This window comes from Carex rostrata, chromosome 6, assembly GCF_964058835.1.
Source record: "Carex rostrata chromosome 6, lpCarRost1.2, whole genome shotgun sequence".
Classification (NCBI taxonomy): Eukaryota; Viridiplantae; Streptophyta; class Magnoliopsida; order Poales; family Cyperaceae; genus Carex; species Carex rostrata.
The window spans coordinates 5,710,605-5,854,783 of NC_135923.1; the positions used below are offsets into that span (position 1 = coordinate 5,710,605).

General features: G+C 34.8%; 7 protein-coding genes, 3 long non-coding RNA genes and 2 other non-coding genes across 22 annotated transcripts; 7 read left to right on the plus strand and 5 right to left on the minus strand.

The window, feature by feature from the left end:
* The first annotated feature begins 19,659 nt into the window (after positions 1-19,659).
* On the plus strand, positions 19,660-20,776 carry LOC144555140 (uncharacterized). The gene is made up of 3 exons (XR_013511987.1): positions 19,660-19,891; positions 19,993-20,082; positions 20,501-20,776. It is a non-coding gene; the product is annotated as an uncharacterized LOC144555140 (long non-coding RNA).
* A 4,850-nt stretch (positions 20,777-25,626) lies between these two features.
* On the plus strand, positions 25,627-26,776 carry LOC144555723 (uncharacterized). Of its 4 annotated transcripts, none has more exons than XM_078304131.1 (2): positions 25,627-26,471; positions 26,526-26,776. In XM_078304131.1, exons 1-2 carry the CDS (start codon positions 25,751-25,753, stop codon positions 26,588-26,590), a joined length of 786 nt encoding a protein of 261 aa, XP_078160257.1. In that variant the 5' UTR covers positions 25,627-25,750; the 3' UTR covers positions 26,591-26,776. The 4 variants fall into 4 exon arrangements, with proteins under 4 accessions (XP_078160257.1, XP_078160255.1, XP_078160256.1 ...); XM_078304129.1 differs by having other exon boundaries at positions 25,631-26,135; positions 26,166-26,776; XM_078304130.1 differs by having other exon boundaries at positions 25,632-26,081; positions 26,136-26,776.
* Positions 26,777-44,141: 17,365 nt separating this feature from the next.
* LOC144555681 (Pectin lyase-like superfamily protein) lies at positions 44,142-47,232 on the minus strand. The gene is made up of 5 exons (XM_078304084.1): positions 46,807-47,232; positions 45,965-46,127; positions 45,494-45,700; positions 44,841-45,088; positions 44,142-44,420 (listed from the first exon to the last, which is right to left on the minus strand). Exons 1-5 carry the CDS (start codon positions 47,058-47,060, stop codon positions 44,267-44,269), a joined length of 1,026 nt encoding a protein of 341 aa, XP_078160210.1. The 5' UTR covers positions 47,061-47,232; the 3' UTR covers positions 44,142-44,266.
* Positions 47,233-56,569: 9,337 nt separating this feature from the next.
* Positions 56,570-59,257, plus strand: LOC144555890 (GDSL esterase/lipase At4g16230-like). Its single transcript, XM_078304328.1, has 5 exons — positions 56,570-57,017; positions 57,116-57,246; positions 57,750-57,995; positions 58,240-58,495; positions 58,926-59,257. Exons 1-5 carry the CDS (start codon positions 56,756-56,758, stop codon positions 59,150-59,152), a joined length of 1,122 nt encoding a protein of 373 aa, XP_078160454.1. The 5' UTR covers positions 56,570-56,755; the 3' UTR covers positions 59,153-59,257.
* A 5,777-nt stretch (positions 59,258-65,034) lies between these two features.
* Positions 65,035-75,552, plus strand: LOC144555282 (uncharacterized). The gene is made up of 16 exons (XM_078303562.1): positions 65,035-65,323; positions 66,098-66,292; positions 66,374-66,448; positions 66,685-66,852; positions 67,288-67,451; positions 68,720-68,938; positions 69,040-69,166; positions 69,394-69,582; positions 70,220-70,306; positions 71,470-71,633; positions 72,237-72,356; positions 72,570-72,795; positions 74,097-74,156; positions 74,241-74,414; positions 74,868-74,977; positions 75,261-75,552. Exons 1-16 carry the CDS (start codon positions 65,132-65,134, stop codon positions 75,424-75,426), a joined length of 2,436 nt encoding a protein of 811 aa, XP_078159688.1. The 5' UTR covers positions 65,035-65,131; the 3' UTR covers positions 75,427-75,552.
* Positions 75,553-82,007: 6,455 nt separating this feature from the next.
* Positions 82,008-82,091, minus strand: LOC144556212 (small nucleolar RNA snoR118). Its single transcript, XR_013512236.1, has one exon. It is a non-coding gene; the product is annotated as a small nucleolar RNA snoR118 (small nucleolar RNA).
* On the minus strand, positions 82,008-82,572 carry LOC144555670 (uncharacterized). Its single transcript, XR_013512080.1, has 2 exons — positions 82,325-82,572; positions 82,008-82,232 (listed from the first exon to the last, which is right to left on the minus strand). It is a non-coding gene; the product is annotated as an uncharacterized LOC144555670 (long non-coding RNA).
* Positions 82,155-82,229, minus strand: LOC144556346 (small nucleolar RNA R66). Its single transcript, XR_013512353.1, has one exon. It is a non-coding gene; the product is annotated as a small nucleolar RNA R66 (small nucleolar RNA).
* An 8,069-nt stretch (positions 82,573-90,641) lies between the features above and the next one.
* On the plus strand, positions 90,642-91,106 carry CP1 (Ca2+-binding protein 1). The gene has a single exon (XM_078303608.1). It carries the CDS (start codon positions 90,642-90,644, stop codon positions 91,104-91,106), a length of 465 nt encoding a protein of 154 aa, XP_078159734.1.
* A 10,363-nt stretch (positions 91,107-101,469) lies between these two features.
* LOC144556198 (uncharacterized) lies at positions 101,470-105,422 on the minus strand. Of its 4 annotated transcripts, XR_013512225.1 has the most exons (4): positions 105,119-105,422; positions 104,186-104,329; positions 103,281-103,340; positions 101,470-101,752 (listed from the first exon to the last, which is right to left on the minus strand). It is a non-coding gene; the product is annotated as an uncharacterized LOC144556198 (long non-coding RNA). The 4 variants fall into 4 exon arrangements; XR_013512226.1 differs by having other exon boundaries at positions 101,470-103,340; positions 104,186-104,321; XR_013512223.1 differs by having other exon boundaries at positions 101,470-103,340.
* Positions 105,423-106,683: 1,261 nt separating this feature from the next.
* On the plus strand, positions 106,684-117,128 carry LOC144555283 (haloacid dehalogenase-like hydrolase family protein). Of its 5 annotated transcripts, none has more exons than XR_013512015.1 (28): positions 106,684-107,136; positions 107,342-107,442; positions 107,537-107,593; positions 107,687-107,781; positions 107,907-108,006; positions 108,706-108,764; positions 108,911-109,038; positions 109,698-109,839; positions 110,125-110,212; positions 110,352-110,430; positions 110,530-110,590; positions 110,693-110,768; positions 111,100-111,210; positions 111,449-111,544; positions 111,740-111,862; positions 112,450-112,647; positions 112,752-112,856; positions 112,961-113,025; positions 113,223-113,316; positions 113,398-113,555; positions 114,011-114,060; positions 114,142-114,263; positions 114,816-114,923; positions 115,019-115,111; positions 115,206-115,242; positions 115,821-116,064; positions 116,400-116,549; positions 116,875-117,128. XR_013512015.1 is itself a non-coding variant. In XM_078303563.1 (28 exons), the coding sequence occupies exons 1-28, from the start codon at positions 106,773-106,775 to the stop codon at positions 117,040-117,042; spliced, it is 3,276 nt and encodes a 1,091-aa protein (XP_078159689.1). In that variant the 5' UTR covers positions 106,684-106,772; the 3' UTR covers positions 117,043-117,128. The 5 variants fall into 5 exon arrangements, 3 of the variants coding, with proteins under 3 accessions (XP_078159689.1, XP_078159690.1, XP_078159691.1); XR_013512016.1 differs by having other exon boundaries at positions 109,707-109,839; XM_078303563.1 differs by having other exon boundaries at positions 115,817-116,064.
* Positions 117,129-125,794: 8,666 nt separating this feature from the next.
* Positions 125,795-126,935, plus strand: LOC144555798 (transcription factor bHLH148-like). The gene has a single exon (XM_078304226.1). It carries the CDS (start codon positions 125,973-125,975, stop codon positions 126,612-126,614), a length of 642 nt encoding a protein of 213 aa, XP_078160352.1. The 5' UTR covers positions 125,795-125,972; the 3' UTR covers positions 126,615-126,935.
* The last annotated feature ends 17,244 nt before the right edge of the window (positions 126,936-144,179 follow it).

A 144,179-nucleotide genomic window follows, 5' to 3' on the forward strand; every position in this document is an offset into this window, starting at 1 on the left:
ACAATGTCACTTGATTTTTCTTTAATGCCCAGCGGTGACTATATGTACATGTATACATGTTCGTAGCTTGATATTTTTCATATTCTACCACTCTATTCAATTGGTACTTATTTTCTTTCGTTTCCAGCAACCTTTTATTTCAATTTTATTTGACTTTCGGTCATTTTATTTTTCATATCTGTTCAATCAATTATGAGTTCTTCATTCGACTCTCCTTTATATTTTTTTGATATCACATCCCTTGTTTTATCTTTTCAATCAAGCTGCGTACTTCCCTTTATTTATTTCAGCAGCACCTCGGCTTCAATTTAATTCTTTCGAATATTATTTTCATGTCTAATTAAGAGGGAATTTCGAGAGCATTTCTGCCTCATTCGCACTGGTCATTAGTATGATTGTGGCATTCTACACGCACCAAGTGCTTCGAATCCTTTTTTGTTGGCGCCCTACACGCACCGAGTGCTTTGAGCCCATTGAATCACCCCACCGGCACCCTATGCGCACCAAGTGCTTCGAGTCCGATGGTAGCGAGTGTTTGTGTAATTTTGCCCAACCGGCACCCTACACGCACCGAGTGCTTCGAGTCCGGAAGTAGCAAGTGTTTGTGTGGTTTTGCCCAACCAGCACCCTACGCGCACCGAGTGCTTCGAATCCGGGAGTAGCAGTGTGTTATTTCGAATATGCTGTGACTTTCGCTTAAAATCGATCTTTGTTTATTTGTTTATAAGAGATGAGAAAAGAAGAGGGATGAGAAAATCAAAGATCAAGTGTTGAACTCATGAATAATGCAGAAATCTCTTTCTTTACCTTTCTTTATTATTCGGCAAAGGAAGCTGCACCTATTTTTTTTGTTATTTTCACTCAATCTCTCTGTCTAAATTTTGGTATAATTTTGGCTCTATCTCCCGGTTTCTCTCTGTCTGGGTATGTGTATCTTCTCCTCTTGTCTTTCCTTCTTTTTTTTTTGTAATCTATGGGTTCTCTTTTATAGAGTGAGTGAGTACATGCTGCCAAGAAACATGCCACATTAAATATAATTAAATCAGCCAACCCAGCAACTTTAATCAGATCGATATTGCTACATCAATATTACGATGGCGCTCCGTGTTGCGTTCCTTATTTGCTTCAGTTTTTATTTTGTGTTGACAGTTCAAACATAGATAAATATTTTTACAATTATGACCACCTTTGAAGCATGAATATGGTCATCAAGCTTTGAGTGATTCGTGCAAGATAAATTGCTCAAGAGCAATTCCAGCCAAAGAAGCATCAATTTCTTTTTATTGACGGTGATAGGCATCATCATGATCATTAAGCTCATGATTTATTGCCTTAGTGTTTTTTTTAGCAAATAGGGAACATGCACCCATTATCACGGTGATTTTTTTTGGAGCATTTAACATATATATAATTTCTGAAGCGTTGTTATAATTACTTTCACAATTTAACATGCACCCATTATAATTATTGACCATCTTTAACAGATAAATGAGGATCTCAATTTTATTGCACCATATTTTTAGTTTCCACTGTTAACGACTTTGATTTTATATTTTATTTTTATTTTTTATTACATTGGCACATGTAGATAAATTTTACTGATCAATCAATCTTTATTTGTATTTCTGACTATAATGCGTTTAGCGGTGATTTCAATATATTTAAGAGTCGTTACAACATTGATAAACGTCGTTGAGAATAAGAGTGATTTGAGCATGAGATATAGCTCAAGGAGCGATTTCAGCAAATTAAATAAGGATCTTTATTTTAGTGATAGTGATAAACATCTTTATTGTCAGAGCAGTTTTAACATACAATTTGCTTTGATTAATAATATTACTGTTATAACAGTGAACATAATGGGTTGAAGGCTTTTGGTTAACAGGCTATAATAAAATGGTAGAAATTGGTAGCGTTATGATGCGGCCCATCTTAAACCGAGCAGGCTAGTCTGACTTTATTCAAAGATTTCCATTTAGCCTTTTATTGAATTAATGTAAATGAAGGCCTTGATTCGAAAGGAGCTGAATTCGCTCAAAGAAAATATATATTTTTTATTTTCATTTTTTTATTTTTTTTATAATTTTTTTCTTTTAAGAATGTTATTTATAAGGGTAGGTCAGAGCGCGTTGAGAGGTGATTTATTTTTTATATGTTACCATCGGTCTCGCATATTTTCCTTATTTTTTTTTATATTTTCTTTTGATGCATTGTATCAAATCTCATTTTTTCTCTTGAATCATGGATGTCGTTTTAGACATGTCCCGAACGCTCGAGTTGTATGAAGTCGGTTTGTTTAAGAATCACATTTTAAGGGTAAAACACAATCGACCTGTACAGCCCGGAGAGGAACGGACCGAGCGCAACCTCATGCCCGACTTTGATCAAGCGAAGTCCGAGAACGCGGTTGACAATGTTCAGGCAGGAGGAGGAGATGGGGGAGGAGATGGGAGTGGAGATGATGATTGATATCACCATATTTGATATATTGTTCTGACCAATTCTCGTACCAAAATCTACATTTTAAACCATCAAATAACGTCTATTACATTGAATATCTATAGAATGTGGTACTGTTGCGCTTTCATTCTTATTTTGCGGAAAATTGGCGAAATCAGGGAAGTTACTGACATTCTAAGACTCTGACGCTGGTAGTATCAGACCTGGCGCGGGTAGCATCAGACCTGACGCTGGTAACATCACGCCCTGACGCTACCACAGACGCGAGTCGCATCATGCCCTGACTCTACCACAGACGCAAGGCGCATCAGACAAACTCTGATGCGGGTCGCATCGCTATTGACGCGACTCGCATCGGAGTTTCCCAAAGCAGAAGGCGAAGGCCCAATGAAAGCCCAGAAAAGGCCCAAATTGGATGGGGACGTTTGGGAAGGCTATAAAAGACCCCTCTCTGCCACTAATCGAGGTCATTGAGAAAATTCAAGAAGTTCAAACTACCTAGCTCTTTGGAGTGTCGTTCAAGAAAAAGAGCTGAGGAGGGAAGATTTGAAGATTCCTCATAGATCCATTTCTTCATTCGATTTTATCATGATTTATTCTCTTATCTCTTTCTTTATGATGCTTGAGTAGATCTTTCTTGTTTCTAGGGTGGATGTAATCTGAGATTCTATTTGTAATGCATTGAACTTGAATTTGAGTTTTTCTTGTGTTTATTTGCCTGAGTATTATTCTTCCATTGCTTGATTGAGATTGTTTGAATGAATCTTGATGTCTACTGTTGAATGTTTCTTGCATCTCTTCTAGTACTTTGACCTTGATTTTTCTTGCAATTAGATCAAGTATTTGAGGTAGATCTTAGATCCGAGAGGTGAGATCAATAGTAACTGAGAGGTGAAATTTCCATCTATTGAGAGATAGTGGATACCTTTAGTAAACCAGACAAATGACTTAAGTTGAGCACCAGTAAACGAGAGTTTGAGGTTGTAGATCTAAGAAGGTGAAGTTGCATATCCTTACCAGGTTCATTAAGCCAATAAACGAGAGTTGAGGTTTACGAATATTAGGTACGGTCAACAGATCCTTACACAAGTGAATAACTCAGAAACAGGCCAAATGCTGCATTCACTCGAGGACCATGCGAGTCGCATAGGAGACCACGCGGGTCGCGTCACAAGGGTCGCGTGCACAAGGATCCAAAGAGGCAGAGTTGAGGATGAAATCTGAAACCCTAGAAACTTCATTTTAAAATCAAGTAAAACCAAACGTTTAATTGCTTTCCTTTTCTGTTATTGAATTTAGGAATTTAAACAAATCAAACCAATCTTTTCTCAAATCTAGTACCTAACTGAGACAAGCAAGGGTTCAGAGTTGAACTATACCGTCCCTGTGGATCGATACCTGATTGTACTATTTGATAAGGGTTGTGCACTTGCAACCTAATTCGAAAGTTAAATCATGGTTTAAAAGGGTATAGCTAGCTGTACCTGAAACTTTGTGTATACGCTTGCGTGTGAACAATGATGATGGGGATGAAGACTGCAGTGGTGATAGTTCCGAGGAGAGCAAAGAAGAGAGCTACGCCCTAGAAGAAGACAACTCAGACGCAGACAGCTCGGTACCTAACGAAGGTCCAGCCCGCACTCGACAAACTCACAGGGAACCTCCCGCATCCACCCGCAAGAATCATCTTTAGCGCAGTCCAATTCGCCAGGCAGCGGTTGACATAGCGGCGATTCGAGACATGGTCAGGAAAGGAGTAGCCCGAGAGTTGGCCGAGATAGATGCTGGGAAGGGGAAGATGCGTGATCAACACCTCGGCGTTGACGAGGGACCACTCTCCGAACACATCTACCGAGCGTCAATGGCAGATTTCAAGTACCCAACCACGTTGCCAAATTTCCGGGGTAGTGGGGATACACAAGACCCCCACAACTTTGTGCACAGCTTCCAGGAGAGACTCCGCCTCTTGGGGGCCACTGATCCAATCATGTGCCGAGTCTTCACCACATGCTTATCTGCAGAGGCATGGGACTGGTACAAGGGATTAACTTGGGGTTCCATCAAAATGTTCAAACACCTTTGTAGCTACCGTGCTACAAAACCAACGCTCGACTCAACCTTTTAAATGTGATTTAATTTTTATTCGGAGTCGCCATCTGTAGCTACCGTGCTACAAAACCAACGCTCGACTCAACCTTTTAAATGTGATTTAATTTTTATTCGGAGTCGCCATCTGTAGCTACCGTGCTACAAAACCAACACTCGACTCAACCTTTTAAATGTGATTTAATTTTTATTCGGAGTCGCCACCCATAATGCAACGGGAAATACACAATCTAATTTCTTTTATGCCCATGGATAAGCTATGTTCGTGTCTTGGTTATGAATGTGGAAGGTGTTAGGCACCACACTCACCCGATCAATTGGTCTCTACTAATTCTAGCTTTCAAAAATTTATTTCAACGATAATGTATGTTACAAAATGAGATAAGCAAGCTTGACAACAACAATAAAAGAAGGAAGAAAGAAGAAAAAACAGAAACAAAGCAACTAAAAGAGAATGAAAATTAATCAAAAAATTTCAAGCCACAACGATCTTCATTCTTGTTATTAGAACGTCATGATAATTTCTTCGATGGCTTGGATGGATGGTTTTAGTATTTTGAGAACTTGATTAATGGAATAACATAACAAGGATGTCACTCATGATTTTTGAGGCTCATTATGTCAGGGTTTCATGAGGATATTTGTGGAAAAACTATTTTTCTTCCTTGCTGTTTTTTTTTCTGTGGGCTGAATTATGGACGTTTTTGCTCTCTTTTTTGTGCTTTGGATGCTCTAACCAACCATGAAGATGCAGTGGGGATGTAGGGGGCTATTTATAGGTGAACTTTGAAGGTTTTTGAAGCTTAAAATCATGCTTAATCTACTGCAAAATGTCAAGTCCCACTGCTGCACCTGTTTTGAACAAAATTGAACAGATTTGACCATGTTAGACAAAAAGCTGTGAAAAACACTGAAATATAATTATTATAATGCAGGAACTGAATCCAAACTATGCCTACAGGTACTTAGAAGGCTTTTCTTAATTTTAATGACTATTCTTCATGTCTTAATGGTGTTCATCACCAAGAACAAGAGGAAACATAGCAGCAGGATTCTTGCTGCTGAAATTCAGAAATTTGCCTAGTTCTTTGATCAATTCCAAGAGGATAAAAAGATGAAAGTTTGCAGCAAGGACATGACTAGACCATATGTTTTTAATATTCCTAAATGAGTTAACTTTATTGCTTTAAATCTCAATTTTTTGCTGTTGAATTTGCTGCTAGAAAAAAACTGTGCTGCTGAAATTTTTCTACTGAGTTTTTTCTAGCTGCTGAGTTTCTTCTTATATATGGAATAAAATCTGAAAAATGCTCTTAAGATGTGCAAATAAAGGTAGATAATTTAGGATTTTATATTTGAGATCTCATGTAGATATATAGTTTTTTACTTAAAGTAAGGAACCTATATTTTTCTTTGAGATAGTTTTTATTTTAAGCTGATATGTCAAGTGCAAGTTGGTCTTTTAATTTGAGATAACATATGGAGCTAGAATATAGCTGAAAAGGGATGCCAAGTTGTCTCTTGGCTGATTTTGCAACTTGCCAATGTGGTTTGAATATGCATTTTATAATCAAAACTTGTCATATAGTTATTAAACTCATTTGGGGAACTTTTCTGAATTTTTTTCTGGTAGTGTAATCATGCTCAAAGCTTGTGAAGATGTGACTTTTCTGAATTTTTGTGATGTTATAAAATATATTTGCTAATTCTAGAACACTTAGGTAAAGTGACTTGTGCACTAAATACTATCCTTTCCCATATTAAAAGGCTTCATTTTGGAGATGAAAATAATATACGCTTGATATAAATGGTAATGTCTTGCAAAGCTAAGCATGAATATTAAGGGTTTGCACATATTTTATAAAAACATGGTTAGTAATATTGATAAGATATGATTATATATTCTTCTTGAAAAATGAATTTGTGACTTACTAATTTTTGCTATATATTCTAAAAGAGAAGCATGGCATGATGATGCAAACCGATGTTAGTTTTATATATGAAGCAATAATTAATTATTATTTGATTCATAAAAAGATGAGGGTGAAAAATAAACATGTTGATGATATGATCTTTTATTTTTAGCAAATGATTGCTTAAAATTTTTGGATGCATGACAATTAATATGCATAGTAGTTCCATCCAAAACGTTTTACTAAATGCGGCTCGTTAAGACTATTAAAACTAAATTAATTGACTGATCCTTATCCTTAGCTTAACCTTAAAAAGAGGATATAAGAAATAAATATCTTTTATAAAATTCTTATTCGCAGTTATACTTCATCTAAATGCAAAGACATAAGCTAATATTTATCTCAGATTAAAAAAAAAAATACATATACATATCGCGTACTACATGTTTAGATATTTATAGTTTATCTAAGCGAGGGTTGAATACTTGTTCATGTCACAATAAGACATGTGGTATATGCTTAGAACTGGTATTTTGGTGTACCGAAGGTTTGTTCAGGCTTGAACAAAGCAATTCATAATAATAACTAATTCATGTCTTAATTTTGCGAGATAATATGTTTTTTTTTTCTCACTCTATATATATTTTTTTAGATGTTATCTTAATTTTGCGAGATAATATGTTTTTTCCTCACCCTATATATATTTTTTAGATTTTATCTTAATTTTGCGAGGTGATACATAGTACTAGAATTTATCTTAAAACCGTGGATAGGAAACTGTCAGTAATAATCATCATTAACGTGGATACAATAATTTTTTTTCGAAATATCTTTCATAATATTCTCATGCTGAATTTTGTTCAACCCATAGTGCACATCTTTAGTTCGAAACTAGGCAGTAAAAATCATAATTACCAAAAAAAATTGATTGCGAAGCGTACCTCATTTTGCAGGTGCATGGAGATAACATTATTCATTCGTCTTGGATTTTCCAACTTGCGTTTGGTGCAAGTGCATTTTTTTTGTCAAGATTACACAATTTGGGGTGTCTACAACCTTGCAAGAGCCTTTTTGGAGAGATACACTGTTATCAAACCTCCTCAAATTACGTGTGAGATGTTGCTCGAAATTGTACAAGAATCCGGAGAAAGAACAAGGATATTTGTCAACCGCTTCATTCAGAAGTCTCGAAAAATCCAAAACTTGAATGAAGAATTCGCGGTGGCCACGCTCAAGAAAGGACTTCGCAAAGGCGGCCTTGGTACGCTAAGGTATGATGCATGCCGGAAGAATGTCAGAACACTTTGAGATTTTGCATCATTTGCGGAAGGCTACCTCAGGGCTGAAGAAGACGAAGGCGACTTTGAACGAGCAAGGTCTCGGTCACCTCGAAATTTGAACGCAGAAAACCAACCCCAAAGGCAGCGACACCGGGCACCAGACCTACCTCAGAAGCTCATAGAAAGAATACGTGAGGAGAGGCGAGATACTGGTGAGAAAATGTACTGTCTGCACTACACAAGAATGAGTTAGGCCTCCTGCCAATTTGTAAAGGTATGCTTGCACAAATTAGGGGCCTTACAACTCCTATGTACGTTGAATTATTATGAAAAGGCTCAATTTTATGAACAACCTAATTCCTTGTTCCTTTGTCCCGGGTTCGACGAACGAAAGCCCAAGTGGCAACGATGCAGAACTCGGGAAACGTTAAGTACGAGGTTCACAAAAAACGAATGTCAATACGGCAACGAAGTGAACCTCGAAAAAAAAAAACTACAACACAAAAATTCGAGAAGTACAACTCGTTAAAACAACACAGAAAGCAGAGAAGTACAACTCGTTAAAACAACACAGAAATTCGAGATAGACATACGAGGTCCGTAAATAACGAAAGCCTTAATGGCAACGAAGTGAACCTCACAATAAGCAAGTACGAGGTTCGTAAAAGACGAAAGCCTACATGGCGACGGAGCGAACCTCGGAACTAATCAAACAAGCACGAGGTTCACAAACAACGAACGCCGACATGGCAACAAAGTGAACCTCACAATAAGCAAGTACGAGGTTCGTAAAAGACGAAAGCCTACATGGAGACGGAGCGAACTTTGGAACTAATCAAACAAACACGAGGTTCACAAACAACGAACGCCAACATGGCAATGAAGTGAACCTCACAATAAGCAAGTACGAGGTTCGTAAAAGATGAAAGCCTACATGACGACGGAGCGAACCTCAGAACTAATCAAATAAATACGAGGTTCACAAACAACGAACGCCGACATGGCAATGAAGTGAACCTCACAATAAGCAAGTACGGGGTTCGTAAACAATGAAGGCCTATACGGCGATGGATCGAACACACAAAATAATACCGAGGTTCGTAAATAACGAAAGCCTATATGGCGACGGATCGAATCTCGCAGATTAATAGAAGTAAGACGCATTACGAACGAAAGCCTTTACGACAACGAGGTTGCACCACGAACTAAGAACAAGTGGATATACACATCTGAATAAATATCTTTTTAAAGCTACCCTGGGATTATTCATTACAAATTGTTATGGATATTACAAGTGAAAAGCATCTGAATAAGATACATTTTGACTTCGGGGGCTAATGATAGGGCCATGTTCCCAAGGCCCTTTTAGCCTCATCTGGGCCATGAACAAGGCTGGGATTAGGACCTCATTCTGCGAGGCCAACCCGGTATACAATGCAAAGTCCACGATTGAGGCCCATAATATGTCGGCCCGAATAAGGCCGAGATCGCCCGTACCTCGCGACATAGAGCCCTGAGGTCGATCTTAGGTTTACAACTGCCTACAACTGGTTGCGATGTCAGTTACAGCATAACTATCCCTACATTGCTTAACCGTTGGTCATTTGTGGCCATGATCACATGACCTTATAACTAACCCACGTTCTGGCTTACCTTGGCAGGGGTAAGGCAGTACGTAGGTCATACTATATAAGGCATTTCCCTCCACAGGGAAAGGGAGAACCACAAGCTACTCGCGCTTGCACACACACTCTCATCTCGGAAATAAGACAGGTTGGAGTTAAATACTTCCGAGATCTCCCTCAGTCTCCCAAGCTTTCATCTTGCTTTGGGGACTCAAGGTCATCTGTTCACATGCAAGCGTATACACAAAGTTTTAGGTACAGCTAGTTGTACCCTTTTAAACCGTGATTTAGCTTTCTAATTAGGTTGCAAGTGCACAACTTTCGTTCAAGAGTATAATCATGTATCGATCCTCAGGGACGGTATAGTTCACCTCTGAACCTTTGCTTGTCTCAGTTAGGTACTAGATTTTGAGAAAAGATTGGTTTGATTTGTTTAAATTCCTAGGTTAAATAACAGAAAAGGAAAGAAATTAAACGTTTGGTTTTACTTTGATTTTAAAATGAAGTTTCTAGGGTTTCAAATTTCATCCTCAACTCTGCCTCTCTGGACCTTCACGAGACTCGCGTGCTTTCGCACGTGACCCATGTGACGCGACCCGCGTGGTCCTCGAGTGAATGCAGTATTTTTGCCTGTTTCTGAGTTATATGCTTGTGTAAGGATCTGTTGACCGTACCTAATATTCCTAAACCTCAATTCTCGTTTATTGGCTTAATGAACCTAGTAAGGATATGCAACTTCACTTTCTTAGATCTACAACCTCAAACTCTCGTTTACTGGTGTTCAACCTAAGTCAATTGTCTGGTTTGCTAAAGGTATCCACTATCTCTCAATAGATGGAAATTTCACCTCTCGGATCTAAGATCTACCTCAAATACTTGATCTAATTGCAAGAAACATTCAACAGTAGACATCAAGATTCATTCAAACAATCACAGTCAAGCAATGGAAGAATAATACTCAAACAATCAAACACAAGAAAAACTCAAATTCAAGTTCAATGCATACAAACAGAATTTAAGATTACATCAACCCTAGAAACAAGAAAGATCTACTCAAGCATCATAAAGAAAGAGATAAGAGAAGAAATCATGATAAAACCGAATGAAGAAATGGATCTAGGAGGAATCTTCAAATATTCCCTCCTCAGCTCCCTTTCTTGAACGACACTCCAAAGAGCTAGGTAGTTTGAACTTCTTGAATTTTCTGAATGAATCTGGTTAGTGGCAGAGAGGGGTCTTTTATAGCCTTCCCAAACGACCCTTCCAAATTTGGGCCTTTGCTGGGCTTTCATTGGGCCTCCGCTTTCTGCTCTAGGAAACTCCGATGCGAGTCGCGTCAATAGCGATGTGACCCGCATCAGAGTTTGTCTGATGCGCCTCGCGTCTGTGGTAACGTCAGGGCGTGATGCTACCAGCGTCATGTCTGATGCTACCAGCGTCAGGTCTGATGCTACCCACGTCAGGTATGATGCTACCCGCATCAAGGTATCAGAATGTCAGTAACTTCCCTGATTTCGCCAGTTTTCTGCAAAATAAGAATGAAAGCGCAGCAATACCACATTCTATAGATATTCAATGTAGTAGACGTTATTTGATGGTTTGAAACGCAGATTTTGTTACGGGAATTGGTCAGAACAATAGATCAAATATGGTGATATCATCATCCTCCACCTTAGCTTCTAATTCTTTAGAGGCTGAGCACACTACCTCGGAGAGATATCGTACAGGTTAGAGTCAGATATCCCCGAGATCACCCCTCTATTTCTGAGATCAGCTCTTGACCTTCGAGATTCGAGACCATCCTCAGTCTCCGAAGTCCCCCTACGACTTTCGAGATCGGAGATCTTCCGCAAATCTCCTGAGCACAACCACCACTCGGCCTGCGATCCCGAGCAAGACGAGCCCAGTTCAAGTCCATTTTAGCATACGGCCCACTAACCTCACATAGCTCGTATCAGATTGTGCAAGAAAAAAAGGAAAGAGATGTGGTCGTATTTGAATTGTATTTGGATTTCACATGAACTTGATACGGTGAAGAAATTGAAATGGGGGCAGTACGTACTCAAGACAAAACAAGAGTTGATAGAAATACAAATTCAAGGGGTGCGGTTTGATATATTTGGTGGGATTATTTGTTCATCATTCGATACAATATCATATGATGTATCTCGAATTTCTTGAAGTATCACATTACTCCCACTACTTTTTTTGGCAAGAAACTCTTTCTCCAAAAATACACCTTTATGAACAACAAACACTTTGTTCTCGGATTAGTGATAGAAGTAGTATCCTTTAGTTTCCTTAGGATATCCTACGAAAAAGCATTATCAGATTTGGGGCCAAGTTTGTCAGACGTCATACGATTGACAAATACTTCGCAACCCCAGATTTTAAGAAATGACACATTTGGAACAGTTCCAAACCATAACTCGTACAGTGTCTTTTCAACTGATTTGGATAGAACCCTGTTGATCATTAGTGTGGCAGCTTCTGGTGCATACACTACTAGAATTTCCGTTTTTTTCAAGGGTAGCATCTGTATTTTCAAGAGTAAGAAGGGCTCTTGGAAATAAAATCGAGTTTGCTGACACATTTAACTATTTTCAAGGGTAGGTCCTTGGAAATAGGAGCGCATGGAAATCCCTGATGCCAACTCTTGAAAATGCTTGTTATCCACTCTTGGAAATACTTTTGCACGACCCATGACCCGCTAAACAGAACGAATACTATATTTTATTGATAGCCCATATTATTTCCAAGGGACTACTCTTGAAAATGTTTTGGTAAGTTTGTTTATATTATTTTATAGTGGGGCTCATGGAAATGCTGGAGCAAAATACTCTTGGAAATATTTTGTTGATTCAGTTTATATTATTTTATGCTGAGGCCCATGAAAATGCTGGAGCACACTCTTGGAAATATTTTATTGATTCAGTTTATATTATTTTATAATTAGATATAATATTTTCATGAGGCTACCGTTGGAAAAGTTTAGCTCTTAGAGACAGAAACATTTTTGATTATTTGAGATGCCTCTTTGAATGATGAAAATAATAAATCACAACAATAAAACTAGTACAATAAACACCCACAATTCCAATTAATAATACTAAATTATATAAAAAGATTACTAAATAACACAATAATAATATCATATTATGCAAGTATCATATTTACAAAATCAAAGTATCTCATTATTCAACACAGTTTCATATATCTATGATCAGAAAAAATCCACCTACAATTTTTCTCAAAACAAGAAAAGTGTCAAAACCATTAAAAAAACTCAACGCAAACTAATATATCCCCACTGGTTCTAACTAATACAGTGTACAGGGGGGATTTCATTGTGAATATGTCTAATAATCATGAATATCAATTACATTTTCTTTTGCTATATTAATTTTTTTCAAGATGGGATTTCATTGTAGGAGTAAGGCTAGTGACTGGTACCAAGCCGGTACCAGCACATCAGTTTTACAACTGACCATATGTCAGCATTACACAACATATATACCAGTAGCATTCTTTTACTAATATAAACTCTTTCTAATAGCTAACCATGCAAAATAAAACCTGAGTTACAACCCAAACAAAACAAGTCTGACAACAACTATTACACTTTTACAAATAAGTCCACATAACTAAGAAAATATCAAAAACTTGAAATCAGCAGCTAACAAATAAGCAAACTGTCAATTTCCAAATGGTTCAAACAGCCGATTCAAACCGTTAGACGTGGTCTGTATATCAACAACATGTGCATGGTCATGCTCAAATGTAACCTGCTCTGCTGGCTTGAACTACTCAGCCTGCACAAATTATCAAAACACCAATTTAAAGCAAAAAAATAACATAAAAAGAAAAGGCATTTATTTTCTGGAGTGATTCAATGTCATAGTTATTAGGCAGACTAAACTCGATAATCAAAACTATAGGTTAGGCAAACAAAGCAAAGGAAACCACTTAAATTTTCCTAACATCAACCTTTTTAACAAAAAAATTGATTTCACTTTCAAACCCTTTCCTAATAGACTATGCAAAATAATTTATGAGTTATAAGTTATAATCAAGTGTGCTCCAGAAAGGGTTAGCGGAGGGGAAAGGGTTTATATCGTAATTGATAATTTAGTTTACTTCCACCTTTGACATTTCACAAGTCATGTACCCCTTTGACATTTCACATAAGGACTGTACCAGTACACTAAGAGAGAAGTAAATCCAATCTCCACTTGATGATTGTACTTTTCAGCATTTAGAATTTGTTACCTGTCTTTCCTGCTTTTTGAGAAAAAAAAACAACAATTATAAATACAAAATTATTAAGGAAAGCATGTACCAGAACAAGCATAATCAAGTAAATAGAAAGCAAATAGTAAATCAAAATACAACTTAAAGCATACAAGTCAAAAAACTAACTGCAGAAGTGTATATTTGGATTTCATCATAAATTTTATTTACATATGACTATTTTACCCTTATTTTCATATGACTATAATACAAAAACATGAGACGCACCATCATAGGAACGAAGAAAGTTGTCTTGCAGAAAAAAAAAATAGCCAAGTCTAATGCTTGTTACTTGTACCTAAAATCAAGTGAGTCAGATACCAAAAAGGATGTTGCGCCATTATAAATTATAATGACATATCATCCGTCGAGCATACTTATTAAAAATAAAATCAAAAGTTTATACTTCTTGATCCATGGAAATGTTTCTTAATCTGTCTATTTGATTTTGCCTAACCTATAGTTTTGATTATCGAGTTTCATTTGTCTAATGACTGTGACATTGAATCACTTAATCGAACGGTTCAGATTTATTAGTTCTCATTAACAAATTAACAAATTTGATAGGAAGGTATTGCTGCTGCATAAGAAATGCATACCCTCTATCTCTCTCTGCCAGTCTCTTCACTTTGCTCTTCGTTACCTGTAAAGGACAAGATCAGTCCAACAAATCATAACAATATCGTACTTAAACCCAGAAAGAACACTAGCTTGTGCTATGGATGCTGGGTTCACAGTTTCTTGAGCTAGGTAAAAACAACTAAGACCAAGCAAAAACAATGTCAAGTACCGGACCAAGTGGGTACAACCACTACCATGCCAGATGGCTCCTCTACAATTATGTAACTCCATACTTTGGTGACAAACAAATTCAACATAGAAAAACATAACAACTGGTTCTAAGTACAAGTTGAGTGCCTTAGCACCAAGTATTTCAAAAATCATTTTGAGGAATTTACTGGTACTTTTTAAACTTCTAAAAATCTTTAGGTCTGACATGAGTCATTACATACCAGTTGTATGGACCATTAAACCCAACAAATTAAACAAAATTATTGTAGCTGATCTGATTACATTCAATGTACATTCAGGTTCAGATTGGATTTCAATTCACATCCTTCCTGAATTATGAACCTTGATAAGGACCCATTCAAGATTAACCTATTTAGCCTATTTAGGTAACTAGAGTTACACAATAGCATCTTTATTTGCTTTTTAAATCACATGATTAATCAGTCCCAACAGGAAAAGTATTAGGATTTCAGCCACATAATTAATCAAAATCCAAAACCACAAATATGATTTAAAGCCATGTGAGAGGAAAAGTATTAGGATTTCAGTTGAAATTGGTACAGAAACAAGGGAACAAAGAATTAAATAGAGAGAAATTTGGAACAGAAATCTCAACTTGATTTTAAGCCTAAATTATTAACCTGAAGTGAAAAGGCAGAGGTGGGGACAGGGAACAAGGAAGAGCGGAGGCGGTGGCGATGGGAGGAGAGGAACGGGGAGGAGAAAACCGGAGGCGGTGGCGACGGAGCTCAGAACTGCAGAGGTATGAGCAGGAAGGGGCGAGAGGAAATCCTCGGAGGCGAATGGATCGCCTGTGAATTTTAGCTGAGAGAGAGGATGAAAGAGGGGAGATGAAAGATACGCTGGACGGAGGAATTCGTACCTCTGAGGTAGAGAAAAAGAGAACTGAGATTTTGAGTCCAATAAGCTCTAGCACTGTCCGATCTGTATTAAGATATGGGCGCACGAAAATTGAAGCATTTACACATGGATATTTAAGCAGAGCCCACGCATCTTAATTTGGATCGGACGGTCACCGAGACATCGAACCAAAGAACCATCCGGACCTCTCTGAATTCAGAGAAAAAAAAAGTTTGGACTTTGGAGAAGAGACGATTTTTTACAGAGAGGGCTAAGATAAAATTTGGTACACCCAAGTGGGTCCTCCTAGTCTGTGACACAATATTGATTAATTGGATGTATCCATTGGTAATTTGAACAGCACATCTTCTATCAAACGGTTCAGATTTACATATGTTTCTAACCATTCGATGTTTCGATATTCCGTCGACTTGATGGATAGGTAAACTAAAATAAATTTTCATCAAAATTTGCTGCAGGAATATAAATGCAGTGCTCTTTAATTTCAACGGTTCCGATCAACCAACAGACTACGTGTTTACGTGCGCCTTCATTAACTCACAAAGCAAGAGTATATGTTTCATAAGACATATACTCTTGCTTTGTGAGTTAATGAAGGCGCACGTAAACACGTCGTCTGTTGGTCGATCGGAACCGTTGAAATTAAAGAGCACTGCATTTATATTCCTGCAGCAAATTTTGATGAAAATTTATTTTAGTTTACCTATCCATCAAGTCGACGGAATATCGAAACATTGAATGGTTATGAACACTTCACGTTAGATCGAAACTCAGACATAATAAAACTTCAAAATTTTTATGTTGGTTACGTTCAATTTTTTCTCTTGATCATTTTAAAACAAATATGGAATAATTTAATTACAGATCGACCGTTAATTTCTCACGTGAAAATGAACGGTTCGTATATATTTGTTAAATATGGAGGGGCAAATAATGATAAAAGTCTATAAGATGGACAATTATAACTATGATTTGGTTATAGAAGATATAAATTATTTTATTTTATTTTTTTGAATTTTTTTCATATTATTTGTTGCACATATATTATTTGGAAATAATTTTTTCATATTTTTTGCTGTGCAAGCATTAATTAATTTGTATATATGTAAATCTGAACTGTCCGATTGAAAATTTGTTGTTTGGATTATCAATGAATATGATCATTTATCTTATGTATTAATTCTGGATCGGAGATAGAATAGAGGATGACAAATGGATCCCACCTGACACATCAGAGATGAATAGTGAATTTTTTGTCAAACAGAGGCGCTTAGTGAAATTTTTGAAAAATAATTCCCCCTTTCCTATTCTCCAAGTCCAGTTGAGCGCGAAACGAAAATTTTGCCAAATTATTTCCCCCTCTTCAATTGGGGTTCCCTTCAATTACGATCCGTAATTCTCCCAGTAAATGCAATAGGTCTCCTTTCCATCTCTTCTCTGTAGACTTAACAAAATCTCTCCTCTTCTCTCCTCTCCTCTCTGTACTCTCTAAGAAAAAAGAGCACTATCGCCAAAACCCTAAATCGGATCTACACACTCCTATCCAAGCCCTCCTCCTGCAATCAAACCAGCGCCTCGCTGCTGTCCACACGGCCGTCCGACAGGAGCTCCTTCAATCCCTCAAATCCTTCAGCCACGGTGTTTGCCTCTGTTGCCGTGGGGTCCACTGAACCCCTTGTTGATCTGTAAAGGTACTAATCTCTCGACGAAACCAAATTGAAACCTCTCTTAGGAGTCCACTTAGGCGTTTTTTTTTTTCCATTTTACTTCTCTTAAGTCAGATACCAAGTTGAAACCAAGTACTTCTCGACAAAAAAACCAAATTGAAATCTGCTGAACCTCTTAGGGTCCACTTAGGCATTTTTTTTAAATTAAGTCCGAAAAAACCAAATTGAAACCTCTCTTAAGTCCGATACTTGTCTATTTATTCTTTCAATCTAATAGTTTTGGCATGATTATCCATAGGAAAATTATCCATCTTAAAAGGTTGAGAGAAGGCTAAACCCCCAAAGAAGAGCTTATTTTGAATCATCACCATCATCATTATTTTGGGAAGGGCGGGGTATTTGAGGGATGGGAGGTGGGGTGGTGGGGTGGGTTTGAGGGTTGGAGGTGTTGGAAACATGGAATGAAGTCAATTTAATTCGATTTGATTCATTCTAGTATACTGGTAATTATCCATAGGAAAATTACCACTTGGGCGTTTTAATAATTTATTGTTTCCATAGGAAAATTATCCATCTTAAAAGGTTGAGTTTTGGCATGATATACAAATGTAACAAACTCTGAATTTCAGGTTGAAGGCCGTCATAGCTATTCCAAAGGTGCAGCCTATAGACATGCAATAGCTATTTGGAAAAAATACCCAACCATGAGATCTTTACTGAATGTGTATATGGACCCATCTAGACCTGTGAGTTCTGTTTTAAACTTGGATGTGCAGGCCACTTGAGGATTTTGTTACCAATTTTGTGCCATAGCAGCTCAGCAATGGGCTGGAAACAGTAATACAGTAATGGAATCTGATATATAGGGTGGTCAAAGGAAGAATGTATCTAATATATCAGATATACAGTAATACAGTAACAGTTCAACAAGGGTAGCGCATGGAATCTGATATATAGTTAAATATATGCAAGCCTTAAACCAAGTTAAATAGATAACAAGATAACAAGCCTTAACTTGTTATTGATATAAATTCAACTTGTTGAATATTGACTGACATTTAACTCTTGTAAAATAGGAATCATAAATAATTAATGTTGCTTGGTTAGTTCATAGTTTCCAATTTTAATTTTGTTGCAGAACAATATATAAATAATTAATGTTGCATGCTATATATGTGGATTGTTTCAGCGAGGTAACCTCTTCATGTGATATTCAATTTTCAAGGTTTCTGTATTTTATTCCATTTTTCTTATTTTCTAAATGATTTATATTTTTCTAAGGAGAATCTTTATTTCTAATGATGCAGGCTTGCCTTATTGCAGACATAGTACACCACTTTGTAGATGCCAAGCTCGACTTTTCTATAGGAATTTGCACGTTTTGTCACCCAAAACATCGAATCCTTTAAAGAGGTAATTATTCTTCTATTTCTTTTTCTTAGAGTGAAAATTTAGGTTTGTTAAAAATGTAAATGCTTTATCTCAGGGGCTTGAATTTTTGACACCGTATTATGTGAAAGGCTTGAATTTTTTAATAGATTTTATGTGAAAGGCTTGAATTATATGATATGTGCTGGTACCGATCAGATCAGGAACTGCTCTGAAACTTTGCAGTCCAGTCCTATTCTGTTGCAGTATTTTCAGAATCTGTCACAAACTGAAACTACTCATAACTTTTAATTGACAAATGGTTTTAGATTGATTCTTTCACCAAACGGTTGTGGTTTCAGTGTAGTTTTAATTAAGGTAATATTATTTGAGAAGAAGTTCTGAAAAATGTGTGAAATATTAGTAAATTAAGATGAGATACAAATTCTTAATTTTAGTACCACTAGGTTGAGTTGGCAGCAGTGCAGGTACCTGTCTAAGTTAAAATTGCATTATAAACTTTTAAAGTTAAAGTATATTATCATGTTTCACTTCCTTTCTATACGGTTTATATGATTGAACTTTTCTTATTTATAAATGATTAAATAAAGCGGTGCATAGGCATGAACTTTTAACTAGTATAATTATGTACTGCTATACATATAGCAAGGATTATAGTTTCATCCCCAAAATATGCCAAGTCCCAGTTAACCCAATTGGCAATGTTGATTCATTTGACACTGATTTATTTTATAATTAAGCTTTATTTTATCCATTTCAGCTCTAGTATGTGAATTTCTGAAAATGTTGCATGCTTTGGTTGCTTAATCAAGTTTAACAATCCATTACAATTGTGCCAGCACACTGTAACTGTATAGTTCTTTGAAGTATCATGGTAACTTTTAAATAGTTTTAACATTTATGTCTTTATATTATATAAAACAGAATGGTGCCTTCATGGTTGGTTGCATGCGCTCCCATTGGTAAGTTCTCTTTTAATGTTCAATTTTCATTAATTTTTCATTTTACTTTTAGTTGCCTCATTCTTAAGACTTCTATTTTAATAATCTACAAGGTGCATTTTACTGTGCACATTGAAAAAAACTACAGACCTTCATACAAATAGACTTGTGATACGATACTTGGCAATTACTTCTGTCTTAATTCATAGTCTCACTAACTACTTGCACATTACAATTGAACTTTTATTTGAGCCTCGAATGGTGCATGTTTCAGTTCTGCTATACACCTTTAAAATCATGTTCTTTTGTTGTATTGGGCTTATTAGGTTTCCTTGTTAATTGAGATATCTAATTAGTGAGCTACTTGATAGTTACTGTTGTACCGATTTAGTTCTATTACTCTTCAATGTTTATATTTTCTAATAATATAACCTTATTATAAGTACGTGCAGCTAAACTCGTTATTTTTGTTAAGCTTCTATAGGATATTTTGGGAGTTCAATTGGAAGAAAAAAGCAAGGCAGAACTTGCTACTTTACCTACATGGTATTTACTTTTCCTTTTTCTCTCTAAAAGTACAAAAACCTTAATATAAATATATACTATTAATTACTGGATGTAATTTTTGAAACATGATATGAATATAGGCATTGCATTGTGGTTAGCTGCACGAGGTGCTGGAACGTAGATGGTGAGATCTATCAACTGTTAGAAAATAGCACCAACCATCAACAAGAGTAAGCAAGCACAATTGTTATTAACCTTGACTACTGCTCATTAATCCAACGACACAGCATTATAATTTGTTAATTTGTAGTTGGAAGGCAACACAAAAGTTCACATGGTTTAGAGTTCCATTAATTCTTGAAGGAAGAGCATAAAAACAAAGCTCTCCTGATAACCATGCATTTCATGTATTTGGAGTGATTGGTAGATAATTATTAAATGGAAATGTTTATGATGCAAAATGGGTACTAAAATGTTGGTGTGTGGCTGAAGCATAATTGGTGCATACTAACAGAGGTTTATTTTAAAATTCAAGGGGTTTAGAATATTTTTTGCATTAGTAAGTCACTAAGTTGTAAAAATAACATAGCTATACAACTTTTCATTAAAAAAAATTATTAAATGAAAGTACCCTTTTTTTCTAAAAAGATACAGGTGGAGTAACAAGATTTGTGAGTATCAAGCTCAAACTGGATAAGAGGTGGCAAGGAGTGAAGCCGCAATGATCCAATGGTGAGGGCAAAATGTTTTCACTGGTAAAATTGTACCAGTATATATTTATAAATTCTGAAAAAGCCAGAATTTTTTTGGAAATACTGTGTTGCAAGGTGTTGAATTTTTTTTTTTGGAAATACTGTCTTTAATATTTCCAAGGGATAATATTTTTGGGTGTATAGCAATGTGCAAGTACACGGTGTTGTGTTGTAATGGGTTTTCGACATTTTTTGATATAATGTGTGTTGATTATTCTATGTTAATGCTTTATTCTTATTAAAAGGTTTATGCTTATTAAATGCTTTATGATGTTTTTCTCAATGTGTTTTCTATCGATTTGTAAGATGTGTTCTCAGTTTGAATGAGAATTGGGGATTGTAAAGGAATACTGGGTTGGTACCGGGAGGATTGTCCAATGAAAGCATTCTGGTACCAAAAATAGGAGGCTAGTAATTCTAGAGGTATATCCATGGAAAAAATGCACGGGTCCATTCAAATAATAGTGCCAATTTCTGACCAAGTGGGGCCCACTTTCGCTGGTCATGGATATGCTGGGGTGGGTCCCCCGTAAACTACCCTTGAAAATACTCAAGTGGGTCCCAGGGGTGTCACCCTTGGAAATGTTCAAGTGGGACCCATGTTCCCTCCCCTTGAAAATAATCTGGTGGGCTCCACGATGCTCCCCTTGAAAATAATGTAGACAGTGGCCAAATTTGAAAGTATTTCCAACGGCCCTTTTTCCAAGGGTAGTCTCTTGAATAAAGCTAGAAAAGAGTATTTTCAACGGTCCCCTTGAAAATACTGACTATTTCCAAGGAGGGTATTATCAACGGTAGCATTTTCAAGGGTAGCGCTTGAAAATGACGATTTTTGGGCTTTTTTCAAGGGTAATCCCTTGGAAAAAGCCATTTTTGGGAGCATGAAAAAAGAGTGAATTCTAGTAGTGATATCCCCCAAACATTTTTGGGAGGGTGGCATTACTCATTATGGAATGAACCATGTCCAACAGGGTTCAATTCCTCCTCTTGGAAACACCGTTCCATTGCGATGCTCCTGGAGGGGTGAGTTGTGAGACTATCCCACATTGCACTAAGTACACTTTAAACTCATGACTCAAGTATTCACCTCTACGATCTGATCATAAGGCCTTAATTCTTTTATCCAGTTCTACTTCAGTTTTATATTCCTTGAACTTTTCAAGGGATTTAGACTTATGTCTCATCAGGTAGACATAACCATATCTACTAAAGTTATCAGTAAACGTGATGAAGTATTAATGATCGTTTCTTGTACAAGTACTCATTGGTTCATATACATCACTATGTATAATACTCAATAAGTCACTTGTCTTTTCACCTTTCTTGGAAAAAGGTGCCTTAGTCAATTTCCACGTAAACAAGATACGTGTCACCAAAAAATGGTGTAATTGGATCCCTCCTCAATATGAAATATCACACAAATAAATTTTATCATCACTAATTATAATTATTGCTCAAACATTATTATATAATTTTATTTTATATAATTGTCATATAGGATAATGGATATGAAATAACTTTTATCCGTACCTTCACCTATTTAATTAGTTAACGAAAAAAAAATTTTTACCCAAATACCCGATAAGTTATATATCGAAAAAAAACTATTCATATATACCCACCTTATCAAATATGGTACGAATATGATAAACAGTTAGAAAAAGTACAATTAACACCCCTAGTGTAAAATAGCTGAAGTAAGATCGTAACATTGCACAAAAATGTGAACGAGGTTGTGGATTGTTCGGACAAACAAAAAGGAAATAATTGAGGACCAACCAGCTCATATATTAAATGCCTTCCTTATCTTTTGATCTCCTAATTGCTTTCTCCTTGCACATGATTTTGCCTCGCTGGTATTGATTGACTGATTGTTTTTATTTCTTACTAATATGGCTGTCTTGCAATAACTATAGTATTTAAACTTTTAGCTACAGAAAAAAAAAATAACAAAATGGTGAAAGCAACGGAACCTGCATGCAGTAGTCCAGTACTCTTTTGAAAGCAACAAATAGAAGTGATGAACAAGTGAAATTTGCAAGTAGCTATCGTCTGTGTGTGTATAAAACTTGAGGGTTTAAATGCCTTCATTTTTAAAAAACTTTAATAATTCAAAATTTAAAACTTACAAATTAAAATAAAACCGTTGGATATGATCTACATCATTTTAACTATGCAATTTTAAAAAATTATCACATTTCAATTTTGTTTTTATGTGAATCAATAAGTTGAAAAATCAACATCTAGAAATTATCCACATTAGTATATTGTTTACAAGCTCTTGATGACAACCAAAACAAAATTGAAATGCCACTATTTTTTACACGTGCATAGATTAAATAATGTATATCATATCTAACGATTTTATTTAAACTTCTAAGTTTTAAATTTTGAGTTATTAAAGTTTTTAAAAACAAAAGCATGGTGGAGGTACAAAAAATAGAGGCATTTGAACCCTCCTCATAAAACTTTACCCCTTCTCTCTCTATATGCATTATATATATATGCATCATACGTACCTGTCGTTATGCAAATACAAAATGTTCGGTACTTGCGAATAAATATACTAACTAGTAGCTAGCTATAGCATGGTGTTGCGGTAATAAATATACTAGCTAAATTTGAATAATGAAGGAAACTTCTTAATCTATGTACGTATAGTTTGTGAGAATTTGCAATGGGTCAATTTTTAGGCCTTCTAGATAAACTGAGAAATCCGGGATAACTTTCTTATTTTAGAATCATTTACAAATATCTCACATGCTGCTTAAAAGAGCAACAACATTCTCCACTATATTATAGTTTTTAAATCCTAATTTGCTGCACCTACTAAGCAGGGGCGGAGTCCATGTCTCCCCGGTACCTGAGTTACAATTTAAAAAATTGGACGGCTCAGATTAATTTCAGTTGGGTCAGATTTATGACTTGTGCCTTAGGTACCTGGGGTGATAGGGATTCGCAGGGGCGGAGCTATTCATTAGATGAGAGCGGAATTGGTCCGAAGTCCTTTGAACTATTTCTGTCCAAAGAGTTTGTTGAACTGTAGCATGTAATTATTGATGATCAATTTAATTAACGGTGATACAAAACATGTATACATAGAAAGAACGCCAGCTGTTATTTTCGCTATTGAGAATCTAACTTGCCAATTCACTATAAAGCTATTCAATAGTTTCAAAAATGAAGTTGTCCATTACGTATCACATTTGCTTAAATAATCATTGAAAACATAAACAAGCAACCAATGAGAAAAAAAATCAAATTTAATACAAGTTACTAATTGTTACTATGTACACATTTAGGTTAATTATTTTATTTGTTGTATAAATTTTATAGACACCTTGTATTTATTTATCCTTAAAACCAATTAATACATATCATTAAAATTATAAGCTAAAGAAACTTTACAATTGTTGATGAAAAGAAAAAAAATCAAAAGTCGTACATTTATATTGTTTAATTTTTTTTTACGATTTCAAATTGCTATTCTAATAAATTAAATGGAGGCATTAGGCATTCACACAACTCATTTTTTTGTAATAAAACTAAAAGATTTAATCATACGGCTTGTAACGATTTAAGTAAATAGAAAAGCTAATGGAGATTTCCATTTAAAAAATATTATTGAAAGACAAATGGCGAGCTAGAGATTTTCAATAGCATAAACATCAGCTTGCATTCTTTCTATATATGCACGTTCAGTAATCGTTGTTCAATTGATAATTTATGATTACATCATACGCTTTAACAAGTCCTTTGGATAAAAACAGTCCAAAGGACTTCGGATCAATTCTGCACCCTCATAAGATATGGGATCAATTGACTCTCGTTTTTTTTTTTTTTTTTTATATGTATATATGATTTTCTATATAATTTAGAAAAAAATTCTATGAATATTATAAAATTGCTTTGTTAAAATCTCGAAGAAATCCAAATAAAGCATGTTAGTTTGCTCTTTATAATTAAAAATTTAAAATAGTAGCAAGCTGGCAGTGTATAACTGTATTTCGCGCCATTTTCAGCATGCATGAAGTCTCGGTAGGCCCGGTGCAAGAAGATCGAGTTGCGCTCGTTGAAAAAGTGAAACGACGCTGGTGAGTAGGAGGAATTCAGTGGGTATCGGAATTGATTATAGAGGTACACAGTTTACAGATTGGTTGAGAGTTTACGTGTGCATTAACTCTTGGGTTTGACGTACACTGGCATCGCTCTTTGCACCGTCTTGCGTTTTCTCCATTGCTTCTGAAACTGGAGCTAGCTATCCTTATACTATACGGATTTCTTTGGAAATTACAAAACTGAATGTCATTATTTTCCTGCATTTACAAAGCAATTTTATTATAATTCAATGCATGCAGTATACAGACTTCCATTATTATTTAAATAAAAAATAAACATATATTAGTGATTGATTTATTGGCACAGCATAACAAAATTAAGATTTTATGAAGCATGCAGTACTGAAATCAAACTTAAATCAAATCGCGAACTACGAATTTTTTTGCTACCCTGGGGATTATCAACCAAAATTTCAGTATTTAACAATTATTAATCAACTGGCACGCCACTAATTGTTTAACGCCAGTGTTGGTGAGACTGGAGAGCATACATCCACGAGCTATCAATCGTTTCAAGACTTTCATGCACTAAAAAAATGGTTTTCTTTTTATTTAACAATTCTAAAGTTCACATATCATAAAGTAATAATTCTAAACTTCAGAACTAAATTTGTAAGAAATTTGAATGAGCATTTTGAAGAAAGAAAAACAGAGAGACAAGACATTTTTCCGTGTGACCATATCTCTGATTTTTTAACTGTGCTACACGTGAAAAATCATTGCATGCAAGCGGCACGCAAAAAAAATAAAAAATAAATTCAAGGGTGAACTAAACCGCCATTCAGAAATCAATGTGTGTCAATAAGATGAAACTTTCGAACAATTAAATAAAAGGAAATTCAGGCTTTACAAAAGTCAGTAGTGGGTCTCCGTTGCCACCCTTGTTCCCAGCCCTCATAAAAGCGAACCGATGTGTGAATAGAAAGAAACCAACTACCAGCATTTAATCCTCACTCTATAAGTACACTGCTATCACTCCAGCTTGGACATGCAACTCAAGTACCACTTGTTTCTTTTTCTTTGCAGAGATGGGGAGGGTTTCAAAGAGCTTTTGTGGATTCGGGATCATGGCATTGGCAGTAATGATGGTTCTCGGTTTGGCTGAGGGTAGACTGTTGGAGAAGGATAACTTGGGTGGCGGTGCTGGTTTTGGAGGAGGTGCTGGTGGCGGTGGTGGACTCGGGGCAGGTTTAGGAGGTGGATTTGGTGGCGGGGCTGGTGGTGGTGGAGGGCTCGGAGGAGGCCTCGGTCATGGTGGTGGTATAGGCGGTGGAGGAGGCCTTGGTCATGGTGGCGGTTTAGGCGGTGGAGCTGGTGGAGGCCTTGGTGGTGGAGGTGGTTTGGGCGGTGGGGCTGGCGGTGGTCTTGGGGGTGGTGCTGGAGGTGGTCTTGGCGGTGGTGGCGGTGCCGGAGGTGGTCTAGGGGGTGGTGCTGGTGCTGGAGGTGGTCTTGGGGGTGGTGGCGGTGCGGGAGGTGGTCTTGGGGGAGGTGCCGGTGGAGGATTCGGGGGCGGAAAAGGTGGCGGTTTAGGTGGTGGTCTTGGAGGAGGCAGTGGTGCTGGTGGTGGTTTTGGTGGAGGAGCTGGCGGTGGAGGTGGTTTAGGTGGTGGTGCTGGTGGAGGAGCAGGTGGTGGCTTTGGTGGTGGTAAAGGTGGCGGTCTTGGTGGGGGCTTTGGAGGAGGTAAAGGCGGCGGATTTGGTGGTGGTGTAGGTGGTGGAGCCGGTGGAGGCGGTGGATTTGGTGGTGGTGGTGGTGCCGGCGGAGGCGGTGGACTTGGAGGTGGTTCTGGTGGCGGATTTGGAGCAGGCGGCGGTACTGGAGGAGGGTTTGGAGGCGGTGGTGGATTTGGAGGTGGCGGCGGTAAATAATTTCATCAACTCTTCCTTGATTAAGATAAATGAGGAGCATAAGCCAATGAATGCAATGAAATTTGTAATCTTGTACTATTTAGATTTACGCTTGTCGTCTTATCAATGTAAAAGAATGCATACGATAATTAATGAGTTATAAGTATTTAATATATTTTATTCAATAACTTGAGGCATTATGACCAATTGTCAGTGTATGTTAATGTGTTTATTGCTTTTTCAATAGTTTTCCTGTTAAAAAGTGTTATTTTTTTCAATTGTTTGGGCACACTTGCGGGTATATTTAGCTCGTACGATAATTATAATACTGTTCAAATCAGTGAACGAGAATAGTGAAAATTTAATACTTAACTCAGTATGATAAATGCTGGAAATTGATCAACAATGATTGGACCAACATTGAGCAGATAATTTCACAAAAAATAGACATCCCTTTTAGCGCAAAACTAACAATTAAAAACAAAACGATCAACATCCACCAATAATCTCTTATCCAAAAATAATGCTGAAAAATTATAAATGCTGGAAAGTTAAAAATGCACCACTGGCACACATTGTCAGTAAGCAGTAATCACAATTCAGATCAGCAAAATAAAGTCAGAAAATTTTATCCTTACTGCTGGTACCCCTGCTAGTATAGACACCAAAACACAGTTTTTGATTTTTTGACAAACAAATTTAAGACCAGATGACTAAATACCAAAAATTGACAATAATTATTAAAAGAAATACATTTTTCCTCTTGCAATTAAAGACAACCAGGATTTTCTAGTCTGCCAACAAATAAAATGTACTCCATGTAATTAAGTGGCAAACACAGCGACATGATATAACAAATGAACAAACAAAATGGATCAAAAAAATTACTAAATTTTCCAATTTTGAAGATAATTAATTTAATTAATTAACGTCAGTCAGTAGGCTTGCTTCCAACCCAATATACTAAATTGAAGAGAAAGAAATGACTTCCAAGTTACAATTAACTAGGCTGAAAATTCATGTTGCTTATATCATTTGGGAAAATGACTTACAATGGTACTGGTGTGGACTGTCATTGACTGGTACAAAGTACGTACGTATACTAGATGACAAAAGTCGCTAGTACAGACTGGTACCAGTAGTGAAGAACCATCACACTGCACTTACATGCTCTTATTCTTATACATCCGCAATTCTAAATATATCCCAACAAATTTTCCTATATTCGAGTATTGATAGGTTTGGCGTAATAGTCGATGTTTTTTTAGGTGTTAAGACAGTAATTGTTTGTTTGGATTGACTTAATCTGGTATAGAAGTAGCATTGTAATAGATGCGAGAGAAGTGGTTTTAAGAAAAATAATTAATGAAGTAAAATTGTCTGTATATTAAAATAAAAATGAGTAACTAATATCCTGATCCATATTCTAATGGTGCTAACCTCGACCATCCAAACATGACCGCAGTGTCCAGTTATATGTGAATGATAGAATGGTATACTTATTGGAGTTAGGCTGGGGTGCTATGGATAGCATAGTGGCCTCTATGCTACGGCTCAATATTTGAGTTTTCAAAATCCAAACGGTCGATCCGAACCGTTCATCTTATTCTCCATATTAATATCTGCTTGGAGACCAAATTTTACATTTTTCTGAATTTTTTTACTATTTATTAAGTATTTTACAAAATTGTTGATCCAACGGTGGCTGCACAAAACAGTAAAACCGTTGGATTAGCGATTTTCAAAGTGGCTTAATAAATAGTAAAAAAATTCAGAAAATTATAAAATTTGGTCTCCAAGCAGATATTAATATGGAGAATAAGATGAACGGTTCGGATCGACCGTTTGGATTTTGAAAACTCAAATATTGAGCCGTAGCATAGAGGCCACTATGCTATCCATAGCACCCCAGCCTAACTCTACTTATTGTGTATATATATATCACATACAGTAATAGTAACGTAACCTCAATCTGATTTGCTTTGCCGGGTCAAATATAGTTCCGTGAAGCTCAGTTTCATCTGACGTGTGGTCTAGCAATAAAATAATTTTACTATACTCGCCAATTCTCCTTGCTCTAACGGAATTTTCTGGGTTGGAGCAAAGATATATAGTCAGTGGTGTAGTCAGAATTTTCATCGGGCAAAATAAATTATTATTATATTAATTATTATTATTTTATTTTATTTAAATTATTAAATTATAAAATATTATTAAATAATTTTCATTGAAAACGGAATCGATAATTAACCATGAATTAAAATCGAGAAAATCGGTAGTAATACACTGAATTAGATTGAAAACTCGATTTTTTTTTAAAGTTTTCTTTGAAGCATTAGTTCACAAGACTCTTATATTAAAATTCAGCTTATTTTGAATAGTTAAACATAATAAAAATAATTTAATGCATTACATTAAATTTCAGTATATTACTTTATAAAACATTTTAGTCTATTTCTTTCGCAAAAAAATAACAAATTTATTATAGTCCCACTATCATACCATTCTTATTAACCTTCTTCTTGTCGGAATATTTCAAAATAAATAGATGAAAGACTACCAAAATTATAACGACTCGGCTAATTTCACTAATTGAGAGCTTTGGCTCAATGAGGAATATACAAAACTCAAATTCAAACCAACTATATACAAACTTGATACCGTATTTCAAAATTCAGGGGTAGGCAACTACCTACCCCTGGATATAGGTGGCTCCGCCACTGTATATAGTAACATTTCGCACGCACAAGAAATAAGATATCTCCTCATCAAAAATAAAACTCTGCACTTCTAACCAAGTGGCTCTAGCAGATTGACACTAAGCCCGAAGGATTGTGGGGAGCAACGGTCCGAAGGCTATATGGCATAGCAAGTGCAAATGCAACACTGAATGCGGCTACATATATAATCTCCTTTCCTTAAGTGCCTATCACTACTCCTACCATTCTACTCATGCTCTATCAAGCAGGTCAACGGAATACGATGGCGATGGACCAACACAGGAGATTTCTCCTGCGCATCTGCTTATAGGGTAATGCATCACAGAGGAATTATGGCACAAGACCAAGAGGTCATGTGGAAACTGAAAGTGTCCATGAAAGTTAGAATGTTCATTTGACTAATGTTGGACAATAAAATCCTTACTCAGCAAATTCTTCTGAGAAGAGGTTGCTTGGTTCAAATGGGATGTCATCTGTGCAATGATGCCGAAGTAGAGACGACGAAAAATATCATGTGGTTATGTCCATACGCCTCCAATTTTTGGAGAGGAATTTTTGCGCATTATAACATGGCTATAAGGGTGGGAGATACGATGCAACAGAAATGGATTCTAAAGCTTCCGGGGGCATCTCGGAATCTGAGGGCGCATATTAATCGGGTGTGGGCGGCAGGAGCATGGGCCCTATGGCGGAAACAGAATAGAAAACTTTTCTCAGATAAAAGGAAGTCTGTTTGCATTTTAATTAATGATACGACGACTGGAATACTATTTTGGTCTCAGGATGAATAGGATAAGGATAGAAAGAGGTAAAAGGGAGCAGAAGACAAATTTTGGGAGGGACTATTGTGCTCTTCTGGCTGCTATCTTTATAAGCTAATTATCTTTACCTTTTAATTTTTATTTCCGCCCAAGGATTGTAAATAAAAACTTTTTTTTTAATATTAATATATCTGTTGGCAGCACTTCGGTGCCAACCATCAAACAAAAATAAAACTCTTGTGAAATTTTGATTAGAAGTTTCCTGTTATATGTTTTGAGTCTAAAAGAATGTTATAAAAAAAATACTGTTTGGGTTTTATACTAGGGACGTTGGGCCTCTGCCGCGGGAATACACGTCAATCTTCAAGTTGATACGTACAAAATATATAATTATAACCTATTTATTACGAACTATTCGTAATGTGTCTATCCTGCGCTGACAAGGACATATCATAACAGGAAAAAAAAACTAATTATAATTAGTTTTTAATTTATTATGTAACATCCTGTTATTATTGTGTACCAATTTTATTTACATAAATAATGAAATGGTATTTGAATTGTTGAAAGAAATATCCAGATTGTTATTTATAAAATATATTGATCTCAAATATTGCCTCAGAGTTATTAAATAATTATTCTCTTATTTGGACACAACCCATCCTGAAAAACTTTGTCCATAAAATTAAATAAAGAAGTAAAAGAAAAACATGCGCATAAGGTCTTCATTATGTCTGAGAAAAAACATTGATGATCAGTACTCATGCTTCTGTTTAACAATGTCATCACTTCAAAATTATAAATTTAAATTTGTTTGCTATTTTATTTTGAATTTATGGATTATGGATTGTTCGTATTCTAATTGTAAAACACCTTATGATTTTTTGTTTCTATCAATTACATCCATGTAATTATCCTTGACAGACTATTTGATCCCAAACAATGTCTACACGTAGAAAACATCTCTTATTTTATATATATCAATGAATCATATTTATTTAAAGAGTAAAGCTACGGTATGGGTTGCATAGAAGGCTACGGTGCTACGGCTCAATATTTGAGTTTTCAAAATTCTAACGGTCGATTCGAACCGTTCATCTTGTTCACCATATTAATGTGTTTGGAGACCAAATTTTATATTTTTTGGAAATTTTTAACTATTTTTTTAGATAGGTAAAGAATCAAATATCTGTATAGTGCAGAATTTTTTAGATCAAGTGATTTTCTACCTATCTAAAAATATAGTAAAAAATTTCCAAACAAATGTAAAATTTGGTCTCCAAACACATATTAATATGGAGAACAAGATGAACGGTTCAGATCAACCATTAGAATTTTGAAAACTCGAATATTGAGCCGTAGCACCGTAGCCCTCTATGCAACCCATAGCATCGTAGCCTTACTCTTATTTATATGTGATCATTAACTAACAAATAATATTTTTTTAATTATACAAAAAATAAAAAAAAATGAAGACATGATTAATCAATTATCAATCAATTCAAAAAAAATTGAATGACATTAAAAATATGGAGTATCTAACAATAAAATAAGTGTGGCGGGTACGTGTGGCGAGTACGTATCTAAATAAGTTTAGATTTCTGCATGTAATAAAAACATAAAAAAATGCATAAAATAAAGAAAGGCAGATTATCCCGTTTTTTTTTATGTACCACCCTAATAAATAAGAATTAAATCAATACCATCCGTTAATTCCGAATTCATATTCCGCCACGTTCGCACAGTAGATCTGCGAACGGGTCGGTACCCGTTCGCGTAATGGATCCGCGGACTGACCCGTTCCCGACGACCCGTGCGCGTAACAGATCGGCGGACGGATGACCCGTGCGCGTAACAGATCGGCGGACTGACCCGTTCGCATTATTGATCTGCGCACGTGGCAGATTCTCCCTATATAGAAGATCAGTTCTGCAGAGCATTCTACACATTTTCACCGAAGCTGCTGCATAGGTACGTTTTATTTCCTTTTCATCCTTTTTATTTTTAAATTTATTTTTTGTAGTTGTTTTAATTTAGTTATTTTTTATTATTAGGTTTATTCAACCAATTATGATTGGAATTGCTTGTTATTTTGATGGTGAAGTATTACAAGGACCAAATGGCGCTTATTATAGCCACCAAGTGCCGAAAATGTTCAATATTCGGCTTGATTTGGATTTTAGAGGTTTAAATAGGGAAGTGTACCAACAACTCGGTATTGACCACCATAATTATGAACTGATAATTACCGCAAGAATCAATATTGGCCAAGGCAATCAAACCTGGTTCCAACAGCTACCGGTACAAGACGATAGCAGTTGGGAGTTATATGTCCAAATGACAATGAATATGACTTTCAAGTTCCTGGAGTTATATGTTGTAGCCAACCCCAGACAAAACTCCAGACATAACTCCAGACAGAATACTAGGCAATTGTTGCAGTTGACTCAGGGTATGGGGCTCGAGCAATCTGTAACGGGTCCTAGCCGGGCCCCATCTGTAGCAGGTCCTAGTCGGGCCCCGTGTGTAGCGGGCCCTAGTAGGGTCCAATCTGACAGGGGTCGATCTCAGATTCCATCCTCGTCCTCTAGCCGAGTCCAATCTGAAAGGGAGCGATCTGAAACCCCTGAACGGCTTTATTATGCTGACAATACGGACGATGATCCTGAAGAAATGGAGGCAGAGGCTAATTGGGATGATAATGGGGACGGTGGGGTATCAGATCACAGTGATGAGGATACTGGTATTCCTGTGCTTGGTAGACGGAAGTGGCCTATAGTGGATCGTGGGGAAAGACATCTGTTTGAGCAATTTCACGACACATCAGGGTTTGGAGAGGCCGATAGCTCTTTTTTTGCGACTTGTGAGGTATGTTTGTTAATTTATATTTAATTTTAATTTAATTATTAAATTGTTGTTATTAAATTGATGTTGTTTATTTTTTGTTGTTTTTTTTGTAAAATAAAAGGGAGAAAGACATGAATTGTCTGAGGGGATGACATATGACAACAAGGATAAGATGAAAGATACAATTAACCACTGGCACATCAAACAAAATAGGGAGATTAAAAATACACACAGCGATACCACCAGGTTGAGGTACAAGTGTGTTAGCGCCCGGTGCAGGTGGGCGTTGGTTGCGAGGGCTACAGGCTTTGGTAATACTTGGGCCATCACGAAGAATGTGGCTAAGCACACATGTCACGCATCGGCATCCAGGTTAGATCATGCACAGTTGACGTCCGCTATGGTCGCCAACTGTATAAAATTGTCATTGGAAAAAAATGCTGATATTTCTATCCGGGCAGTCGCTGACTTATGCGCTGAAAGGTACGAGGGCATCGTTCCAAAGTACAACAAATTATGGCGTGGTAGAGAGTTAGCAATTGCTCGGGCCTTTGGTAGTTGGGAGGGGTCTTATGGGCTGATTGTCCCTCTGTTGGAGGCAATAAAAAGGTCAAATCCGGGAACCCAATATAAAATTGTTTCAAAGCCAACCACTAAGCCAGGGTATCGTTTTTTCATGAGAGCAGCATGGGCATGGGGACCATGTATTGCCGCAGTCGGTCACCTCAGACCCGTCATCAGTATCGATGCTTGTTTCTTGTCTGGCAGATACAAGGGTAAACTGTTAATTGTAACCGGATATGATGCAGAGAATCAGTTAATCCCGTTAGCATTTGGACTGGTAGAGAGCGAGGATTTTGAGAATTGGGGATGGTTCATGAAGTGGGTGCGGGAGTTTGTAATTGGGCGAAATAGATACATGTGTGTGGTATCTGACAGACACAAGGGCATAAAAAAGGTGTTTATTCAAGATGATTTGGGTTGGTGTGAGGAGAAAGGAGAGTGTGCTCACCGCTACTGCTCTCAACATGTGTTTGAGAATTTTGGAAAGCACACTAAGGATAAGGTAGCTTCCACTTTTTTCAAGGTTATGGTTAAAAAGAAGAAGAGAAGAAGAGAAGAAGATTGCAAGAAGGACTTGATGCAATCGGGAGGCGAAATACTGCTTGGTTGGCTTATTTGGATACATGTGGCAAATATAATGAAAATGACGAGGAAGAACTGCCTAAGCCATGGAAGGTGTATCAAGCTATGGATGATGGATCTCGTTGGGAAATAATGACTAGCAATGGTTTTGAATCGCTCAACCATGTCTTCCAAACTTCTCGCAGGTTTGTATATTGTAATCCTCCTATATTTTATTAACGTTTTCTTCAATTAATTGTAATTTTTAATTATCGTAGGTTACCAGTTGCCGCAATCATTGAGGAGACATTCTACAAGTGTGTTAGCTGGTTTGAGAAAAGAAGTGAGACGGCTGTGCAATTGCAAGCAGCGGGTCAGCTTTTTTCCACTCGCGTGCATAAGAAGCTGGATAAGCACATTGAGAAGACTAAAAAAATGTCAACGCTTGCATTCGGCCATAATGAATTTATGGTGACCTCACATGGCGAAAAGATTAATTTTGACATGGATAATGGCAGATGGGTACACACGTCTAGCGACTGCAGGTACAAGGTAATTGTGAAGAACGATCATGAGGTGGAATGTCAGTGCCAGAAGCCTCAGATGGGTGGAATACCATGTGTTCATGTGATGGCGGTGTGTCGTTTAAGGTAAAATTATGTTTTTTTTAATTTGAAACTTCATATTAGGGACGGTATTACTTACTAATGTGTTAACATTATAGGAACTTGAATCCAAATGACTTCGTCAATTATTATTACAACATTCAAACACTCATAGACACATGGAGTGGTGAATTCCATGTGTATGACAATCAATGTGATTGACCGGTGCACGAAGGAGATCTCTTAGTTCCAGAGCATCGGTTGGTAAAATTGGGTAGGAGACGACACAACCGGATCCAAATGTGGATGGATGTATTGGAAGGACGACGAAAGGCTCACCGAACCAGTAGAGAAACTCTCGAGAGGAATGCGAGAAGAAGAAGGGATGCGAGAGGAAATACGCAATAGGGTAATTTTTATTGTAGTAGAAGTTGTGATTTTATTGTAGTAGAAGTTGTGATTTTAGCCAGGAATTTATATATTAATTTTTATTGTAGAATTGTGTGTTTTTTTTTATCCGAACCTATGCCGTTTTTTTTATTGTAGTAGAAGTTGTGTTTTTTTGTTATTCGAATTCTACTACAATATAGTAGCAAGCATAAACCAAATAACAGTCAGAATAACATGATAACTAGATAATATAGTAGCAAGCATAAACCAAACAACAGTCAGAATAACATGATAATAACTAAATAACAGTCCAAATAGTACGAATAGAACAAAAAGTCCAAATAGCCATAACAGTCCGAATAACTACTTGGTCGATGGTGTGTACGGGTCTTTCCTGATCTTATGTCTCTTACCGCGCCCCAACTCCTCTGGTACCTCCTCAATCTCCGAACCTAAGAAATTGAAAACAGGCGTATACTGCCGCGATGGCTGTGGTGGGGTCTCCTCCGGTATATGTCCAAACAAAACCTCCTCAGGTGAGCTATGAACAGGACCGAAAATAGAAGCTACAGCAGTCTCTGCTAAGGATGAACCTGTCTCCGTCTGGTACACTGCTGCACTGTCCTCTGGTGGTGGGTCATCCTGTGTGTGAAACTGAGGATAAGAGTAACCCTGAGTGTATATGGTATCATATGTCGAACCCACGTCAAACTCAAAATCCTGCGATGGCTGAGTCGGCTCAAAATCCTGTGATGGCTCGAACCGGGGCTCATCTCCCTGAAAATAGATTGTTAATAAATGAATAATTTGGTTTCTCAATAAGTAGGTTATTAGAAAAATGCACGTACCACTCGATCTCCAAAACTCTGAAATGCTGCCTCAGGCGTCGGTGCAGACAAGATCTCTGAAAGATCCGGCTCTGGTGTGCTCATCTGCTCTGCAGAATCTTCATCATTCATATTTGCCAAATCCTCATATCTTGGAAGATCTGCTAGCCGCAGGATCTTGTCTAGCTGGTCTTTGTACCCCGCGACGACCACCGGAGGTGCAGATATGCACAACATCATCTTCCCCACCTTCTTCCAGCCTCTTGTGATCCCATATCTTGCAGCTTTCAGAACTGCCTTGATGTTCATGAGTACCTGTGAATAAACCATTTCATCAATATTTCAAAAGATGATTACCATAACTATATTGAAATAATATAGTAGAAAATATAAAAAAAACTTACAATCTGTGCAGCCGGACCACTGCTAGGGATGAAACCATACTGGGGGGTAGTCGTGTCGCGTGGTACATGAAGCGGCTTCCTATTGATCTCTGACATGAGACCGAACATGTACACCGTGAATGCACAATTTTCCTGGTACCACTGTCGATACTGCTGGTCCCACTCCTCGAAAGCATAAATCTGGTACATATCAGGAACCATGTCATCCAGACTCATAGCCTCTAGTCGCTGTATATGCAAGGCGTGCTCCGTCCGCCAATCCTTCATGACCGTAGTGCACAACGGTTGGTGAAGATCATACCAGTCGTCCTTTGTGATAGGATCCGGGACTGGAAAATACTGGGCCATACCAAACTGTCTCATTACCCGTCCAGGGTAATAATGCTCAACAACCTGGTAGTAGATAAGCGGCACCTGCAAATATTTTATGTGTCTAAGTTTCAATTTTAAACTACAATATGTTTATGAAATGTAAACTAGAAAATAAAAAAAATCTAGTCGCACCTGAGCAAACCAGTATTCTCGCTCGCGACTGCAGATCGAAGGAAGTTTTGTGAGGAAAGAGTAAGGTTCTTCATCTTCTTCATACACTGTGACGCGAAAATCATACGGTCGCCACTCGACATGTAGATCTGGAGTCATCTGCTCGAATTGAGTTCTGAAAAAGAAAACTCCCGAAGGCTTGCCGTGAGGGGTCGCGACAAAGGTCTTTCTAGCGCAGAATCTCTGAGCATACGCAGGACAGGTCTCCCCGTCCGGACGACCCCAGTTTGGAGCCCAACCCTCGTCTAGTGGTTGTGGACGACCAAATGGAAATCTCGTCCACGACCAATGCTGAAGGAGACCAATCGGTCCGTACAGACCTTGTTTGTCGACCTATTTTTATACAAGTTGCATTTATTTTTAAATTCGATAAGAGAAAATAATTTATTTATAATAAGAAGAGAAAGTAATTTATACCCGGCACGCAATGCATAAACCTCGGTACAGACATGCCAAGACTGCTGCACCCCAATTCATCTGTGGAGGGTCATCCAAGTCCCTTAGCCACTGTAGCATACAAGCAGGGACGGTGTTCCCAGAGGAATCTGGGAACAACCAACAAGAGAATAACTCCATTATGTAAGCCCGTGTCCACCGATCTATCTTCTCCTCAGGCGCATCTTCTTCCAATTTTCCACTACATATACGAACTAATTTAGTACAGAGTATGAAGCATCACAATCAAATACTTACTATTACAAAAAAAATACTTACCTGAATGCCGCCCGCAAAAGAGGGATACTGATGTCATTCTTTGATGCAACCTTCGACCTCTTCAGGGACCTTTCCTTCATCAGGTTGGGTCCCAACAGTTCTTCGACGTCCTTTGTGAAGTCCCCGTACTCCACACCCGTCACAGCCCGTCCAGTAATAGGCAGTCCCCAGAGACAACTGACATCCTGGAGAGACACCGTAATCTCTCCGACAGGCATGTGAAATGTGTGTGTCTCTGGCCGCCACCTCTCGACCAACGCAGATAGAAGAGCGACATCTGCGACAATGGGGGTCAGCTGTGAGACATGCCACAGACCCAAACTCTTCAACACGGGAGCGTATCGGTCGTCGTAGAGGATACTCATCTGATTGTTCCGCGTATTCGTCAAGGTATGAGTCTGCATTCAATTTCAAAACAAACAAACATATAACTTACCTATTTTTATCTAAATGAAAATTAAAATTTTTTGCATTTCTCAAAACAAAAACTTACATATGCGTTTTTCATCTTGTGCTCCTCGAATTTATACCAGCAAAGAGGACTGATACTCTCTTCCGTCATATTTGGAAATACGTGACGGGCCAGTGATAAATCTAACTGTAAATCATCTTGCGTCCGATTTTGATTGGTACCGCTGGTTGATGCCATACTAACAACAAATTTAACAATTTTATCAATTTTGACCTCTATTGATAATTTCAAATAGTACAAATCTAACAATAATACAAATATCTATGGTAATTCAATAATATATCACCATTCTTGAATGAATCGGTAAAAAATCTTACAATCTACACTAATTCAGAAAAAATAAATTCTGAATTTATGCATTTATACTCTATTTTGGTCTAAATACAACATTTCTAAATTTGTCGATTTGTAAATTGGTACATTTCTGAATAGGTACATTTCTAAATTCTAAATATAATTTCTAAATTATACATACAATCACAATTCTAAATTGGTTTAAATACACAAATATTTTGGTACCCAACTAAACTACTATTTTAGTGTAATTTATAATATACTACTATTTAATAAAAAATATACACAAATAATAGTATATCGTAAATTACACAAATATTTACAAATAGATCACAATATACTACTTTCATCTAATTAACACAAATATTTACAAAAATACAAAAAAAAAAAACAACTATTTTGGTACCTAATTTACAATATACAATATACAACTATTTTGAACTAATTTACAATAAACTATTTTGGTACCTAATTTTGATATAATTTACAATATACAACTATTTTGGTACCTATTTTTTATATAATTTACAATATACAACTATTTTGGTACCTAATTTTGATCTAATTTACAATATACAACTATTTTGGTACCTAATTTTGATCTAATTTACAATATACAATTATTTTGGTAACTAACAAAAATAAACTACCTAAAACTTGGAAAAAATTTAATCTAATTTATATACAACTATTTTGGTACCTAACTAAAATAAACTATCTAATAAAACTAAACTACTTAATAACTAAATTAAATTAAATTATTTAACAAAATTAAATTAAATAAAAAAAAATTTACCTTTTTGCTGTGCTGGAAGCCGTTTCGGAGACAGGGACAGCGTAAAAAAACCACTGCGGAGGGGTTTTTATCCGGATTCGCCACGTACGCATATAGTGCGAACGGGTCGTCGGGAACGGGTCATATCGCTAACGGGTCGTCGGGAACGGGTCATCCGTCCGCCGATCTGTTACGCGCACGGGTCGTCGGGAACGGGTCAGTCCGCGGATCCATTACGCGAACGGGTAGCGACCCGTTCGCAGATCTACTGTGCGAACGTGGCGGAATCTGAATTCGGAATTAACGGATGGTATTGATTTAATTCTTATTTATTAGGGTGGTACATAAAAAAAAAACGGCAGATTATCTTATCAGAGAGCTGGTATCTAATTTGAAATTTTATCTCTTAATAACAGGCGCGTTAGCAAATCAAAATATCTACATAATAAGAGAGGACAGATAAGTTGAAACGTACAAAATATATAATTATTTGTGTTAGTCCTAATCATTATAATAATTTGTGTCAATATTTATTTTAGGCGTTCCATTTTTGTTTGGGACCGTTCAGTGGATTTAAAAAATAAGCCCGTAGGAAAATCTATTATATTAGGTATAAATTGGATCATTACAAATTTTTAGTTCGAATTTTAAATGCAAAGCCCAAATTTAAAAGGCCGCTTTAATTGTGATATGTAGAATGCAGTACAGTTGGACTCGGCGACTTCTAAAATCTCTACTAAAAAACAATTAGAGGTAGCAAAACCTGACTCCGCTAAAAGGAACATAATACAATCCAAAATCGAACCACCAAAGACCCGATACCCAATGATAATCCGATCCTTCTGATTATCATCTTTGTAGTTGCAAAACCTGTTTCAGTGGGACAATAAATTCTAAGTTTCATGAAAGTGCATGTGAACATATTTGTTATGAAAATGAACAAGATCAATAATTTTGATTCGTTATTTGAGTTTCAAATTTCAAAACATACATAGATTGGTACTTATGCATTATGCCGTACCCACTAATATTGATCTCTAATTTCTCCTTTTCAAGTATAATTCAGATGCCGACTATATATATTACAAAAGAAAATACTGTGGTATTTTATTGTATAAAATAATTGAGACATTGAAACATTCTTCATGGTAGGTACGTATTTATAGTATGTGTGTGCGTTGTGTGTAGGGCTGGGCAAAAAAGCTCGAACTCGTAACTCACTCATTTACAGCTCGTTTAAGTTGGCTCATTTACAACTCAGCTAATATACAACTCGAGTTGGCCAACTCATTTAATAAATGAGCTGAGTTCGAGTTGGCTCCAACTCGCTCATTTATAACTCGAGTTATATAAAGTTACATAGTATTGGTCATAATAAATTCCAAAATAATCAAATCCGAATCTCTAGACTGTTATTTGTGCTTTGAGATTCGTCTAAAATATGTTTGAACTTGTGTTGTAATACTATCACTGGTTAAACGAGTTATGAGCCAACTCGAGTTGATAACGAGCTGGGTTTAAACTTGTGTTGTAATACTATCACTGGTTAAACGAGTTATAAACGAGCTGTGAGCCAACTCGAGTTGATAACGAGCTGAGTTCGAGTTGGCTCTACAACTCGTTATGATCATCTCAACTCGAGTTGGCTCGCTCATTTATTAAACGAGCAGAGTTCGAGTTGGAGATAACTCGCTCAAACTCGGCTCATTTACAGTCTTAGTTGTGTGTAAAGAAGTGGCCTTTACAACACTTATATTTAGCAAACCAGCACCCCTTCCTAACAAAACAACATCTAAATCCACAGATCTAGTCTTAGAACTAACTATATATTCACAAATCTCAGTAATCTATACAATTCATATTAGTATCAAAATCAGCCAAACAATATCAACAATCAAAGCATCACTAACAACTCAAAATATAATCTGACGAGAACCATTTTGATCTAGTGGCAAAGACAATATCTTTTGTGTATGCATACTTGAAATCTTTTTTAAAAGAACAGGCCCAAGCAAAAATGGAACAGCTTTTTTTATTCCTGTAGATCATGTTTGGTTGTGAAGTAAGAGGTGGAGTAAACCCCTTACTTCACGCTTAAGGAGCCAAACGAGGAGTAACTTAGGCGGTTTAAGATAGAATAAGATTTGAGCTAAACCGGAGTAATTTACACCACCTAGAGAGGTGGTTTAGCTTACTCCACCAAACATGGTTAACTTACTCCGGTTTAACTTGAAGTAAGAAATTTAATCCGGTTTAACTTTACTCCACAACCAAACATGACCGTAATTACTAAAGTTTTACCGCCAAAAGAAAATGAGATAGGAAAACTATTTGCAACAAAACAAAGCGCCAGTGTCATAGTACGCTCGTAGCAGTTGTGGACTTCTCTGGTCCTAATGCCACTCTACACTGATTCTCTTAAAAAAAATAAAAAAAGCTCTACACTGATTACGTGGCATTGTTATATATAACTATTTTCTTTAAGGCTCTGCATGGACCGTGCATGCAGAGTAAAGAGCACTTTAATTCTCTCGGCACATGCAACAGGGTCAGGATTCAGGACCAGGAACCACTGGGAATTATATTCGGGGTCCTATTTGCATGTGAAAATTATTTGTAACCCATATGCATATCATATCCATGGATGTAACCTATTGACAGGCGTCAGTATTTGGTCCAAAATATAAGCACCTCTCTTAACTAACCTACTACCGGGCCATTTGGTCCTCAGTCCATATATATATAAGTAAAGACAGTTTGAAGCATATATACTGAGAAATTTTGTTTCTATTCTCACAGTGAGAGATGTGTAATTTTATGGCTTTGGGAGCCATGAGTGTCCTGATATTGTTCATGGTTGTTCGGTTAGCTGAGGGAAGGATTTTGGAGAAGCACGGCCTCCTCGGAGGAGGTCTTGGTGGTGGATTAGGTGGTGGATTTGGAGGAGGCCTTCGTCATGGTGGAGGCTTAGGTGGCGGGCTTGGAGGGGGTCTAGGAAATGGCGGTGGGCTGGGAGGAGGCATCGGACATGGCATTGGGCTTGGAGGGATCGGTCATGGCGGTGGTTTAGGTGGTATCCTTGGAGGCATTGGACATGGTGGTGGTGTCGGTGGTGGTTTTGAAAATGGTGGAAGCCTAGGAGGAGGTTTGGGAAATGATGGAGGTCTTGGCGGTGGCATTGGTCACGGTGGTGGTTTAGGTGGCAGTGGCAGTGCTAGTGGAGGTCTTGGAGGTGGCGCTGGAGGGGGGCTCGGGGGAGGTGGTGTTCTTGGAGGTGTCTCTGGCGGGGGGCTCGGGGGAGTTGGTGGTCTTGGAGGTGGCGCTGGCGGTGGGCTTGGTGGAGGCGGAGCTGGCGGTCTTGGTGGAGGTGGTGGTTTAGGCGGCGATCTTGGTGATGGAGCTGGAGGTGAAGGTGGTGGTCTTGGTGGAGGCAGTGGTGCAGGTGGTGGCAGAGGTCTTGATGGTGGTTATGGAAAAGGTGGCGGTATTGGTAGTGGATTCGGTGGAGGTGCCGAAGGAGGAGGTGGTGGCGGTGGCGGTGCTGGTGGGGCAGATGGGGGTGCTGGTGGGGGATTTGGTACCGGGGGCGGTGCTGGTACCAGTTTCGGAAGTGGAAGTGGTGGAGGATTTGGTGGTGGTGCGGGTGGCGGCGTTTAAATAACTTATCAGACCTAGGCATGATCATGCATATGCATCTAGTTGGAACCTTATTGTGTCATATGCATATTCATGATTCAAAGACTACTAAGACTACTCGTGCATGGATGTTGCAGTAATTAGCAATATCTAGTCCATAAATAACCAGCGAGTGATCGCTGAGGTGCATAAGAGTACGCTTCTATTGTGTAATCCTTAATTATTAGAGCATGGATTCATCTCATATCCAAATCTCTCAAACATTTAATAGATTATTATATGATGAAGCATGAATGCAAATCTTCTTTTTTTTTACTTTATATTAAATTAATTTGAAATTTATAAATTTTGTACGCAAAAGCATCATTCGTGAAGTACATTAGTTTTTAACAGTTAGAATTCATTGTTTAAAGTTAACATGATAGATTTTAAAGTCCAATTCTTTAAGAAACTTGGTGAATGGTTAAAAACACGTTACTGTATGTGTGCAGACCAAACAATCTCATAAATGAGAATTGATTGTTTCATGGCATCATTTTAATAATTACATCGTTCTGGTTTTTTACCAATTTATGAGGTTTGTTGTTACTTGTTACAAGAGTTCCAGGCTGAAAAATAATTTACGCCTCTGGAGTAATTAAAGCTTTCACAGTAAGTGAATAATCAACGCAAACAATACACATAAAGCATCTATTAGGATCAGATCACAGTACTTTGCATCATAATACACCCCAAGTTAAAAAGTCATCTTGATTTCCTTATTAATAAAATGCAATATTAATACACACGGCATCCATTACAAATCTGGTAAAGTGATTTGCTCAGGCTTTCTCTCGTATTGTTTATTTTTGTTTTCTGTTAGGCTTGAATAGAGTTTTTTTTTTTCCTATGATCAATATAGGATTATAGGCATTAGCACTGAGTTTTCTGTTGATACAAGAAGCACACTTGACCTTGTTTTTGTGAGCATAGTAATTTTTTAGAGGGTAAGGGTGTAAGTGGAAAATTCCTAGATCTTTGTCAGAAGAGGAAAGGAGGTCCGGATAATAATTTCTATTATCTTTTGTTTTGCTAATATTTTTTCTATTGCATGGATTATACGTTTGTGAAAATGAGTAAAATGACTTGTAATTATTGCACCAACTTTCAAAAATTATTATAGAATCTCATTGTAATTCAGCCAAGTTGCATGAACAAAAATACAAACTTTGGTTTTTAACATTTCAATTCATATTACAAACAAATTTTATTCCATGTAAACCTCCATCCTTACTCTTTTATCCTGTATAAAATCTCGTCGGCAAAATTTAAATTGGTAAGCTCCAAATCCTTCGAGCTCCACTGGCGAACAAGGACTATATTATTTTGCCTCCTTTTCCCTTTTTAAGTAATGCATCATGTAATGTCAGTATGTTTCACACCAATTATTCATCCGGAATCTCATAAATTGAGAGATGTATTAACCAAGTGTAAACTCTACCACTATTTCCAATATTACTACGACGTTCTCTGTTTGGATATAAAAAATCAATCAATCAATCAATCAATCATTCGAAACAGTGAATTATAGCATTTGGCCAGTGTTTAGTAATAAGCAGGAAGCCATTCGGAGCCATTGATGAAGTCTATGCTGAGGAATGGCTCGACCTCTTCATTACTGAATTGCCGGGTCCACTCTGCACGGTTTTTCGAGTCTGCGCCTGGCCCATGGCAATCATGCTCCCCGATCATTACGTCCCTTCATAAGTCAAAAATTAGCAATTAGTTTTTATTTCATGCTACATTGCAAATTAGTAAACTGCACATCATACTGTATATCTACAAAAGCACCCAAATTTTCTTTATATTTCCAAAATAATTGAAATGCCCTTTTGGGTTATAAAAAAAGGTCCTCTGGTTAATTGAGGAAGAAGAAAACAAATTCATTCCCATTTAATTTAGCATTTAATATCATCCTTTTTCGATATGTTTGTATGTATAATGTATTTATAGTATAGATCAATTATTTTTTTAGAACAAATAAATGCTTCAGCTAATCTTTTGACACAAATTGACATCATTGTACTAATATAAACCCATTGATATGTAAATCCTTTACAGAATATAATGGATATCAAGATATACAAAATGTATAAAGGTTTAATATAGAGGAAATTACTTGGTGTCACCAGTGTAGCTCCAGTTAGTCCAGCCGACAGGACTGATGGTCTTGGAGAAATAGGTTTTTGAGAAAATGACACGCGAGTAGGCTTCATTGGACCGGCCGAGATAAACCTCGCCAACTCCATACACCTTTCCTTTCAAGAATATAAAGCCACTATTACATTCAGCAGTTTTCCTGTTCTGAGCCGTGATGGACCCCAGGATTTTGTTGCGTCCGTCCGGTAGCACAAAAATCTCGCAGCTCTGCATTTATCAATGCTAATTAGTTTAACAATGAGTATCTCTGTTAATGCCAGCACACGTATCATAGTTGGTATTAGTACAGATCATTGATGCATTAACCATCATACGGAGAACCAGATAATACTCCACAGTTGAAATAAACAACAAATATATTTTTGTGTAGGTGATAAGTATCGATATATGGTCTGGTGCATGAATCCTGGATTACACATGTGTTCAACTATTTCCTTCACTTATAGAATTCACCAAATCTGCCCTTTCCTGCTCTTTTTTCATTTTCAATAACTCGGGCAATATTATCTGTATTCCAACTCCAAACAGAGAACAAATTAAGCAAAAAAAAAGAGAGATAACATTTTTGTGTATGAATCAAGCTAGCAAAGTGGTGCTTTTGATTAGACTTACCTGGAAGAGAGATTGACCACGGCCGAAGATAAAGTCAATATTCCCTTGGATGTAACAGCTCTCGTAAAAGTGGCGACCCTTGTGATCAAAGAGAGTGTTGTGAGGGCTTAAGAAACCGCAGTGGTAAAAAGCTACCTTGTCTCCCGAGACCTTTGCAGCGACCGATTGGTTGTGAGGCAAGTTCGGAAGCCCCCTTTCGGCATCATTCTGAAGTATTCAAAAATTTAGAATGTAGAATTGTTAGAATCTATTTAGTACAATTATTTGAAATAAAATTAAAAAATATCTGACATTGTAACTTTGTAAGAGTCCATTGAAGTTATAAAAATGGTTAATTCTCATCACCAAAAAAAAGCTGTCATGCTTCTTTAGAAAGGCACTTGCTACAGTAATCGGATTGAGTTGCTATGCTACTATATATTTATAGCTTCTTTCTGGAGTTTATTTTTTAAGATAATAAAATCAGTGGACCTTGAATGTGATGCCAAAGGCAACAAAATTGTTGGCTTCCACAGTGAAGGTAGCCGATTCAGAGTTGTCGTTGGTGTACTGATCATAAATAATAGTCGTTTTTCCCTTCCCATTTCCTCTTAAATATATGTACGGCTTGTTCTTTGGCACTCCAACCTGCTCCCTGCTCATTGCCTCGCCTTATTAACATCAGAATATATTTTATACAGCTCAAATTTAATAAAAATATAAACAGAAATGGTACAATACTGATTGTTGGGTACACACCAAGTGCTTGATCAATTGGAGGTTTAAACTGTAAATTAATGTGAGATAGAAGAGAAGTGCTTCAATTATTATTAAATACAAACATGGTTCTCAAGGGCTAAAAAACAAACAAACTTAATGGTATTTTCTTAGAGGAGAATAAATTAAAGTTGAAATAAGAACATGACATATCATTTTTAGATTCTCTAACTAAAAGTAAATATTACAATGTGTTCCTTAACACAAATGACATCAAACACCTTGTCTAACAACTTCTCCTAACAATTCAAAAAATAATTATTGAAAATGAGCAATAGATGGATGAGAAGGGATATGCTGATGATCAACTTCTTTTGACAACCGACATCAAAATTCATCAAAATTGAAAAATTGTTTAACATTATATTCTATAGAAAGCGTGTTCAACTTTGTTCAATTAAAGAATGTGTGACAACCGAGATATCAGACTGTCCCAATTTTGATGCAAAATCACAGAGAACATATTTCCAATTTTAACTTTTTTTATTTGATAAATAATGAACCGTAATCGTCAAATAAGCTTGCTATCAATAAAAATCCAACCCCAGATAATATACCTATATGTACCAGCTTTGACATGAACAATAACCCAATCTGAATTCCCTTCTGGCACAGCATCGATGGCTGCCTGCACCGACTTGTACTCCTCCTCGGGCCCCACTTTGTAGGTATGTTTCGCTTGGATCTTAGAATTTAGATATTTAGCATCAATTAAAGGCTTCTTAGGAGTCGTAGAATCCACTACCAAAATCAAACAAAGAGACAACAACAGCACCAAACCACCACCTATGCAGCTATACGACCAAGCCATTTTTAATTTATTGGTATTGTGACGAATTTTTCTTCGATTTTTTGGGGGAGAGGAGAGAAAAGAGGAGGATTAATATAGAGATTTGTTGTGATTGGTTGGTTTGGGGGAAAAGGGGAGGGAAACACGGAGCGCGCTGTTTGAGCGGGACGAACGAATTAGATGTTAGTTTGGGTTTTTAGGTTCTCATATTGGCCCAAAATTGTTTGGTTTTAGTTTGAGGTAGAAAAGAACTGAATTTTGGATGAATTGGCCCGGTCAGAAAGTGTAGTTAGTATCTACTTCTTCTTTTTCTTTTTTTCTTTAATCGGTAATAACCGTATTCTTATTCATTTTTATTGAAAATTTCGATTAAAACTATCTAATCTTTCCATTCAGTTTATACATCAAAATTTTATTGAAAATCAAACTGACATTTTTAAAATCTTTACTATTTTTTTTAATATGGAAAAGTCGTTATTATTGGACACTGTATAATTATTAAATTGATAATCTTCTCCACATCTAAATTATATGTATATATAGAGAAGAATATATATATTTTTAGTATAAGATTATCTTAACATCTAGTTCGAATCAAACAATTTAATTCACAGAATATCTTATTTGTAGAAATTTATTTTAAAAAAAGTATATTAATTGATTGTGACAAGATTTCGATCTCGTAGAAGAAATCACATCATTAATTCGGTTTCTTTAGACCGTTTTAAAGGAACAAAATCAATTTTTCGATTCCTATAAATAAGAATCCACCCTTGCACTTTTGCCACATAAAAGAAACTAGCGATCGACTAACAGTCCCCTTACTTCAGTCCCCTATCTGTCCCTCGCACTAAAAGACAAAAAAATAGTTAAAACGTGCTAACTACCACCAAAGAGCAAGATTAATGCTATTTTATTAATAGTCAAAACGTATAGTATTCATACCTACGAATTTATAGTATTCATACTTATTATCAGAACCATTCGTCATATGTAAACACAAGCTGGAGGGGACCAGTAACGACCAGGGGGACCGCTGACGTCTTGTGACAGCCTGGATTGGGGACCGCAATTGTCTGAAAGCGACATTTGCCAAGATTGGGGACTACTACAGCGAATCTATATATTATTCATATCTAAATAAAGAAGTATTCATATCTAAACAAATGAAGTATTCATACTGACAATTACGAAGTATTCATACATGTTTGAAATAATTTATACAATTCAAAATTCAAACTCAGATTCATCTCTCTCACCCCACCTCTTTCAAGAAGTATTCATACTGACAATTACAAAGTATTCATGCATGTTCAAAATAATTTATACAATTCAAAATTCATTGTCAAATTCATCTCTCTCACCCACGTAAAAGAGGGTTAGACGAAAAGCCGAGACTTTTCTTGTCATTAACCTTGTCTTTTACGAGTGGAGATTAACAGCTCTTACTCAGGTACTTTATTGCTTCATCACATTCTTAGATGAACTTTAACACAATCAAAAGTTTTGAAAATGAAAACATAAAGAAAGCATAAAATCCTATTTTATCTTTCTCGGTCGGAAAACCGATCCAAGAAATGTAAACATTTACATTTCATAAGAAAGCATAAAGAAAGCGTAAATCTAATTTAAATTTCTTAGTCGGTAAAACCGAACCAAGAAAATCTCATTTCTAATCGGTTTTGGACTTGTGCTGCAAATATAAGAATTTAAACCGATACAGGGTATATGCACCTTATTTGCATAAGTTATAACTTTTAGAAAATCAATCAGCGGGAGACCATGTGCTCTGATACCACTGTTGGGTTTTGACTGTTCAAACCCATTGATTAATAGTGTTAGGATTTTGACTGTTCAAACCCATTTATATGCTTAAGGTGCGGAAAGAGTAAAACAAAACTTTTACATCTACCTTAAGCTACGGATTAAACGAATCAAGAAGATCCGTTTAATCCTATTTATAGATCTACTCCATAATTGATTTTCTAAAACATTAAATCTATTTATCAATTAAATAGATTAATATAACATGTTTATACCTTGTTTCCAAATCACAGTTGGAATGCAGACCGAGCGAGTAGAGCCTCACCAGGGAAGGAATCGACTCGGAGTATCACACGTGTGATACCTCTATTGGTTATCCACCAGGACTAACCAGAGAGCAGTTTATTTCTTTTGCCAGAAATACTATAAACCGCGGTATTATGCAAAAACACTATTCACCAACAAATTCGTTTCAATCAGATTTGCTAATTAAACCAAATCTGAAATACCGCAAAAATTCGGTAAAACACTATTCATCAATCGAAAAACCGTAAATAGAGAAAGAGAGAAATTCAATTAACGAAGTAATCAGATTAACACGTGAATTAGTGGTTTTTCTCTTTCACCTATGCCCATCTATTTATAGGCAAATGAGGAGGTTCGCCAAAAGACCGAAATACCCCCGTACTTGACAAAATTACATTTTTGCCCTTTTGGATGAGGCATCCAAATTGGATTTTGCTATTTCATATTGGTTGGATTTGTTTAATGGATTCTAAACCCATTAACCCAAAGGAATAGTAAATAGTAACTATCCAAATCAAATATGTATAATTGTCATGTACAATTATATTCGTTTACGGTTTTCGTTTGGTAATTTTTATAAAACATGTCAAACACGTTTATAAACAAACCTGTGTTTCTGTTTGTCATTCTAAATGACATACAATTAATTATAATTAATTATACCAAGTATAACTAATTATAACCATTAGTTTTTACTTTGTCATTTTTAACATGACAAATATAATTTAATTATAACACGTATAATTAATTATAACCATCTTAATATTGATCATAACCAATTTATAATCAATCACAATAAGATTCCCCGATTAACTCCTATATGGTGTGACCCAATAAGATCTGTGTTATGTTGGTAAATAGAATTAAAACTGTTTTAACTTCTATAATCATAGGAGGCATCTGGCAGTATACACTATGACCATCCAATTACACAGATGATGATGTATTGTACAATATCACGATCCAGTAAACAATTTACTTGTGTCTGTTCTTCTGTCTCATAGCTATCAGATCAGTTTCGAGGTAGATGTGTGTCATCCTTGCTAACTGTATCTTTTCTTGATCTTGAGTAGATTATCGAATATAATTACTCTTGTAATTATACTGCATGCATATAATCTAACTCTACCAAGGGGCCCAGTGATGCTATAGCTCGTATAGAGATACGAGGGACAAATAGTATTCTTGGCAGACTATCACTTCCTCAGCTAAGCTATACATATGGAAATGCTACCGTTATGACTGTTTTTGTTCGCACATAATATATGCTACAAAGTTTCAGTATAGCAAGCTATACCTTTTAAACCTTTGTTATACTCTGTCAAATCAGATAGCAAGTGCACTATCCTATCGATGAGTATGCTCAGGTATCGATCCACAGGGACGGAAGAAAATAACCGGACTCGTCTTAAAATTACTTGAGATTCTAGAAGTGAGAGAAATTGGTTTGATTTAATCCTAACAATTCTACTGATTTATGACAAGTTTAAAAGACAATAAAAAGAATTAAAGTTGTTTTCAAATGATAAAAAGGCGTTTCCAGGGTTCAGATTTCATTTCTGTTCAGCCCCGAGGCATACGGCCCGTATGGGAATCCATACGGCCCGTAGGGGACCCCGAGTTAATGCTGCAGCTACTGTTTTCTGCGTTGATGCTAATGTTTAGGGTTTCTATCGACCAGATCTAGATACCTAACCTCAACTTTCGCATTTTGGCCTAGTACCCGATTACCGGACTCAAATACTTCCCTCTTAGATGCGTTAAACCTCAACTTTCGCATTTTGGCCTAATTTATCTAAGTTACTTGTTGGTTTACTAAAAGTATCCAAGGACTTTCGCCTCAAGGAAAGTTTCACCTTTCGGGTACTCCTTGGTTTAACCCTACTTCGTATACTTTATTCGGTTGGATTAAATGTCATAGACTTGGCTCCTAACACTTAGATGTGCGCATTCATCTAACGGGATGACTAATCAATTCAAGCAAGCACAAATAAAGCAATCAAAATACTACTCAACAAAGTAAAAACAAAGCATTCAACACAAAATCCAAGTAGCATGCAAACAAAACCAAACTAGAAACTACATCTTAGCCCTAGAAACAAAGTAAATTAGCTACTCATGTTCATAAGATAACACAAATAACAGAAAATAAAAGAGTTCATGACAAAACAGTGGAGAAATCCGAAGATCCGTTGCAAACTCGCGTTTTTCACTTCTCTTCCTCTTCTCCTCCTCTTGTCTTTTGCTCCAAGAAAGCTTGTCCAAGTTCCATTTGTGAATCCCCTTTTTTTGGTGAGGAAATATCTCATTTAATGCCCCAGATCGCGCCTGCAGAGGCTTCCTTTTCGGCCTCCTTGATTTCAGATTCCAGCTGGATTTTCCAATTTAGCGTCGTACGGGCCGTATGGGAATCCCTACGGGCCGTATGCCTGTGCTTTGTCTTGGAGACTTTGTGCCTCTGTTGTGGAAACCTTCTGTGTGGTTGGGCAGATCTTGTACGGGCCGTAGGAAATGTCATACGGGCCGTATGAAAAGTAGTCAGATCCAGTTTTTTGCCCTTTTTCCTGCAAAATACCAAACAAAGCATAGCAGTACCACATTTCATCGAAATACAAGTACAAAGTCCACTTTTATAGGCTTTAAAACACAGGTTTTAGTGTAAATCAGGGGCTGTAATTTAGATATAATATGGAGATATCAGTTTTTTACGGACAGCGTTAGATAACACTCACACATACATATTTCTTAGTGGGAACGATAAATACCTCATACTGTAGAACTTGACACTGAATGAAAACATAAATGACACGAACACAATTCTATTTAATGTTTCATTCGGGGTCTGTCAAATACCATGTTCCTAGAACATGTATCCATGTGATTAAAATGACATCTTGTGTCAGGTGGTTTGTAAAACTTAACCATCTTTTAATCCACATGCTAACCTTATCGCGGTAATTAGTGTTCCTCCTAATTACCTTGGTCAGTGACTTTTAAGAGTATATATTATCTATATTATGGAGTTTCACAATTTCAGTCATGAACTCGAAATGATCCATAATTTCAATAATACTCAAGGCAACAAAATGATATATAAATAAACATTCAATTCATGAACAAAGCTTTATGATAATTTATCGTATTATTGACTTCTAGATTATTACAAACTAGCACTAACAACTGAAGTATTCATATCTAACTAATAAAGTATTCATATGTTGCACTATGACAACCTTCGCTGGGCTAGCATGGACCCCCTCCAATGGTGCACCACGCTCTCCCCGTCGAATCTTGACAGTGCACCATGCTCTCCTCGTCGGATCTCGACGGTGCACCACGCTCTCCTCGCCGGATCTCGACGGTGCACCACGCTCGCCTCGCCGGATCTTGACCGCCGTCACAACTGTCGGCGTGGGTAGATGGTGGCGAGCAGTAGAGGAGAAGAATAGGGTGAGTTTTGAGTTATGTTAAAAAAAAAATTTCTTTCTAAGAGAAGATTGAAAATGATGGATTTTGATCACGTGAGGGAACAAAAAACGAAAGATTGTTAGGGGGACAGATTCAAGGGGACAACATCTTTACTCAAGAAACTAAGTTAATAATTTGATTCTTTCTATGGATCAAAATATCACCGCAATCAATAAATCGATTTTCCTTAAAAAAATTATAAATATGTTTTTTCTGTTCAATTCAGGCATTTAAATTTTGAAAATTCAATTTCAAATCTTACCATTCAACCGATTGATCTCATACATACTACTGCAACCACCCGTCCTGCCGTCCAACCCATACCGGTTGATGGCTCTTGCTATGAATACAGTAAAACCTTAGACCTTAGTCATGATTAAAACAAGAATTAAAAAGGTTATATGAATGAATACAGCAAATGCTGCTTGATGCCGTGAGCAGCCCATTGAGCTGTCAATTAAATGGAAATAAATCTGCTGTGATTCAAAAATCCCTGCAATCCCTGCGATTACAAATTCGTTCGTTCAGGTTTAGAGTTTAGAGTTTAGGATTTAGGATTCTTGACAGAAATCCCTGCAATCCCTGCGATTCCATTTCGACTGTCGACTGTCGTCCGTTCAGGTTTTTGGATCGCATCAGATTTATTTCCGTCAATTAATGATGTCCGTTCCTTTCACTTTTTGTTCTTTCCTGAAGTAAGCTATCTTTTCTCTCTTTTCTTTTCTTTTCTTTTCTTTCTTTGTTTTACAGTTTTACTTTTTACAATTAATAAAGCCACGTGACCTTTCTCTTAATTGATGTCGAGGAAGTTGGAATGCTTTAAAATAATTCTTTCAGTTTTTATTTTTGACAAAAATAAAAACTAATTTCTTAATGTATTCATATTATAGTTGTAATTAATTAAACCGCTTTTAAAAAGCTTAAGCAAATTCTATACTAACTTCTTAGCAGCATGTTTTATCCAACAGTTAAGAAATGATCAGTCGACAGTCGAAATAATCTCTGCCAGAACAATTAATTTATTATAATAAGCAAACTTTTTAATTATTATTTGGGTTTATTTGAGGGTTCATTTACAAGTAAACTTATCAATATGGTTTTGCGTTATAAAATATTCGGGGTGAAATCCGATATGGCCCAACAGGAGTTTAGTACGGCACTAGACTTCCGAGTTTCATTTCGTCCAAGTGATTAGAGTGGAAAAACATGCCGTGTGGCGATTAACATGTTGTAATTTTAGTCTTGTGTTATACTGTATCGTGATCAAGTTAATTTTTTACGTGTTGTGCCGTACTGTGATTAAAATATCAAAAGGTGATCACGGCATGTAAGTAGTCACGCCGTGCCCAAACGTAATTTGTGTAACTATTTGACCATAATTTATGTTTGTTTATTCAAAATTTATCATTTGATTAAGATTTAACGGTCCTAGTTATATGTGACTTGCATGTGCCGTGTTATGATTAGACCTTAATTTCGCGTGACGTGTCGTGTCATACTAAATTTTTTAAAAATAATCATGACATGCGAATCACAATACGAACCAACACTCATACCATACGTACCCATGTCGTTCTGTGACAGAACCGACTTAGCTGTGCCATTTTTCTCACTCTACAAGTGATGAACAAAATTTTAATAATGTGAAAGTTGTGATTTACTACCTGATATAGATATTTCGAAAGTAATTACAACCTAAATATATTCAAGCACGATGTAATCTTGAGACAACCACCATCATGGTGCAATATTGGAATAACAACCATCCAGTTATAAAATAATTTACTATTTTGCAATCATCAAGTTATATTAGAAAAGATCTAAATTATACATGCTGGATTTATTTGATTGTCTACTTATTTTCTTAACATTTGAAAAACGAAACTCTGATGTGTAAATGCATTTAAATAAAGCAAACTATTAATTTTAGATAGCATTTGTAAGATACACAAAAGATACAAAAGAGTAAATATTAAAATTATAATATACAAACTTCAGACTTAGCGTAATAACACGAGCAAATTCAATTTTTACAAAAAATATTTAAAAGATGTTGAGATATATAAATATTGGACCGTTTAATTAAAAAAAATTATATTGTACATTATATAATTGTTGTAACTCTTTTTTAAGTAATTCAAATTTACTCAAAGCTTCACAGTGTATACAAGAAGAAATGAAAGCAGAATAAAAATTTCATATGGGATCGATTTAATTTATTAATGTTATAATGTAAGGAATAAAAAAAAAACGGTTTTTCTCTTCCGAGTGATCACAATTACATAGTGTATGTATGAATTCCCTGTCTAATAAGAAACTTTTATTTTTCTTGAAGTTGTTGGGCTCTGGTATCACAGAAAATTTTATGTATAGAAATTAATTAAATTTAATATAGAAAAAAAAGGATATATTGTTTTGAAATTGTGGTTCATAGAAGAAACTATTCTATCTGTTCTCTCACAAAAAATCTACTCTAAATTCTAAAAAGATGTTGATTTGGTTTCTTCTATAGAATTAAAATTTGAAGACAATCCATCCATTTCTCTATATTATATTTAATACTTTTTATAAATAAAAAAATCTTACTCGTATCAGAGTACTGTCTCAAGGGAAATCTATTTCCAAGACAAACACATGGGTTATAATTTACGATATTATATACATGTTATAGTTTATATTCATTGTTCAAATTATCTATTATTTATTTGAATTTTTTTTGTAACATTATTTATTTGAATTAGATAATATAAAATTATCATCTCGTTTGATAAATTATTCATTGAACCATTGTGTTGACTTAAATATGAAAGGATATAATAATATAATGTCATTGCTTCACGGATAAATGCATAGTATGGAGAAAACTATTTCTAAATGGATATGAATATCAAACATTCAAACACCACAATATCCGTTGAAATTTAGAGGTGTAAACAGGGCATGTGTTATTTGATTTATTTGTGATATTTTGAGTCCTTAATCGCATAATTATTTGCTAATAAATTATCGATGCATGAATAAAGATAATTATTAGATAAAATAAGACATCAAAGATACAAATACAGAAAATTTATAATCATCTAAAAGAGATGCGAATTTCTAAATTGTCCGAGTTCCATTGTGCAAATATCAAATTCTAGTTTCTCTTTATGTGACCACTCTTAAATTTTGTACACTAGGTATCTGCTATGAAGATTATGTCAATATATTATCAATTTCTAAAGTAATATATTTATTTATTATTTAAAAATGCTTATTATTTTTACATATTTGTTAGTATTATTTGTTAGTTATATATCCATATCTATATATCCATTTAGGTATGAATTTAATTTTGAATTATTTTTATTTGATAGAAAGTTGGAAGCTTTCCAAACTCTACTGTCCACAAAGAATTTTCATCTGAATTTTAAATCTGCATCTACTAGCATTGTTACTTTGTCACTAGATCAAAAACGAATTCTTTTCATTTGAAATTTGATATTTATTTAATATCTATCTCCACTTAACAAAAAGAAATATTATTTTAATAATATCCATTCCATTTACATTTTTATTGGCACCCTAAATTTGGCATGCTCCTTTTCGTTAATAATAAAATCCAAACTTCCCTATGATAATTTAGAGCCACATTCTCTTTAAGTATTTGATTCAAATGAACAATAGTCAAAATGTTTGATCAATATAACATTTGTGTGTTCCTGAAAAATCAATCGCAGATTCGGCATTTACTAAAGACGTCTAAAACAAAATAAATACTCAAGTTAATGGTGCAGATTTGAACCATGCAAATTTCTTAGAGAGTCGGTTAGTTTTAAACGGTGGAGATTTACTCATCTAAATCAGATATTTGAGGGGGTATGAAATCGACAATTGGATGCTGTCTATTCAAGGAAAACCTATGGAAACCTTTCATAGCTTCTCCTCCATTTACTACAAGGCCTGAGGCCACTATCCTCTCGCAATGCTGGTTCAGTTTCATATCTCTCCCCATTTATAGCTCCTCTGACCATCAGAGTTTTGTCAAACCTTTCTCTTCACCATTCTCTTTCTTGACATGTGAATTGGAAGAAATCTTATTAGTTTCTCCATTTCTTTCATGTCTTTTGAGAACCTCTGTTCCTGTATCTTTTCTTCCCTTAGGAACTTCTTTACATTTTAACATACTGTTTGCTATTATGGCCTCTTTTATCTATATTACTCATTTTAGAACAATGATGGTTGTATTTGTTTTTGCAAACCTTTCTTACATGTCAGTTATGTGTGTTGGATACGATACACCGGCTAATTTTGTGTTTGGGGATTCTTTAGTCGATGTAGGAAACAACGATTACATCCCCACATTGTCAAAGGCTAATTATCCTCCAAACGGGATTGATTTCCCTAATCAAGTCCCGACTGGACGATTCACAAATGGACGGACAATTATTGACATCCTAGGTCCGAATGTATCAATCCCTCGTTTGCTTGTTTTATGTGTCACACTACCTGTATTGTTGATTTTTCTGACTTGATGAATTGTGTTTTTGATGCTTTAGGCAATGAGCTGGGCATAGGAAATTTCACACCACCTTATATGGCACCGAGTACGACCGGGCCAGTGGTGCTCAAAGGAGTCAATTATGCGTCAGGAGCTGGGGGCATTCTCAATGACACCGGCGCACTTTTTGTAAGCACAATCCATTTGGTTACTTTCTCAGACAGAGTAACATCATATGACCATAATGTAAAATCAACAAATAAATATAGTTTCTTTGTTTTTATTTATTATTATTTTTTAAATTAGTGCCTTCTGTTTCCTTGGTCCACTTCAATTGAATCTATTGTGATAAATGTGCCGGCATCTACTACCATAGTTCTTATGAACCGTCTGATAAAAAACTCGATGGCAGGGATACACCTTGACCTTTCAAGGAAATACATTTATCTTATTTGAACCGACTAATTTCAATCAGACGATCCACATGCAAACCATGACATCTACTTACCACTTCTAGGATAGCATATGTGGAGTCACAACTGATGCCAAACCCTCAATGGTCTTTCTCTGTACCTGTAGATACAAATGTCCTTGTATCTTTTTTTTTTTATAACAGATTCCTCTAGAAAATTTGTACATGCAGATGCTTCGATTAGATCAAATACATGAATTCAAATTGTTGCTTTTTACAGGGAGGGAGATTTAATTTAGATGCGCAGATAGACAACTTTGAAAAGACTAGGAAGTATATAATCTCAAGTATTGGTACCGAAAATGCAAGCAATTTTATGAAGAAATCTCTTTTCTCGATCACAATGGGATCAAATGATTTTATCAACAATTATCTTATCCCTATATTTTCTGTCGCTGAGAGAGCGCTCGTTCCATCTGATGCTTTCATACAGATGCTTATTTCCAAATACCGGCTTCAGCTTACTGTAATTTTCTTTATTTTCTAGTTATCTTTGTGCATACCACAATGCTACATTTAAATCGCATTATTAGTGTAATAGATGCATAATTTTGTACTAATGAAGACGTTTCATCCATAAAGGAATTAAAGCTTTTCTTAAGTAAAAGGAAATACAAGATATCAATAGTACATGCTAATGTTATGTTTACCAGTGACAAATGAGATGATTCATTATGGTACCAATTGCTTCTTATATGCCGTATTATCAGAGGCTTTATTCATTGGGCGCGCGTAAGATTGTTGTGGTGAACGTGGGACCTATCGGTTGCATCCCTTACCTCAGGGACACCCAAAATTTAGGAGGCAGCGGTTGTGTAGCTTTGGCAAATCAGTTAGCACAAGGCTTCAATACGAAGCTGAAAGATCTAGTTGCCGATCTAAGCAAGAATCTCGAGGGCTCTCTGTTTGTATATGCAGATGCCTATCGCATTGTGAACGATATTGTTAGCAACTACAAGAGTTATGGTATTACTAAAATTTTCTTTCATCAAATTTTACTTATTTTTGTTATGGTTCTTAATTTATTTTCCTCATTTTTCTCAGCTTTGACAGTACTTTACAAACACATTTCCCTTTGGTAACATTTCTGAATGTTGTATTGCTTTTGTTCCATGCATCAAAGGAATTCATCAATAGTCATTCATTGGAAAGAACTGAGATTAGAAAAATTGGGAAAGACCACAAATAAAATCCAATTAAAAACCAATAAAGAAATGTTGGAGAAAATTAATTTATATGTTAAAGCATGACAAATTAATGAACCTCTTTGTGATTACTATTTCTCAATGCATAAAAATCCAATTTTCGAAATATTCCTGATATAGCAAATTAAATTCTATTAATTAAGACTTAAAATTCGTCAGTTCTTTGTTGATTTCTCATGTTTTTTTTGAAGGATTTGAGTTCCCTGATAGAGCATGTTGTTTCCTCATCGGCGAGCACGGTGGCATCACACCGTGCGGGCCGGGCCCGTCGAAGGTCTGTGGAGACAGATCCAAGTATATTTTCTGGGACGCGTACCATCCAAGTGAAGCTTCAAATAGCATCATTGCAAAAAAATTGCTGGATGGTGATACAAACTATATTTACCCGATGAATGTTCGACAGCTAGTCCAAGCTTGATTCTTCATTGATCCATGTAATTGCATGTTAAATTTTGTTAACTACTTGTGTAAACTAAACTGTAAATTTCTCTAAATCCCTTTATGAGTGTTCTTTACTCTAATATTAGAAACGGATTTGGATTGTTTTTAAGGGTAATTATAATATCCCCACCTATCCATCCTTCATTCATCCCTTAACTAACTAACTTTTTATTTTAACTATAACTACCATTTTTAACAACCTTTATTTATTTTCTCTTTTTCTCTTCATCTTCCACCTCCATCTTCTTCTCCCAATTCCCTCTCTCACCTCCATCTTCTTCTCCCAATTCCCTCTCTCACCTCCACCTCCGCCTCCCTTTCCCACCTATGCCTCCGCCTTTCTCTCCCACCTCCGCCTCTACCTCCCTCTTCCACCTCTGCCTCTGCCTCCGTTTTTCCATCGATAAGCTCTCTCCCTCTCCCACCTCCCACCCTCTCCCACCTTGAAATAGTAAATATGATAAGCTCCCTCCCTCTCATACCTCCACCTCTGCCTCCGCCTCCATTTTTTCCATCTATGCCTGTAGCTCCCGCTCCAACGGACGTTCTGCCAGAGATCATCCGTCACTCCATCCCAATCAAGCACGCCTCTGCCGGATTGAATACTTCAACATGTATGAATGAATACTTTAATGTGTATGAATGAATACTTGAGCACGCCTTTGTCGGGTCAGATCCACCACTGTCGAACATATCAAAATATTTTTGTATTTGTGGATGCAATTAATCTCTTTCATGTCTATGTTCTCTTTCCTCATAAAATAGAGAGTTATTTACAAAGAACAAAGTTTTATTAATGATAAATTAAGCCACTGTGTACTAAGAAATGATATAAAAAAATTTGAAAAAAATAGAGGTATACGAATGAATACTTGATGTCTTAGAATGAATACTTCAATGCGTATAAATGAATACTTAATATCTTAGGTATGAATATTTGCGTGACAAGATATGAATACTTGTGCAACGGATAACTCGAAAATATATCATCATGTATCTCATTTAAAAGATAAAATTGTGTAGAAAACATTCGTGATTTTAGATTTACAAAATTCCTCACAAATCGTCAGAAATATTGTTTAAATTGAACATAGAAGAAAAAATCATCTCTAAAAATGTGTAAAAGATGGATGAGTGATGTGTCCAGTTTTTGTATTACACTTGTACGATGAGGATGAATACTTTTACGATGAGATATGAATATTTGCGTGATAAGATATGAATACTTGTGCAACGGACAACTCGAAAGTATGTCATCATGGATCTCATTTGAAAAATAAAATTTTGTAAAAAACATTCGTGGTTTTAAATTTGCAAAATTACTCACAGATCGTCAGAAATATTAGTTAGATTGAACGGAGGAAAAAAATCACCTCTAAAAACGTGTAAAAGATGAATAAGTGATGTGTTAAGTTTTTCTATTTGTACTTGCACAATGAGGATGAATACTTTTTCGATAAGGATGGATACTTGTGTAACGGACAACTCGAAAGTATGTCATCATGAATCTCATTTGAAAGATAAAATTATGTAGAAAACATTCATAATTTTAGATTTGCAAAATTCCTCACCGATCGTTAGAAATATTGATTACATTGAATGGAAAAAAAAAACCACTTCTAAAAACGTGTTTTTTTTTTAATACTTAATATCTTAGATATAAATATTTGATGTGTTATAGATGAATACTTAATGCATTATATATGAATACTTGTGCGCGTCAATTGTAAAATCTTTCAAATATTATATGGTCTTTAAATAGTAAGTGGTCCCCCTAAGTAGTTAATAGTTATTCAAGTAAAGGGATTGTTACGAAAATAGCTAGGTGCTCCCTATTTTTAATTATGAACTGAACTTACACTTGATAGTCGTTTCAAGTTTGATCAACATCTGTAAACAGAGGGATTAAAAAAAGAAACAAAAAAAATTAAATTAAAAGCATCATGTGCTTTTCCTTTGCAAAGCACTGGGTCTTCAAAACTTCAAATCATGTTACTTCTCTGTATTCCGAAGGCAAAATTAAGTTGATCTGTTTGAGGCCTGACGAGTGCGATATCCATTTGTCCAATAACTAATGAATTCCAATTTATTGTACTCTCTTGAAAGAAAAATATATATATATTATCGCGGACCAAATCGAGTCAGAAAAAATATAAGCAAGCAACAAAATAATTGTAAGTGATTCGGTTGAGATCTATTCTGCTGAAAGGCCACGGAATAACAAACTTCATTATTAACTATAGAGATACAGCATTAAGTGCACAATTGTCGGCACAAACAATGGCTTATATCAGGAGCTCATGAACAAATCTCTCTCTGTCATTACAATCAAGGTCTCTCTCAGTTTTCTCTCATCTCACTAATCCTACAATCAAGGTCTGTGGCCAACAAGTGATGCCGTGTGGCAAAGTCTGACATGTCCTCCTCATCTTAGGTTGAGGATGAAGGGAAGAGTGTTGAGGTTAGGCCTTTGTAGAGAAGGCAGATTAGTGATGATGTAGGTAGGAGAGATCAGGAGATGAGGATTTGCAGGGCAGAGTAAAATATTGGACAATCATAATCCAATAAAAAGTTTAATATTAAAATTTAATTGAAATTAACTTAATAATAATTTCCTTTTCTTGATTTAGATACTGTATGTTATATTTTAGGATGATTTTTCTAGATAGACTTGGGTCTATATATCCACTAACATTCACAGAAAATAAGGTAAATATGTATTACATTTGTTTTTTTTTTAAATTGAAAAAGAAAATTACATTTTTATTGGTTTCAATTTAACCATGTGACTTCCTAACAAGTTGTACATATCAATAATATTATGAGCCAAAATTTAGAGTTTTATAGGTATACCGCAATTTTTATTGATAGGAAAAAAATATTAAAAATATTAAAAATAAGAAGCGTTGCGGAGAAATTTTAAAAATAAGAAGGCAGTATTGTGCCGTGGCGTCCCTCAGAGACGCCATGTCATACTTCGGTTCTGCAGGAAAATAAAAAACCAATTAATTCGCTGTGGGACGCCATGCGCTACATCAACCCAAAAAAAAAAAAATAATAACTGGGACGCCATGCCCTACATCAACCCCAAAAAATAAAACCAATCAACTGGAACGCCATGCCGATCTATGGTTCAACGGAAAAAAAAAAAAAAAAAAAGAGTAGAAACTAGGCCGCCACAGGCCACTATGGTCCGTTAATAAATATATAGATTTGGTTGATGCCTTGTTTTTCAATATTGGTATTTGACACAGACTTGAAAAAAAAATTACCAAGCATGAAATACAACAGGTACAAAAAGGTGATAAGGCTTTAGCTTAGTTAAAATTGATTGGCTTTATATTATCAGCCAAGAATAATAAATTTGATTGGGTTCACATCATAATTTATGAACTGTATAGAAGTATAGGTATTCCTAATTGTTAATTATGAATGGTGCCATCTGCCATAAGACAAATTCAATACGTATTTATAAGTTTTAATACGTCCCAGTTAATTGGCTTTTTTTTGGGGTTGATGTAGGGCATGGCGTCCCAGTTATTTGTTTTTTTTTTTGTTGATGTAGCGCATGGCATCCCGCAGCAAATTAATTTTTTTTGTTCAGAACCGAAGTATGGCATGGCGTCCCTCGGGGACGCCATGGCACAATACTGCATTCTTATTTTTAATTTTTTTAATTTTTTTTCCTATCAATAAAAATTGCGGGTAGGTATATATATCTATAATCTATCACATTTTTCTCTACAAGTTTGTGAGGGAGCTGTGACAGAGGCTGTGTGTTTGCTTTATTAGACAAAATTAATTGTGCACCTTTGATTATACTACAATCAGTGCTGATCACAATTTTTCCTAAATTTATACAGGGCTCCATGAATTGATCCTAATTTTCTCTAAAAATTATAAGGCCTTCTAGTCTGAAGCCCATCCAGTTAACAAAACAGATCAAATAAAACTATAAAAGGTGTCCGTATCCACCTATGTACCGGACCGAGCACAATAAGAGCTGGCAAATTCGCAGTCGAATGATTGAAATTTGGTGTCTATTTCGATATACGAAATCTGTTTTGAGATTTGTGTCAGATTAAAACTGATGACTCAAATCCCATTCTACTTGGTCAGTATTGCACCGGATCTAAATTCAAATAAAGAAGAGGCAGGAATCGAATTCAAGTCCAGTTTTGTACTGGACGGTAGAATTTGTAAATCGAGACCGTTCATTAATCCATTACGAATCTCAAAACGGACCCCCTATATTTATAATAGGCACCGAATTCTAATTGCTCGACTGGGATCGTGCCACGTTTACGTGTAATTCGGTGTGGTGCCGAAAATCTATTGTTCATTCGTTCTTAATCCAACGACAGTCACTGGATCTTTTGAATCTGTATCACCTCAGGTATCTGAGGTGCAAGCTATAAATCTGGACCATTCTTTTCATGTGGCACGAATCTCAAAGCAGACCCCCTACCGTCCCAATTTGCTCCAGATTGAGTTTGGCCCAGCTAGGTTTAATCTGGACCGTCAATTTTTTTAAATTGTAACTCCGGTACCGGGCAGGACACGGACTCGGATCTTTTTGTCCATTTTAGCTTTTTAAATGAGCAATGTGGTTATTACATTTTTTCAAACATTTGACAAGACTGCGTCTAATTTCTAAGATGCATAAATGAGCAAGACTGCGTCTAATTTCTAAATGAGCAAATAGTTTGACTAAATTAATATATTCGAACAAAAAAGAAAAACATTTTTCTTAAGATGCATAACATTACGAACTTCGAGCACATACACTCAGTTTAACTCGCAGACTTGCGCATTTTAAGTTTTGAGGGTTCAAATGCCTCTCTATTTTTTTAAAATTTAATAATTCAAAATTTAAAATTTAAAAGTCAAAATAAAATTATTAAATGTGATCTATGTTATTTTCTCTATGTGCTCATAGAAGATTATCACATTTCAATTTTATTTTTATGTGAATTAATAACTTTAAAAATCAACATCTAGAAATCATTCACATTAGTGCGTTTTTTACATATTCTTGATAACAATCAAAATAAAATTGAAATGTCATAATTTTTTATACGTGCATAAATAAAACGATGTAGATCATATCCAACTGTTTTATTTTAACTTTTAAATTTTAAATTTTAAATTGAGTGAGTCTATGGTACTATGCATATCACGGGTTATTATTGTGCTACGGCTCTATATTCGAATTTTCAAATCCTAACGGTCGATCCGAACCGTTCATCTTGTTCTCCATATTAATATGTGTTTGAAGACCAAATTTTACATTTTTTGAAATTTTTTTACTATTTTTTTAGATATTTAGAAAATCACTTGATCTGAAAATTCTGGACCATCCAAAAACAGTGATTTTCAATAAATCTAAAAAAATAGTAAAAAAATTTCAAAAAAGATAAAATTTGGTCTCCAAACACATATTAATATGGAGAACAAGATGAACGGTTCGAATCGACCGTTAGAATTTAAAAACTCGAATATAGAGCCGTAGCACAGTGCCAAATTGTAATATGCATAGTACCATAGACTCACTCTTTTAAATTATTAAAGTTTTTATAAATAAAGGAATTTGAAACCCTCTTAAGTTTTTAACAAGTGTATAAAATGCACTTGTAAACTCGTGATATCTGAAGACGGACATAGAGCCTGAAATCTCTGAGGTAACTCAAATTTTGAGTTCAGATACATATCATCCGATGAGAATCTGGATCAATCCGGTCCGAAATGGAATGCACGGAGCCTCTTTAATATTCGTGCCAAAGAAGATCGGACGGTGAATATCTAATCTCAAATTTGAGTTACCTTAGGTGATATGAATTCGGGAAACGAAAAAAAAAGAGTTCCCGTCACCGCCGAGTCATGCGACTGAGATCAGACAGCTCTTGCTCCCTTCTTGCCCACCTTTCTCCAGTCGATCCCGCCACAATCAAATTGGATGAAATCCCTGATCCGATCGCCTCTTCTACTCTTTTTCTTATCTTCGTTTCTCCTCTTACCGGGGGCCCGACCAGCTAGGCAGGCTTTCCGGCGAGATCCCGGCCACCCGCACTGGCACCACGGCGCTTTTCACGATGTACAGGAAAGTGTTCGCGCCGATGTGCGCCGCATGCTCCACACACGCGCCGAGGTTTGTGTTTTTCAGTTCCCTATATCTGTTTACGTACTCTTGTGTGATTTGTCTTTTACTTTTCAAGTTTGGAATTCAATAAGGCTGATTTGAGGAAATTGAAGGGTTTTAGATGGGAACCGGTTGATTTAGAGGAAGTACTTTATGAATTATGCATGTGATCATCGGTGAGATTAAACCCTGAATTATAGCGACACCAGTGCTCAGCTGTGTAGCTCCCTTAGTATATGTTTTTCCATACATCATCTCTAGTTTTATCGCTGGATATTAATTAGGCTGATTTTGGGGGGAATTTGAGGAAATGAGATTGAAATTAGTAAGAAAATAGAGAAAGTACCAAGCTGAACTTTTCATCTCTTCATGTGATTTATTTGTGATGACAATCCCAGCCTCGTAGCAAGCTTGGTTTTTTTCTTATTATAGTCAAGGTCTAAATCGGCAGTAGAACTTAGCAATGCAGGAGTTGTCCTCTTTAGATAATTTTGGTTTCGTTGATTTTTTATGGCAATTCAAATGAATCAAAGAAAAAGTCAAAAAATGAGTGAATGAGTGTCTAGTTGGTACTGATTGGTGGTTGATCAAAATATTTACAAACTTGTAAAAAGGGACCCAAAAATGATAATATATTCGAGAAGGGAGAGATTGCTTATTGTCTGGTTCCACAAGTGGTGGGTTTTCCCATGCTCATCTTTTCTGAATTTAAGTTCCCCTTTTGTATTCCTTCAAATATTGTGTAACTGTTATCATCAATGTCTCATATTTTGTATATTTCAGGTACCATTTCAGGTCCCTCTTGAGGTCAATGTTGTTCTTGTTGGTTTTAATGCTGATGGAGGGTATAGGTACTCGATCGATGCCAGAAAGCTCGAAGATTTTTTGAAGTTAAGTTTCCCTACTCACCGGCCTTCATGTCTAGAGACTGGCGAGCCGATTGATATAGAGCATCACATCATTTACAATGCCATACATGTAAGCTTAACTTTTTAGAAAGGAATTATTTTAAGATGATGGTATTTGAAACTTAAGTATTTTATTTTGGTAATTTGGTAGGTTGGTCAACCTGAGCTGATTTCTCTGGAAAAGTCACTGAGGGATGGAATGGTACCTGCTGGAACAGCTAGAGAGGTGAGTTTTATTTGCTTTAATATATTGATTTTTGGCTGGATAAGATGATTTAAGAGGAGACAGATTTCAGCTTATGCTGCTTATACATTCTTTCCTTTGAAATAAGAGAGAGAAATTCAAAGGCCATCTTGTGATTCTCAAACTTTGTCCGTACTCTTGCTTCTGCCAATTTGACGTCTTATTGTCTCAACTTGTCTCTTTTGAGTTACTCACATGCTTTGTCCTTTCACTTTCAGAGCGAATATGGAAAGGAACTGCCTCTATATGAGGTGGAAGCTACAACTGTAGAGCCCATATTTCAAAGGCTTTATTCCTTCATTTTTGATGTGGAGAGTGGTGGTTATTCTGCCACTGAAATGGATCGGCCCGTTCCTGCTGCAATCTTTGTTGTCAATTTTGACAAAGTAAGCTTTGTTAAATGCATGTATTTAACAATTCCTTAATGTATCTTGTGCACTATTTTCCCTTCTGTGATGACAGTTTTAATTTGGCCCCTCAAATGTTGGACTCATGCCCAATTATACCCCCTGATTGTACTTATTCAATTAAACTTATCTGTCAGCTAGCACCTAAGAGTACAGTTGTAGTCCAAGGTCAGAGTCGTACACTTGTCTATATTTTGTTTCTCACTGATGCCACATCAGCATCTGACATGTCAACAATGTAAGGGGACTGACTGAAGCACCATTTAACAAATACCATAAGACAAATAATCGGCAAATAATTTAACCAATGAATCATTGGTGCATGATCAGACTTTCCTCTTTTATTTATATTATATACATATCGTGTTTCTTATGTGTTATGTAAGAAGAAGACTAATTAAAGCATCTATGCAGGTCAGAATGGATCCAAGAAATAACGGAACTGATATTAATCGGCTAATGTATGGGACGATGAATGCATTAACTGAAGAGGAGCTAAAGAGACAAGAAGGAGATTACATATACCGGTACAGGTACAACGGAGGTGGTGCCACTCAAGTTTGGTTGAGTTCTGGAAGGTAAAGGCCAAACTCTAAATAGCATTATTTTCTTTTTCATTCTTTTTATTGTACTCATTATCTCTTTGATTAGATATGTGCACGGATGCCCTGTATTTATGTTGGATTTTTTGCTAAATTTGTTTTCATAAATGTTCTTTCTGCATAGGACAACCAACATTTGTTACATGTGCGTCTAGCACTGGGCATTGTTTGTCGTGTGCAAATCACTGCAATTAGTCATCAAGCCAGGATAAAAAGTAACCAAAATTTTGCCTACTTGTGTGGCAACTCAATCTCTAGTCCGTGCAACCCTAGATATAAGTTTGTTTGATTTCATTTTTACTGAAATTTGGCCTCGAGCAAAAAAGAGCTTGTTTGTCAGGAGGACTAAATATGATTATTTAAGATTTAATCCATTCAGTCACCTCCAAACGTTTCAGCATTCATTGCAAACTTGAGAAATTGTGAGCATTCTTTGCAACTACACTAAAATTTTGCGCAAAGTTGCCAAATTAGAGGCTGACGAGGCATCTCATTCTTCTCTTAATATTTCATTAGATAGTATGCAAGCATATGACGAACTAAGTTAATTAACTGAATGCTATATATTATAAATTACTAGTAATGACATAACTAATGTGTCAATAATTGATTGTCTGCTGTAGTCTGGACTTGCCCAACAAATCATGTTATAATGTGTTTCATTTATTAGGTCCCATAAGAATAGCTATTACTCTATTAGAAAAAAGAATGCTATATGATACTCCTCTTTAATTCTGTTTTTTCTGTTTTCCAGAATTCTGAATGTATATCGTCTGTATTATTTTTTCCTGGTGTCCCATTGGCTTGAGAGTCTGGATATTTGTAACCTTAGTGCACAATTTTGTGCCACAGTATCCTTCCAGTTGCTTCTTGAATGCTGATCTGAGGGCACATGTTCTTGCTGATTATAAATGCTGAATTTTAACTTAAAGCTTATATGTATGAGTTGTTTTCTTCTTTGAGTTATTTTATTCTAATTGCCGGCAGTCTAAACCACATCTTTATTCTGACAACATTATTTCTGGTTAGTGCTATAATCATGCATCCAAACATACCTATGCCGTAGCTCTACTATCTTAATTCGGTGTGTGCTTGGTCATGGCAAGATCCATGTGTAGTTTTTTGGTTATGTTTTCTCACTATCTTTGGATTGTCTATATGAGATGAGGAATAGTTTAAAACTTTAAATTCTTTTTGCATCTAACTATATTTTCTCCTTCTAAATCATTTTTTTTTTATTGCAGATTTGTAGTAATAGATCTTTCAGCAGGGCCTTGCACATATGGTAAAATAGAAACAGAGGAAGGTAGTGTTAGTTACAGAAGCTTGCCTCGGCTTTCACATTTGTTATTCCCAAGAGGCACTGCTTCTCCAAGTCCCAGTTCCAGTCACGATCTTTTTATGGGGCAGCTCAGTGCATTAATTTCTATTACAATTGAGCATGTCATAGCTCCAGATATTAGGTAAACACTACAACTGAAATTTAGGAGAAAATGATAATTACAAAAGGCATTAAGAATACAAAGCAATGTTTAATCTGCAAAACAATCTTTGTTATTTCCAGGTTTGAATCAGTTGACTTGACCACAAGGCTGCTCGTACCTATTATTGTGCTTCAAAACCATAACAGATATAACATTCTCCAACCAGGCCATAATTACAGCATAGATATTCAAGCAATTGAACGAGAGGTACAAAGCCTAAACTTGTGGGGTGCATGATTTAATATTAATCTAACTAAACCTAGTTTGGTCATTTGTTGCTTAAACATCGCATGTTTTATAAGTTAATGGATGGTCCAACTTATGTTACACTAATAATATCTTGGCTCTTTTGTTACATTTATTTTGCCTTTTATGGCTCATACAATACTTTTTAGATGCCATTGAAAACTTTTGTACTTTATCATGTCCATCAGGTGAAGAAAATGGCACACACTGGACAAGAGGTTATAATAATCGGAGGCTCACATGCATTGCATCAGCATGAAAAGTTGGCTATTGCTGTTTCCAAGGCCATGCGGGGTCACTCTCTTCAAGAGACAAAGACTGATGGTCGTTTTCATGTTCATACAAGAACTTATTTGGACGGTGCTATATTAAAAGAGGTCATCTGTGTGCATTTATCTTTATAAATATTTTTTTCCTTCTATTTTCATGCAACCCTTCTCCTGAGGCATTTTTTTCTTTCGAATACCGCCGCTTCCTAAAATTGGGAGCAAAGCTATCCAAATATACCGAATTCTAGCAACACTTACCAGTTACCACCCCCTCCAACCACACACACACACACACACACATGAATCCATATTCCTACCCATAGGCAGATTTAAGCACTGTGAATGGGGGTCAATGTCCATCATTCTTTTCAATGTTATATACATATGTACAGTACTTTTTATGGTATAAATTATTCTTTTAAAAGAAAAATCAAATTGAACCCCATAAAAATGTGAGAATCATGCAATTATTGACCCCCATAGTTACGATTTATGCTTTTGATATGATCATTATATTGATGTTTAATGTGGTGCTTGACCCCCATTTAAATTTTTTCCAACCCCGTCATTGTTCTACCTGCCTAGCCACCCAGAAACCCTAGACCCCGGCGAGCTGCAAATTAAAAGTCAGAGACAGCAATATTCAAGAGTGGGATTCAAACCCATGCCCTTTCAATTGCATGCCAACACTGTTAATCACTCTATTACTCTTCTTGTTTTGTAAAATTTTATAATTTTCATTTAGGAAATGGAGCGCTCTGCTGATGTCCTTGCAGCTGGTTTACTTGAAATGTCAGATCCTTCACTTTCCAGTAAATTCTTCCTTCGTCAGGTAAGTTTGTTTTATTTTTGTATGCTATATCTTTGAACTTCTTAGATTTAGCCCTCAATTTTGTAAATTTGGTAAATAACCCTTAAAACGATTGCTTTTGATGTTTAGTTATGGTAAAATAATGCAAAGATGAATTCATGTTCCTGAGGCCAAACTAATTTGCTTATACCCCTTACAAAATCCTAAACTCTCATGTTGCCTTGGAAGGTGAGATGCTCATGTCTTACTCCAGAAAAACATATACACAATATGGACTCTTCTTCATTACTCAATAATCTTCCCAATACCTCTTTGCCTCTGTTATTTCTTCTCTAGAGATGAAAAGGAACAGGGGTTTGTAGATTTTTGGTATTTTTTAGAGAAGTTTGGTGAGAAGTGAGAACCGATGTGTGTTGTGTTTTTCATGTAAAGAAGGGCATATGGGCTAGGGGTGAGTAAATCGCTCATAACTCGCTCATTAAAAGCTCGCCTAAACTCGCTCATTTATCCGCTCATTTAAACTCGCTCATTTACTTAATGAGCGAGCATGAGCATGTCCCAACTCGCTCATAACTCGCTCATTAAGAATTTGCCACATCTAATTCCTGCCACATTTAATCCTATGTAATTATGTGTAACATCAAGTTTGCCTCATTAAGATTGATAGATAGTGAGCATAGTTTCATATTTAATCTTGTGTAATATAATGAGCACAATGTAACATTTAATCATGTGTAATATACTAATATTCATTAGTTTCATATTCATTTTTTTTTTGTAAATCGGCAGAACCAAAACCTCCACCTAAAACCCAAAACAAGTAATAATCATAACAACTCGCTCATTTAAATGAATTATGACAATTTGTTGGATTTTGTTATGATGACTTTTAACAAATTTTGTTATGCGTGGGCACACTATATAATTATGTTATGAGTCATAAGTCATAACTCGTGAGCCGCTCATAACTCGCTCATTAAAAGCTCGCTCATTTACAACTCGCTCATTTACTTAATGAGCGAGCATGAGCATACCCTAACTCGCTCATGCTCGCTCATTAATCACCCCTAATATGGGCTGTTTAGCTCTGCATTGTGCATTTACAGAGGCATGTATAAACTATATATATTTTTCTTTGTTCAGACTTGAGATTGTGTTGTTTATTTCTTGTATTCATTTAACAGGGTTGGATTCGTGATTCTGATATAGCAGAAGACTCTGTTGTAAAGTCAAAGCCAATATGGGAATCGTACCTCCCTAAGTCTGAGAAGAAAAAGAGAAGGCTTGAGAAGAAGAAACAGCAGGGGGATACTCTGTTCAGGACATATGGGACGCGTGTCATTCCTGTGTAAACTTCTCTCTCATGCATTTTTTGTTTTGTTTTGTGATTACTATATGACTTTTTGGTATGCATGTGGTGCTTGCTAAATTTTGTGCATGTTTGTTATATATGTGGAAAGTCTTTTAGTTAAAGGGTGCAGAAGTAATAGTTAGAATGCAACAATATGTAATATTAAAAGACCCCAAGAGGTATTAGGTTATGGAATGTTAAGGTTTACCTGTGTCTTCAAAACAAGCATAACTTTGGATAAGTTAACCTACCTCTGGACATGGGTAAACTTGTAGTTTCCTCAATGCACTTGTCTTACCTGAGTTGTAGTGCTGTCCTTGTGTGAGCACAATTGTGGGTCGAGTCAAGTCCTGTTCTGCAGTTATACCCCCCCCCCAAAAAAAGAATGGGAATAATTGTCTTTATATTGCAAAGAGAAAGAAGTTTAAATAAATAATTACAAAAAAATCTGAAATAGAAATGCCAAATAAGCAAAGTGTACTTGCTATGTATCATAATCTCTAGCAAGTTCTTGCCATTGAGCTAAAATTTTGTACCTCTGAACCTATCCCACTAATCACTGGTGCTAAATCATTATCTTTTCTTTGCATCTGTCAACAGCTATGTGTTATCGTTAGCCGATGTCGATCCAAATCTTCTAATGGAAGATGAAAGCCTTGTCTGGACAAGTAAAGATGTGGTCATTGTACTTCAGCATGATAAGGAAAAGATACCTCTTAGGTATGATTTTTGAGGTTGTTATTTAACACTTTTTCTTCTTCATTACCTAAAAAGTGCCCTTCATCTGGTTGTGGAGGTATGGGGTAAGCCAATTTGTATTGTAGACTGTTCTGACAGATACAGTGTGCTATGAGAATCAGGAAAGGGAAATTTTTCGAAGAGAAAAACAATTCAGACTAAATGTAGAGTCACTTCAATTTTCCTACTTGTCAGTTATGTGTCAGAGACGAAGAAGCAACATGCTTTTCCTTCGATGTCACAGCGGCATATTTTGGCTGGCTTGGCCTCCACAGTGGGTGGTCTAAGTGCTCCATATGAAAGAGCATCACATATTCACGAGAGGCCAATTGTAAACTGGCTTTGGGCAGCTGGGTGCCATCCTTTCGGCCCTTTCTCAAATTCATCTCAGATAAGCCAGATGCTTCAGGATGTTGCCTTGGTATGGCCAATACTATTATTGTATTTTTCTTGTTTTTGAAGTTATTGCACTGTTGTTCCTTAAATATTATTGCACTGTTTTTGAAAGAGCATCCACATACTGTGTCCTGTTTTGGTCCTTGATGTTTAAAAGTTTTCTTTTGGCCCCTATTGTCATATGATCCCAAAGTTAGACTAAATTCTAGCGTGTTTTGGCATGATATCAGAAAATTTTTTACTGACAGATTTTCCATCAATTTGACTTGCTCTGTGCCAGTATGTGTAAGGTTATTTTGTTTCTTTCTTGATCTGAGAAACATAAATAAATGATGCTTACCGGTAGTAAGAATTTTGAAATTTCAAGGACCAAAATGGCACAAGCGTAATATTTTTTATGCTCTAGGTAGCGTTTGTTTGATATTCTCTTTTTATATGTGATTATTTTGATCTGGGGCTTCAGAGTTTTCCGAGATTTTTTTAGTTACCATCTTAATATTTTAAAATTCTGACCTTACCAGCGCATTTTTGTAAATTCAAATTCTACCATCCACGCTGATCAGGTCTGCGCAGAAGATCCCCAATCCATGCAGATTGAATCTGCGCAGAACTAGGTTCCACGCAAAATCAAATTGCTCAGAACTAGAAAGAAATTAAGAAGGAGATGCAGTTATATGATTAATTTAAATGCTCAGTGGGATCCGCGAAATGATGCAGCGTGCAGTTAACCGAATATCTATTTTAAATAGTTTAAATGCTCAGTGGGACCCACGAAATTGAACTCGGGACACTGTTTTTGTCATGAACCAGTGTACTTTATTTACTATGTGGGGCCCACGACTGGAAAGTTCTGAAAATTTTAAATATATCAGTTGAATCTGAGCAGATTGATTTTGCAAAAAAAAAATGGTTCCCACGCAGATTGAATCTGCACTGAACCATTTTTCAAAATATTGGTTCTGTGCAGATTTGGATCTGCGTGGATGGGGGATCTTCTGCACAGATCAGTGGATGGTAGAATTTAAATTTCCAAAAAAACACTGGTAAGGTCAGAATTTTAAAATATTAGGATGGTAATTAATAAAATTTCGGCAGAGTTTTCATAAATAGACTTTGAGTTTGAAATTTCATTAGATCTGGTAACTCTGGTTAATTATCTCATTTGGAGATTTTCTTGAGTAATATAGCTTTAAGGTGACTTCTAAGTTGCAAGTATAGTTGCTGGCTCCTAAGCTATATGTTTGGACTGCTTTAAAATGATTTAACCTGGAATTTCAACTGTTGGTCAATGACATCTTAGTTCCCAAAAATTTCAACTTTATGCAGAGAAGTACGATATATGCACGAGTTGATTCTGCTCTTCGCAAGATAAGAGAAACATCAGAGGTAAAAAAAGCAACACACAAGGTCTATCATTTAAGGTTATTATAAGAAATGTATATTAAGATAATAGTTATTATAATACTGCAGGTGATACAGTCCTTTGCGACAGAGCACCTGAAGACGCCATTAGGTGAACCTATTAAAGGGAGGAAAAACAAAACAGTCGCTGAGTTATGGATTGAAAAGTTCTACAAAAAGAAAACAAATTTGCCGGAGCCAATACCTCATGAACTTGTTGAAAGGCTTGAACAGTACTTGGATGTAAGTATTACTGCTGCTTGGTTTTTCTGTTTCTTTTTATTTTCAGCTTGTTATTGGCTGTGTTGGAGTTTTGCATTATACAAGATTGGGTTTTGCTATTTAACCTCTAAATCCGTTAGAATAGACCAAGCATTTATGATGTTTCAATCTTGAGCTTTTTTTTTTGAAGTATTTTGCAAAAACATCTACTTGGGTTAAATCTAGCAAAATGACATAATTGCCTCTTAATTGTTTCCTTTAGCTCAACCAAATTTACATATGGCCAATTCTCTTGGGACTTGTGAAAATTATAGATAGAGCCTTCAGAGGCAGGAGCCAGATTAAAGGATGTATATTCAAAACAATTGTTGGCTTTTGTTCGCATTTATCTGAAAAGATGATAGTGTCATTTGCATAAAAAAATTTAGAAAGTATTGTCTCAAATGAATTATGTCATTATATGACATGTATCAGAAAATAGAGGAGCAGCTTGTGGATTTGTCTTCATTGTTATATGACCACCGTTTGGAGGATGCTCATCAAAACAGCTCTGATATACTTCAAAGTGCAGTTTTTACTGAGCAGTAAGTTTTATGCTTATGTGGTTATTTTTCAATTGATATTAGAAAGAGAGATTACCAGTAGGATTTAAATAATGCTTTGGACGATGGCTTAAATTAGTGTATAGCCGAAAGATGGGAGTTTGGTCCAAAGATGCATCAAGTTTATTGCAAGTAATTCATTGAACAATATAATAAAAATTAGCACATGAACAAAATATTTTAAGAAAAAACACTATACAACAATAGTATGTTTCTCTTTGTTTATTAGTTTTAAAACAGTGTTTTATGAATTTTTGGTGTACAGTTATGTAGAGAGAAGTATACAGTCCGAGAGAGAGAAGATGAAGTGCTGCAGCATCAAATACAGTCACCCAACTCAACCATCTCAAGCCTTTGTTTATGGAGGGATTTTAATGGCTGGATTTCTTGTGTACTCTCTTGTAATTTTCTTCTCTTCACCAGTTCGCTGATAAGTACCACAATTGATGGGTCTCTTGGTGATAATTTTTGTAGTTCTTCAATGTTATAGCCTTGTAAAAGGTTCATTTTTATTCAGAATTTTGAAGAACAATGGCTTCTTATAGGCAAGTTGCTAATTCTGATCTGAACGCATCAGTTGTTTAGAAATTTAGTTTGAGGGGTAGGGATTCGAATATATATATATTTTTTTACTATATATCCTCAAGATCTGTTTGCCAAAGAAAGAATACAGATCTGATTTGAAGGCTTAATCACTATCTGAATATAGATACTATATTTACTTATTTCAAAGAAAGAATAAATGAAGAGTAGAGAGGGAAAGTACATGGAATTTGATACATAAACTATTTACACTTCTAGACATCATCCGTGCTATATGAAAAAAAAAATTAATAAAATTTGTTAGATACAAACACTTAATATATGAACTATTCATATTTGCATTATAAGATATTAATACTTGCAATACTTGATATTGATACTTTCAGACATCATTCAGTGATATAGAGAAAAAATTGATAGAATTTGTTAGATACAAACACTTGATACATAAATTCTTTACATTTACATGACGAGATATGAATACTTACAATATTTGATATTAGAAAAAATTATTTTTATGTCACTCCAAAACATGAAATTTAGAAATCTGTCACCTCAAAATCTTAAATTAGTAATTGCCACTCCAAAATCATTATATTTAGCAAATTATCACAATTATACATATAATTCAAATATTTAATTAAAATTTACTGAAAAGTAGCGTATAATAAAACATATTTTGGTATTTTCAAAATTACCCTTCTCTCACCACCGCCCCATTTCTCTCTAATTCATTAAACATTAAACCATTTTTCTTTCCTTTATGCACCAAAATTGCACCAAAATTACTCAAAAACCTCTAGAGGCGTTGAAAGAAAGAAAGCGAGACAAGACGAAAATACAGAGAAATGGCGGTGGCATCAGGTGTAGTTACAGTAGAGAAGGTGAGAGGCAGATCAACCATCACTCGCTGTTTTTTCAAATACCCCCTGAAGCTTATTCTCCCCAAAAAAGTAAAACCTCTTTTTCTCGAATTAGACCCTACAAGTTCTGAAATGTCACCGGATTTTTCCGATTGTAATGTAGGTGGGCGTCTCTCAGGTTGATGCAGTTTGGATCTATGCTCTCTCCTATGGTGGTGGCATAGTTTCGGTTAGATCATTGAAAATTAAATGATATAATTTCTAAATCACAAAATGGGGATCATTTTGTCTTTGTTTGAAAAAAAGTTGAATTCCTTGTTGGAAAGTAACTTGAAAACGAGTAACAGATAAGCACCTTAATTATGTTGTATTCAATGCAAGCTATAGTGCAGCATTGTTGTTAAACTAATATCAGTTCGGAGAGGTGTGAAGTTGTCTCAGAGACGGGAAGGTAGAGAAATGGGGCGGTGGAGAGAGATGGGCAATTTTGGAAATACCAAAATACGTTTTATTATACACTACTTTTCAGCCAATTTTAATCAAATGTCTGAATTATATGTATAATTATGGCAATTTGCTAAATATAATGATTTTGGAGTGGCAATTAGCTAATTTAAGTTTTTGGGATGGCAAATTTCTAAATTTCATGTTTTGGAGTGGCATAAAAAAAAATTCTTTAATATTAATACTTTCAGACATCATTCAGTGTCATATGAAAAAAAATTTGATATAATTTATTAGATACAATTACTTGATACATAAACTATTCATACTTGCACGACAAGGTATGAATATTTGCTCGATGATGTATGACTACTTGCATGACGAGGTATGTATACTTATGTGACATATAATCCAAAAGTATGACATGGATCTCATTTGAAAGATAAAATTGCATAGAAGATGTTTGTGGTTTTAGATTCACAAAATTCCTCACAGATTGTCAGAAATATTGACAAGATGGAACGGAGAAAAAAAAACACCTCTAAAAACGTGTAAAAGATGAGTGTATGATGTGTTCATTTTTTTCGAAATACTTAATGTATTATATATTAAAACTTGCACGCATAGGTATCTATATTTGTGCGCATTAGTTGTAAAATATTTTAAATATTAGATGGTCCTCTAACTAATTAGTGGTCACATGCTTGAGGGACAGAATGGAGAATTGTTGCACGAGGATAACTAGGTGCTCTCTATTATTAATTTGGATGGTATTTAGAAAGAAAATACCTTTAACTACATTTAAATGCGCATAATTTTTTTTAGTTACCATTTCACAAAATAAAATTACACGAAATTGATATGGGTTTGGAACAAAAAATATTTGTACAAAGTACGCAAATATAGTCTATGCACCCCCAAAGGGGGATTCGTATCCTCTGCATTAACTCAACTTAATCCAGAGTATAGGGCTGTAAATGAGCCGAGTTTGAGCGAGTTACCTCCAATTCGAACTCAGCTCGTTTAATAAACGAGCGAGTCAACTCGAGTTGAGATGATAATAACGAGTTGTAGAGCCAAGTCGAACTCAGCTCGTTATCAACTCGAGTTGGCTCACAACTCGTTTATAACTCGTTTAACCAGTGATAGTGTTACAACACGAGTTCAAACATATTTTACATGAATCTTAAAGCACAAATAACAGTCTAGAGATTCGGGTTTGATTTTTTGGGATTTATTGTGACCAATATTGTATAACTTTATGTAACTCGAGTTATAAATGAGCGAGTTGGGGCCAACTCGAACTCAACTCATTTATTAAACGAGTTGGCCAACTCGAGTTGTAAATGAGCCGAGTTAAATAAGCTGTAAATGAGCCGAGTTAAACAAGCTGTAAATGAGCGAGTTACGAGTTCGAACTTTTTTGCCCAGTCCTAATCCAGACTGTCTAATCTGTGTTGGTACGAATATTAAAGTTGCTACGTGCATTTCATCTGGAATCGAATTGACTCGGTTCCTGATCAGATGATCGAGATACATTAACTCAACTTTTGTGTTCGTGAAGAAGATGCGGACTCCCAAGGGATGGTACACGGTATTATATGTGAACCTTAAATTGACCAAATTTGACTACATTTTATCATAAACAGTTGTGCGGAAAATATGTGAGTGTCATCTCTTGATATGCATATAATATATGTACGTACTTTATAAAAAAAAAAAAATTTCACATTCATGTCAACTCCGTCTTTCTTTCTTTTTTTTTTTAATGATAACTAAAAAATATTTGGCTAAGCGTCGGTGTTAAATATTAACTTAGGAGCCGGTTGAATTTACAAACGAATAGTTCGATTTCGGCGGGATCAAAAATTCGTGATTTGGATATAATTCTGATATAATTTGAAAATGATTCCGTACAATAAAGAAGCCCAAAAAAAAAAATCCGCTTTCTTTTCGTGTTTTACTCACAAGTAAAACGTATTATATGTTTCTTTGCATTTTATTTAGAGTTTCGTTCAGAAACATCAAAAAAACGTTTAATATATTATCTACGAAATAGACGCGTATATTGTCACTATAGTTCCAACTGAAAAACAAGAGTTTCATACATAAATTATTTGCTTCTTACTTCATTCTCTCTCCTTACATAAATTCTTACATATAATCAATCAGCTTCCATTGATTAGCTTAAAATTAGTGACTAAACCTCTTGGCCATTCAATAACGTACATGTACGTCTTTTCTAGCCTTTCCATCAGTGTTATCAGAATCAGACCAGACTGAGCGGTCTGGCCAGAAATAATCGGATCTAGTTAACTATCTGGTCTAATTCGTTTGATGGACCGGTTATGCTAATAAATCATTCAAGTTAAAAAATCCGATAGGTTTTAATAAAAACCGCTGAACCGTTCAAGTTAAAAAAACTGAGTCTTCTGTAGATTGGATTTGTTCTCTTTCTTTACGCTCTTTTCTTATCTCTCGTGATTCCAGTTATTGTCATTTTTAACACCGGTGAAAATGAAAATCAAGCAAAATTTACGTATTAAGGGATATAATCATGAAATTACATGAACTTCTCTTTAATGACACTATTTCGTGGATTCCCCCCTTTATATTTGCTATCAAAGAGATTTCTGCTTCATCAGATTAGGAATGGTGGGAACGATTACTGCTTTGGTCACCTGAGCTCAGTTGATTGATAAAAAGATGCAAGTTGTTTCTATGAAGTATGGTTGTTACTCGTTTGAAATTGGCACATTACATTGTTTCAAGGTGTAAGTAATCTCATCAATTATTAATTTAAGTTTGTAAGTAACATATGGAACTCAAAAGGTTAATATTAGACATGATATTATTAAATAAGTGAACTCTCTTAAAGTGTTCGATGAAATGTTCAAGGCAAGATTTGAACTAAAAATGACACTATTGAACTCGAACACATTATCTAGTTCTTGCACCCTACTGACCCTAAACCCTTTAAAACGGATCCCTAATAGTTACTTGATTTAAACAGATCCTCAGAATACTAGTAAATTGAGCATTGTTTTCCATTACATTTTTTATGAAGCATACCCTAAACCGTTTTCAATGTTCGGTCCGGTTCTAATAACATTACTTTCCATTCATTTTTCTTCCTTTTCTTTACACATTCCTATATGTAAATTGATTCATATGAGGATAACGGAGGCAATAAAATTTGATGGATGTATCCGACGGCAACGAAGAATTGTACTTTTTACTTGTATTCGGTAAAAGTAGGATTGTATCAAGAGGAGGGTTCAAATGCCTTTATTTTTTGTGTCTCCACTATGCCTCTATTTTTTAAAACTTTGATAACTTAAAATTTAAAACTTAAAAGTCAAAATAAAACCGTTATATGTGATCTATGTTATTTTCTTTATGTGCTCATAAAAAATTGTCACATTTCAATTTTGTTTTAATGTGAATCAATAAGTTCAAAAATCAATGTCTAGAAATCATCCACATTAATGCATTTTTTACAAGCTCTTGATGACAATCAAAATAAAATTGAAATGTCATAATTTTTTACACGTGCATAAATAAAATGATGTAGATCATATCCAACGGTTTTATTTTGACTTTTAAGTTTTAAAAAATGGAGGCATGATTGAGGCACAAAAAATGGAGGCATTTGAACCCTCCTCTTGTATCAAATTGTATTCCAACCAAAACATGTAATCTTATTAGAGAGATTTAGATATATGCCCTTCATAACTTCATTAATTAGATATTTGCCTATCAAAACTTTAAATTTAATTATTTCCCCATTCAAACTCATTTATTTTATTTATATACCCATTTTGTGATTTAACCAATTAAAAACACTACTTAACACTGATAAACAAATTAAATGACATTTTTGCCTTATCCGGCATTTGCTAATAAATCGGCCCTCCTCTTTTCCCCATTATTCATTTCTTTTTTTTCTTTTTCTTTTTGCAAAAAAAAAAAATTGTCCTGAGTCAATCAAATTCGAGATCCAATTTGCAAACGCCAGTGTTGCTGATCGTGCTTGCATTTATCCAAAAGAGAAAAGCTCTCCATTTTAAGAGTAAAACAAAGAACCAAACAGTGTGCTGACAAGTAGATTTTAAGCTAAAGAAAAGGTTAAACTAGGATTTGGGTATTACTTGAAGCAAGGCGATAAAATCCTAGTATCCATCAAAATGAGGCTATCCCTGTGAAAATAACAACTGAGATAAAATCCTAGCATCTGTTCGATATCGATCTGACAAGTCAAATCAAATGGAGTTGCTCCTTGAAATAATTTCCTCCATTTCCATTGATGACCTGTGCTCTTCAGCTTATCATATATCAGTTTATCACGGCATTGAAAGGGAAGTGAGGATCCCAACAGTGTGCTGATGTGTGACATTTTGAGAAGAACCGTTGATTAAATATTTTTAGCACATAGGCAAATATTATTCTCTCTTGGCTCTCTCTCTAATTTAGCCACATTTTCTTATCCACTCCTGAAGTTCTTCTTTTGCAAAAAAGAAATCAAAGGAAAAATGTAAATCAAAGCAAAGGGAATGAAGAGATAAGAGGAAAACTGTAATTTTATTTTTCTATCAATATTAATTAGCGTTTTTGATTGATAAATCACTGAATGGATATAAATAAATCGAATAGGTTTGAATGGGGAAGTTTTAATGGGTAAATATCTAATTAATGAAGTTATGATGGTCTAAATTTCTCTTAATATTACATCTGATTACTAGTTGGAATGAAGGAATTGAGATTTGAAATTCATCTGTTAACTAATTCACTAATTACATGATTCAAAGTCCAATTATAAATTCCTTACCGTGCATTAAAATTATAATGATCAATAAAAAAATTAGGTTACGAATACCATCTCTTGCAATGAAGTCAGATTTCTAGTCAAATTTAAAATACTGTTATTATGTTATTTGATCTGTCAATTTCAATAAAATACAAAATTTTGTTCTTTGCACTCCCGTTTCAAACCATGATTGATTCAAAGTACAGAATCCCTGAAACTGGAAAATTTGGAAACAAATCATTTACGCCGTGAGATATGTTCGATTTCTAGGTTGCATCCAACGGCATAAAACAGTGAAATAAATAAACCTATAAAATAAAAAGCGAAACACAACAGAATAAGAATTAAGGGCTAGTTGTCAGACAATGCTTTCTAGGCAAACGCATATGCATCAAAAATTGCAATATTTGCTCAGAGCCCAGTGCATTTCATCATTCCAAAAAACAACGAAACATATATCAAAAATTAAAATCTCCCTAATATTTTACTCGATTTAAAACGGATCCTCAGAAAATATGCTTGTAGTTGTCATCAATAGAAGACTATCAGGTCTCAAAGATTTCATGCCATCATCGGATCCCTAATTAGATGCGGTTTTGACCAATTAAACGGGTAAATTTGCAACAACATAAAAAAATTACTAGTTAATTTAGGAGAAATAATTCGCTTCACCTCACAATGAATCAGAGGTGATGCGACTCAAAATCCCCCTGAATAATATCACCCTTTCGAAAAATTGAAACCCTAGATGGTAAAAGAATAGAGATCAACTCATCGAAGGGATTATAGAAACAGAGATGAACGGGAAAAAAAATAGCTTGAATCTAAAAGCATTCTAAACGGAACTATAAAAGACAAATGGATGAGTTACTGCTTCTTCCCTTTGCGAAGAATTTCTTCAACCAGCTCGGCTGCTGCGAACTTCTCTGAGCTCCGAGCAATAATGGAGCATATATAGAGATTGCTTCAAAACAGAAGGAAAAAATTAGGGTTTCTTTTGGGCCTCATTTTAAAGCCTGCTTAAGCTATTTTATGCTAACCTTTTATAGTTTCGGGCCTTCATTTCACTGCTTCGTGGAAATACCTTTTTTTTTTAATCAATACCGGGCAGAGGCTGCCATCTTCGTGGAAATACCTACTAGTACGATAAAAAAATAAAAAAAATAAAAAACGCGCCGCAGCAGAACCGACGCAGTGAAAACCTCAGTGTGGAGGAAATAAATCGAATCCGCATCACCCCAGGTACCTGAGGTGCAAAGGTACAGCTTTATGTATACTCTTTGAAATTTTAAAATTATATATTTTTTCTTTCTAAAATTCATAGTACCATATATATTCTTTAAATTTTTAAAAACTCATAAATTTACTCAATTAAATTTTTTTAAACGCTCTACGTTTATAAAATGTCAACTTTACCCTTTATTAAAAAAGATGAAATATGGAGCATACATCAAAGAAATCTTCAGTTTGATAAGCATAAATTATATACACATTTGATCTAGATTTTATCATAAAACAACCTCAAATATCTTGTATTTTTAATATAAAGTGATTTAAATACACCTAGAATCAAGTTACTGCGGTTGTTTGGCTTTTCATTGCAGGAAATGATGAAAAATGGCGAAAATACCATTCAGTGCGGATCAAACCACCCGCAGTGCGGATCAATGCAGCCGCACTGAGTACTTAGCCGCATTTCCAACATCCAAGCGCTGCACAGGAAAAGTCCGAGCCTAATGCGGATGAACTTCCACCCGCAGTGCGGATGAGCCCAGCCGCACTCAATACTTAGCCGATTTCAGAAACTTCAGAAAAGCAGACTCCACCCGCAGTGCGAATCATCCATCCGCACCTCCATCCGCACCCAACTAATTCGCAGAAGTTAAAAAAGGAAACTTAGAGCCAATGCGGATGAGACCACCCGCAGTGCGGATCAGCCATCCGCACTAGACCCGCAGAAAAGCCAAATTTACACAGTTTCAACACGGTTTCTATTTTTGGCACTTCATGGACGCGTTTTACAGCCAAATGTGGACAAGGCATCCTGGAAAACAATCCAAATATAACACCCACTAACTCCACTTTCTAGGCTCTTAATTGGGCATGATCCTTGGCTATAAAAGAGGGTTCATTCTCCATTCAAATCATCTCTTCCTCTTTCATTCTCTCTCTATACACACAATACTTAGCGATAAATTCTGAAGTAAGGAAAACTTTCAAGCAAGGAGAAGAAGAGTTTCCTGAGCAAGAAGTCGGCAAGATAGAGGTTTTTGATTTGTTAAATGGTGTAATTACTTCTTTTATTTCATTTCTTCTTACTTTGCCAACTTTTTGTAATGGATCTCTCCATGAGGGAGTAGTTCTCTCTCTAGGAATTTAGGTCAATGCATGAACTTGTTTAATTGTATCTTATTCGGTTATTTGTCTTTGTTATGATTGTTTATTGGGATTTGATGTTAATTTCTGTGATTTATAATTTGTGTTAATTACATGATTAGTACTTGAAATCGCAGTAGTCCCGTTTTGGCATCTCTTTGTCATGCAAAGGATCCAAAGAAGTTAGGATGAGAGGAGAGTACCAAATTATGAATGCAAATACGCTAGGTTTGGATTAGGATCTAACCAATTTGTAATCTAAGCCGGAACTACAGAAATTAAGGTTAGGAATTTGGTGAAGTACCTAACCGTGAAGGCAAACCCTAATTAGGACATCTCAAATCGAATCGGGTATTGGTATGAAGGACTTAATCGTGAAGTATCAATATTTGAGGAGATGAGAGACTAACAAGAGCTTATGGTCTAAGTAGCTAGGGTGAAGGACCTAACCGTGAAGTCCGAATTACTTAGACACGTTATTAATTCACGAAAGTGACCCTTAATGACATATTAGGTTAGAAACCTCATCAAATCATACATGAACTTAAACAAATACCGAATAGATAGAATTAGCAAGGGATTGTAGACCGAATACCCCTAGATCTACTCATCTAGAAAGCAATCCAATCTTTCTTTCATTCATTTACTTTTATTGTTTCAAACTCCTTTCTTTTGGGTATTGAACCCAACCTTAGGAATCGTTAGAACAACCCCCCCCCACCCCCAATTTACTTTTATTGCACTTTACTTTCCTTTTATTTTCTGAAATTTATTACTAAAGTTTAAACTAAGTTTTTATCGTACTCCCTGTGGTTCGATACCTCAAATACTACTTTGATAAAATTGTGCACTTGCAATTTAACTCAAACGTGTGTTAAAGGTTTAAAAAGTACATTTTTGTACTGAAACTTTGCACCATACCATTTGGACGCATCACAGTTCTCTACTTAGTCGGTTTCTGAGTAGTATATACAGAACTTGTGATCCAGACACAACATGCATATGCCAAAAGATATTGTATATGGGTCGCGAAGTAGAAAATTGATTTTTTTTTCTCGCACAAACTGATTAATTAGAAGAGTTGACTTTTCATTTATGTAGGCTACATCACTTTATGGTTGTCAATGCGTGCAAAAAATAGAGTTACATCCCTCACGACTAAGCGACACCTCTCACTAATATTTACACAAATCTTGTTGTCTGCCTCAATACCGGTCACGGCACCAGTCTTCAACACATGCAACACTTGTTGTCCGCCTGAGTACCAACTTTTATTTTTTTTTAATAGAAGATAAAACTGTATTTATAAATTTAGAATGAGTTTTAAAAGAGTTAGAGTGAGTTTTAAAAGAGAACACAATAAATAGGGTAGATTTTTTAGGTATTGAAAATTTGAAAGATAAATATGATATCATGAATTTTACAATAAAAGAAGTATTTTTTTTTCTAAGAATATACATAAAATTCTCTCTGAACAAAAATAAAAATATTATGTATAATATGTTTTAAAAAAAATCAATCAAAGAAAGCACAGATCATAGTGTCTTCGATTGAAGTTCTTTATTAGCGTCTTACCGATCTCCTGATTTATATATCTCCTATATATATATGTTCAACGCTAGGTATAAAAAGTTAAAAACTCATGCTCTAAAGATCGTTTTTTTCCCTCAAAGATGTCACGCCATTCAAGTTTCAACACCTGTTGGAAAATCTTTTCTCAACAAAATAAAAAAAATAAACACCTGTTAGAAAATCTGAAAGCTCAGTGTCAATCGTAGCTTCTTATCATCTATCTCCGACAACGGAATTATACATCAAGATTCATGAATCACAGTCACGTGCAGACGAGCAACTTTTACGAAAGTAACGAAACTGTAAATTTATTATTTAATTTTCAGCCTTAATTATGTAGCTTTTGTGATATTTTAACTTTTTATTTAGGATAGCATCCATAACAGTATATAACCTGGGTTTTCTAAAAAAAATAGAAACCATGAAAATCTTATTATCAAATTGTAAGTCATGATAAATTATAAAATATTCTCAAATTTAAACTTATACATAGATTATACAAAATTGATTGATTACAATTTTTTTTTGCAACTTCAAATTCAGAACATAATTTTGGACTGTCAAATTAAGAAAATTTTGAACAGATCGTAATAGTCTTTACTTTTATGCATTCTCGGCTCAAGTACATCAGTGAATCTTTTGGATGCAATAAATTTCACATTCGAAATGGAATCTTGATTGCAAGCAAAATGCAACATCATGGACGAAACAAATTTATCAAGAGGAGGGTTCAAATGCACTATGGTTTTGTGTTCCAATTATATTTTATGTTTTTTTATTTTTGTTTTTAAAGTTTGAATAATCAATTTGAACTGCTCAACATAATCTTCAAAATAAAATATGTTTGGCGACCAAATTTTATATTTTTTAGATTTTTTTTACTATTTTTTTACATAGGTACAATACCACCTTTTCAGATGGTCTAGAATCTATTTAAAACAGTGATTGTGTACCTGTCTAAAAAGCAATAGAAAAAAAATTTAAAAATATAAAATTTGATTTCCAAAAATATTTTATTATGAAAATCATATTGAACGGTTCAGATCGACTATTTATACTTTTAAAATTAAAATAAAAATATAAATATAAAATATAATTGAAACACAAAATCACAGTGCATTTAAACGCTCTCCATTTATGCAATCCCTGATAATAATTGCGTGCGATGTATAAGATTATCAATCCATCCAGAAAAAATAAACTATGATGTTCGGTATATTGAATCTCGTCTTTTTAAAATGCGTTAATAACATCAGAATTATTAATATGACTTCTTCACGTGTCAGACATTTACTTGTTGAAATTTGAAGGCGAGGCTGTAATAATCTTATATTTTAATTAAGAGAAATGTTGTGGTACCCCAAACTATTATATACGAGCGCGTCTCCCAAATAGTTTAACAGAGAAATCTTCTAATATTATCTAATATTATCTAACTTCTATTTTCAGTGCTAATATTCAAATATTTAAAGTTATGTTTATAACATTTTAAAATGTTATTCGCAAGCATATAAACCTCTGTCTAAAAACATTTATAGATAATTTTAACTCTCAACTACTTTTGTCTTCAAGCCAAAAAAGGAAAAAAAAATTTCACCCACTATTTTTTATTTTTTCTCTGATTATTATAATTTATTTTTCAGATGATCCATGATGAATTTTACGAATATAAAAATACGAACGTTTTCTATTCGATTTTATCTTTCAAATAAAATCCATGAAAAAATACTTTTGAGAAATTTTAAAGTCATTTGTTTTTTTAAAGTAAAACTCATTGGCACTTTCAATTTTCAAGTTTTTAAATCTCAGTCTACAACCATTAAAATTTTCAAGGCTTTGTACATGAGGTTTATATACTTTGTAAATGCAGTATTATTGTTGAGGTTTATATGCTTTAAAGTGTTATTGTAGAGGTTTAAATTCTTTGTACATGAGGTTTATATGTTTTATTCTAGAGATTTAAAGTGTTATTAATGAGGTTTATATGCATGTACATGAGGTTTATATGCTTGTAAACATAGGTTTATATTATTTTGAAGCAAAATAAAAAAAACTGAAAGTCACAGAGATTTAAAGTGGTAAAAAAAATTACAACATAAATATAACTCGAAAGTTATTCTTCATGGATCTCATTTGAAACAGAAAATCAAGTAAAACGTTCATATTTTTAGATTCGCAAAATTTATCACAGATTGTCGAGAAAATAGATGAGAATGATTAGAAAAAAAAATAAAAAGTAGGTGAAATGGATCTTTTTTTTTTTTTGCTTGAAAATAAAAGTAGTTAGGAGTTAAAACTATACATATTTAGAATTTTAATGCTTGCCGATAGAGATTTAAATGCTTGCGAGTAGTATTGTAAAATATTATAAATAAAGCTTTAAATATTTGAATATTAGTACTGAAAATGAAAGTTAGATAACATTGAACGTTTTTTTTGTTAAATTACTTAGGGGGCGCGCTATGAGATTTTATTTGGTTACAATTATCAGGCTCCTTTAATTAATATTAATTTGCTATTTAACTGGTCAATTCGAATTTGGTGACATTTATACTTATATGAATTCGTATCACCTAAGGTAACAAAATATTTCTGTTTTGATCCGAACCGTCTGCATGATTATTAAGGCAGTCACGTGTGTTCCATCTCAGACCAAATTGGTCCGGATTTTGATTAAACGGTCGTGATCCAAATTCAATATTCAGTTACCTCAGAGGATGGTGACTCGGTATTGTGAAGGTTTAGGCTGATGTACTAAACATTTTCTTTCTATTTTTCTTGTAGCATATATACCTCGGTTGATTCTCCACTCGCGTACTCAGAACGACAGAAATGTTTACGGCTAGAAAACAAAGAATAACTGGAGAGCATCACATCTTTCCCTTTAACCTCAACTCCTGAAGCTAGGCGGAGGCCACGTGGCATTCCTATCTCCGCTCCTTGGAAAAATGCAAGTTATTAGGTTGATATCAGGAATTTTGTCCGAGAATAAGTGGGTCGATGTGTCGACAAAATATCATGCCACGTAACGCATTTTGATGTCCAATTTGGTACTCTGTCTCATGCATTCGGAGTTTCGGACAAAATGTAGCGGACAAAAAAAAAATATTACAAGCACATGATACGTATTTTTTTTAATTTAACGGCAGGTGCCACTGGCCTAAATGCGTGGAGGGAATTTCGAGAAGACATGATTCCGGTGCTGCGTATTATTTCTGTATTCGAAGCGGCAAGGCTCGGGTCCGGATCCTCTGAGGTAACTCAAATTTTAAATATGTCTATGGACCGTCCGATCAGAATTCAAGCTAAGTATCAGTGGTGGAATTTTTTAGTTTTGTGCGAAAGTAGATCGGACGGTCCGGATCTAAACCCAAAATTTAGGTGACATGAATAATGTTGTGCGGGGTTCAGGTCGCTGGTGTTGTTCTAGACTCTAGTCTTCTAGATGTTCAAGGTGTTCAACGAGTAAATGACATCTGGGTCCCAATTTCCAAGTTGGACCAAGCATCCATTTATCATGTTTTCCACACATTATTTGCTCTCCAAGTTATCTCAGAATATCATATCTGAAAAAAATCTTATGTGCACCCGACTGCCGAGTCTAATTACCGCTGACCCATGACGTCATCGCAGACGTCTTTTGTTTTGGACCTTCTCCGAATTTCGAAATCTCCTCCTTGCGCCCAAAGCCACCAATATTTAATATCGAACCTCCTTTTTGAAAATCGGTGGGTCCCATTTTCAGGGTATCTCACTGGCCAAAGCAGTGACGTCCTACTTGCCGCGTTGACAAACGAAGAAATTCTGTATGCTGCACATGGTGTAAGCATCTGCATAGTGGGTACATAGCACAGAATTCCAATCTAACAATGTACAACGAAATAAAATATATTGTATTATTTCAATAAAACTAGTATTAAAATTTTCATAACTCCGCCCGTGTGTTTGTCAATTCAAGTCTTGTAACTTTAATAAATGTCATTGATTATTTTATTTATATTTGAAAAAAATTAACATACATGAATGCAATCTTCGTATTTAACACTTAACAATAATACTATACAACAAATTAAATCTGCAAAAAATTTATACTTATCAACATTAAGTTTATCTTACCCAGCTTGTTTATACCTGATATAAAATGAGTTCAAAAATTAAAAAAAAGACTCACATATATGCATTTTTTAAGAAGATCAAGATCCACAATTTAGATTGATTGTTTAAATTCTGAATTTAAAATTATTATTATAAAAAATAGTTTATGGACTATGGCAACGAGATGTCAAAATCCTCTAAATTTTGGTAATTTATTATTCTTTTATTTTCCTATCAAAGTATTTGAAGGTTGAAGTGGCTGATGCAACTAATTTAAAAGTTTTTTTATGAATACTTAGATCACATAATCTAGCTTTGTAACAAAATTGAATAATAAGTACTTTAAGAATTAGTTAACACAAAACTGTATAAAACTTGTACACATAATAAGTTCGATCAATAATCAAACATAGTATGTACGCTAAATTTGTTAAAATCAAATTAAATATAAATTTATTAAATTACAAATTTTGTCCAACTTAATCACGTCATTCAACATCTTAAACATGTTTGGTTGTGTGATATCATCTCTCATCTTAAACAACATCTACACATCATTTTCTATCTTAAAATTTAATCATAAGACAAACTTAATATAGTATAAATAAGTTCAATTAGTCTTTGCAAATAACTGCCCTTTTTCTTAAAATTTTAAATTTTTGGTTCTATCGCGAATTCTAAATTTTAAAGATAAAACCAACTAAATATAGTAAAAATAAGTTCAATCAGTCCTTAGCTCCTTGCAAATAAACTGCCCTCACCCACCACATAATGAAAATCATAATATGCCACATAAAATCGAGCGCTCTTTCCATCCACCTCTCTATAAATCTCTCCTCCTTACTGCTAGGAAAGAGAACAAAGCTCCAAGCCTTCAATAAAAACCTGCGATCCATCTAAACACCATCTATACACTTTCATTCTCTTTTTCTCTCTCTGTGCCACCATGTGTCCTTCCCGGCGCGAACCCACCACTCCACTCTCCGTACCATCGCCGGACCTCCGGTCAGCATTTGATGTACTAGACTCCGACCGAGATGGCCGCATCAGCCTGACTGACCTCAAGAAATTTTACTCCGATCTTGCCTCCTCTCCAATATCCGACGAAGAGATAGCTTCCATGATCTCCACTGCTGACTCAGATCACAACGGGTTTGTCGACTACAACGAGTTCGAGAGGGTTCTGACTCAGCGTAAGAGAGGAAACAGCGCGCTAATGGAGGTATTTCAATTGATGGATCGGGACGGAGATGGGAAGGTAGGATTTGAGGATTTGAAAGGGCATTTGCAAATGGTGGGATTGGATGTAGGAGATGAAGAGGTTAGAGCCATGATTGACATGGCTGGAGGCGAATTGGATGGAGGCGTTAGTTTTGACGAACTTGTTAAATTGCTTCAAGATGGATTTTAATTTTTCTTGAGATTTCATGGAACAAATTGAACGCGGTTTTGTGAAAAAACTTTTTGTCGAATATTTTGTTTACATTTTCTCCTGTAATTGAATCAATGGATATGAATAGTCTACGCGTGCAACTGATATTTGTGGTGGTGATGCTAAACACAACTAAAATTAAGTCTGAACCTTGTTACAAAAAAAAAAAAATGTTACTGAATTAAATCGTGGATATGTACTGTGCAAGTTTCGGAGATGCTAATCAGCCTCGTTGATTTGTGATTTAGACTGGACCGTTGAATTTGTTTTGGGCTTGTTATTCTATTCTCTCTGTTATTGACGGACAAAATTCATAATATATAATACTGTGATAGATTTTCAACATTGACTCTGAGTCTCTGACTCAGACTTGTTAAAAGTTTGGACATTTGCCCTTGCTTTTATACTACGTGGCATTTTTGGAGTAGTAATTTAATCTTTATAAACCTTCACATTAGAAAATTGGGAAAAAAAAAAATCAACATATATTGAGTCATGTTGGAGCATTATTTTAAGTCTGTTGAGACAGAGTCCGGAAAATAAAATAATTAAATAAACGTAGACAAGTATTACCGTTTGCTTATATCAAACATGTTATTACAAGAACTAAGGTCTAAGAATCATATTTTTAATTTAATTAATTGTGTGGAACGGATTTTGTGGAAAAGGCTTTGAACAAATTAATATCATTTGAAGACAAGTCTAAACTGTCTGATTTGTGTATTGATTCATGCGAACGACTTTGGAACTTAGTAAATTTAAACCGTTGGTGTAAATTTTGAAATAAATCAGACAGTTTAATTTTGCTCAAAGTCCTCTGAACAAAAATCTTAACTCAATAATTAAATTAGTTTAGAACCAGAGGCAGATGGAGCTTAGATGAATGAGGATCAATTGTCCCCTACTTTTTTTGAATTTTGTTTCATTTACATATAATTTTTTATATAATTTAGAATAAAATTTCATAAGTACTTTATATTAATAATCATTCTTAACATGAAAATTTTATATATTTTTTAAAACTAAAAACCGTAAACAATGAAAATTTTATATGATTGACTCTCTTAATTCAGAAGTTTGACATCTCTGTTTAGAACTATATATTAAGTCACATTAATTACTTGTTTCTCTTCCTCTCTGACCTGTCTGAAAAGCCCCCAGTTACCTAATTGGTGAAAAAATTGAACTGGCGCTGTCGTTTTGATTATTTTGTAGCTGGTTGTTACATTTGGTCGTGTTTCTCAGTCTTGGCTTGCGCAGAGCACCGGCGTCCAGAGGCGGATTCAATTGAAGACAATGGGGGTCAATTGACCCCCAATTTTTTTCAAAATTTAATTACTAAGAATGTATTTGTTATATATTTTAGTGTAAATGTTATGGGTATTTTAAATTGACCCCCATACTTTTGTTAAAAATTTATATACTTGACCTCCTTTTTTTTAAGAGAACAAACTAACTATTTAATATGTGTGCAATATGGAGACTTGTAGTGTTTTCTCTCGAAAAAGATGAGAATTCAAGTACCTCTTCACGTGAAACTCTCTCTCTAGCTTCCACTCTCAATTTCTTTTCAACTGACTTACCCTTCATTGTGGGACCCCACTGAATTTTTTTTTTTAGTATGTGTTTTGACCCCCATTGGTTAAAACTCTGGCTCCGCCCCTGCCGGCGTCTGATTGCATCAGGGGTGTGTTACCTTCGGCAACAAAACAAACTGAAAGGAAGAGCAAACAACAAAGCATCCTTTGTTGATACATGGTTTATTATATGATTTATTGTATTTCTTCGTATACAGCCGCAATCGAATCAAATTTAGCTCAGTTTGATTTTGAGTTCGAACAAATTTCAAACTGAACTGGTTCGAAATTGAAGTAGGATTTCGAAATGAAAAGAATAGTTCGAATTTGATTTGGTGCTATTCGAACCAATTTCGATCCGAACTGGTTTGAAATTGAAACAAGGTTTAAAACTAAAAAGAAGAGTTTCGAACTGAATCAAACTCAATTCGAGTTCGATTCAAACCAATTTTGAACCAAACTAGATTTGATTCGTTTTAGAACCAAGCTGGTTTGATTCATTTCGAACCGAATTCTTTTTGGAATCGAACTCAATCGAAGCACAAACTATGAGCTTTTTTTTTAACACCCCTAGCGACCCAGAAGTCTAACTAGAAGCTATGAGTCTTTTCATTTTTGTTTAATGTGGAAACAAAATATAACTGAAACATAAAGTTTTGAGCAAGATTACAAGAACGATCTAAATTATAATAAAACAAAATTATTTGGGATCTTATTTTGCGTGATTTTCTTTTTCACATTACTGATGACAAAAAAAAAAGTGGGATTTGTCCAACCAAATTTTTCTTTGCTGTCCTGGTTGATTATTCGGAGTGCTATTTAATTAATTTCAATTCTTATCACTATTTATTCTGACATTTTAGTTGACATGTAATGGAAAGACTTTAAAGTCTGAACTAAATTATTTTTAGTAAGACAAATTAATTTTAAACTATTAGCTATTTAATATTTATAAAAAAGTTCAAATAAATTTGAAACCTACAAATATTTGCATGAAAATATTGTTTTTGTCACTATATCAAATACAAGTTAATTGAACTAGAATTTATATATTAGTTTTGTGAACTTCACTAACTATAGTTCCATTTCATTATTAATGCGAATATACGATTGCAAATTAGCAATAAAACTTGTCTAAAGAAAGAATTGACGGTATGCTTTGGTCATATCTTTTGATTTTGTTCCTTCATTTACGTCTTTATTATCAGACTCATACTTTCGTACGTTCATGTCCAATTTTGCCAAAATTTTCGTAACTTATGTAAGTGTTTTTTTTTATGTGTCTTTGGAAAATTAATTTCAAAAGAAAAAAAAAGAGAGAGAAATGTTCTTCTTGTTATCATTGATTAGTGTTGTTTTTATGCGGAAATTACTGACACGGTATAATGGTTAATTATATTTATATATTTGATATAATTTTTATTACAAAAAGAAGTCCCTATTTATAATTACAAGACTCAAATATAACTGTTTGTATTATTATTTTTATTTATGATAATAACAGTATATGTTACCGTTTTAGTTCTTTCTACATTTGATATTCAATCTAAAGTCCAAACTCTTAAATCTTAGATATCTTCAACAATCAGTGTGTTCATTGTTTTCTCTCATTGTCCGTGTGAATTCATTGATAATTAGATAATATACGGGCTAGAATGACTGACAACTTGTAAGAACAAATGCCCGGATAGTTATATGCTTTTGGAAGAACTTTCATTGATAAAAATCGTACTCTGCGATATCTTCACTGATCTTGAAAATAGTACAAAGAACCTATCAGAAAATTAGAGTACAACTCTTCCCTTCTATTGAAGAAAGCCAGCAGCTTTAAATTTTAAATTGAACTAGTCACCTCGGTTGCGGCTACGCCGCAACTGGTATGTTATTATGTTAAATATGTTGTCTTTTATTTTTTCGCCGATTTTTTCTAAGGTAGGTGTTCGGTCTTTACTGACCCAAAATATCAAAACGTAAACATGATCCAAATGGGTGGGAAATAAATGTAGTACTTGTGCTTAGCGTGTGTGAGTTAATTCACTTAGACTAACTTGGAAGAGCTTCTTTGCCGAATAGCAAATTTGTGAGAATTCAGAGGCATGTTGGTAGAAGCAATAATGGAAATGATTTTTCTTTCTGGCAATGGTTTGTGTATGTGGTATTGTGGTAGCATTACTTGGAGCTTATTCAATGTCTTCCTTATAGAGCATTGTTCAGCTGCCACTAGATGTTTGTAATTTGGATTGAACTATAATTTCACCGAGTTAGATTGTGCTGATGTAATTCAGTTGAACTTCTGTCTCAAAAAAAAATCCAGTTGAACTTCATTTTTTAACTTATTAGCAATATGTAGCAAAATGACGGGACAAGATGTTTAACAATTATGGACATTCCAATTTGAACTTGCAAAAATTACAACTATTTTCAGCTATTTTCTGAAGGTGATGGAAGAGGTTTTAGGGAGAAATTTCATTGAGAAAGATTTTGATAATTTACAAATGAAACACTGAATACGATAATTAAGCAACCACATAATTATTTTTTCCTTAAGAGTCTCACATTGCAGTAGAACACTTGAATAAGATAGAACTACTCAAAAGGTACTGTAATAGGATGGAGGGTTGTCGGATATCTGTAGACCGGACCACAATTGGTAGGAATTCTTCTAACGTATTGGCTCCATTACAGTGAACGATGTAATAGATATCTAATTGCAGATTAAATTGAAATTCAAAAAAATTAAACTTGCAGAAATTCATCTATTGATCTGTAATTATTTCTATGTACATATATACAATCACAATGGAAGAGTGGAGCTAAATGAAAATAATAAAGGGAATAATAACGTCAGTTGCATTCGAGTATGAGAGTGGTGATTTTCATTTTCATAACAAAATATGAAATCATTTCCAATCTGTATGAATTAGAAAGATCGATAAACTCCATTGACTAATCTAACAAAGAGGGATTCAAATGACCTAACTGCATTTTTTCTTCTATTTTGTAGAACTACTACTAATGGAGGTCAACCTGCAAGGAAAGACATTTATTTTTTATTTTGACTTTTTTCATATGGTATTGTGCCTATTTGAGGATATATTTTTTGAATTTATGTTGTTAGAAAGACTATTATTAGCTCAGTTCACATAGTTTATATGTGGGTACATTACCATTTTAATTGCATACACATACCAGTGTTATTTTGTAATAATCTAGAAGTCAATAATACGATAATTTTATCATATATATTTTGTTCATGAATTGAGTGATTAATAAACTGTCATTTTGTTGCCTTAAGTATTATTGCATTTATGAATCATTTCTTTTACTGACTAGAGTTAATAACTGAAATTGTGAAACTTCATAATATAGATGATATATATTCTTAAAAGTCTCTAACCGGGGTAATTAGCATGAACACTAATTAACTGTTACAAGGTTAGTATGTGGATTAAAGATGGTTAAGTTTTACAAACCATTTGACAAGAGATGTCATTTTAATCACATAAATACATGTTCCAGGAACATGGTATTTGACAGACCCCGAATGAAACATTGAATGGAATTGTGTTCGTGTCATTAATGTTTTCATTCAGTGTTAAGTTCTAAAGTATGAGGTATTCATCTTTCCTACTAAGAGATGTGTATGTATAATTGTTATCTTATGCTGTTGGTAAAACACTGTTCGCACAGAATATATACTTACAAAGTTTCGATATAGCAAGCTATACCTTTTAAACCTTTGTTATACTCTGTCAAATCAGATAGCAAGTGTACTATCCTATCGATGAGTATGCTCAGGTATCGATCCACAGGGACGGAAGAAAATGACCGGACTCGTCTTAAAATTACTTGAGATTCTAGAAGTGAAAGAAATTAGTTTGGTTCGGTTCTAACAATTCTAATGATTTATGACAAGTTTAAAAGACAATAAAGAGAATTAAAGTTGTTTTCAATTAATAAAAAGGCGTTTCCAGGGTTCAGATTTCATTTCTGTTCAACCCCGAGGCATACGGCCCGTAGGGGACCCCGAGTTAATGCTGCAGCTACTGTTTAATGCGTTGATGCTAATGTTTAGGGTTTCTATCGACCAGATCTAGATACCTAACCTCAACTTTCGCATTTTGGCCTAGTACCCGATTACCGGAGTCAAATACTTCCCTCTTAGATGCGTTAAACCTCAACTTTCGCATTTTGGCCTAATTTATCCAAGTTACTTGTTGGTTTACTAAAAGTATCCAAGGACTTTCGCCTCAAGGAAAGTTTCACCTTTCGGGTACTCCTTGGTTTCACCCTACTTCATATACTTTTTCGGTTGAATTAAATGCCATAGACTTGACTCCTAACACTTAGATGTGCGCATTCATCTAACGGGATGACTAATCAATTCAAGCAAGCACAAATAAAGCAATCAAAATACTACGCAACAAAGTAAAAACAAAGCATTCAACACAAAACCCAAGTAGCATGCAAACAAAGCCAAACTAGAAACTACATCTTAGCCCTAGAAACAAAGTAAATTAGCGACTCATGTTCACAAGATAACACAAATAACAAGAAATGAAAGAGTTCATGACAAAACAGTGGAAAATCCGAAGGTCCGTTGCAAACTCGCGTTCTTCACCTCTCTTCCTCTTTTCCTTCTCTTGTTTTTGCTCTAGGAAAGATTGTCTAGATTCAATTGCCAAATCCCCCTTTTTCTGGTGTGGAATATCTCCTTTAATGCCCCAGATCACGCCTCCAGAGGCTTCCTTTTCGGCCTCTTTAAATTATGCTCATTTCAGATTCCAGCTGGATTTTCCAAATTAGCGTCGTACGGCCCGTATGAATATGTGTACGGGCCGTATGCCTGTGCTTTGTCTTGGAGACTTTGTGCCTTTTTTGTGGAACCTTCTGTGTGGTTGGGCAGATCTTGTACGGTCCGTACAGAATGTCATACGGGCCGTATGAAAAGTAGTCAGATCCAGTTTTTCACCCTTTTTTCCTGGAAAATACCAAACAAAGCATAGCAGTACCACATTTCAAAGTAAAAGTCCACATTTATAGGCTTTAAAGCACAGGTTTTAGTGTAAATCAGGGCTGTATTTAGATATAATATGGAGATATCAAACACATTCATAACGGTAGCTCTTCGGTACACATAGCTTAGCTGAGATAGTGATGGTTTACCAAAAGTATTATTGTCACTCGTATCTCTATACAAGTTATAGCATCACTGGGCCCCTTGGTAGAGTAAGATTATCTGCTAGCGGTATAATTACAAGAGTAATTATATTTGATAATCTGCTCAAGATCAAGAAAAGATTAAGTTTGCAAGGATGACACACACCTACCTTGAAACTGATCTGATAGCTATGAGACAAAATAATTAACACGAGTAAAATAGTTTATTGGATTGTGGTATTGTACAGTACAACATCATTTGTGTAATTGGATGGTCATAGTGCAGATATCAGATGTCTTCTATGATTATAGAAGTTAAAACAATTTTAATTCTATTTACCAATATAACACAGATCCTATTGGGTCACACCATATAGGAGCTAATCGAAGAATCTTATTGATTAATTATAATTAATATTAAGATGGTTATAATTAATTATACATGTTATAATTAAATTATAAATGTCATATAAGATGACAAGCAGAAACAAACGGTTAATTTATAAACGTGCACGACACGTGATAGGCCTAAATTATATACATATTTAATTTGATTTTTATCACAAAATAACATCAAATATCTTGTATTTTGAATATAAAGTGAATATAATACACCTAGAATCAAATTACTGTGTTTGCTTGGTTTTAACTTGCAGGAAATGAAGAAAAATGCTCAGTGTGGACACACGGTTTGCGATATGGCTGCAATAAGTACTTAGATAGATTTCTGGACGCACGCCAATTTTAAAAATGTACAATAAGCTATACATCAAAATCCGTGCGGATGCACGGATGTCGATGCAGCCGCACAGAAAAAGTCCGAGCACAGCGCGGACGCACTGTAGCATATGGTACTGTAGTAGTGCGGATGTCAGTGCGGACGCACTGTAGCAGTCAGCCAAAAATAGAGTCTGAACTTAAAACGACCATAACTTTTGACTCGTAACTCCGATTAAGGCTTGTGATCACTTTTTGGAAAGCTAGCGAGAATATCTACAACATGAGAAACTAAAAATATCAAATTTCTTCCAGTGCGGGTGAGACCATACGTAGTGCGGCCCAGAGCATCCGCACTGGACCCGCAGAAAGCCAAAATTTCACGCTTTTGACAGTTTTTCTATTTTTGGCGCATCATGGACGCGTTTTAACAGCCACATGTGGACAAGGCATCCTGAGAAACAATCCAAATATAGCACCCACTAACTCCACTTCCTAGACTCTTAATTGGGCATGATCCTTGGCTATAAAAGAGGAGGTTCATTTCCATACAACAGACATCAATCCATCATCTCATTCTCTCTCTCCACACACACAATACTTAGCGATAAATTCTGAAGTAAGGAAAGCTTACAAGCAAGGAGAATGAGGGTTTCCTGAGCAAGAGTTCGGCAAGATAGAGGTTCTTGATTTAATAAAGGGTGTAATCATTTCTTTATTTCATTTCTTCTTACTTCGCCAACTTTTTGTAATGGATCTCTCCATGAGGGAGTAGTTCTTTCTCTAGGGGTTTAGGTCAATGCATGAATTTGTTTAATTGTATCTTATTCGGTTATTTGTTTTTGTTATGATTGTTTTATGAGATTTGATATTAATTTCTGTGATTTATCATTTGTGTTAATTACATAGTTAGTACTTGAAATCGCAGTAGTCCCGTGTTGGATTCGAAAGAACCAATATTGCTAGGATGAGAGGAGAGTACTAAATTATGAATGCAAATACCCTAGGTTTGGATTAGGATCTAACCAATTTGTAATCTAAGCCGGAACTACAGAAATTAAGGTTAGGAATTTGGTGAAAGACCTAACCGTGAAGGCAAACCCTAATTAGGACATCTCAAATCGAATCGGGTATTGGTATGAAGGACTTAATCGTGAAATATCAATATTTGAGGAGAGGAGAGACTAACAAGAGCATATGGTCTAGGTAGCTAGGATGAAGGACTTAATCGTGAAGTTCGAATTACTTAGACACGTTATTAATTCACGAAAGTGACCCTTAATAACATATTAGGTTAGAAACCTCATCAAATCATACATGAACTTAAACAAATACTGAATAGATAGAGTTAGCAAGGGATTGTAGACCGAATGCCCCTAGATCTTCTCAAACTAGAAAATAAATCAATCTTTATTTCCTCAATTTACTTTTATTGTTTTAAAATTTCTCTCTCTCGAGTATTGAACCCAAAACTAGGAATTGTTAGAACAAACCCCCCATTTACTTTTATTGCACTTTACTTTATTATATTTTTCTGAAATTTATTACTAAAGTTTTAGTATAGTAATTAAACACACTCCCTGTGGATCGATACCCGACAATATACTACACGGTAGGATTGTATACTTGCAATCTGAAGCAAAAAGTGTATTTAGGGATAAAAGGTACATATAATTGTACTGAAACTTTTTACCATACCCTTTGGACGTATCAACACGTTGTATAAAAGTTACCGAAATAACAACCGCAAGAAATATAATTGTTCAGAATAATTATATGGATATTAATTGAATTTGGACTGAGGGCATTTTGGTCTTTTCACATGTCATCCTTATCCACATGACATGTCATTGATCTTATCCAACCAAAGTGCACAAAACCAAATTGAACACCTTCATGGCATTATTGTAAATAGGCCGAACTTTGGGGGTATTTTGGTCATTGGTCAAACCTCCTCAAATGCCTATAAATAGAGGGGTGGGGGTAGAGAGAAGATCACTAATTTTCTGAGATACCGAATCGATTCGGTAATCTATTTCCTTTCTTTCTCGGTTTTCTTTCGTGAATAGTGTTTCAGTTAGAAACGAAAGTTATACGTAATCCACATATAATATGTCAGGTTGTTGAGAAGAATATTTATGGGATCGGTGAATAGTGTTTTTTTGAATTTTGCGGTATTTCAATTTTGCTTATTAGTGAATCTGAATAACTGCAAGTTCGTGTTTACGTGTTTTTGTCTTTTCTCGATTTATAGTGTTTTTGCAGAATCCCGTGGTTTATAGTATTTCTGGCAAAAGAAATAAACCACTCTCCGGTTAGTCATAGTGGATAACCGATAGAGGCACTAGACGTCTGGTGCTCCGAAACGAATCATTCCCGGAGTCGCTCTTCTCGTTCGGTCTGCATTCCAATTGTAATTTGGAAACAAAGGTATAAATGATATATTAATCTATTTAAATAGGTAAGTAGATTAATGTTTTAGAAATCAATCAAAGAGTAGATCTGTAAAAGGATTAAATTGAGTTTTGATGCCAAAAGAATATTAAAGGTGGACCGCCTTGGAAAGTTTCCTGACATACCTCGTTTAAACCTTACAAAGGATTAAAAGGTCCTTGCAATGAAAGACTGGGGATGAACCTTCTCGGTGGTCTTTTCGGCATATCATTTTAATCCAAGACTTGAGTTAGAAGTAAAATTTTTGTTTTACGGTTTTTTCGCAACTTAAGCCTAAACCAGTTTTGGCACCTCCGAAACCCAACAACCAGTACACAACTGTTATTGGAGTTATATACCTCCAATAGTTGTAATTAATCAAAGTTTTTACCAATTAAGAGATAAATAGTGGTTAATAACATGAATGTGGGTATTGTTGAAATACTGGCATTGGATACAACAGAGAAATATCAAACCTGTAATTTGCAACCGGTACTTAGCCCATACTCCATACATTCCATTCAATATGACAACCACTTTTTAACATAAATGATAATAAGTGGCTCAGGTTTAAGGATTGGTAATCATTTTTAAGGGCTACAAATCAAACGTGAAGAAATATAATAAATAGTGGAATTTTGAAGCACTCTTTCTAGGTTAGCCGGGGGAAAATAATTTTATCAAAGAGCCAGTGTTCCTTTGATCCACACCTGCTAAATCTTCCCATCAACTACGACCCTAAATGAAATAATTTGTGCTATGTGAGGTAAATATAGAGAACTATTTTTCAAGCAATGCAATAGGTCTTAAGACATATAAGCTGAAAAGACCAAATGAGAAGTAGTTTCTTGAGAATATTGTTCTTCCATATGAGAAAACCATTCCAGAGCTGCACTAGGCCTACATTGACTCTGTTTCTGGCAAAACTTCAGCTAAGGAATGGTTTACCAGTATCTCAAATTGATTTTCTTGTTATTTAGGTTTTTATTTTATTCCTTCCCTTTTATTTATTTTTATTATTTTTCCATATAAGTGGGCACTTAATACTAACATGCTAAAATGACTACAGGTCAATTTAGTTGCTTGTCTTAATTGGAAATCTTATTTGTAAATGCAATTTTGACTTTGTTGTTTGTCAGTAATTGAAATAATTGTGAACATAAAGCCACTGTGCATTGTTTACACTTTACAGTACAATTAATTTAAGTATTTGAGATGACCAATTTTTGACCGGACCTGAACAACTTACGTTCACTCTCCAGTATACCTATTGGAGGGGTAAATTTATCCAAAATAAAGTAAGCTTTTGAACTGCTTGTTTTCCTTGCTTCTGATAGGAAGACAAAAACAGCTGACAGTACAGTGTGTCAGTTTTTTTGTTAATACAATCAGCGCTATTTGGTTCAACAATCTAACTATCGACACACAAAATCTTCATCTTCAAGCAGTCTGTTTTACCAGCATAGTACTTGATCAATGTTAATAGGTTATTTAAGTATAGTACTTGAACAAATTAGGACTCTAATAGAGTGTATTACTTCACCGAACACCATCCTTCTTTAGACTTTGACATGGTTCTTCTATGCATTGCATGTATCGATACAATTCCTTGCCTCATTTGTTTGGTGAATTCAACTTTCATAACTATGTTGCAAATAGAGAAAGAAGGTTGCAATGCCCTCTGAAGTATACATCCCTATTTACAATTGAGTTCTTTTTTATTTTTGGTGAAATAGACTTAATCAGACTTCAATTATACAAGTGAACTGACACTAATAATTCTCTATACACTACTTAAGTTAGTACCGATAATTCTCTATTTTCTTATAATTTCCTGCATGCTAGTACCACTTAAAACCCAGCCTATTTGAAGACTTATGTACAGATATCTCAAGCGGGAAACTGATCTGTTCATATTCAAATGAACTGATTGAGCATGCTCTGTCTGCACCAGAGCACAGGCTAGGTATCCTTAAAACTTTTACAGTCAAGACCCATCATTTTTTATGTAATTTTCACTTTTATATTTTGAATAATATTTCCAGGGACAAGTACCAACTGTTTGGGACCAGTTTTATGTTCAATGTAAAAATAGAGAAGCTACTTGCTGATTTGCCAAATTGCATGAGGCTGATTTGTTGTCCTTTGATAAGCAACCAATAAAATTTCAAATTTGTTTCTAATTTGGACATTGGTTTATGAATATAAATGTTCTTTTTTTATATGTTACTGAAAGACTTTGAGAGGAATGATGACAGTTACGAACCTGAAGTTGAGTAAGAAGGAATAAGCCGAAGAAATGACAACACCAATAATATTCTAAGGCCTGCGAAAATAAGAGCAAAAATAATGCGGTCAAATAATCAGTAAGACCAATGATTCATTGATCATTCCAAGTTTCCAACTCTGCCCCTTTGATATTGGATCTATAGCCAATAACATACTACGCATATCAACTAGAAGTATCAGAAGCTTTTTTCCAAAAAGGTTGGTAATTCCATATTTATTTATCAAAGATACTACTAGATTCTGGATTCCACTCATAAGCATTCTTGGAAAAGTTAGTTCTTGTGAGTTTTTGAAATCTAGAAGGATAAATATGGTATTATGAAATTTAGAGGAATATATTAGGTGATTTCAAAGTTATTGAGGGGTGTACATGAAATTCCCCCAAAAAATAGAAAATAAATTGCTTTTGCTAGAGCAACTTTCACTTTCACTTTCTTTTTATGCTACTGATTAACACTAAGGAAACCAATTGTGCTACTGGTAGAAACTAAATAGTAGAATTAGATGGACATGAATTACACTTATTAAAAGTTTATATCAGCTTGATTTAGACTAAGCCTACTCATTAGTAACTGGCTCTACAAATTATTGGCCATTACATGATGAATTCTAAAATCAAGCTGATGCATAATTTTGACTCTTTAAAAAATGACCCAAATGGTTTGATTGATTGTTAGCAGTAATCAGAAAAGTAGCTCTTTTACGGTACTTACTGTGGCGGCCAAGCGAGCATTCCAGTGTGATTGGGAGAGGTAGGTGCAGTGAATCAGCAATCGGGCAATTTGGTAAAAGATATATGTATAAGGAATACCAATTTAGAAGTCATACCAATCTTATGTTGAATTCTTTGATAAGGTCAGAATTAGTCCATGAATGACTTACCTCCTCCTTAAAATAAGATCTATCGGTCGCACCTGCCATGTTCTCAATATGTCGAGCTTTATCGGTCAACTATAGTAAACTTGCCAATTTCTGAACCCGCTTCTTTCTTTACTTTAAAGGGAGTTCACCCTCGTATCTGACCATCTGACCATTCACAGAAATAACTATTAGCATTTCTAAACAAATTTCATGAATTTCTTTCCATAATTTTGCACTAACAAATGTATAGTTTGCCTTTTTATTCCCTTTGTACAAACCAACAAAACAAAGACCACTACACAAACTTAAAGACTGAGTGGTGTTAAACTTTGTAATTCGTATACAAATAATTATGTATTCAGAGATTGACACATACACTTTCTGATTACAAGTTACTTCACTCTGAACCTATGTGAGATTTATTGACCCTTGAAATTTGCAAAACAACCCTTAAGTTATCAAGGAACTGTACAATGCTATATTTGTCGAACAAAGCTAGGATACTTTTTGCAAATGTTGAAAGAGGGAAGGACCACTTTGCAACCTCTTAAGAACTTTTAGGGGTTCTTTTGAAAATGTTGAAAGGTTACCAGTCGGGAACAAAGGATGCGAAAAATGAGGGAAAAATGTTGACTTTGCTGCCCTGATCCAATAGTACGTGGAGAAATGGCAAAGCAACCTGGGTTTTCGACTGACTTTTTTTCCCTCTTGAAAATTAAACTATTGCTGAATCATCCTGGTTGCAATTTTTTAGTACTCGATCGATCAAAGAGCAAAGTGAAAAAAGGGAAATAAAATCTTATGAGTACTTCATCGATCATTCTGGTTGCAATTTTTTTAGTACTTGGTTGACTTTTTTTTAGAACTGAATCATCCTGGTTGCTAAATCATTCATGTGGAATTTATAGGAAGAAAAAAAAATGAAATATAATCTAGCAGTTGAACAAATCATACCAGTGAAATAGAAGTGAAAAAAAGGGTGTAGCAGTGGTGCAGAATGGAGGGAAAGGAAATAGGAGTCGAAGGTCAGTGAACACAGGTTAGCAATTGGTAGTGAAGAAGGAGAGCACACTTAGTAAGCAAAAGGGGAATAGCACCGACCAAGAGAGAATAGGGGAAGGCACGAAGCACGGGAGGGGAGCCATGTAGCGGGGATTTGACAACGTGGCGATCGCGGAGATGGATCACATGCAGATTTCTGAGCGACAGTTTTTTTTTTTTGGCAAAATCGTGGAACCAAACGAATACGAGCGGTGGTTTGGAGATGACGGGAGGAATCATCACCTTAAAACAATCTCATCCACGGAAATCAAATCAGATAGTTGGGAGGTGAAGTGGTACTGTTCATTGCTGAGGTCAGAACTCATTGAAAATTGAATGCGTATCCTCTGCATTAACTCAAAAAAGAATATTTTGAGTTAATGAATCTCGACCGTCTGATTTTAAACGGAGCCAATTCAGTTTCTGCTTATGATATAGGGTGCTCTTTAATATTAGTGCGGATCTAGTATGCACGAATCTTAAAACAGATTGAATGGTCAGGATTCATTAACTTAAAAAATTCTCTTTTGAGTTAATGCAGAGGATACAAATTCTTGAAAATTAAGGATGTATAACTTGAAACTAGCAGATGAGTCTCCGTACTCCCATAATCAAGTTTCGTGCTCTTGATCTTGTTCTTTTATTTTTGAAATTTAAATTTGTCAATTAAATTGCACTGGAGGGGAAGTTTGAAATGAAAAAATATATTTGTTAATTTATTGTTTAAAATATTCGAAATCTAATGGAAGAAATTATTTATTGTATTACAAGGGTATTAAATAGTTGAGTGGCTTGGTCCTCAACTTTTAAAAAAAAAATTATTTAAAATAATTAAATAAAATATTAAGTCAATAAAGATAGATAGAATAAAAAAAAGTCGAGTTTGTAAAAGTATTAGATATTATCAAGTTTATACGAAAAAAAAATGACTATTTAAAAATTTGTAGAGGCACGGTCTATAAAAAAATGTGCCGAATAGCACACATTGGATGTGATGCAGTGATGCGGTTCAGAGCGTTTTCATCAAACACTGTAGACCACAGCGTTGTGTTAGTTTGATGGATAATCGAGATTTGATGTCATGGATTTCAATTTTTCTTAATCCCGTAGAAAAACAATTTCGGTGATCAATATTCAATACTACATGCTTCATCCACTTTACTTTTTTGGACGGGATAAGGCATTTTATAATTGGTTCGTTCCGAGCCACGTAATGCTCCCACGTGTCGAGAACCACACGTTGGTCTTCACGAATTCATACCTCCCCGGTACCGTAAACAAAATATTTTACATGTACTATAATAACGGTCCAGATTACTCCTCATCCGGTGCCTATTCGGGATGGGCGAGGGGGCCAGTATTATTTTTGCTTCTAGATTCGTGTAAAGTTAAAATAACGGTTCTGATCCACTAATTGTAAAAGATTCCTTTTTGCGGTACCGGAGAGTATTTGAATTGAGTCTTTATAACAGACCTCCACTGATGAAGGGTATTTTCGCCAATTCATAATCAAATAAATCTTCCCCTAAAATTGGTGCTTCCTGTTAGCCGCTTTTACATCGATCAAATGGCGCGTAATCTCACCACCCCAACCTTTCGACTTATCCCTCGCAATTATCGGAAGCACCCTTGTAGTTTCCCCAAATTCGCTCCACCTCCCAGCACATCCCCTCCCGTAGCTGGGAACCTAGCGGTGTTCTTCCAGCGGAGGCGGAGCTACGTGAAAGCACAACAGAAAGCAGAGATGGCGACAGTAGGAGGTGAAGTGGTGACACAAGGGGAGAACTGGGGAAAGGTATCAGCTGTGCTGTTTGATATGGATGGAGTTCTCTGTGACAGTGAGGAACTGTCTCGATTGGCTGCGGTGGATGTCTTTGCGGACCTTGGTGTGGCTGTTACCACTGAAGATTTCGTTCCTTTCATGGGCACTGGTAATGAGTTTATCGTTAGTACTTGAATTTTTGTGCATGTAAATGAAGGTGATGTAAGCCAGGATCATGCTGTGGTATTTGCATTTTAATTAAGACTGTAAACAAAATCTATCATAATTTGCTTGATGCAGAGTGTAATATGCTTGCCACTTGTATGATTTGTTTGCAAATCAAATTAGGTATTAAATTGTTGTCCTTTGTTTAGGTGAGGCTAAATTCCTAGGTGGTGTAGCTAAAGTAAAGGGATTAAACGACTTAACCCCGGAGGACCTGAAGAAACGGTTTTTTGAAATTTATCTCAACAAGGTATTTGGTTTTTAAACTACAATGAGCTTCCTGTTATGCTATAAGTATACTCTGTAGGTAGAAGTTAACTTACCCAAGTTATATTTGGTTTCAGTATGCAAAGCCAGACTCGGGAATAGGTTTCCCTGGTGCGCTTGAGCTAATAAAGGAGGTAAGCAAAACATTACATTGATTATTCAAATTCTTGTCATCCAAAGTAACAAGTGGGTGATCACATTTTTTCTCCTTTTCTCCCTAAAACCAGTGCAAACAAAAAGGACTCAAGGTGGCTGTTGCTTCGAGTGCTGATAGAATCAAGGTTGATGCAAACTTATCTGCCGCTGGGTTACCTCTTTCCTTGTAAGCTTATAACCTGATTGTATTGTCTATGACTAGATTAACCAGTTGAGACTTCCTCGGAAGGACATTCTGTTTCTGTACGTGAAATCATATATTTTCTCACATTTTTGTTTATTAATATTCAGGTTTGATGCAATTGTGTCTGCCGATGCTTTTGAAAATTTGAAGCCGGCTCCTGATATATTTTTGGCAGCATCAAAAATCTTAGGTGTTGACCCTAGTGAGGTAATTTTCTTAGTTCCAATGACATATTTCAAAGAATGATCTTGGAAGGTGCAAGCATGTTCCTTATAATGCTAGAAAGTGTAGATAAGCTCATAAAAGTTTCTAACTCTCTTCCTACATGAAATTACTGACAATGAATGATGACGACTCCATACATTGTTTCTCCTCTTTTATTTCTCGGGGAAATTAGTGGAATGTAGGACCACTGTTCCCATCACAGAAACAAGAGTTTAGTACAAGTTAGGGCATTGGGCGGAATATATCCAAATAAACCCTACCCCCACTCACCTCAAAACCGAACCCCCATCCCTCTAAAAAAAAAAGAAAAAAACAACCAAAAGATCCATAAAACAGCACTAAAAACAACATGAAGCAAAACATTTGGTTTCTCCTCTTTATAAATCAATACTGAAAATGCTGGTGCTTGACATCGATGCAATATTTCCATCAAAGCCAATGAGAAGACAAATATTGCATTTTGGTACTGTTTGTAGTCCAGGTTGAGACTCACCATATAAGGAAAAGCATGTGAAGTGTTATCACAAAAAACTCAGCCTTTATTTCTTCAGAATACAGAGGTTTAATAAATTAAAAAAAATAAAACATAACTTAAAGGTAATCACCAGAAATGTTGAGTTTCATAAATTTATTTATAGTATTACATGTTTCTAATATATCTAATATTAATGATATATACAGTGCCTTGTAATAGAAGATGCTCTTGCTGGAGTGCAAGCTGCCAATGCTGCTAAAATGAGGTGTGCTGGCAGCTTCAAAATTTATTTGTTCATTTACTATCAATGACTAATTCAAAATTCATACTATAATTAATATTATTTTTAGAAAAGTGTACATAATTATCATATTTATACTTAAATAATTTTTTTGTGTGTGTTACGTGCAGATGCATTGCTGTGATGACTACTTTAACTGAAGAGGCTCTTGGTCAAGCCAGTCCTACTCTCGTTAAGAAGGACATTGGAGATATTTCAATTAACGACATTTTGTATGGTGGTTCTGTTAGTTCACCAAGTATGTAACTCATGAAATGAAATGCAGTTTTAGTTCCTTCTTCATGTGTTGAGCAAATAATCTTTTATTTTTTGAGGAAAGTTGAACAATAATCTTGATTATGAATAAAATATTCTGAATTATAGTATGGTCATTTTATTTCCAAAATATTGCTAATATATGGGAGTTTCTTTAATTTCGTAGTTCTTGATATAAATTGGATTGTTTCAAGTAACTGCGAGAGCAGAATTCCAAATATGGCCCTGAACTTTGCAATTCCAACACGGCCTCTAAAATTTAATGTTCAATGACTTCCCTCAACCTTTACCATTTTTTCAGTTAGTTCCTTCTGAAAGCATATATAGTCTTCACATGGCCATGGTTTCAACTTTCAACAATGATGTGCCCAGGTGGTTGCACTAGAATTGAAGCAAAAGTGTGCTAAATTCAGTAGGTTTTTATGTTAGTTGTTTGGCCAACAATGTGCATCTTACCTCTTGATATGGTGGCTGCGAAACATTTGCCATGTTTTTTTTGTTATAGATCCAGGGCCAAAAGTCAAATAGTCCCAGTTCAGAAAAATGAAGTTCAGGGCCTGTATTTAGTCAATCTTTCAAATTTAGGGGCTATATTTTGTATTTTCTCCTGATCTAAAAAGAGTAGTTGTGAACGCTGAAAAGTTGGTGCAGATGGGAGGCAGCAAAGTTCAGAAAGTACAGGCAAAATATCTGAAGGCCTGTATTTCGAAAATGCTTCTTCAAAGGGACCTAATGGTAAAATCTCTGAAGACAAAAGCTCTCAGAAGATTGACTTCCTTGGAGGGTAAGGTCAGTTTCAACAGATTGTCAATTGAAGTATCTGAAGTCGGTCAGTAGATTTATAAAATTTTGAATTGGACAGGCACAGTCCAAGTACCATGAACTTGCGGCAACCTATTAAAAATACCCTTTCCAGGATGCTTTTCAAAACAAAAGTAAAAGATAAATAGGATGAATCCAAACACAGTGTACACTTTGTATATCTAGTTTTAATATTCTCAACTTGAAAATTGCATTTCTGTAGTTGTTATACAAGGAAATAGTTTTGGTTTTGTTTTTGTTTTTTTAGGCTTCTAGGCTCTCGCCGAGAAGTATTAAGATATGGAAGTCTGGGAATCGCCGTAGTTTCTTTCTTCATTTCCCTTAGAAATTGGAAGGTACAAAATTTGATATAATTGGAGTCACATTGGTTGAAATAGTGCATCTTTTTTCCTCAAAAAAAGAAGAAAAGAAATAGTGTAACTTTTACAATGAGTTCTTTCAAATCCTTTCCTATAAACAGAGCTGTTTATGCAGGCGATGCAATTTGCCTCTCCTAAAGGCCTACTCAATTTTTTCATGGGTCAGAACCGTTCAATATTGAGTGGGAAAGAAGGTCAGACAAATTATTTATGGCTATAATATATAATTTATGTTAATTGCTATTATACAGTTTGAATTCTAGCTCCTTGACCTGTTTTCTCACTTTTTCCAGGAGATTCCCAATCCACTAGAAAGCAACAAATAAAGACTTACCTTGCTGATTTAGAAGCTAGGCATGTACAACTATTTATGTATATTTATAGTCTGCTTTGTGTGTCAGTCAAATTACATCAGTTTTATTGTGAACTTATTTCCTTGATTTTGTATTATTTTAGGGCATCAGATGCAAATGTGCCCGAGTTTCCAGCAAAGCTTGAGTGGTTGAACTCAGCTCCTCTTCAATTTAGCAGGGTAGATTTTAATTTAGTGGACTTGGTTTTCGTAGGGTATGCTCCCGAGTTGGGATAGAGGAGGTGAATAGGGAGGAGGGAAGGGAGAGGGGAGAAAGAGGGACATTTACCTTGCTTCCGAGTTACAATTGTAGGAGGTGAAGGGAGGTGAATGGGGGAGAATCCCTCTATTTATTTTTTCAAAATTTGATCCCTCCCAATTTGGAGGGTAAGAAATTTAACCTCCTCATTTTCTTCCCTTTCCATTCCTTCCTAACTCGGGAGCAGACCCTGATATAATTTATGTAACACCCAACACCTTTGATTTTCTTTTGAATTAAAAACTACTTCAGGACTTAAAAGGGAGAATAGTTGTGCTAGATTTTTGGACTTATTGTTGCATAAACTGCATGCATGTTCTCCCTGATCTGGAGTATCTAGAGAACAAGTATAAGAACGAGCCTGTAAGTTCTTTTTAAAATTCTTTACATTACTGACATTTATACTCTGAATTTCTTGAGTGGCAGAACAATTTTTAATTTCACAACTAAAAGAAGGAACATTCATTAATTAAAGGTGCAGCTAGTTATGTTCTGATTTGTAATGCAAACTAATCTTCTATTCCTGTGATAATAAAATTTTGTTTTGGCTACCTTTTGTTGTATTGTTAACTTACCAGTTGCACTTCTTTATTTTATGCAGTTCACTGTTGTTGGAGTGCATTCTGCAAAATTTGACAATGAGAAGGATCTTGAAGCAATCCGTAATGCTGTTTTGCGATACAACGTGTCTCATCCTGTAAGTGTCGAATTAATATGTTCCATTCAAAAGCATTTCACAAGCTGTACCTTATCTATAATTAGTTAGTCCTAGATTTGCTTTCAGACAGTAGCAACAGTATATGAAGTTGGAGTGGATCTCTGGTTACTGTTTATCTAACAAAATCTCAGTCTCTAAATCTTCCTGCTTTGACATTCTCTTTATATATTGAAGGTTGTTAATGATAGCAACATGTACATGTGGAGAGAACTGGGAATTAACTCCTGGCCATCATTTGTTATTGTGGGACCCACCGGGAAAATCTTGGCACAGTTATCAGGTGAAGGCCATCGGAAGGTATATCCAATTCCGCCCCACAAACACGCTCGCATGCGCGCGCATGCATTAAAATCTATTGCTGGGATTTTTAAATAAATCACTAATGTTTTTCGCATATTTGCAAATGACAACATATGTCTCTTGTACTTAAAACTGACTTCTTGGATAATAATCTGCCTATTAGACAAATCAATGGGGAAGTTAAGTGCCTTTGAATGATCATAATATGTGACTGTTTCTGAGAACTTGCATTTGTGATTCCTTTCTAAGCACAAATTGAATTAAAAGTTTACAATCAAGCCAACTTTGTTAATGTTGCTCCCAAGCCCTCAGAAGCTATTATAAAATTAGAATTATATAATTAGCAGTAGTATTGTAATTTTTGTTTTAACTCCTCCCTGGTTATTTGCATAATTTCTTGCTATAGACGCAAAGTAATTAGCTATTGGCTGTAAAACACGAATATAATTGTAGTGCTGTTTTGCAAAAATCGAAGAGTGTACAATAAATTTGAAGAAATAGCCTTTTTTACTTTATTAGTATTAATTATTGGTCAACATAAGTAAACATTTTCAGTAAATTAACTTTGAACTTCTCATTTTCAGGATCTGGATGATGTTGTTGACGCTGCACTAGAGTTCTATGGCGAAAATAAATTACTGGAAAACAAACCCCTTCCTTTGGCTTTAGAAAAAGATAATGACAGTCGTTTGTTAAAATCACCTCTTAAGTTCCCCGGGAAACTTGCAATTGATGTGCAAAACAATAGATTGTTTATATCAGACAGTAACCACAATCGAATTGTGAGACTTCTCTCATACTATTTGGCTCTTCTCATTTTCCCTTTCTTCCTTAAACACATTATGACTTCTACCTTATGCATACAAACTTCTCTTTTTTTATTAAGGTAGTTACAACACTGGATGGGAATTTTATCACTCAAGTGGGTAGCACTGGAGAAGAAGGATTGAATGACGGTTCCTTCAATATTGCTTTGTTTAACCGCCCTCAAGTACATATTCTAGACTGATCTTATTTCATCATTTTGTTTCTAATATTTAATTATATTTGTCTGTTGATGCAGTTTATAATTAAAAAGATTGTTGCTATTTGTAGGGTCTTGCATACAATCCGAAGAAGAATGTCCTTTATGTCGCTGACACTGAAAATCATGCTTTAAGGTAAATTATTTTTCATTTATTTTTCTGCTTCTTGTGTGTTTGATGGGTGGTTGGGGTAGCATTATGCTAACTTGTATAGGCCCAAATATAATAGTATAGTTCTTCCATCATATGCATCTTGATACTTGCAACTTATATTGCTTCATATTTTTAGCTAATTATGGGTGATAAATCTTTGTATATAATATCTTTGGCAGGGAGATTGATTTTGTTAATGAGACTGTTAGAACTCTTGCTGGAAATGGAACAAAAGGTTCTGATTATAGAGGAGGTGGTCAGGGAAGTTCTCAGGCATGAACAAAATAACTTGCATAAAAGTATTTCTATTTTTATAAGTTCTTGAATATTTATGCTCACAGCTCATTTATTTAGGTTTTAAATTCACCATGGGACCTTTGCTATGAACCTTTGAATGAAACTGTGTACATAGCCATGGCCGGGCAACATCAAATATGGGAACATAGAATAACTGATGGTGTTACTAGAGCTTTTAGTGGTAATGGTTACGAGAGAAACCAAAATGGATCAAGGTAATTTCTATTCCTAGTATTTGCATTGTACCCATTATAGGGGTGGTAATAAGTGAGGTCAGGTTGGGTTGACTTTATATTCTGATTAGAATCAAAGGGCGCGTGAATTTACGTGATTTTAGCCTCCAGTAATCAGGAAATGGTGACACAAACTCTGCCCATTGACCAATTTTAGTTAGATAGGAAATGTCCCCCAATGGGCTGACATTTCCAAATTACTGCTTCTAGATACATGGTGAACTTTTCCTTGTATGTTTTCGGCTTTTAAGAAAATAGAATATAAGCACAAATGGTCAGCTAGAACCTATTTACACCTGCCAGGAGGCACAGAAATTCTGATTTATAAGGGGGTCAGAGATTGGCCGGGTTGTATCAGGTTAATAGTTACAAGTCAGTCTCTACAAACCTTAAAAAGAAAGAATATATCAAGTTCATAACATAGGTACGCGATGCAGTTCCACAAGCACATCATTTGCGCAACCTTCGGGAATTTCACTGTCTCCTGGTGAGATATGTAATTCTTACTTATTAAACATTCACCTTGTAATGTTAATGTAACAGAGGATAAGTTCTATACTTTTTATAGATATGCAGGAGGCTTACATTGCTGATAGTGAAAGCAGTTCAATCCGAGCTGTAAATCTGAAAACTGGAGGGTCCAGATTGATAGCTGGTGGTGACCCATATTTACCAGAGAACTTATTTAGGGTACTGATTGATGTTACTGTGTTATTTCTATTTCTTAAGCTTCCTATATATATTCTTGATTTTTTCTTTCTTTTTGGCAAGTTTTTTAAATATGTTTGGCAAGTTAAAATCATTAATTTGTGGTATTTAGAGAACACCCACTATTCCTTGTGTTTTTCACCAACTTCTTTAAGATATTCACAATTATTTACCGTTAACACCTGTGAATATAATAATGTGGCAGTAAGCTATGTTCTGGTAAATGTTAAAAATCTAACTGCATACTAAAGGCCCGAGGATGTGTTAACAATTTAACTGCATAATGATTTAAATGAGTGTATGGTCCATACAGAGATTTATATGGTATTCTTGGTTCATATAAAGTTGATATGAAGCAAGTTGGATGAGTTAATGCTAAAAGTTGGGGACAATAGTCAATGTTTTTTACTAGACTCCTCTTTGAAACTTGGCTGGTGCAATTTCCAGCAAGTCAAAAACATATTTGCAGTTGCACACGTGTCCTTTTGGTGTTATCTAAACTATTATTTTTATTTCATTTTAATTTATTTGAAGTTTGGAGATCAAGATGGAGTAGGATCAGATGCACTCCTTCAGCATCCATTAGGTGTCCTGTGTGGGTCAGATAATCAGATTTACATAGCTGATTCATACAACCACAAGGTAGCTTTCTGACATGCGGTTGCACAAGTTTGTCTAAATAAATTATCTATTTGCTATTTTAATATTCGTATTGAAATGCAATGTCAATTTGGCAGATAAAATTGATAGATCCAGTTACAAAAAGAGTCAGGACTTTAGCTGGAACTGGAATTGGAGGGTTCAAAGACGGTGCAGTCTTATCAGCTCAGGTGAGCGTAGTTGTGCAAATATAAACTTTGTGCTCGTTGTTTGGCAAGCTCTGATATTCAAATGTCTAAAATCTTTTTTGTTTTTGTGACATAGCTTTCTGAACCCGCCGGGCTTGTTGAAGCAGAGAACCGTATGTACTTGCACTCCTATGATTTTTTATTTTTTATTATGCAAATAACACCAAAATTTTCATCATGTGTAAATAACACTAGTTGTTTCATGCATGTTCCTAAACATTATTTTATCATTTGCATTGGACAATTGAAAACAGGTTAACTCAAAAGGAAAATAACTAAACATTATTTTTTATCATTTGCATTGAACAATTGAAAACAGGTTTAGTCAAAGTAAAGTAACTAAATCACCTTGAATTTCATTTTAGATAAATCAATTTTTCTATAATTTGCCCGTAGTTTTGAGGCACTTCCAAGCCTAGTTTATTCAGTTGGATTTAGTGCTACAATCACCAGCATTAACTTTGGTATTGAAATTAGATTCTTCTTTTGGTAAATGTTCAAAATATTAGGTCTTAGATGCAAATTGAGAATTAAATCTTGTTATTTGCATGCATGATAAGATTTGGCGCTTTTTATTTGCAAAAGCAAAAGAAAAAGGTTCTACTCGGAGTAGTTCTTTTTGTATTGTTTTAACAATCAGGACATGTAAAACTGGTGATTTATCTAATTATGGCTGAATATATACAGGTAGGCTCCTAATAGCGGATACAAACAACAGTGTGATCAGGTACATTGACCTGAATGATAAGAATCTCCAATTGCTTACACTGGAATTGAAAGGTGTGAAACCTCCTTCGGCAAAACCAAAGTCATTGAAGCGACTGAGGCAGCGCTTACCGGCTGATGTGCAAATTATTAAGGTTGATGCTGGTAAGGCCAAGGAAGGATACCTGTCACTCCAATTTTCAGTACCTGATGGTTACCATTTCTCTAAGGTTAGTGATGTCTTTCTGTCTTTTTTTTTTTTTCATCTGAAACATCGTTTTTGCATGACGAGATATCATTTGCGCAGGACATTTTGAGACACCAATACTAGTTTTTAATTGACCCAAATGAATGTGAAAAAAATAATTTAGACCCTGTTTTGGTGCCGTTGTGGCCCATGCTTATTACTAGAATTCACTGTGCCTTTTTATTGTTTGGGAACACAGGTTGTTGTTAAGTAGGTTATATATACCCTATGTGAACTAGATTATAAACTTGAAGCTAAATATCGCAAAAGTTTATGTTTAAAAAGAGTATCATTGTGTGAATAATCCTCGATAAGCAGGAAGCACGTAGCAAGTTTGAGGTGGATATTGAACCTGCAAGTGCTGTTGAACTGGAGCCCTCCAGTGGATACCTAAACCCAGACGGTTCAGCATCCATTTATTTCAAGAGGGCCTCTCCTTCTCCGTCAACTGGTAGAATAAACTGCAAGGTACAACTCTTTTGAGAACTATTTATGAGTTTGCTTGTAAACACAATACTGACCAGTTAGTTGATTGTACTGGCACCTGATAATATTTAGGCAAAAATATTATTTAGTTGCAATAAAATATTCTACAAAACGTATGATGGAGTTATCAAAATATCCCTATACTAGATGCAAGGGTTAGACTATTAGAGATCCTGACTTAAAGCATTACTGTAGCCGCACGAATAAATTAATCCTTGATTGATTCCTAGGTAAATCATGACATCATGTTGTCTATCAATCCTGGATTATATCATATCAATAGTTCATATAATTATGTTATTCTTAGGTGTACTATTGTAAGGAGGATGAGGTTTGTCTGTACCAACCCGTAGCTTTTGATGTGTCGTTTCAACAAGAGGAATCAGAGTCTAACTACCCGGCAAATATTAATATTAATTATGCTGTCATACCGAAAGTCACTTCAGGTATTTCACAGCTAATTTTCTCCAAATGAGAGTATTATAAGTACCATGAAAAAGAACAATATTCTTTTGAACTTGATATTTGTAATTACAATGGGAGAGAAGAAATTAAAAGAAAGAATGAAAGGAAGTGGCAATATAAAATAGCTTTACAACATTTCTCCAGATGAGATCTTCTCACCATTTATATTCTCAACTATTGCAAAACAAAAACTCAAACTGTCCTGAAATAAAAAGATATAAGCTGACAAAAGTGGACATATTACTGTCTTAAAAAATTTGACCCAATATCAGATAAATCGATATAATCTCATTGCAAAGGAAGGCCTGGTAAACCTAAGGTATTGGGTTTTGTCCAAAGGGCTTTGGACAAAGCCTCATCCAAAGCTAAGTTTAAGCGTCTGATTTGCATTGGGATTTATGCAAATATATTTAAAACTTAATAAATTTAAATGGCTGCTTGAATCTAAATGTTTGTACGAATTTTGATACAAATCGGACGGTTTAAGTCCGGCTTTGTATGAGACTTTGTCCAAAGCTGTTTGGACAAAACCCTCACATTGATATTTACTGTGAAAAATATGTTTGTAAACTTAATATGGCCAAGGGCTGTGAAAAAATTTACATTGATATTTGCTGCAAAATTAATTACAGAAATTTAGGTGATTTTTGTATGGCACAAATGTGCAATATGTTAATATCATAAAAAGAACATTTTTGTATGATATTGTTAATTGATCATGTAACCATTTTCCCAGTTTTATGTTAAAAATAATAAAGCAACCACCTCTTAGCCTCTATCTTGTTGGCCGACTGGCCAGTACTAAACACAGTATAATTGATAGCTGGCAAACCTCCACGCCAAATCCTATATTGAAAACTAGTGCAACGCTGGTTAATCCAGGCTGATTGATTGATTGGTACATGGTTCAATTGAATCATTATGGTTCCGAAAAGTTTGCTTATAAATGCAAATAGTCCCTATAAACCCTAGCTAGTCATTATTGGACTCGTCTAATTTTTGGAGTTATTTTCTCTTTGTAAAGCCGTCTCATGTAATGATTAATCCATAATTCTTTCCGTCTCAAGGTTCCTTTCTACAAAACCTAAGAGTAGACACCAAGCTAACCGCCAAAAGGTAGAAAAAAATTGTGGCACTTGTGGTGCAGTTACATGTAGTGTTTTACTGATTCTGGGGGCCTGACAAAAGTAAATAACAAGCCCTCTTCTCTGCTGCTGTTATGTGCTACTGCAGCAGCCACCACAGGAAATCTGCACTCTTAACGGTCTGAGTTAGGAAGAAAAGGAAAGGGGAGATATGAAACAGAGAAAAAAATGAGGAAGTAAAATATTCTTACCCTCTAAATTGGAGGGAAACAAATTTTAAAGAAATAAATAGAGGAATTTTCTCCATTTGTCTTCTTTCACCTCCTGTAATTTTATGATAAAGATAAATATTCCTCCTTGGCTTTCACCTTCTCTATCCCAACTAAAGGGTAGCAAAACCTTAATTTTACTCTAATTAAGATTACAGCTAAAGCACGTGTATATTCCCTTTAGTGTGATTTATGAGTCGACTCTTTCTCTCTTTTTGTTTCTCAACTGGACCAATCCTTTTTACTATGCTCACAAAGTCATTTTGGCTGTGAACCTTGAGTGAGGACAGGTGCTGTCATGATTTGGAACATAAACAAGTGTAGCTATGAGTAACTTTTTCTATCAAATTTCTTATTTAATAGTGACTGCCTTTGTCTTGTCATTCATTCTTATATGCTTTCTGAATTTGCTTGGAAGAGCGTTACCAATTGGTGCCACTTTGGAGGACATTTTCTAAACATATGTTCTTTGTTTTTTTTCTGTGATGATAAACAATCGGATAGAAACCAGATAATCGGGTAAAAGTAGAATTTCTAGCTGTCGTTATTTGGAACCTAAACGCATGTAGTAAGGAGTACTTTTTTCTAGCAATTTTCTTGTTTTATATAACTTACTTTTGTCTTGTTATTCTTTTTTACTTTTTGGTCGAAATCCAACTTTGATTGGAAGTGTTTCCAATCGGTACCAGTTTGGACGATATTTCTTAAACAAATCATCTTCGCTTTTCTACAGTGGTACAAAGGGATTGGTTTTTGTCCAAAGGGTTTTGAACAAAGCCTCATTCAAAGTTAAGTTTAAACGTCCGATTTGCATTGAGATTCGTGTAAATATATTTAAAACTTAATAAATTTAAATGATTTCTTGAATCTAAATGTTTGTACGAATTTTGATGCAAATCAGACGGTTTAAGTCCGGCTTTAGATGAGACTTTGTCCAAAGCCATTTGAACAAAAACCCCACCCTGGTACAAAACTGTACCTGTACCAATACCAATCCATTATTTATGTAATGCCGCTAATATGGAGGAATCAAACTTCTTGTACGGTCCAGACAGCAAGATCACAGGGGGTCCAGTTGAGTATAAAACGGAGAAGAGTTGAAACTATTTCTTTTTTTTTTTGAAAATCTTAGTAGAAGCTACTAAGTAGAGTTGAAACTATTTCAAAGTAAAACCTGGGGGATTGGTGGGGCCATTAAACATTGTCTAGTAATAGATTAGGTTTGTTGGTCTTAGAGAGGGACCTTTTTTAGTATGTTTAATGTGTAATTTGGGTTGTTGGTAGTGACTTTAGGGGGCTCATTTTTTTTTCTACTAAAGGGTTCTCTTCTATGTAGTGAGAAAAAAAAAAAAAAATTAATATTCCGTAGCTGGATTTTTTCAATCAAGGAAAAGTACATTTCTTTTTCTTCTATTTAGAATGGTTTTGTGAGCAAATTAATATTTCCTTAGCTGGATTTTTTAATCAAGAAAAGGCACGTCTTTATTTTCTTTAATCTGCAAACCAGGTCGTTGTGCAGCTAACAGAGCCAATTTTTGTAAGAAATTCAACACGAGAAATATTATGGGTCTTGCAGTCAGTGACCCGTGACGCGATGTGGGAGGGTCAGTAGATGCCACAGCCAAATAGGATTTCCCACATGCCTAAACAGTAGTTTGATTTTATGATCTGTTGCTCTTGTCTCCGCCACAAGTACATCAAATAGGTTATGTACGGGGAGGTCTTTTCTTTAATTTTGTCATGTTAATCCCATAGATAATATTAATATATAGTCTGAATTGTTTGGTCCGGATCTTACTAAGGTAACTCAAACTTTGAGTTTGGATCGAGACCGTCCGATCAGAATTCGTATCAATCCAGTCTAGTGTAGAATTTATGGAGCCCCTTTAATATTCGGTATGATTCTGATCAGACAGTTCATATTCAAAGTTACCTTAGAGGATCCGAATACCCAAATTGTTTGGGTTCATCTCAATGTGGGATGCCATGCCAAGAGGGGAGTTTTGTTCAAAACTTTGGACAAAATTTTATTCAGAGTCAAGTCTAAATTGTTTAATCGGTGTCAAAATTAACACACATGATTTAGATTCAGGACCTGTCTAGATTCAGAGTTCTTTCAATAGAACTTAAATTTCCATCTTTGTCGTATTATATTTACTTTAAACAAGCATAATTAGCTATTCTTATTTAAAGGACTGCTCCTGCCGTTGGGTGACACGGGTAGTGCTAGTTTAGTGGCGAGAGTAGAGAGAAATTAATTTCCATCTTTTCAATTTTTTTTTATGAGAACAAACAATAATTCATAAAACAAATAACAACCCATGATAGATCGGACATTTAGTCTCCGATGTAATAATTTCTCTACAGTTCGGTGGAGAATTTTGATTCCAACGAGAGGGGGAATCCAGATATATAACATCCTCATTTTTTTTTTTTTTTTTAATCTTGTTTATTCAACTTCCTTCCAGGAAATGTATAAGAAGTGACGAATTAATGGGGACCCTGCAAAATGAACCACATGAACATGATACCTCTTCATATCAGCCAAAGAAAAATCATGGTAGCTTTATAGAAAAATGTAAAAGGGTTCATTCGCCATTTATTAACTTTTTACTCACATATCAATCTCCTCTACTTAGTCCGTGGATTTTTTTTTAATGTCAATTAATAAATAGGTAATAAATACTATTAATCTAAAATATATAGGTAATAATCTTTGTTGTTATTCATTTTCAAAATCATGGCTAAGAGTATGAGTATATACGGTAATAGAATACTCTTAAGCGGAGTCAAAATTATTGCGAAGCTTATAGGAATGTTAGGAGGGTCAGCTTTAAGATCCGTGTCAGATTAAAACGGACGACTCAGATCTCATTTTACACGGTCAGGTATTGTTTAAACGGACGACTGGATCCTAATTGAATGGCAAATGAGCATTTTCGATATTATTGAAATGCTTTATGTGATGTAATGAGTTTGCTTAAATCATTAAATGATATTTTTAATAGAAATGGAAAATATTACTATCATCAGCTTGGATCTATTTTTAGTAGAAATAAAAAGGGGGAATTTCATGTATACCACTCGAAAACTTCGAAATTGCGTATTTTCACCTCTAAAATTCATAATATCATAGTTATCATTCTAAATTTTAAAAACTCACAAATAGGCCCATTTTATTGTGTTTTTTGTATTAAAACTCATTTTAAATTTATAAAATATCCATTTTATTCTTTATTTAAAAAAAGAAAAAAATACATATCGTGCTTCTGAAAAATATTAGTCTTCTAATTAGTCGGTTTTCTACTTCTGATGCTTATATAAGCATATACTTAATTGTCACTCTATAAGTGTCAAAAGTAGATGAATTATGCACTTGCCCTAAAAAAACAACTAATTAGAAGACTGACATTTTTCTCAAGCATGATATATATTATTTTCTTTTTCAATACTGGGTAAAATAAATATTTTATAAATTTAAAATAAGTTTTAATAAAAAAGGCAATAAAATGGATAAATTTGTGAGGTTTTAAAATTTAGAAGGTTAACTATGATATTATGAAACTTTAGAAGAGGAAATACTAAATGCCGTAGTTTTTGAAAAGCATACCTGAAATTCCCCAAATAACAAAGCTGATAGATCCTATCATGCTTCTCACCAAAAAAAAAAAAAAAAAAAATTTGAAATATCTAAGCGAACATATACAGTCCTCTTCAACTGAGACGGCCGACAACATTTTTTTGGTCTTTCAAAAGAGAGTCAAAATATGAAAGACAGAAATGATCTCCACAGAAAATTTTCAGCTTTCTCAGTTCAATTGAAGAGGGCCACAAAATTTCCAAATTGTATATTTCTAGTTTTCCGCCAACTATATACCTTGGTCGGTGATTACAGCATTTTTCATATTTATATATGAAAATCTTGATTATATAAGGGCCCATGAAATAGTGAAAAAAATAACCCAAAATTTTAGGCAGTACACGCTAAATCTTAATTAGTTGGAGCCGTCTTTTAGCCAACTGATAAACATGTTGTTGCTAACTTGCTATTCAGTATTCACAAGCGAAAGTCGGACCGTCATTTGAGGATTTAAATATTAATTCAATAAAACTTTGGGGTCGTTTGTGAATTTATTTTCAATAAAATTTTGGGATCTAAATTAATTCGTATTCTCAGCCGAGCAATTTTTTTTCGGAACCCATTAAAAATATAGAGAAGTTCACTTTAAATTTGTGCAAACTTGAATTAAACTTATCCGGATCTAACTTGACAAGAGCATGTATCTCATCTGATATGAATTCTAATTATAAGGAGGTCGTCTTGATTCGCCACAGAAATTTGAGTGTCATGTGTAGTACCATCGAAGCAGGAATTTAGCTACATTTTTAAACTATAGAGACTAAATACATGTGAGTTTTAATACAGAAATATAAATTAATTTTACAATACTATAACATTTAACTATAAATTATATAAAAAAAAATCACACATAACTTAAAAAAAAAATGAAAGTCAGTTTGATTCCTGTTTTCCAATCCCCTGTATAGAGGATAAAATACTCACAATCGGATCAAAATCAATTCGATGTGTGGTAAAATATATAACATGTCTGCTTTGAGATTCGTGCCAGAATCAAACGGACGAGTCAGATCTGAATTCCAGAAACTAGCGAGTCAGACTGTGCTGATGCGGTGTACAGAGGATGGAGGCAGACCATGCCCATACGAGGATGGAAGAAACAGAAACCATGCATCTGACAGATTTTAAGTTCCACGTGACAATCCACGCAACTCGCTCCAGGGAGAGGTGGTGACCACACCACGCAGCCTCCATCCTCCCATGTGCGCGCGGCTAACAAAGTTGCTAAAAAAAGATACCATTTCATAAAACTCATCGCAAAACAACAATTATTTATACTCTTCTGCAGAGCTACTTTTGTCCAAGGACACACTGCTCATATTTGTGCTGAATCTACGTTGGTACCAATACAAAAAAAAAAAAAAAAGTCGAGATCTACAAAATTAATTATGTTATTTAGCAAGATGCATCTGATGGCTGTAATTAAATTATGCACTGCACAATTCGAAAATGGTAAAACATATAACTGAAAATTAAATAATTATACATGTTATTATTACAAAAGACAAAATATATGAAAGTGCCGAATTTTTTTACCAAGATTAAAGTACCGAAGTAATATTGTAAACATATATAATGAGATAATGGCGCACTCATACTATTATACTTGTACAAATTACCACAGAAAACAAAAACAAAAAAATTACATTTAGCATGTGCTTGCAATTATAGTACTTTCTTTCCTCTCTCTTGCCATGTGATTCTGTTCAACTTTTGTCTAAAGTTGAAATTTAGAAGAATGCTGACTTTTCACCAAGTTCATTTTCAATCTCTAAACATGTCTTAATTTGTGATACGTACCAATCCAATTACTTCCGTTTATTATTACATTATCATAGTTCAGATTTGGGGGACTCATTTTATGGGCTTTTCTGGCAGATGTATGAATTGCTGTAGGGATAATAGCTACCTTTTCTTTTCTTTTTTTTCAAATTAGAATGTGAGACTTGTTGTTTCCACAAAGAATGAAGAATGAAATCACTTTTATCAAAAAGGAAAAAAAATATTACATTAGTATACGGTAGTAATAAATTGGGGGGAATTTCATGTATCCCCCTCAAAAACTTCAATATTACATATTTCCCCCTCAAAATTACAAAACTCACATATTTACCCATAATTAATTTTACAATACATTAAATATTTCTAAAAGTAATTAAATATAGTATTTCAGACTCTATAGACCATTATACCCTTATTTCTTCTATTTCTCATTCTCACCATGATTCTTTCTCTTTATAAGATCCAGGTGCACAATCTTGCTGAGGTTTGCAAATGAAGATGGTATCCTCTCTTTTAATGATTTGCTTAGCTGTAATTTCATAATAATCGAATGATTTTGTATTTTGTGTTTCGTCTCAGTATTAGTTTCTTTCTCTGTAGGGTCAAATGTACCCAATTTGTATTTTAGACTTCGTACCAAGAATTTGATACTTTTAAACATTAATTAATGCAAACTACTATTGGCTTGCACAGTTGCATCTCACGGTGGTATATAATATATAAGCAATTCTCTAATAAGGATGTGAAATTGTTGGCTTCTAGTAAATGAGCCTTCACATATTCAAGTATTGCAAGATTTTTTAGAAATAAATATTCGGTCCCAGCTTTGCCTGATAAGCCTGTTGTTGCTCAAGTTAAGAACCTCCCATTCACACAAATTAGATCAAGGCAAGTCAGGCAAAGAACCCTTTAATCCACACCCACTAAGACTAAGTTCTCTGAGATATCCAAATTCAGTGACTACTTGTGATAAAGGGCTATTGAGAAGGATGTTGTAGAGGTTTATGGAAATGACACTGAAGTTTTTGCATTTGATCCTGTGCCAGTACGGGGGAGGGCTTTCAGAGTTGAACCAGGATGAGAGGAAATTTTTGGCTTGAGAAAAAGTGGATCGGAGAGAACAGAGTTTAGACGTGTCAGATACCTTTGTATTCACCAGTTCGACAGGGGAGATCAAGACAAAGAGCGCTATGGCCAAAGAGAGGATGGTGCAAGCTATGGACATTTTGGCAGGAAGGTTGAGCATTTGGCAGGCACAACAGCAGAGAGAGAATCATGGTGAGAATGAGAAATGGCTAAAATAAGGGTATAATGATCTATAGGGTCTCAAATATTTTATTTAATTACTTTTAGAAATATTTAATATATTGTAAAATTAATTATGGGTAAATATGTGAGTTTTTGTAATTTTGAGGGGGGAATATGTAATTACAAACTTTTGAGGGGAAATACGTAATATTGAAGTTTTTGAGGGGGATACATGAAATTTCCCCTTTAAATTGTTACTGGTACCTAATTATTAATATATAGGAATTTCGGTTTTCTTATGCTGGTGCACCTGGTGCATGTTTTCTAGAAGGTACAGAACGTAAGATCCGGCACGCGCACATCCAGTTTAACTTGGTATATTTTACGTTCGCCGAGACGAGGAATTGACTTTATGAGGAAATACTCTGTAACGGGGTAACGGCAGTCGCCGGTTTGAAACGGGAGGGTAATCCCGTCATTTGACAAATCCAGAATAAAATCCATCGTATATCCCGCAGCCAATTAATTAAATCACGGGATTAAGGCTGCAACGTGTCGTTTCCCAATATTTAATTTCCCTGAAACCGGTCTATACTGTCATGGTATATTGGTTTCATGGAATCCGGGACCCCCATAATTCATAGAGCCCTCTCACTATGTAAACAAGTTTCGGAAATGAAACCGGTGCGTCTAATAAAATATTTTTTCTTTCTAGTTTATTACCTCCCCTTTATATTTGCCACCATCCTGGCATCCTTCTTCTTCGCATCCCTCCTCTCTTTCCTCTCCCCTATCGAAACTTTCCAGGTAGCGGGTAGCCAATACTCAAATTCACCCAACAAAAACCCGTTTCTTCTTTGATCCAATCAGAGATTTCTCATCAGTTTATATTCAATCCATCAGGTAATATCCATCCATGGAGGCCGAATCATCTACCTCAAATCAACAGAGAAAACGAAAGAGAAGCGTTAGCGATACACCAGACAAGCCCGCGCAATCCACGTGGCGAACTGACAAGGAGCACCGCCTCTACTCGTCGAAGCTTTTGGAAGCCCTCCGGCGTGTCAGGTCCGGGTCGACTTTGCCACGAACCGAACCCCCGCGGAGTCGGGCGATTCGAGAGGCTGCCGACCGGGCTCTTGCCATCTCAGCTCGAGGGCGGAGTCGCTGGAGCCGTGCCATCCTTTCAAGTCGATCAATCAGGCTCAAGTCGAACCGGATTCGGTTTCCCGTGCCTTCCCGTCCAAACCGGACGGAACTGGTGAGGAATCAAGTCGCCGATCGTGAGAAAAAGAAATCTGTGGTTTTGCAAAGGAAGGCGCGCGTTTTGGGACGGTTAGTACCGGGTTGCAAGAAGTTATCTTTTCCGATTCTTTTAGAAGAGGCATCTGATTACATAAAGGCGCTTGAGATGCAAGTCAAAGCCATGAGTGCATTGACGGAGATATTGTCTATGATTGGAGGCGGTACAGAGGGGGTGCCAGGACCGGTACAGGAGAGTGGCGCTGACACCAGTACCACTAGTACTGGTATCAACAGTTTGCCTCCGCCGGCCTGAGGATTGAGCTGGATTATTTCATTTGGTTTTGTTTTTAGGAGAAATTCTTGTAATTTGTTGTAAATTTCGGTTTTCAATCTTATTTAGATCGTCTTTTTTCCTCTCTTGGAGTTGGAGAGAGTTGGTGTAGTGGTATGTCTCTCTCTTTTCGTTTATTTTTTTTTATTTCCCACTTTTTTTTTTCATTTGCACCTGCCGGGTAGTGAGGCTGCTTGTGGTATTGCGCGCGTTATGAAATTTTGGGTAAATTTGTAGCGTAGCCACCGTATTTCATTAAATTACAAGAATGAAAGGAAGCCCCTTCGTGGATATTGTTTGATACTTTGATTCTTGATTCTCGCATTTGAATTGAACAATTTGCAGTAAAGTGACATTCTTAATTTTTAATCACTTTTTTGTTTAATGCCTCCTGTATTCAGTCTGTAACCTTGCTCATGGATTTTGAAAAAAAAAAGATTTTCAAAAAAACCTTGCTCATGTCATTACTCTTAAATAAGAAACTTGCAGGGTGTCAGATGCAAAAGAGGCTGTATAATTGTACAACAAAATAAAGCAATACCTACTGCCACCTGCTTTAATATAAAGTCGTAATACGAAACGGGAAGGCGAATAAATGTCACATGGCCTCCTCTCTGAGAACCCGGTATTATATCTCTGGCCACCTCATCATTCACTTAGATTCTTTAACCACCAAAGTGCCTTCTGGCTTCACAACACCTTACAAGTAAGCCATGTGCTGTGGCTGGGTGAAAAACAATCCCAACTGAAACGTGACACGTCATTAGCATAAAAGTTTCGTGCCTCCATAAAGTGCTTATTGTGTTTGGACGTAATTTTGACTGCTGGAAACCGTTGTTTTTAAACCGTTTGATTTAATATTAAAATGGTTAATTAACATTCGGTCCATAGCGATACCTCGTCCAAAGACCTCCATTTAATGTCAAATGGAGCTGTCAATTGTCCTTCGTAAACAGTCAAAGATCCTCGAGGTATAATGGGCCATGTGGCTGATGTCCTACAAATGGAGAGGAATTGATGACAGATTGACAGGTATTAAGGGGGGCATTCAGGGGGTTTAGATCCGTCGCTTTCTCTGAGTCGCGTAATAATTTCTTCATAATATCACTAGACGACAGAGATAGTTTCTACAATAAGCGAGCCATCCTTTGAGGTCCTACTATTAGTAGAACGGGATTTTGAGGGAATCAGGAATTGAAATCGCATCCAAGCGTGGTTTTACGTTTATTGATCCGATAAAGAATCGTGGATCAAGTATTTATTGTACGCATCTCTAGTAATGCTTGCAAGTTACAACGGCGTATTGAAAAAATGGACGGCTTAGATTTGACAAGCTGTGTCGAACGGAAGAAACATGCACGGGCAGAATGCGCACAGACCGAGGAGTATCATGGGGAGTAACGAGAGAAGGGTCGGGTGATGAGCTGGCTCATAATGGAGTTGTCTAAATGCACATGGATAGGAAAATTGGATCGGCTGCACCAGGAGCACTAGTACAAAGCCTACCGATGGTGTCAACGACTCAAGGTTCTACATTGGTTCTGGAAGGACTGCTGCTATGAGTTCATGCAAATAAGTACGATTAAATTTAGGAAACAGGAGCGACAAAGCCCCCAGCTGTTATGCCACCCCATATTGTACTTTGTTATCCATCCTTCAATAGGTAGTAGACAACATGTTGGCATAACATTTGTTTTGTGTATATAGTAATTCCCTGTCTGGTGTAACGGTGTTTAAGCGTCATTATTATCTTATATTTTGTTTTCGATTCTTACTATATGCAATTACTATGTCATTGATGGAGGTCACGAGCTTGCCTAGAACTGGATAGTAACATAAGGCACGCATTTATCCAACTTAACCTTCTTTTATTTCAGGTTGGCCAATCTCAGTTACTCCAGTTCCCAGTAAAAACCAATCAAGCCGGTTCGGATTTCTCTGACATGATAAATCCTACTTGAGAGTAAAGATTGAGGAAAGAGAAAATTCCAATACCTCATATTTTTTATACCTCATGATACTTCATATTTTTTATTTTTGTTTTCAAAATTCAAATTGTTGATTCGAACCGCTCAACATGATATTTATACTAAAATATGTCTCGAGATGAAATTTTTATAATTTTTAAAAAACATTTACTATTTTTTAAAATAAGTACAAAATCACTGTTTTTGAACTGTTAAAAAAACAGTGATTTTCTACCTATCTTAAAAAATAGTTAAAAATTCCTAAAAGTTATAAAATTTTATCATAATCATATTTTAGTATGGATATCATATTGAATAATTCGAATCGATAATTTATATATTAAAAATAAAAATATAAAATATAAAATATGAGAAATGAATAGATAAAAAAAGGCACGAGACACATTTTAACTCGCTCTCGAGGTAAATAGACAGCAGAAGAAGAGGCGAAGATAATTTAATTATGCATGGAGGGAATCTGCGCTGGGGAAAGGGAGTGGGCACGTGGCCCGTACGATTGTCAGAGAGGATGGACGGTGGATGTCATGGCGTCATGTAAGATCAAAACAGATCCATGCGCCCCGCCTCAGGCCACGCCACCGTGAGCTAGCCTGGCTCTCTGCAGTTCTCTCTCTCTCTCTCTCTCTCTGTGATGGAGGGGGCCACATAGGCACGAGGCTCGTGTGATTCTCTGTGAATTGAGGTGCGCATCCAACCGCAGATTTAATGCCTGTTTATTACTTCTACCTTTGACTTGTTCAATTTATGTGTTTCCAATTTCCGTGCATGATATTGGCTGGACGCGCTCCATGGCGCACTTTTCCTGTGGAAAAATTACTGAAATTTCAATACCCATTAACAATTAATTTATTTGAAAGAATTTAATTGAATTTTGGAAATCCAATAAAACAGTTTATTATTATATAAACAATTTAAAAGAGCAAATTTTTATTTGAAGTCTCTCACAATCACTTCAGAATTTTGGAGTACAACTAGAGTGTTCTTAAGTTCATCAAGCCTCTTTGTAAACTCAACTTTAAAATTTATTAGATTGGTTTCAAACGACGAATCAAATAGATTGAAACTCATTTATCTTACGAGTGAAATGATCAAATTCAAAAATGAAGGCAATAAAAATTTATAAACCTTCAAATTTTGACCATTTAATTTTATACTAAATTAATTCGTAATTTCAAAATTGTTAATACATAATTTACTTCCATTTGGAATTTAAAATTACCCGTCAAGATCAAGTTTTTTTTTGTTGTTGTTAAAAAGAAATAGTATTCTTATAAAAGAAAACCTATGCAAAAGGGATTGGACTGGAGATCATTCATGTCCTTTCTATGGTGCTTTTGAAACAGTAGATTATCTTTTTAATTCATGCACTTTTACTTTTTAAATTTGGACTTGGATTGCATCTCATAATTATTTTCAGTTTACTGGTTCACCATGTCTGACATTTGCCATATAGCAGCTCATATTCTTTTAAAAGAACCTTTATTAATAAAACTAATTAGAGGTGTTGTACTATGGACATTGTGGCTAGAGAGAAATAAGCTTTGTTTTCAACATACACTTATTATTCCTTCTCTGCAGGCTGTTGGATCCAAGATTATCATATTGACAATTTTTGGTGTACTACCCTTAATAGTGTTTTATTACCTTATCTATCCCTAATTATGCCAATGAATGTTGTTACTATGCCTTGTCAGGCCTTGATTATTCCAAGTACAGATTTGAGCCCTACAAGGGTTGGTTTCCACCTAACAGAGGAAGAGGATGTAATCCATCAAGAGGCCGAGGAGGACATACAGGAAGATGGAATGCTTAGTATCGATCTAATAATGGCTCTGGCATGAGTTGATTAGTGTTCTTTGTTTAGCTAAGGGCTGTTGCTTTTGATGCTATGTGAGCATGTTCTTGTTGTTAGAACTTTATGTGGTATTTCTTGCTCTGTGGGCATGCTTATCATTTCAGTACCTGTATGTTGTTTTTCATGGTATTTGTATATGCTTTTTTGTAAGTTGTTACTAGCTTCCTTTTTTGAGTTGGTACCAGCATAACTTCTATTCGTTTCAATGGAAACTGGTGGGTTTTTTCCCCACTTTATCAAAAAAAAAAAATTGGAAGTTCAAATTTTTTGCATGTAGACTCATCACTCATAAGGCAGATGAGTTTCAATGGTTTGGATTTATCGTTTAAAGTCAATTCAATAGATTTTAGAATCGAGTTCACAAATAGACTTGATGAACTTAAGAACACCTTAGTTCCAATCTTTAGTCTTGAATTTTGATATACAGTAATTTGACTAGGTGTGTCAATGAGTACGAGACAGATAGGGTGAAGAAAACAAATAATTGATCTTACATACCCTGTTCTTACTCTACCTTATCCTTATCTGTTAAAATTATCGCGTAACGAGCCAATAGCAGGTGAATAACGAATAAATATAATTTAATAATTAATTTTATTGTATTTTACATATATGATATCACCATATTTGATCTATTGTTCTGACCAATTCCCGTACCAAAATTTGCATTTTAAACCATCAAATAGCGTCTATTACATTGAATATCTATAGAATGTGGTACTGCTGTGCTTTCATTCTTATTTTGCAGAAAACTTGCGAAATCAGGAAAGTTACTGACATTCTGAGATTCTGACGCGGGTAGCATCAGACCTGACGCTGGTAGCATCAGACCTAACACTGGTAGCATCACGCCCTGACGCTACCACAGACGCGAGTCGCATCACGCCCTGACTCTACCACAGACGCGAGGCGCATCAGACAAACTCTGATGCGGGTCGCATCGCTATTAACACAACTCACATCGGAGTTTCCCAGAGCAGAAGGCGGAGGCCCAATGAAAGCCCAGTAAAGGCCCAAATTGGATGGGGTCGTTTGGGAAGGCTATAAAAGACCCCTCTCTACCACTAACCAAAGGGGTTCAGAAATTCAAGAATTCAAATCTCAAGGCCTTTGAAGTGTCGCTCTAGAAAGAGGAGGAGCTGAGGAGTGAAGATTGGAAGATTCTTCTTAGATCCAATTCCTCCTTCGGTTTTATCATGATTTCTTCTCTTATCTCTTTCTTTATGATGCTTGAGTAGATCTTTCTTGTTTCTAGGGTTGATGTAATCTAAAATTCTGTTTGTATGCATTGAACTTGAATTTGAGCTTTACTTATGTTTGATTGTCTGAGTATTATTCTTCCATTGCTTGATTGTAACTGTTTGAATGAATCTTGATGTCTACTGTTGAATGTTTCTTGCATCTCTTCTAGTACTCTGACCTTGATGTTTCTTGCAATTAGATCAAGTATTTGAGGTAGATCTTAGATCCGAGAGGTGAGATCAATAGTAACTGAGAGGTGAAATTTTCATCTATTGAGAGATAGTTGATACCTTTAGCAAACCAGACAATTGACTTAGGTTGAGCACCAGTAAACGAGAGTTTGAGGTTGTAGATCTAAGAAGGTGAAGTTGCACATCCTTACCAGATTCATTAAGCCAATAAACGAGAGTTGAGGTTTAGGAAGATTAGGTACGGTAACAGATCCTTACACAAGCAGATAACTCAGAAACAGGCCAAATGCTGCATTCACTCGAGGACCACGCGGGTCGCGTGCGAGAGCACGCGAGTCGCGTGAGGGTCCAGAGAGGCAGAGTTGAGGATGAAATCTGAAACCCTAGAAACTTTATTTTAAAATCAAGCAAAACCAAACGTTTAATTGCTTTCCTTTTCTGTTATTGAACTTAGGAATTTAAACAAATCAAACCAATCTTTTCTCAAAATCTAGTACCTAACTGAGTCAAGCAAAGGTTCAGAGTTGAACTGTACCGTCCTTGAGGATCGATACCTGATTATACTCTTGAACGAAAGTTGTGCACTTGCAACCTAATTCGAAAGCTAAATCACTGTTTAAAAGGGTACAGCTAGCTGTACCTGAAACTTTGTGTATAGCATACTTTTGTGCGAACAAGTTTTATAACATCGGAACTCATTCATTTCAAACATATGCAATCATATTACTAATAAAAAAACAAATGTGCAATCAACTCGAACTAATTTTTTTTTAATAAAGCAAGATAATTAAAAAACACGAATATCTCTTCAGACATTCAATTGTTTAATTAAATAACAAATCATGCTGATAAAAGTAATATGTTTAACATTGTTCTTATAGCAAAAAACATACACTGAATAACAAAAATACATCACTAATATTGTTCAAACATTATCATATGAAATATCATGCAGATAAATTTTACCATCACTAATTATTGCTCAAACATCATCATATAATTTTATTTTATTTAATTATTTTATAGGATAACGGATATGAAATAGCCTTTATACGTATCTTTACCTATTTAGCTAACCAAAAAAAAAATCTTTATCCATACTCACACTCGATAAATTAACGGAAAAAATTTTTACTCATACCCGCCATATCGAATGCAGTAATTAGAATAAATGATTAAAAAGGTATGATTGACACATATCAATTTGAGTTAACAGTTTTTCCTGTTAGACCGGACAACCATCCTCCTTCAACGCTCTTTTTTTAGACCGGACCAAATTAACATGCCATGGAACTGAATAATCAAACTGATTACTGATTGATTTGACTAACGAAGCAAATAATATGAATAATAAAATAAAAAAACAAGCTGACCATACAACAAAAATGATTAGAAGAGATACAATACATATCAAATAAAGAAAACACAACAATTGTATATGTACAGCAGTACAGATAATGAATTTTAACTTCGTACAGACTGGTGGTACATCAAAAACCTCTAATTATAATTTTATTTGGGGTGTTTATTTCAAATTTACCGACGGTACTGACAAGTATCGAGTGAATGAAATTACAATCCTGTCAAGATTTAAAATCAAAAGTAAAACTATTTTTGATCTTTTAACAAGATATTCTCAATAAGAATTTGTGATGGAATAAAGTCAGCAATTATTGTTCTACTGGATAATACAAACGATTCATGCAAATAACAAAACAAACAATATGATAATAAAGCGCTCAACTTGTATAATAAGCAAAACGATCTCCGTGAATAATAAACTCAAAAAAGGAATCACTATTGAATGGTCATGGATAATACAGTTGATTGATTTATCCAACCCCAAAAAAATATTATAAAATTAATTTCCTAAAATAATGTATATATAAGAACATATTATGTATGTTGAGTTGTTCATTAAATTTCAAATGATGATATAGAGTCAAAACACCATGCAATTGATGCTTGCAGAGCACGTTAACTTATTGGCTAATTATTTTATGTGCTAATTATCAGACGCTTGTATTAATTTTTTTTTCAGGTAGTTGGTATGTCAATGACAACTTTTACATTAATTGATGTCATAAACAAATATTTTTGGGAAAAAAAGGTGATGAATGTTTCCATACCGCGCAGTCATGGAAACAGAGCCAAAGACACGTCCCACAATGAGACTTCATCCACAAAGTTTGACCAATTGATTTGACCTAATATTGATTAAGCTAGTCAGCAACTTTTTTTTACTCACCCTAATTATAAATTTCTATATTTTTTTTTCAATTGTATATTACGTCGCAATTTAATGAAGAAAATAGAAAATTGAGCATGTAATTTTATTTTACGAGTGATACTGATAGTATTATTTTATTTAAGAACTAAAACATAAAGGACAAAATGAAAAAAAAAAAAAAATTCATAGAGATGCTTAGCACCCCATGTCCCTTAACTTATACCTCCTCCTCATGTACCACATTAATTGTATCTGACATGCTACAAATTTACCCAAATTTAATACCCATACAAATGTTGGTGAAGAGGCTAATAATAATATTTTGTTCTTGCATATTAAGCTCTTTAAATCACTATCGAGATATATTTTTTAAATAGAGATAAGATCAAACTTTCTAATTTTAAATTTTCTATAAAAATATAACTGAAATTAATTTTGTTTTAGATAATTTAATTTCTAAATTTAACTGAAATAAATCAAACTAAAAAGTTTGGTGCTGTTTCCATGTCACATCTTTCAACACAGGACTGTCTTCCTGTCACTGAAGATCAATTGAAGTAATTATCCTTGTCGTTTTGGAATTTTATTTTCCAGTGCAAATATGCAGGATTGGTTCTATTAGGAAGGTTTTGAGAAATGTACTAGCACTAATCTCAGAGTAGACTCAGACCAATAGATTGGATATCGATCCCCTTGATCAAAAGCAAGCAAAAAAAAATTCCGTTCAAAGGTTCAAAGGGTAAATATATTGACACAGATTATTTTGCTTCACACAGCGCACTAACAATAAAGAGACAATGTCAAAGTACAAGTTTGATACGCTGTATGAAATCAAACTAATTCTGTCAATATCTCCATCTCCCTCAGAGGGCCAGAGGAAGTGGCGCAGTGCATTCACCGGTCCGGATCCTAAAGTAACTCAATCTTTATATTTTGGATCGAGATCGTCCGATTCAAATCCGTCGTTCTAAATTGCTTCGCGATTCGAATTCATCTATCAGAATGTGTGCGCTGCACTTTGAATAGATTATCACAGATCCGAATCGGACGGTCCCGATTTAAAATCCAAAAATTGAGTTACTTCACTGAATCTGGACTCGATGCATTCACTGATCTTACAAAATGTAAGGAGATCTCCTGTTTCATAGGGCTGGAGAAGATATCAACAAAATGTTTGCCTTTTTCTTTCCATAACTGCTTTGAGAGGAGCACGTGGGTGAGATTATTAAGTGGTCCCCACCTGGCTAACTATATAAAGTGAGAGTCTTTCGTCCTTTTGCGCGTGGCATGGATTGCCTTTCACAATTTTTGTTGTTTTATTTACAAGAAATTCTTTCTCATATTATTTTTTGAATTTTTATCTCACTTTGCAAAAAAATATTCCATAGTTAGGAAAGAATCGCGACTAGAACGAATATTTTTATAATCGGATCAGTGGCGCAGCTAGTAGGATTATCAGAATAGACAAAAAAAAATTATTAAGAAATAGTTATTATTTTTAATAAAAATAAAATTAAGAATGCATGCTTGTTTAAAAATGATTTTTTTTTTAATTTCTAAACAAGTTGGTAAAAAAAGTCATGTTAACAATTATTTTTTTTCACTATACTTTGTAATTAATATAATTTTTGTGATAGTTTAAAAATAAATAGATTCACTATATGTTAAAATTGTCAAATAGTAAGGCACAATGTTCTGAATTGAATATTAAGGTCTAAATAATTTCTAGATGCTCATAATTCATTGTGAACCAATCATTATTTCTATTTTTATACTTAATGAATTAATATACTAACTTTATTTAGAAAGTAGTATCTAATTATCTTTCTTCTCCAAAGAGTGTCTGTTCACTTTTTTTCCAAATCAACAAAACTCAATTTTGTTAAATTCAAAATTGACACAAAAAATAAATAGGCAGCTGCCTACCCCTACTCCATGCTAGCTTTGCCTTTAAATCAGATCCGATGGTTTCATGTATATGAATTTGTATGTGGATTTTACATTATATTATTTGAGTTTGCATGTGAATATTTTACAAAAAAAAAAAAAGATTACATTTTTATTAGATCCATAGGATACTGTTGATATATCCGATTAATATTGTTGAAATATAAGAAACTTTTCCTATGACATATTTAATATAGTTTTATTATAACATCCCATTAGCTTTAATTTTACAAAACCTTTTTTTTTACTCCATACAAGTTAGCTAATTAATTGAAGTTGTATTTTAAATTTGTATTGCTACGATGCAAAGTAATTACATGTTCATTCGTGTGATATTTGTGTTTTGTTATTTAAAGTTGTAATTATTTTACAACAAGAACGATGTTGCATTCTTAAAGGTTTGAAACGAAAATGTAGAATTTGTGCGAAATTAATACAGGGTTCCAATGCCTCATGTCTTTCATATCTCATCATACCTCATATTTTATATCTTCGTTTTCAAAGTCCAAATTGTCGATCTAAACCGTTCAACATGATATATATACTAAAATATGGTTAGGGATGAAATTTTTTTACTATTTTTTAAGATGGGTAGAAAATCACTGATTTTTGAACAGTTCAAAAACAGAGATTTTGTACATATCTTAAAAAATTGTAAAAAAACTTTCAAAAAATATAAAATTTCATCTCTATGCATATTTTAGTATAAATATTATGTTGAACTTTGAAAACGAAGACATAAAATATGAGATATGATGAGCCTTTTAAACAAATTAATTAATATGCTTTCATGTACTGTTTAGACGCATATCTGATCAAGCAAGCATGTGACATAATGACAATCACCAATGAAGGAGCTTCTGGACCGGAGTTGACTAAGGGACTATAATTAATGTTAGTGGCGGGCTACTATTAATCATAGGGACCAATATGTACATGTTGATGCAATAACTAACTTATATAAAAAACATTAAATTTAGGACGGTAAGTTTCCTCTTGGTTAGGAGATTTGCTTACTATCTCCATAGAAATTGGAATGGATATATCATATTCGGGATGATGGAGTTTGAAAATGGAGAAGACTTTTAAAGGCCCTCTGTACCAGTGGCCGGTACAAACTGGGATAGAGTTCACAGACTTGGACACGAAATTCTTCAACATCTCAACACTTAATTTTTTTTTTTTTTTTTTTTATTAGATCTGTTATCTGTTTACTGCTCCTTGAAGTAGGTTTATTTTAGGTTTTTTAAATTCATGTTTTAGGGTAGCATATGGAGCTGTAGGATGGGATAAGATTGTTAGGCATTAGGTGTACTGAGATGGAAGTGGAATTAATATCATTAGGAATGGTTAGGATTACACTGGTATGTAATACTGAATGTTCTAAGTAATGCAATGACCTACGGGTTTAAATAAAAAAAAAAAGTTTGAAAATGGAGAAACAAGAAGCTTCAAGGATACAATTTTTGTGTTTTTCCTAGTACATGATCTTTTTGTTTATAGCTGGAATATTTCTTAGTTCAGGGGCTTTTTTATTAACTTAGCTTAATTTTGAGGTTTTATGTTTTGCTTGTTGGTGTCCTCTTGATGTCTATCAGTGTGGTCTGTTTGTATGCTTTTGTTTTATGTTGTTGGTACCAGTATTGGTATCGGGTTCACGAATAATGTAATATGGTTTTTATTTAGTAATAGAAATCAACGGATCTATACCCGCTTCTTTCAAAATAAAAAAAATTTAGGACTAGATTTTGCACAACTATTTTTTTAAGAAAAGTCAGAAGTCGAACCTTCATTTTCAAAATGAAATTGAGAAAAAAGTCTCCCAATTTAAAATATTTGTATTTAAATTTTTAAATTGCGATCACATTATATTTAGCTATTTCTTAGTGCATTTTTAATTTTTTTCATGTACAAGTTGGGCAACTTGTCGCTCCTTTTTCTGATGAGATCTTAAAGCTCAAAATTATTGTTCCAATAACTGAACTCATTCTATTGTTGAGCTAGATTACATATAGTTTGCCTGTTTACCATAATTTTTTTTTTAAATTAGAGATTTTTTATAAAATCATTTGTGAATGAGAAATGAGAAAAAACAGAAACACTAATAGTCTAATAGCTTAGAAAGTAATTTGACAAGGCAACAAAAATGCCATTGTCAATCAAACAATGACAACATATGGTCCAAGAATCAAGATATTTTTCTTTTTCCTTGTATTTCCATGATTCCATCCTCAATCACACCGTTTTATTTTATTGTTTATTTGCAATCAATATCATTCTTTTTCTTTTTCTAAAGTATCTGGCTGTCGGCTGATCAGAGATCACTGACTCATTGTGGAATGGGTATCATATTATATTCCCCAAGTTGACTGGAGAAGAAAAATATTATATTTCTCTTTCGTTGAATGCTGTGCAGAATTTTTAATCATTAAATTTAAATTTTGTCGGATATCAGATTGATGGGTTTTTTTTTTATGCAAGGTATTTGGTTAATTAAAATTTAAGTATTTTTTTTATTCGATTTCTTAGATTCAGTCTATTTCTCTCTGTCTGTCACAGAAGTTTTCAAAGAAATTGAATTACTAATTTGATTTCTTCTATGATATTTTTAAAAAAAAATCTGTCTTCGTCCTCACAATTTTTTTATAAAAATTTTAAAATTAAATTTATGTGCTGAGTGAGCACTTGCTTTCTGAATTAATTTCTTTGGTAATTTTAAGCATTTAAGTGCTTAAAATTGATGCATCTTGCTTGAATGTATCAGATTGTTTTACCATTAGCAGGGATAAATTCGCAACTCTTTCATGTAAGAAATGCAAGATAAAATTATTATACGCCATTATTCATTCATACTTTGCATTTGCCTTCGTTAGACATTGCATTAACAACAACAACAATAACAACAAAAAACAGAGCTATTAAAAAATAGCAGCATGTAATGCACGGGACCGAGAGTCTTCCTTTTTTTTTTTTCTTTACCGAAAGAAAAGTCTTCTTATTTATAACGTGACCATAATCTTCGCAACTTGAATGCTGAGTCAAAGGAGAAGGTACGGGGGTGTAAGTGTGCCAGAGACCCCACGCCTGAGATGACTCAAATTTCGAATTTTGATCCAGACCTTCTGATCTGGTTTGGTGTGAATATATATTTTATTTCCTAAAAATATATATAAATATATATATATATAGGCTGTGACTAATTTGCTGCCGGCAGCATTTCTGCCGGCAGTGCTGCCACTGTTTTTTCTATTTTTTGATGTTCAAACGACAAATCTAAACCGTTAGATGTTTAATCTATATTATAATCTACTTGGAGACCAAATTTTATATTTTTTGGAATTTTTTTACTATATATTAAGCTGGTTTGAAAACCGCTGATTTCAATGCTGCAGAAATTTACTGAAATCAGCGGTTTTCAAACCAGCTTAATATATAGTAAAAAAATTCCAAAAAATGTAAAATTTGGTCTCCAAGTAGATTATAATATAGATTAAACATCTAACGGTTTGGATTTGTTGTTTGGACATCACACGGCTAAATATAGCCCCGGCAGCACCTCTGCCGAAATGCTGCCAGCAGCAATTTAGACAGACCCTATATATATATACAGAGAGAGAGAGAGATGGGCTATGGTGCATTGCAATGCATGAACTCTCTTATGCATTGCACTATAAATCATGGATTTAAAGTCCAAACGACCAATCCGAACCGTTCATCTTGTTCTTCATATTAATATGTGCTTGGGGACCAAATTTTACATTTTTTGGAATTTGTTTACTATTTATTAAGTAATTTTGAAAGTCGCTGATCTGATGGTCCAGAAAATTTTACTGTTTTTTACTGTTCACAGCAAAACAGCAATTTTCAAAAATGCTTAATAAATAGTAAAAAAATTCCAAAAAATGTAAAATTTGGTCTCCAACTACATTTCAATATGGATTAAACATCTAACGGTTCGGATCGGTCGTTTGGACTTTAAATCCATGATTATAGTGCAATGCATAAGGGGGTTCATGCATTGCAATGCACCATAGCCCATCTCTCTCTCTCTCTCTCTCTCTCTCTATATATATATATATATATATATATTTTAGACGAGGAGGGTTAAAATGCACTATTTCTTTTGTGCTCATAACGTGCATTCTTTTCTTGTATTTTCATTTTCAAAGTTCAAATAGTCGATTTGAATCTCCCAATGTATTCTTCATATTAAAATGTGCTTGGAGACCAAATTTTATATTTTTTGAAATTTTTTACTATTTTTTCAGAATTTTTGAAAATCATCACTTTGCTGAATTTTTTTATTATTGTTTAGTTTAATCAAAAATTCTGAAAAAATAGTAAAAAATTTCTAAAAAAATGTAAATTTTGGTCTCCAAGCACATTTTAATATGAATAACACGTTAAAAGATTCAAATCAACTATTTAAACTTTAAAAATGAAGATATGAGATGAGGGTGCACGTTAAGAGCACAAAAAGAATGGTGTATTTTAACCCTCTTCATCTTAGATACAAAGATACCCACAGGTTTTCCTAAAAGAAAAGATACAAAGATAGAGGTCGACTCTGTCTGATTTCAAACTCATAACTTCTTACACGGAGGGTGACATTGTTTGCTACTGAACCGAAGGAGGATTTTTTACTTTGTTGTGAATATTAAAGGGATTTCATGCATTTTATCTCGGATCGGATCAATTCGGATTCTGATAAAACCGTCTGAACCCAAACTAAAAATTTAAGTTACATTAGGTGACCCAACTCACACTCCTAAAGTAACTCAAATTTTGATATTGGATATGGACTATCTGATCATAATTCGAATCATTCCGGTCTGAGATAGAATTCACATAATCCCTCTAATAATGTTCGTACAATTTTAATTGGACGGTTCAGATCCAAACTCAATCTCTAAGTTATTTTAGAGGATCCGGATATCCTCTCAGATTCAGATTCAGTAGAATACTCTACCGTGTATCACCGTCTGTTTAATCTATAAAATCTTAAATAATCTAACACGAATCTTAAAGACTCTCAATACATCTGCAATTGGCCTAAAAAAAGTAATTATTTAACTGAGATTGGGTACAGTGATAATTATTTAACTAATACAAACTACATAGGATACGTTTCCGTATGCCCCTCCCCCAAAACACTCATACCAAGTGGAGGAGGGTTCAAATGCCTCCATTTTGTGTGCCTCCATCATGCCTCTATTTTTAAAATGTTTAATAACTCAAAATTTAAATTTTAAAATTCAAAATAAAACCGTTGGATATGAACTACATCATTTTATTTATGCACGTGTAAAAAATTATGGCATTTCAACTTCGTTTTGATTGTTATCTTGAACTTGTAAAAATGTATACTAATGTGGATACTTTTTAGACGTTGATTTTTCATCTTCTTGATTTATATAAAAGCAAAATCAAAATGTGATAATTTTTTATGAAAACATAGAAAAAATAACATAGATCACATCTAACGGTTTTATTTTGACGTTTAAGTTTTAAACTTTGAGTTATTTAAGTTTTAAAAAATAGAGACATAATGGAGGCACAAAAAATGAAGGCATTTGAACCCTCTTCTACCAAGTAAAAGCAATACCGAAATGAAAGATAAAAAAGAAGGCAAAAAAGGAAGTAACATGGGGAAAAAGATAAGAGGGCACGCTGATACACTAATAGCCACAACTTGGTTGCAAAAAAGGGTCAATCAACGAAAGATTAATAAGGGCAAAAAAAAATACATATGATGAATACAACGACAAGTGCAGATTAAAAGAATGCTGTTCCATCCGATAATGTCTCATCCGTTTCTGGATTGAGTGACTTGTGACCTGCTCAGTCTACCTTTCAGTCCATTCCCATGTTTTCCGGACAAATCCATTTCTCATATAGAAGTTTTTGGTGAATTCCATCATTCTATGGCTACAGTGAAGTGTTGTATACTTTTAGGAATTCGTATCCTCTGCATTAACTCAAAAGAGAATTTTTTGAGTTAATGAATCTTAACCCTCCAATCTATTTTAAGATTCGTGTAAATTAGATCCGCACTAATATTAAAGGGCCCCCTATATCATATGCAGTGACAGGATTGGCTCCGTTTAAAATTAAACGGTTGAGATTCATTAACTCAAAAGATTCTTTATTGAGTTAATGCAAAGGATACGCATTCTACTTTTAGAGGGGTTCAAATGCCTTCATTTTTTGTGCCTTCATCACACTTCTATTTTTAAAAAAAAAAATTAACAACTGAAAATTCAAAACTTAAAAAGTTAAAATAAAACCGCTGGATATGATCTACATCATTTTATATATGCACGTGTAAAAAATTATGACATTTCAATATTGTTTTGGTTGTCATCAAGAGCTTGTAAAAACGTACTGATGTGGATAATTTTTAGACGTTAATTTTTCAACTTATTGATTCACATATAAATAAAACTAATATGTGATAATTTTTTATGAGCATATAAAGAAAATAACATAAATCAGATCTAACGATTTTATTTTGACATTTATAATTCATATTTTTAGTTATTAATGTTTTATAAATAGAGGCATGATGGGGCTCAAAAAATGAAGACATTTGAACCCTCATCATACTTTTATATGTTATTTCTAGGCGTATTTATTTTGTGGATGTACCACTTTGTTATTGTGTCATTATTAAAGTTGGTCTACATCAAATATGCAACTAAACAAAAGTGCATATACAATTCAAATGAGCATACTTCCAAAATACCAAAGTAAATATACATTAAAAGAACTATAGTACCATTGATTTAAACAAATAGTTAAAAAAATGAGAAATACTAATATACAAAAATATATTAAATGACAGATTTGTGTCATCAATTTTCTATGTATAGCTTGACAAAAAAAAAATTGAAAATTATAATTTGCTATTGAATATCTGGCATGTGTTTTTTTGTATATACAAACAAAAGCATGTGTGGTCTACGAACTCACATGTAAAACACTGCTTATAGCATTATACGAAAGGTGATTGTGCTAGATTATTTATTTTAGACTTGGATATTCCTGAGATATACAGACAAATTGTACTAACGAGCACTACTTTAAAAATAAAAGTACAAGTTTATATAAGATAGCTCAAATTGGGGTACAATGATGGATGATTGATAATATTCTTAATATATATTTTATCAATATTCTACAATTATAATAATTAATCTTTCTAATGGATTTAAATTTGTAAGCTGTAAACATCTACATTCATCTGAGACCAAACAAAGAGAGCTTGAGCTTGTATGATTAAAGTAGCTTGTTTATGTTCAAAATTGTTTGTACATAATGACACGTTTTTACATATCATGACATTATTAAAAATACGATGAGACATTTCTATAACTCTATATTACTATAAAAGTTTAGTTAATTTTTCAATTATTTTTTCAATAGTGTGTTAAAATTAAAACACTAAGTAAATCACTTTACAATCCACTGCATCAAATAAATTATTCCAATGATTTTTAAAATTAAGATCTCAAATTCAATTCAAGAGATCGCCTAGCTAAATATTACAATTTGTAAGGCTTCTTGAGACACAAAATAACAAGCCACCAGGAACTTAAATTTTGATACAAATTACTACATGCTCAACCTCAACACAAGCCTTGAATTTATTTGTTTAAAGTCACTAAATTTTTTATAAAAAAAAATACAGAACAAAATGCACTAACCTTTAACACAAATCTTGAATTTATCTGGCTAGAACAAAATGCAGAGGACTTGAGAGCAAACACGGGGTGTGATATGGGGGTGACAATCTGCGCTAGACGCCAAATAAACAGCTTTTGATGTCCATATTATAAAATTATAAAATCTTTCCACCAACTTGAACTTCGATCCAATTATACATGTACAACCGGCAAAGCAAATCTTATTTTTTTCACTCTACAACAAAAATGGAGATGAATTGAAAGCAGACATGGGTGTGATAATCCGCGCTAGACGCCAAACAAACAGTTTTTGATATGTCCATTTCATTAAAAAAATGTCCATGTTATAAAATTATAAGATCTTATCAACCAACTTAAATTTGATCCAATTATTAACATGTACAACCGC

Excerpts from the sequence above, each read along its gene's own strand:
- LOC144555723 (XM_078304129.1), top strand. The coding sequence starts at position 25,751 with ATGGGGAGGGTTTCAAAGAGCTTTTGTGGATTCGGGATCATGGCATTG. Across the intron at positions 26,136-26,165 it reads CGGTGGTGGCGGTGCCGGAG|GTGGTCTTGGGGGTGGTGGC; the intron begins GTGGTCTAGGGG and ends CTGGTGCTGGAG.
- LOC144555681 (XM_078304084.1), bottom strand. The coding sequence starts at position 47,060 with ATGGCTTGGTCGTATAGCTGCATAGGTGGTGGTTTGGTGCTGTTGTTG. Across the intron at positions 45,701-45,964 it reads CCTTTGGCATCACATTCAAG|AATGATGCCGAAAGGGGGCT; the intron begins GTCCACTGATTT and ends TGAATACTTCAG. Across the intron at positions 44,421-44,840 it reads AGCTACACTGGTGACACCAA|GGACGTAATGATCGGGGAGC; the intron begins GTAATTTCCTCT and ends TGACTTATGAAG.
- LOC144555890 (XM_078304328.1), top strand. The coding sequence starts at position 56,756 with ATGGCCTCTTTTATCTATATTACTCATTTTAGAACAATGATGGTTGTA. Across the intron at positions 57,018-57,115 it reads GACAATTATTGACATCCTAG|GCAATGAGCTGGGCATAGGA; the intron begins GTCCGAATGTAT and ends TTGATGCTTTAG. Across the intron at positions 57,996-58,239 it reads AATACCGGCTTCAGCTTACT|AGGCTTTATTCATTGGGCGC; the intron begins GTAATTTTCTTT and ends CCGTATTATCAG.
- LOC144555282 (XM_078303562.1), top strand. The coding sequence starts at position 65,132 with ATGAAATCCCTGATCCGATCGCCTCTTCTACTCTTTTTCTTATCTTCG. Across the intron at positions 67,452-68,719 it reads GTTTGGTTGAGTTCTGGAAG|ATTTGTAGTAATAGATCTTT; the intron begins GTAAAGGCCAAA and ends TTTTTATTGCAG. Across the intron at positions 74,157-74,240 it reads AGATAAGAGAAACATCAGAG|GTGATACAGTCCTTTGCGAC; the intron begins GTAAAAAAAGCA and ends ATAATACTGCAG.
- CP1 (XM_078303608.1), top strand. The coding sequence starts at position 90,642 with ATGTGTCCTTCCCGGCGCGAACCCACCACTCCACTCTCCGTACCATCG.
- LOC144555283 (XM_078303563.1), top strand. The coding sequence starts at position 106,773 with ATGGCGCGTAATCTCACCACCCCAACCTTTCGACTTATCCCTCGCAAT. Across the intron at positions 107,782-107,906 it reads GCTGGGTTACCTCTTTCCTT|GTTTGATGCAATTGTGTCTG; the intron begins GTAAGCTTATAA and ends ATTAATATTCAG. Across the intron at positions 110,591-110,692 it reads CTTGCTGATTTAGAAGCTAG|GGCATCAGATGCAAATGTGC; the intron begins GCATGTACAACT and ends GTATTATTTTAG.
- LOC144555798 (XM_078304226.1), top strand. The coding sequence starts at position 125,973 with ATGGAGGCCGAATCATCTACCTCAAATCAACAGAGAAAACGAAAGAGA.